The 122,422-nt window shown below is 35.0% G+C and overlaps 2 protein-coding genes across 2 annotated transcripts; both read left to right on the forward strand.

Moving 5' to 3' along the window:
• Positions 1–15,858: 15,858 nt before the first annotated feature.
• On the forward strand, positions 15,859–17,858 carry GJE1 (gap junction protein epsilon 1). Its single transcript, XM_063096077.1, is given in 3 exon segments — positions 15,859–15,904; positions 16,736–16,917; positions 17,463–17,858. Coding segments are annotated over 3 exon segments (624 nt in total).
• A 7,199-nt stretch (positions 17,859–25,057) lies between these two features.
• Positions 25,058–97,266, forward strand: VTA1 (vesicle trafficking 1). Its single transcript, XM_063097328.1, has 8 exons — positions 25,058–25,187; positions 46,805–46,899; positions 50,286–50,413; positions 51,491–51,566; positions 70,189–70,297; positions 79,790–79,966; positions 86,154–86,234; positions 95,881–97,266. The coding sequence occupies exons 1-8, from the start codon at positions 25,076–25,078 to the stop codon at positions 96,024–96,026; spliced, it is 924 nt and encodes a 307-aa protein (XP_062953398.1). The 5' UTR covers positions 25,058–25,075; the 3' UTR covers positions 96,027–97,266.
• The last annotated feature ends 25,156 nt before the right edge of the window (positions 97,267–122,422 follow it).

Genomic DNA, 122,422 nt, shown 5'->3' on the forward strand with positions numbered 1-122,422 from the left:
CTACAGGCACTGTGCTAGTTCGTCTAACGATTGCCTTCCTTTGTACACTTTCTCCATATCCTTCCTCCTCTTTAAGCTCTTGCTCAGTGGCATGAAACATGTTCAGGACTTATGTATTATAAAGGTCTTTCAGTTTAAAAATATAAAACATTTCCTGAATATAACAAATGATCAACTTCTTAATAGCAATCATAGGAACAGAAACAATATAATAATATTTTATGTTAATTTGGGATTTACAGCATAGGTACTTCTTTAAATACTTTGACCTACCTCATTTAATCCTAATAACAACCCTATGAGATAGGCATTATTATTTTTCTGTTACAGATGGAAAATTGAAACCCAGAAAAAAGCAGAAAACGTATCCAATATCATACAACCAATAAGTCATAGAAATTGAAACAACAGGTTTCATAGTCTTTTGTTTTAAGAACTTTACTAAAAAACCTAAACATATACACCTGACCATACACTACTTGACACTTCCATGGAACTCTGTTGGTTTCTTAATTCTGAGTATAAATTATACCTACTATATTACAAATATTACAAAATTGACATTACTTTTTTCAGAGGTCACATATTCAATGATCTTAACTCTTAAGAACATTGTTGAGAACCATGAAATCAGAGGAAAAGGCTCTTGTGCCTTGGTAGAAACAGAGTAATAGGGATTGGATGGTTTCTTTTGCTTTAAACAACTAGAAAACTGCATGAAAAACTGTAACAATAGTAAAAGATGACACAGCCATTGGAAAACAAGCAGCACAGGACTGTAATTACTGAAAAAAGGGAAACAAATCAAGTGAGTTCTGATTGCATTAGCTTACTGCCAGAGGCAGTTTTCAGGGCACCTTTCCGAAAGCAGAAACCCTAGCAGAGCCCAATAGTCTCAATGAATAGAGGAATCAGAGATCAGTGTTGAAGCAAGTAAACATGCCAAGAATTTCCTGGGAAGAGTACTGTAGAGGTAAGAGTTAAACAGAGAGAATTCCAGAGATCTGCAGAGGGGTCTACTTGAGGCTTTGACTGAGGATCGATCTGTTCATGCATGAGAAGAAACTATCCAAGGCCGAAGAAAGAACCACCTACAAAGATGTGAAGTACAAACAGAGCTGAAAGTAGTTTGTGTCTCCACAGCAGAGTGTGAAGACCTTGTAAGGCAAGGTATATCCTGTAGAATAGTCAGAAGTGCATTATTTTAGCTGTGAGCCTAAATCTGCCCTACAGTACAAGCAATCTATACCCACCGCACTGATGCTCAAATCAAGCCGTAATGGGATCCAACTGATTCCTGTAAACTAACTGCATGCCAGAACAAATTCTAACACTACTTAAAGGAAGACAGTAAAATCCAGCAACCAACAAAATAAAATTTACAATGTTGAGCATCCAGTCAAAAATGACCGGGTACATAAAAAGCAGAAAAATATCACCTATAATGAGGAGAAAATCCATCATTAGAAACAGACCCAGAAATGACAGAAATGATTGAACTAGAAAACAAGGACATTAAACAGCTATTAAAATGTATTCCATCTGTTTAAAAGTGGTAGAAAAAAATATTAACATACTCATTACAGAAATAGAAGATTAAGAAAAATGACCCAAATACTACTTCTAGAGCTAAGATTGGCTTTTTCTTAATGGGCCAGAGAGTAAATATTTTAGGCTTATGAGCCATATAATTTCTGTTCAACTCTGACCTTGTAGAAAGAAGCAACTCATAGACAGTACATAAATGTCTGGGCATGGCTATGCTGCAATAAAAGTATATTTCACAAAAGAAGTGGGAGGCTCATGGGCCATAGTTCATTGACCCCTTCCTACAGATAAAAATACATCAGAAATAAAATGCCCAGAATGGGATTAACTTGAGATAAGATCCTATAGAAGAAAAGATCAGTGAAACTAACATAAGAGCTATTAATGGAACATAATGAGGAAAAAGATTAAAAAGGAGGAATATAGAGAGGATCAATTACCTTCCGAACCATGTCAAGCAGTCTAACATATATGTAATTGGAGTCCCAAATGAAAGGGGGGAACAGTAAAAATATTTAAAGAAATAACAGCTGGGCCGGCCCCGTGGCGCACTCGGGGGAGTGCGGCGCTTGGGTGTGCAGCAGCGCTCCCACTGTGGGTTCGGATCCCATATAGGGATGGCCGGTGCGCTCACTGGCTGAGCGCGGTGTGAGCGACACCAAGCCAAGGGTTGCGATCCCCTTACCAGTCACAAAAAAGACAAATAATAATAATAATAATAATAATAATAATAATAATAATAATAATAATAATAATAATAATGGCTGATTTTTTTTTCCAATATGTGTTGAAAACAAACCCACAGATCCAGACAGCTCAATAAACTCCAAGCAGATGAGGAAACTGAGGCTTAGACTTGTCAGGTAATTCTTGCAAGGCTTTTTTATTACAAAAACTATAAAAAAATTCACACTTGCTAATTCAAGAACCCAAGTTTTTACCTATTATATACTTCCTCCCAAGCTTGATAGAATAAATTTAGTCTCCATAACAAGAATGAAAATATTACTTATTGAGAAACCAAGTATGTATCAAGCACTGTGCAAGATATTATCTCATTTAACCACAATATTCCTATTAGGTGAAAATCATTTTCCCATTTTACAGACGTAAAAACTGAAACTAGCTCAGTTAACACGGAGTACTTAAGTAACAGCCAGTAATAGTAGATAAAAGACACACACTTCTAGATTTACAGGTAGTTTTATCTTAGAGCTTGGCTATGTAGTTGGAGTATCCAAAAAAGAAAAAGTTATATGTGCTACACAACTAGAAATCATGCAGTTTAAGAATATTTGGGGGGCCAAGCCCATGGCACACTCGGGAGAGTGCGGCGCTGGGAGTGCAGCGACGCTCCCGCCGTGGGTTCGGATCCTATATAGGAATGGTTGGTGCACTCACTGGCTGAGTGCCGGTCACGAAAAAGACAAAAAAAAAAAAAAAGAATATTTGGAATGAAAAGTCATTGAAATAGAAGGAAGACAAGGCCCTCAATATAACTATAAGGTCCAGCAATTGCTGGCACCATTCAAATTACTGACAATAAATCTCAGAGCTAGTACAATAACTCCAAGTATGGTTATAAGACAGAATTATAAAATCACGGAATGTGAAACTATTTAGATCATAGAATCCAGTTCCTTCCTTTTGGAAAAAAAGGAAACACACCCCAGAAGGTTAAATCATTTGCCCAAAATAACATCATTGGTTATTGCCCATTCTACTAAGCTATCTCCAGTTCTATTCCAGAAAACACAAATTATTCCTGCAGAAAGACAAACCCAATTTTGGCAGGTCAGAGATTTCAGTGAGATGTGAATTGGTTAAGGATTGTGATTTATGAATCTAGGCAGCTATCTAGATTGCATTATCTCAGCTGTCCTTCTGTGAAACATTCTACTGTGAGTACTTAAATTGACCTCTATTCCACCCCATTCAACAGTCATTGGGTATCTCATGAAAGGAACAGTAAACTACTGTGACACAATGCAAATTACGGAGAATCAAAGAATGTTAGAAAGGAGACTTGCATTGAGATTATTTCTCTTTATTTGCCACATATAAAATAAGCCAGTATAGTTTGTGACCATACTCTGAAAGATTAAACATGAATTGTGCCTCATATTAAGCAATTTCTCAGTAGCATACATCTCAACCATAAACACATATACATATGTCCATATATATATACATACACAAGCACACATGCTCTTATGTAAGCCCCATTAAGGCTTACTTTACATTGTTCTCATACATTCTCAGACTCTTTGCATAGCAGCTGGTACTGTACGTGCTCAATATTCATTAAATGAATGGAAAAAATGGGTGAATAATCACAAAGAATAGCTTAAAGCCAATACATGTACCTTCTTTTTTTATTTTCAGCTTTATTGAGGTATAGTTGACAAATAATTATATATATTGAAGGGTACAAACTGATGTTATGATATTCACATACATTATGAAATAATCACCATAGTCAAGCTAATTAACATATCCATCACTTCCAAGTTACCTTTTTTGTGTGTATATGTGTAGTGAGAACACCTAAGATTTACCCTTTTAGCAAATTTCAGTTATACAATACAGTATTGTTAACTATAGTCACATTGCTGTAGATTAGATCTCCAGAAGTAATTCATCTTGCATAACTGAAACTGTGGTGTTTGACCAACATTTCCCCATTTCCCACTCCCCTTAGCCCCTGACAACTACCATTGCACTCCCTGCTTCTATGAGTTCAACTTTTTTAATTCCATGTGTGAGATCACGCAGTATCCGTCTTTCTGTGTCTATTTTATTTCAATTAGCATCACCTCTAGTTGCACCTATGTTGTTGCAAATGGCAGGATTTTCTTCTTTTTAAAGGCTGAATAGTATTCCATTGCATGTTTTTGTGTCACATTTCTTTATACATTCATCTGTGGATGGACATTTTAAGTTGTCTCCATATCTTGTCTATTGTTTAATAATGCTGCAATGAACATTGGGTTGCAGATAGCTCTAGGAGATATTGCTTTCATTTTCTTCAGGTATATACTCAGAAGTGGGATTGCTGGATCATTAGGTAATTCTATTTGTAATTTTTTGAGAACCCCCATTCTGTTTTCCATAATGACTGTACGAATTTACATTCTCACCAGTGTTTGAGAGTTGTCTTTTCTCCACATCCTTGCCAAAACTTACCTTTTATTTTTGTTTTTGTTTTTGTTTGATAATAGACAATCCAAGAGGCTTGAGGTTGTATTCTACTGCAGCTTTGATTTGCATTCCCTGATGATTAATAATGTTGAAAACTTTTCACATACATGTGTCTTCTTTTGAGAAATGTCTATTCAGGTAGTTTGCCTATTTTTTAATCAGGTTATTTGGATTTGGGGTTTTGTTTCTGGTTTTGCTTTTGATTTTTGCTATTGAGTCATATGAGTTCTTACATATTTTGGATATTAACCCCTTACCAAACATACAGTTTACAATTACAGTATGTTCTCCTATTTCATTGGTTGCCTTTTCACTCTATTAACTGTTTCCTTTGCTTTGAAGAAGCATCTCAGTTTGATGCAATACCACTTGTCTGTTTTTGCTTTTGTTGCCTAGCTTTTAGTGTCATACCCCAAAATTTACGCACACACCAATGTCAGGAAAATTTTCCCTATGTTTTATTCTAGTAGTTTTATAGTTTTAGGTCTTAAGCTTAAGGCTTCAATCCATTTTGAGATGATTTTTGTATATGGAGTGAGATAAGGGTTAACTTTTATTTTTATGCATGTGGATATCCAGTTTTTCCAACACAACTTATTGAAGAGATTATCATTTTCCCATTTTTTTTTTTTTTTTTTTTTTTTTTTTGGCATCCTGTCGAAGATCAATTGAATGTAGATGCAAGGATTTATTTATGGGCACTCTTTTCTGTTCTGTTGGTCTATATGTCTGTTTTTATGCCAGTATTGCACTGCTTTGATTACTGTCACTTTGTACTTAATATACTTTGAAATCAGGAAGTGTGATGCCTCCTTTGTTTTGCTCAAGACTGCTTTGGATTTCCAGGGTCTTTTGTAGTTACATATGAATTTTAGTGTGGTTTTGTTTTTTCCTATTTCTTTTTTGTTTGTTTTTTCCAATTTTACCTGACCATTGTGTATTTAATATGGTTACCCTGTTTGTTGAGAGATGAATTATTTCTAGGTATACTACTGCCTTCACTCTCCTTTATTCTCTCCCTCTCACACATGCACTCACACACACACACAGACTTTCATATTTTGTTTTTGTTTTATTTTGATTTGTTTTTGCTTTGTTTTTGTTTGGCTTTTTAATTTTTTTTTTTTTAAACACATTTGATTGTACAAATCTATGGAGTTCCACATTGAATATCGATACCTACATGCAATATGTGATACTCAAATCAAGATAATTAGTATATTTAACATTATACAATGAAATCATTTTTTGTGGCCCTTTATCAATTTTTTATTAAACCTCTCTCCCACTCCCCCTTTCTCACCTCTGGTAACCTCTGTTCTGTTATCTCCTTCTGAAAGTTCAACAAATAATAGTTTTGTTGTATATTTCTTTCTTTTTTTTATTTCTCTTTGGTTTGGGTTTGGTTTTTTCATAATTTTTAGATCCCACTTAGTGAGGACATGTGATATTTCTCTTTCTGTGCCTGTCTTATTGCACCTAACATTATTTTCTCTAAGTTCATCAATGTTGCTGTGAATGGCAGAATTTCATTCCTTTTCCAGGCAGAGTAGTGTTCATTGTGTATATATACCATATTTCCTTATCCAGTGGCCCATCAATGGACATTTATGTTGGTTCCAACTCTTGGCTCTTGTAAAAAGAGCTGAAATAAACACTAGAGTGCGGGTATCCCTTCAACATGATGATTTCCGTTCCTTTGCGGATACACCAAGCAGTGGGATTGCTGGATCGTGTGGCAGTTCTGTCTGTAGTTGTGTGAGGAAACTCCATACTCTTTTCCATAGTGGCTGCACTAATTCACAGTCCCACCAACAGTGCATGAGGGTCCCCTTTCTCCGCATCCTCACCAGCATTTGTTATTCTCTGTCTTTTTGACAATACCCAGTCTAACTGGCATGAGATGATATCTCAATGTGGTTTTTGATTTGCATTTCCCTGAAGCTTAGTGATGCTGAACATTTTTTATGTGTCTGTTGGCCATTTGTATGTCTTCCTTTGCGAAATGCCTATTCACATCCTTTGCCCGTTTTTTAATTTGTTACTTGCTTTTTTACTGTTAAGTTGTTTGAGTTCCTTGTATATTCTGGATATTAATCCTTTGTTGGATGCGTGGTTTGCAAATATTTTCTGTCATTGTGTAGGTTGTCTTTTCACTCTGTTGTTTCTCTTTTTATGCAGAAGCTTTTAAATTTGTTATAATCCCATTTGTTTATTTTTTGTTTTCTTGCCTGTGCTTTTGGGGTCTTATTCATAAAGTTTTTGCCCAGTCCTACTACCTGAAGTTTTTCCCTTATGTTTTCTTTTAGCAGTTTTATAGTTTCAGGTCTTATGTTTAAGTCTTTAATCTATTTTGAGTTGATTTTCACATAGAAAAGGTACGAGTCTAGTTTCATTCTTCTACTTATGGATGTCCAGTTTTCTCAGCACCATTTATTGAAAAGGCAGTCTTTTCCCCATTGTGCATTCTTGTTGCCTTTGCCAAAGATCAGTTAGCTGGAAGTATGTGGTTGGTTTCCAGGTTCTCTATTCTATTCATTGTCTGTATCTGTTTTTATGCCAGTACCATGCTGCTTTGGTTACGATAGCTCTGTAGTATAATTTGCGGTCAGGTAGAGTAATGCCTCCAGCTTTGTTTATTTATTCATTTTTTCTCAGGATTGCTTTGGCTAATTGGGGTCTTTTGTTGTTCCATATGAATGTTAGGATTGTTTTTTCTATTTCTGTGAAGAATGTCTTTGGTATTTTGAAGGGGATGGCATTGAATCTGTAGAATCTGTAGATGACTTTGAGTAGTATGGAAATTTTCACAATGTTGTTCTAATCCAAAAGCATGGAGATCAGAAAAAAGAATGTCTTTCTACCTTTTTGTGTCTTCTTTAATTTCCTTCAGCAGTAATTTGTAGTTCTCACTGTACAGGTTTTCACCTCCTTGGTTAAATTGATTCCTAGATATTTTATTTTTTTGGCGACTATTGTAAATGGCTTGCTTTCTTGATTTCTTTTTCTACTAGTTTGTGTTGGAGCATAAAAATGCTACTGACTTTTGCATGTTGATTTGTATCCTACAATTTTAGTAAAATCATTTATCAGCTCTAAGAGTTTTTTGTAGAGGTTTTTCTGTATATAGGATCATATCATCTGCAAACAGGGACAGTTCGGCTTCATCTTTTCCAATCTGGATGCCTTTGATTTCTTTTTCTTGCCTGATTGCTCTGGCTAGGACTTCCAACACTATGTTAAATAGGAGTGGGAAGAGTGGATATCCTTGCCTTGTTTCTGTTTTTAAGGTTTTCAGACTGATATTGGCAGTGGGTTTGTCATATATGGCTTTTATTGTGTTAAGATACTTTCCTTCTATTCCTAATTTGTTGAGAGTCTTTATTATGAAGGGATGCTGAATTTTGTTAAATGCCTCTTCTGTGTCTACTGAGATAATCATATGGTTTTTGTCCTTGATTTTGTTGATGTGGTGCATCACATCTATAGTATTGTGTATATTGAACCATCCTTGCATCCCTGGAATGGATCCCACTTGATTGTGCTGTATAATTTTTTGATGTGTTGCTTACTATGCTTGCTAATATTTTGCTGAGGATTTTTGCATCTATGTTCATCAAAGATGTTGGCCTCTAGATTTCTTTTTTTGTTGTATCTTTGTGTGGTTTTGATATCAGGGTGATATTGGCCTCATAGGATAAATTTAGGAGAATGACCCCCTGTTTCAATATTTGGAATAGTCTGAAGAGATATTGTATTAATTCCTCTTTAAAAGTCTGATAGTATTCAGCAGAAAAGTCATCTGGCCCTGGACTTTTCTTTTTTGGGAGACTGCTAATTACTGCTTCAATCTCATTGTTTGTTATTGGTCTCTTCAGGTTTTCTACTTCTTCTTGGTTCAGTCTTGGTAGTTCATATGTGTCCAGAAATTTATCCATTTCCTCCAGGTTTTCAAATTTGTTGGAATATAGTTGTTTATAATAGTCTATAGTGATTCTTTGTATTTCTATGGTATCAATTGTAATGTCTGCTCTTTCATTTCTGATTTTTATTATTTGGGTCTTCTCTCTTCTTTTTTTAAGTTAGCCTACCTAATTGTTTGTCTATTTTGTTTATCTTCACCAAAACCAACTTTTTATTTCATTGATCTTTTGTATTATTTTCTGGATCTCTATTTCATTAAGTTCTGCTCTGATCTCAATTATTTCTTTCTGTCTACTAATTTTGGGGTTGAACTGTTCTTGTTCTTTTAATTCTTTGAGGTATAGTGCTAGGTTGTTTACTTGAAATTTTTCAATTATTTTGATGTAAGCATTTACTGAAATAAACTTCCCTCAGTACTTCTTTTGCTGTATCCCACAGGTTCTGGTATGATTGTGTCTTTATTTTCATTAGTTGCAATAAATTTTTTGATTTCTTTTTAAATTTCTTCTTCTACCCATAAGTTGTTGAACTGTGTGTTGTTTAATTTCCACTTATTTGTAGAGTTTTCTGTTTTTCACTTGTTATTAATTTCTAATTTTAATTCATTCTGGTCTGAAAAGATACTTGAAATGATTTCAATTTTTTTAAATTTTTGAGACTTGATTTGTGACCTAAGATGTGGTCTATCATGGAGAATGTTCCATGTGCTGATGAAAAGGATGTATATTCTGTAGTTGTTGGATGAAAAGTTCTGTAGATATTTGCCAAGTCCAATTGGTCTAAAGTATAGTTTAAATCCTCTGTTTGTCTGTTGATTTGTTGCCCAGATGATATGTCCAATGATGAGAGAGGGAGTTCTGACCCCAAATTATTATTATATTGTGGTCTATCTCTTTCTTTAGGTCTAATAGTGTTTGCTTTATATACCTAGGTGCTCTGGTGTTGGGTGTATATATATTTATGATTATCATGTCCTCTTGATGGATTGATCCCTTTATCATTATATAATGGCCTTCTTTGTCTTTTTTATGCTTTTTGGTTTAAAGTCTATTTTATCCAATATAAGAATGGCTACTTTTGCTCATTTTTGGTTTTCATTTGTGGTATGTCTTTTTTCATCCCTTCATTTTTAGTCTGTGTGTGTCTTTTACAGGTGAAGTGAGTCTCTTATAGACAGCATATATTTGGGTCTACTTCTTTAATCCCATCAGTCAGTCTGTGTCTTTTGAGTGGGAAATTTAATCCATTTACATTTAGGGCTGTTATTGAAAGGTACTGTCTTACACTTGACATTTAATTGCTTTTCTTATGGTTGATTTCAGTATCTTTTCTTCCTTTCTTTCCCTTTTATTGTTTCTCTTTGGAATTTGTTGATTTTTTAGGGTGGTATGGTATAGTTCCTTTCTCTTTCTTGTTTGCATATCTGCTCTACTAGTGGTGTTTATTCTTTCTTGTGTATTCATAGTGGTGATTATTGTTTTGGAGGTTCCAGGTGCAGGACTCCCTTAAGGTTTTCCTGTAGAGCTGGTTGTGTGATGGTGAACTCTCGCAGCTTTTGTTTGTCTTTTTCTAGGAAATACACTCTGTCCCTTTCATTTCTGAAGGATAGCCTTGCTGGGTATAATATTCGCTGGGTATAATAAACACAGCCTTGCTGGCAGTGTTTTTATGTTTTGTTTAATACTCTTCATATATCATCCCATTTTTTTCTGGCCTTTAGGTTTTCTGCTGAGAAGTCTGTTGTTAGTTTGATGGGGACTCACTTATACATGACTTGACATTTTTCTCGTTTTTTAGAATTCTCTCTGCCTTTGACTTTTAACAGCTTGACTACAATGTGTCTGAGAGATGACCTTTTTGGAGTGAATCTGTTTGGAAATCTTTGAGCCTCTTGGATCTAGAAGTCCATATCTCTACCAATACCTGGGAAGTTTTCTGCTATTATTTCATTGAAAATATTATCCATGCCTGTTCCTTTCCCCTCCCTTTCTGGAATATCCATAATTTGGATGTTTGTGAACTTAATGTGGTCTGCTAACTCTCTTAGATTTTCTTCATTTTTAAAAATTCTTTTATCTTTTTTGGGAGGGGGGTTCTGTTTGTGTTCTTTAAAAAAAACTGTCTTCAAAATCATAAATTATTTCTTCTGCTTGCTCTAGCCTGCTGCTTATGCTCTCAATTGTAGTTTTTAATTCATTGAATGAATCTTTCTGTTCCAGAAGTTCTGCTACATTCTTTTCTATGGTATTTATCTCCTTGTAAATTTCCTCCTTCACGTCCTGGATTGATTTTCTCATTTTGTTGTGTTGTCTAACTGAATCGTCTTGTATCTCACTGAGTCTTTTTAGGATTGTTACTTGGAATTCCCTTTCAGACATATCAATGGTTTCATGTATGGGGTCTGGTATTCGAGAATTACAGTGGTCCTTTGATGGTGTCATATTTTCTTGTTTTTTCATATTTGTAGTATCCTTGTGTTGATGCCTAGTCATCTGGTGGTTGCTTCTTCTACTCTGGGATGGCTTTTGAGAAGAGAGACTCCCTCCGATAGATTTGTTATATATTGCCCATTGTGTGGGACATTTTAGTTTTCATTCTGGGTGGACCTAGTAGTTCTGGATAGACTTAGTATCTCCAAAGGATGCCAGCAGCTATATCTGTGGCTGGGACAGCATGTGTGGCTGGGCCCATGCAGGTGGGTGGTGGCTGTGTGGGTCACTGGAGTGGCTTGCGCCATGCAGGAGGCTGGATGGCTTAGCCCATATTGTGAGGATTAAAGTGGAAGTCTCCCCTTGGCCCCTACACTCCTTTACTTAAAATTAAAAGCTTTTAGCAAGTTTGAGCAAGGAAGCTGGTGTTGTTGCCACAAACATGTTCACTTATTCAAGAAATTCATGAAGATATCCTGGTCACTTTAAAAATCTTTAAGGCTGGGAGAACAGACATGGATTTTAATGATTAAATTTACCCAAATCCTCCCTGGGGTTCAATCCCACTAGTCCTTGCTGAGCAGAGTGGATATCTTGACATCTTAATAGACTCTGAAAGAAGAAACACTTCCTTGTAAAGTGGATTCAACATAGATAGGTGGAGAGAAGAGAAACATTGAAAACAAACATGTGATTTGCATAGGTTTTCCATCCTTCCCTAAAACACCTCTTCTCTGGCAAACACAAAGTTTCTTTACACTGAAGAGAGTAGTGACTCTTCCTTAAGAAGGATCATTAATTTGTTGATAGTTTGTAGTCTGCATAACAAGAAAAAACCAGTACAAAACAATAGGTTTCAGGCTCTCATTGAGGAGAAATGTTCTCCAAATCCTCTAATAATGCACATACAGCTATATGAGGTAAGTACAATTGTTATATCTAGTTGGAGAAACTGAGATCCAAGGGTGGTAAATAATTTTCTTGAGATGTCAAATGTGTGATTCCAGAGATCATGATCTTAGGTACTCACATTGATGACATTTATTTATGTGGAGTCCTTTGTGTTTCTCAACTACTCGCCTAGTGTATATTGTACTTGGTTAGTTCTCCACTTGGTCTTTCCTCTTCACAATGATATCTGACAAGGTGTGTCGGATAAAGGACAAGTTTAGCAGCACCATTCAGCTGCTATGTACCTCAATAATACCCTGAGCTCTTCACGAGAGAAAATAAGAAGGTCCAAGCTGATTTCCTCCTTAATTTTCCATGTTTCAATGTTCTTGCAATCAACATAGATTGACTTGTGAAGAAGCCTAGAGATGAGTTTGCAAGCAAAATTTGGAGATAATATAGAGGATCACAATATAGCTACATGAGAATTTTTTTTTTTTCTCATTCCTGGTCTCCCTGACAAGTAAAAAAGTTCTAATGTAAGAGATGGTCTTAGGGTAAAATCAAATCTTAGGGTAAAAATCAAATCAATGATGTGGCTATAATGTCCTTTGATAGGAATTCTCAAATATTTAAGGCATGACTAATCACACTCTCAATTAGATAAAAGATTTCTAAAAATCTTAAAAGCAAATTAATATACAAAAATATCAGTAAATATATATGTAGAGAGAGAAGTATATCTTTAAAATAGTACAACTTTTTTTCAAACTAAAAGTACTAAATCTGATACATAGAAAACTATAAAAGCAATTAAGAGTGTTGTATCAGCAAAAGAACTAGTAGTTTAGATTTAAAGGACCAGATATTTGTCAAACTATGAAAAAGACTTCCAGCTCTCAACTTATTTTCTGGCAGGAAGCAGTCTGAGGAAGTTATTGGGCTTCAAATACAGCCATTGCCTTTTTTAATGAAAAAGTGAAGATGCTTTCAGCCAACAACACAGAAGCTGGAGCTACAGGCCATTGACCACAATGAATCAGGGAGCATTCTCTTCCATGAAGCGGTAAAGAACAGCAGAATGGGGAGCAGGCTTTCAGAAAATAGTACTAATGCCTTGATCATGGAACATTCCTGACTCCAGAGTAGAGACAACGGGCAATAGTTTTTTTCTGCATGATTTCAAAATTGTTATGGAGCGGTAACAGTTGTATATCTCCTGTTCTTCCATTTTTGAAATGGAAGTGCCTAACGTAGTGATCCTTTCCCTGTATCACCACTGTACACTAATGTTGTGTGGAAGATAACTGTTCCTTTTGGATTTTTTTTAGATTCTGTATTTGGAGGAGTCACATCTGAGCCACATTCAGCTATCACGCAAATCACAAAACCCTGGACTTCAACCTTAATGCTATAATTAGATGAAATTTTTGGCATCCTGGGATGATGGTGAAGACATGTGGGAGGGATATTTGTATTTGTGATCAGAGGACACACTGTAGTAGAATATAAAACTGGCCACAATTTTTTTCCTATTCTCACACCCACACCTCTGCAATGTGACTTTGCAGATGCATCAAGAGCTAGAAGCTATCTCTCAAATCTGGTTTGGTATTGTAACTTCCTTTGCCTAATGTAACATTAACAAATATGTAGCAAGCAGAGGTCTAAACAATGCTATGCATTGGGCATTGTCCTCTTTTGCTGCTTTTAGGAATCTGCAACTGTTAGCATGTAAAGAAGCCCAGATTGTCATTCTAATAAATAGCCCTACCAATTTCCATACATGTGAGGCCAGTCTCACTATAGCTGCTATCTTATCTGGTGAGTTTATCTTACCTTTGGAAGGTAAGACTGAGCATACATCACTTATTACCTAACACTTTCCCCTTGTGTGCAAGTTGGCCACAGAAATCAGCAGTTCTACTCCGCTCTTCTCATGTCATAACTCTTATAGAGGCAGGCAGGATGGCACCCCATGAAGTAAAGGCAGTCATAATACGTAGCATTGCCAAGACCACAACAATAAATCTAAGAATCGTACTTTCAAAAAGAGATATGCCACGTCCCTCCCCAACCTAATCTTTATGTGAAATAAGGGTGATATTTTGGTCTTTATATGCCTTACTCCTTTGTCTTATTCCTCAATTGAATCAGACTATAAGGGGAAGACCAGTATTATCTTTTTGGCCCCTCATAGATCCCAGCAATGAAGATGATGCCATATTTGTCTCTTCTACACATGCAATTAAGGTTCAAGACAATTTTATACTTCCCTGAAAGGAAACAGGAAGACATTGATTATTTCTACATGTATGGCACTTGTACATAGCTGACTAAACAATAACATTCATCACTGTAAAATGGTAGAAGTTAAAGCAAGATTTTTCCATGCAAATGACTTAGGGCTTTTAGATATCCCTTTACAGGAATCAACACTAAGCAAACTTGGAATTTTGATTCTGAGAAAATGAGCATATACATCAATTTATTTTATCTAACTTTCTTTTATTTATCTTTCTTTTATCCTTCTGCAGGATCATGAAGTTGCCCACTTTTTTTTTTTTCTGTCCAGTGCAGCACTTCTATTCAGTAAGGCCACTGCCTCTTGCCCAGTGGTTAGAAATACAAGTACTACACAATAACTTTTCCACTTGCTAGAAGAGAGCAATGAAGTTGTCTGGAGTTACAACCATCAGCAGATAACAAGAAAAAGAAAGATGAGGAGGGCAGGTGAAGAAAGGAGATATGATCCATCATTGGCTGTGGCATTATAGGTGGTAGAAGGTAATGAACAAAGAAGGTAGTTATTTATCGGTCTTGGTCTCTGGGTGGGTCTTCAGCACCCACAACAATGTCTAACAGATGACATATCTACTGAAGGACAAAAGAAAGGATGGAAGGAATAGTTCTCATGATCTGTGCTAGATCTGGGTCTTACCTTGATTATCAGCCCTCTCTTTTTCCTTGGAACAGAGACTCAATTGCAGATTTTTTCATGCCTGTGGCCAACATTCAGCAAAAAGACAAATATAGCAATATATCGGTACTAGTCAATGAGGTAACAGCTGTCACAGCTTGTGTTACAATTCCTTAGACTTCCCAGAAATTACTTTTATTCTATGGAAGTAAACAATAAGGAATCAGGAATATTTCACTCGTATTTATCTTTTAGGGAACACCTAAGTGAAAGCAAAAAATTAAAATTAAAAAAATTACTTTGAGGGCCGGCCCCGTGGTGCACTCGGGAGAGTGCAGCGTTTGGGAGCGCAGCGTCGCTCCCGCCGCGGGTTCGGATCCTGTATAGGAATGGCCCGTGCGCTCACTGGCTGGGCGTGGTGCAGGCGAAACCACGCCAAGCGTTGCGATCCCCTTTCCGGTCACAAAAAGACAAAAAAAAAAAAAAAAAAAAAAAAATTACTTTGACATTTTCAGAAAAACTCCAAGCTTAAAGGGTCCACTGATTTACATATAGGCAATTCCCAGGTAATTGCAGAAGCATTGAGTGCTCAGAGCCTTGGTAGGGCTGGCTTCTTGCTTTGCTGGCACTCCCAGCTGGCTGGCTATGCTGACAGTGCAAGTCAAGGGATTATTAGATTGACCACATGCACTCTGCTTTGTTTCTTTGTTTTTCTTTTGTTTTTGGTACAGAGATAGGAAAGTAGACTGGGGGCCCAAAAATATATGAAAAAAAAAAAAAAAAACGACAGAAAAGAAGGAGGAGGGGAGAGAAATTTGCAGTGATAAGTGTTTTCTGCTGTTAAGAGTCATGAGAGAATATAAGAGTTCGATTCTAGCAGAAGAGGACTGGTAATGTGGGTCAGGAATTAACTCACACTGATGCCAAGATAACACCTCCTGAGACATGTCGCTAAATTACATCAAAAACTTCTATGAAGGGGGCCGAGCCCGTGGCGCACTCGGGAGAGTGCGGCGCTGGGAGTGCAGCGACGCTCCCGCCGCGGGTTCAGACCCTATATAGGACTGGCCAGTGCACTCGCTGGCTGAGTGCCGGCCACGAAAAAGACAAAAAAAAAAAAAAACTTCTATGAAGGATGTGTAAGAACTATACAAAAAAAAAAAAAAAACTCAACTGTATGAGTCTTGTCTGTGTGTTTTAACCTGATTTTCATGACTGAGGATGAATAAGTTCCTCTACATATATGGAGAATAATATAAATATCAACCATATACTTCAAAATATTTTTAATTTAAAACTGTAAGTAGAAAAATTCAGAAAGTGCTTTTAGCTGTTGGTGTTTTAAAGTAGTTTGCTTTCTCAAGTCCATAATTAAGAAGTAGGAAAAAAGCTGTAATGACAACTAAATAAGTGTTATTTGGTTAAGATAGTGTGCATACTGAGCATAATACTGGATTTATTATCTGATTTTCCAAAACAGGTACTAGATATTCTAAGATTCTCATGAATTTTATCACAAAGGGATTACAGGGGAAGGAGATATTAACTGAATTCAAAGCTGTTTAAATATTTCCGAAATTATACATTCAGTTAGCAAAATGTTCCTATTTAACTGCTGCATTTCATATTTTAAGAGTGAAAAGGGGTAAGAAATCTCATAATTCAAGATTTGCATGTGATTTGATGATCTCTAAGGGTCAATCTTGCTTCAAAACTTCTTGAATCTTACATTTTTAAAAATATGATCACGAAAACATCCTTTAAAATGTCCTTTAATGTTTGTTTTCAAAAGATTTTTTTTTTCTCCTAAAACCATAACAAGTTAAGCCTCCAACTGTGATTGGTCAGTTCCACACCCTTTTCTTTGGATCAGTCCGAATGTTCTTCCTTGGGGTGCTAGACTTTGCAGTTTATGGGAATGAGGCTTTACACTTCAGTTGTGATCCAGATAAAAGAGAAATAAATCTCTTCTCTTACGATCAGTTCAGGCCAATCACTCCACAAGTAAGTTTTTCTGTATGCACATAAACATTAACTCCACAACAGATACAATTTTTTTCTTTTTAAATTTAACATAATTTCATAATAAGATGAAGAATACCTTCATAGGTATTATTTGGAAAATTATGTTACTTTTTCTTTAATTAGCTGTACATTTCAGGTAAATTAATTTGAGTTGGTGAAGTTTCTTCCAACTCCAGCATTCTACTATCTATTGGCATTACAATTATACTCCAGATCTGTATTTAGAATATGGTAATTAGGTAGCCAACTAAAAGTTCTTCATCACAATCAGTAATCGATAGGCTGTGACAGTTAAATATGACTATATTTTCACAATTACTATATGTTTAATGCTTTAATCGTCTTAGTAATCAAATGAAATATGTTTATATTATTTTATTTATTATATTATTTTTATTGCTTATTGCTTTTATGAAACTTGAAATTTTTAAGTTAGCCTCTGTTGAGAGTCAGTGAATTTTTTAGTGCATTTTTGGTTACATGTGATTAACTGATTTGACTAAGATATTTCTGACATATTTTAGGTGTTCTGGGCATTACAACTAGTGATTGCCCTGGTTCCTGGAGCTATTTTCCGCCTTTAAGCTGCATGTAAAAGCATCAATCAAGAATGCATTCTTCAAAAGCCCATCTACACTGTGATTTATATACTCTCTGTTTTATTAAGAATTAGTCTAGGGATGATAGCATTTTGGCTTCAGATTCACCTCTTTGGTTTCCAAGTAAAACCTCTTTACCTGTGTGATGCTGAATCTCTTGGAAAGAAAATGACTATTATAAAATACATGGTTCCAGAACACTTTGAAAAGACCATTTTTCTCATAGCAATTTTTACATTTACTGTAATTACAATGGTATTATGTATTACTGAGATTTTTGAGATCATATTTAGAAGATTATGCTTTCTAATTAAGCAATGACTAAAGGGTTGGTCACCTACTCTCATGCCCACAGTTATTCATCAATAATTTTTATTTAGTTTTATCATATTCAATGAGTACCTCAATTTTAAACATAAATATCTTTTTAAACATACCTCAGTGTGTCTAAAATTTATGTCTACTATAAAATATAATACCAAGTTCTAAGGCAGGGATTCTTGAACAAATATTTCATTCTATTTTAATTTTGTCCTTTATTTTATTAGATAGTATATGTAGAACTAATGTTAACTCATTTTTAAATGGTACTTTTACAGAGTTCTCACATATACAACATCTTAATTGATCACAGCATTTTGTGAAGAGAGAAACTTTTATTATCTCTTTTACGCAGAGTGGAAAATTGATGTTCAGGGAGGTTAATTTACGTGTCCAAAGTCATATAACCAGACTAGTATCCAGATCTCCTAAATATTTTCCTTTCCATTGAACCATGCAGTTTGAGGATGTGATTATTTCTGCATTCATGTAAAATATAACTTATTTAGATACAAAAGTTATTTACTCATTATTAAAGAGTAATTTTATAGTTTGGTCACTAACTTGAAGTAAAGGCGCAATTACATTTTTAATATTATACTCATTCTGTTTTCTTGAATTTTTAATATTAAATGATATGGAAATATAGCCACCAAATAAAAAATTCAATGGAAAATATTGTGCATGATTTCCTTGTTTATTGTTGGAGAAAAAAATCCTTTGTGCCCATAGATCCTATAACTATAGCTTCTATATTTGAGATTATTGAAATGGAAATTATGTTTATATTAAGTTAGACTTCCTATATAGCTATGCAATTATTTCAAAGACAACTTTATATCAATTTAATGCTTTTATTTTTGTCTGCTTGCCTTACTGACAATCATCTTCATTTGATATCATTTAAAATCTTTATGTATTACTGTCTTATATTAGTCCTAATTAGGAAAATAAGTATAGTCAATCAAATATTAAGGTTTTCAATTTTTTCTTAAGCATTATTTAGCCTATGTTTGATATCATGAATTTCAGGATTTAGGATTTTTAAGTCATTGAAGCTTTCTCCACATGAAAACAGAAAATACAGTAGAAAATCCAACTTACCTTCATTCAACAAATAGCTACTATGTTTTTTTTTTTTTTTAATGTATTTCACTAGGAGTTCACACAAAAAGATAATCAAGATTTAGTACCTTTATGAGATCATATTCTAGTGGGTGGTCCAGTGGCTTGCCAAAAAAGTGAAGACTGTTCAAAACAGACCACTTCTATGGTCTGAACGTTTGTCACCTCCAAAGCTCATGTGGGAGCCTGATCCTCAATGTGGCAGATTTGTAAAGTAGAGCCTTTGGGAGGTGATTGAATTGTGAAGGTTATGCCCTCATAAATGGATTAATCCATTCAAGAATTAATAAGTCAATGGATAAGTAGGTTATCACCGGAGTGACACTAATAGCTTTATAAGGAGAGAAAGAACCATGTTAATATGCTCTTGCTAAGCCCTCACCATGTGACACCATGCATTGCCATGGGACTCCGTAGAGAGTCCCCACAAAGAAGAAGCTTCTCACCAAATGTGCTCCTTGGACTTCCCAGCTTCTAAAAATATAAGAAGTAAATTCTGCCTCATTATAAATTACCCAGTTTCGGGTATTGTCATAAGCAACAGCAAATGGACTAATACACCCACCCTGCAGAGAAAGTACTTATTCACTGGCCCTTGATGCTAATAAACAGCAACAATGCTTAACCTGTTTTATTCTTATTTTAAATTCTCCATAGATAATACACCCCTTTACTGCCTGCATCCAAGATGGACTGCTCCCATCAACCCTTCCATAAACACACATCTTTATTATCAGTTGTATTTTCCTACTTCTTTGCAAGCCTGGTAATTTTTGACTGGATGTCAAACATTGTGTTTTTTACCTTGTCGGATGCTAGATATTTTTGTATGCTCATAGATATTCTTAAACTTTCCGCTGGCCCACAGTTAAGTTACTTGGAAACAGATGATTCTTTCTGCCTCCTTTCAAGTTTTGTTAGATGAGACCAGTGTAGTCCTTACTGAAGGGCTAATTATGTCCTATTATTAAGGTAAAAACATCTCTGAGTGCTTTATCGGATGCCTCTTTAGTGGTTTGAAAATGCTATCTTTCCACAATTTTCAAAATCTTGAACTTCATCCTCACACTGGTTAACTCATGGTTGCAACATAAATTGCTATAGCTCCAGGAAGCCAGTCCATGCTATGTGCAAGAAGCGAAAAGGGGCAAATGGATATTCTCCTGGTTTGCTTGTCAAGATTTTTCTCAGGGAAGATCACTTTTTAAAAAAACTCACAGTACACTTCCCCTTAAAATCATTGTCCATTTATAGATGAACAATTTGATTTATTCTTATTCTGATTCATCCTTCAGGGTTGAGCATTATCAAAATATGCCATCTAACCTCCATCTAACCTCTTTGGCCTCCCTGGACTCTATCTCCTCATCTGACGAGGTGCAAGGATGACATTTCTAAGCCACCAAAGGAACCCTGCTTAATGCTGCTTCTTTTAGGTAAACAGTCCATATGGTTATGTTTAAAGACAGAGATAAGGTTTGGACAATCTTATTAATTCTTTATTGATCTACTATTTTATGATTTCATTTTACTAGTAATTATATCAGAATTGTTAGAACACAGATATATAGTCATATATACTGCACACTATATATGAAATTCAGATTCAAATACAAAAACGGATTTTTTTCTGACCAAAATGCAAATATATTAAAAATTAATAGGAATGTAAAAACTAAATAAATATCTAGCCATTTGACAAGATATGTAAAATCATTTCATAAAAAGCCCTTGAGTCAAATAAGGTGAAACAACAGTTAGAATACTGCATATTAAAACCCATGAGATATGACCAAATCGAAGTGCACAGAAATTAACAGCTTAAAAATGCATCTATTAGTTTAAAAAAGCAATAAATGTAATTCAAAATCAACCATAAGAATGTCAAAATAAAACTAAGAAGAACAAAAGTAATTTAATAAGGATATAGGCAGAAAGTAATAAATTAGAAAACAATATAGAATAGATAAATAAATCCAAGATGGTTCTTGAGTATAACAACAAAATAGGTAAACCTCTGGCAAATCAAGTGTAGAGGTATATTATTGTAAGTTTCTCATAATATATGTAAAGTTATATGTTATCACTTGATGTACACTATGATAATTTAAAGATATTTACTATAAAAAATAAGACAATCAGTAAAACAAAGCAACAAAATTTTGGCTAACAAGCAACAAAGGAAATTAAATGGAATCCTAAAACATTCAATGTAATCCACAAGATAGCAGAAAAGAGAAAAAGAGAACAAAAACAGATGAGACAAATAGAAAACAGTAAAAAGATAATAGACCTAAACTCAAACATATCAATAGTTGCAATAAATATAAAAAGTCTTGGCACTTCAAATAAAAACAGAGATTGTCTGATTGTATTTTTCTAAAAAGACAGATCAAATTATTAACAAGAACCCCAAAAATATTTTTAAATATGTAAAGACTTAATATTTAAAACACTTAAATATTTTATAGACAGAAAATAAGAAATGGAAAAAGATATATAATGAAACACTAACCATCAGAGAGCTGAATTGGCTATATTAATATGAGAAAACAAGTACATTTCACGGCAAGGGATTATAGAGATATTTCATAAAGATTAAAATATAATTTCATCAGGAAGCATAACAGTCGTAATGTGTATGCCACCAGTTGCAAAGCATTAGAATACATGAAACAAAACCTGATAGACTGAAGAGAAATAGATTCAATATAGTTAAGGACTTCAACACTTCTCTCTTAGTAATAAGGTGACAAAGTAAACAGAACATCAGAAAAGATATAGAGTAATTAAACATTACTAATAAGCAGCTTGAACTAATTGATATTTATAGAACACCCAACAACAGCAGAATATACATTATTTTCAACTGCAGGTGAAACATACACCAGGAAAGACTATTTGCTGGGCCATGAGAAAATCTCAAGGACTGAAATCATAGAGTATATTCACTGATCACAATGGAATTAAATTAGAAATCAATAAAATTTTAAAAAATAAAAGTGTATTGTCAATTTTAAATACAATAAATGTTAATTTAAAAAACAAAAAAAATTGCATTGTTAATTTTTCAAACATTTGAAAAATGCCCATATGTTTGAAAAATTGACAATACATTTCTATTAACCCATGGATAAAAGGAGAAGTTATATGGGAAACTAAAAACTACTTTAAAGGAAATGATAGTGCAAACATAATTTATCATGATTTTTGGAAAGCACTAAAATAGTGGTTGGCAGAATATTAAAAGTTCAAAATATTATATTAAGAAAAAAAGTTATAAAATAATTAAGCTTTCTACCTTAAGCAAGAAAAAGAACATCTTAAACACAAATTAAACAGAAGAATGGAAACAATTAAATAAGAGCATAAAATGTAGAAATAGAACACCAAAAGACAATAGAGAAAATCAGTTAAATAAAAATCCAGTTCTTTGAAAAGATTGTTAAATTGATAAATTTTTAGCTAGACAGTTTGAGATAATAAAGGAGAAAAATGAAAATTGTATGATAAATAAAAAAAGGGACATCACAATAGGACATTAAAATAATTACATGGAAACATTATGAATAATATTATACTAATAAATTGGATACTAGATGAAATGGAAAAATTCCTTGAAAGACATATTACTAAACAATAAACAGAATCTTGCTCTACATCTCTGCTCTCCCCTCACTTGCCAAGGTTCTGGCCCCATCCTGGAGGGTGATGTCAGATCCTTCAGAAACTGTTCAGAGCTGTATGGAAAGGATTTTAGGTCCTTCTTCATAGAAAACTAGGAAAAAACAACCTCACTGTTATTAATATTTACTTTGTTTCATGGCATAATTTCAATGTGCTCTTATGCTAACAGTATCTCTATACTTCTCTCCATCATATCAATTATCCTCTTGTAAAGGGGATACAATATTTAGAAAGACGAGAGCATGTGTTGGCAGATAGTGTAAAATCCAATTCTAACCATTTCACTTGTTTGCCCCTGCCCCAAACATATGCAAAGAAGACTGACAACCTCTAGTCCTGAAGGGAGAGATCAGGAGAATGACAGCAAGGCACAGCCTTCACCAGGAAGAGGAACATTTGTTTTTCAGACATAGGATGATCCAATAGAGGAAAGATAAAACCCAAGTATATATATATTATGGGTCTTGAGAGATGTCATAGTCTAGTAATAATAGTCAGGTGAACAGGCTCCAAAAACGCTGGATGTTAATGTCAAATACGTACCCTAACTGGCTGTGATGTTGTACAAGTTACTCAAATTCTGTGTGTCTTACTTTTCTCATTTATAAAGTAATTATAATGATATCTCCCTTAGTTGTGGTGAAGATTAAATGAATTTATGTAAAGACCTTAGAGACACACATGCTACATAGTAGATGCTCAGCAAATACTTGCTAGTTACTATCATGTTGAGTTGTAGCAGAGACAAGGTGAAAGAGTTCATCTCTGGTTGCTTTAATCTCAATAGCAGGAGATACAGTTGTTGACCAAGGCAATCAGGGCAGAGAGCTCGGCTTGAAGAGGGTATGGAAAGTTTGAAACATCATCTATGAACATTCACTAGGACACTGGTCCACAACCCTAAATGTATCATTGAGATTTCATGAGGACCTTTTAAAAATACTGATATTTAGGACCCAACCCAGAACAATTAAATCAGAATGCCTGGGGGTAGGGCCTGGATGTGAGTCTTTTTCAATGCTTCTGAGCAGCTGCAGTTGAAAATCAAGAGGTAATAGGAAACTAATAAATAAGCTGTGAGGTCAGAAAGAATACATTCATGGTTATCCCAGTCGTCTTTTCTTCAGTAATTTCTCTACCAATCCAGCACCTTCTGACTAGACGGTAAGGATAGTGGGAGGAAGAGAAAGAATCCATACGTTCTTCAGTGGTAGTAAATGTGTTGCTGAGTTGGGGAAGAATACAGAACTCCATTTCACGCTGGGTAAAAAAAAGCCACACCCAGAACAAGATGATGGACTCTGCAAAACAGGTATAGACAAATGATGTGGAGTGGGATAATATATCAACATAGAGCTGGTTCTTCTGGGGTGAGGGAATAGGACTGATTAGAAAATAGCAGGCAGAGGGAAATTGCAGAGCTTGAGATTTTAGTTCTAGGAAATAGTGTGGTTTCAATGAAAAGCAGTTTTAAGGTGATACCACGAAACAGGGGACTGAGACAAAATAAAGATGAAGGCTATTTGAGGAGGTAAACAAAATTTAAAATCCTGAAGAATGATAGCGTGAGATGGAGAGGAGAGAAATAGAACTGAAATCATCGATGGTAGAAGGAAAAGCTAATGCCTATTGTACTATGCTATGAGCCAGCAGCATTGAATATGAAATCCCAAACACCCTATCTGTGCAATAAGACAGGTAATGAATGTGACAATACTAATACTCTCCAGACAATAAGAGATCTACAGATTCTTCATTCGCTAAAATGTATACTAGCTAAATCAGAACAAAAGTTCAATTTTCTTTAAGCTTCGTGTGTTTAGTGTTTAAGTTGGAAAAAAGTCTGGTTATTTTATCCAATGTGTCAACATATAAATAATTTAAAATATTAACACACCATTTAATTTAAAATTTACACCAACCATGTTTTTTCTCATGTAATAATTGAAATGAAAGTGTCTAAAATCCAAAAGGCCTCTATCGACACTATTAATCTTATTTGAGGAATTGGAAGTGATAATTCCTGAATGATGCCAGTCAATCGACACCTTTACCCTTTCTCGCAGTCAACAAACATTATTTTCTTTTTTTCCTTTCTATCCTTCCTTCCGTCCCAATCCAAACAAAAAATTCCAACGAAAACAAAAACTTTTCTTCCTCCTACCAGCAGATAGCGCTAGTGCCATGGGCAGCACAACTGTCGAGCCGCTCAGCCTTGTCGGGCTCTAACTGCCAAGAGCCTGGCAAACTAATATGTCCCTCCTGGGCATCCGTAGTAGGCTTGACGTTGCTAAGCAACCGAAGAGTGGGTGGGATTTGCCCAGAGCTCTGGGCGTGCGACCGCGCAGACGGAAGCGGAAGTGTCGGTGGCGCGCGAGTAGGAAGTGGTGATTCCTGGAGTGGAGATGGCAGCGCTTGCATCTCTACCCCCGCTCCCCCCGCAGTTCAAGAGCATACAGCATCATTTGAGGACGGCTCAGGAGCATGACAAGCGGGACCCTGTGGTAGCCTATTACTGTGAGTTTTTCCGACTTGCCGCGCCCTTCCTTACCCAGTTAAACACTCCAGGGCCCACACACCGCCCCTAGGTTCGTGGGGCATGCCCCGCCCCCCTGGCTTTAGACTTGAGTTTTGACCTCTGGCCGGCTCTGGGAACGCCCTGGGTTCCGGCCCTCCCCAGGGAGCCAGACCTTCTACTTGGCCCAGGAAGGCAAAAATCCCCAAACACCGTGATGTCCACCGCTTCTTCCGTCTTGTACTTAAATGCTCCAGAACTGAATTCATGAACTCTGGAACACACTTACCTAAGGTTTTTTTCTGTGTGAACATACAAGAGCCTCCTGTCTCCACCAGGGAATTCTGAAAATAACCTGGATAGTCGTGTAATTGAGTTGTAGTTAAAACGGAGGTGAGTGTCTCAAAGAGAGTAATGGTGTGGATAAAAGGAAGATAGACTAGTTGAAAACATAGTATAAGTGCAGGTTAATTATGACAGCATGCAAGCCCATTCAAAAACTCATAAATAGTTCAATGGAGAGTATCTGCTAATAACAAGCAGTTGAATTTGACCATTTCCGTTTTTGCATTCTCCCACCAATGAGAATTTTTCGTCTTGACTTTTTATGTGAATAATACCTGGTGTTGAGAGTTTGGTAGCAGTATTCCCACTTTGTGATCATATAACCTATAGTCAATGAAAAGCATAGGTTAAGTTTGTTCAGACTTTTTTCTTTGCAATGAGTGCGAGGAATAGTTCCAGCAGTTTTATGTAAACTTTATTTTGCTTTCTATGTTCTAGCTTTATTGCAAATAAAACAAGTGACCAAACAACTGGAAATCTTCTAAAAAGGATTTTTGGAATGAGAAGTTCAATATAATGTGTTCTCTGTTGTGGACATTGTAAGGTTAGCTAAGATCTGGTCCACTGTCATCCCTGCCATACTCCACATGTACCCCATTTCTCAAAGGTTCACAGCCCTTTCCAACCTCCATAGTCTTCACTCTCTTGAAATGTCCTTGGCAAACTCATGATTCAAAATCTAATCCAAATGTCACTTCTTCTGTAGGCAGTACATTGATTACTTTATCTCATTTTGTTCAAATCTTACAGTATGATTTCCATTATAATTGTTCTTCAAGATCCTCAAGCAGGCAACATTAATCATTCATTCATTCAGCATGTACTTATTGAGCTTCTACCTTGGACCAAGCATTTTACTAGGCATGGTGGGTACAATCTTTGTATTCATGGAGTTTATGTACAATGGGGGTAGGATGATTGAACAATAAAATGAGTATATTGTGTAGAATGTTAGAAGATTATGAAGAAAAATAAATAAGGAAAAGGGAATAGGAAGTACCAGGAGTGGTGGTGATAGGGAGAGCAGACGGGATTTCAGTTTCACAGTTTTAGAGAACACTTCACTCAGTTGACAACTGAGCAGAGAAAGGAGTGAAAGGCAGGCTTAGCATCATTTGGGAAAGAGTATTCTCCATAGAGGGAATAATGAGTATAAAAGTACTGATGCAGAGGCTTGCTGGAAGTAGGAGCAAGGAGGCCATTGTGACTGGAGTGGATAGAGCCAGGGGGAAAGTGATGTGATAAGAACAAAGATGTAGTCTCTCCTAACAGTAAAATAGAACCCCTTGTTTAGGTATAAAACTAATGCCTATTCATGAGCTCTGAATTATGCACTTTTGTGACTGCCCATGGACCCTTTATTTCCTGTGTCATTATCCATTCCCTCTTGATATTTCTTTCTAAACTTGTCCCAGTTTCCTTTATTTAAAAAAGCAGAAGCTCTCACTGTAACATTCCCCTAAAGTTGCAGTCCTGTCTGCCTGACCTCATGTGTAAGCATGCAGTAGTCGTGTTTAGTTGTCTTTACATCCTTTTCTCATAGAGCCTTTTCATCCCATTGCAGTCTGGTTTACATGCTCACTATTTCACTGGTAATGAACACTCTTATATGTACATTTTTATCGCTAAGTCCAGGTGGCACTTAAAAAATTTTTCCTTACGAAATGTATACATATAAAAGAACATATATAATGTACATATAGGGTTTAAAGAATAATAAAATGAATGCTAATGTACCAACCACTTTTGGTGTTATTAGACTTTTTAATTTTTGCCAATCTGGTGGGTGTGAAATGATATCTCATTGGAGTGAAATTTGCAATTCTCTCAGTCTTAATGAAGTTGAGCGTCTTTTCATATGTTAATTAACCATTTGTGATTCCCTTTGAAATGCTTATTTTTCCTTTGGCTCATTTTTCTATTGTGCTGTTTGTCTTTTCTTAATAATGTAGATACTAATCCTTTGTTATATGTGTTGCAAATGTCTTCTTCCACTTCACAATTTGATTTTTCACTCTTTATGAAGTCCTTTGATGTTCAAAAGTTCTTAATTTTAAAATATAGCCAGTTCATCAATTTATTCCTTTTTGATTTACATTCTGATTTTTCTGGGCCTTGATTTGGTGTACTTGTTTGGAACTTTGGCTTCCTGAATCTGTAGATGGTTATCTTTCATCAATTCTGGAAAATTTTCTACTATTATCTGTTCAAATATTGCTTCTCCTTTATTATCTCTATTCTTCACTGAAATTTTGATTAGACGTGTTACATTTTTCCCCTTTAACTTGCATATTTTTTCTTGCTCTTTCTTTGTTACATTTGTATAATTCCTTCAGACCTGTCTTCATTGCAGCTTATCTTACTGTTTAACCCATTTATTGAATTTCTACTCTGATTTTTTATTTCTGAGCATTCTCTGTTGTTAAAAAGAAAAACTGTAGACAAATTAAATTTAACAGAGCTTAATTGAGCAAAGAATGATTCTCGAATCTAGCAGCTACCAGAACCAGAGTAGGTTCAGAGCAATTCCAGGGCTGCCATCTGATTGGCTAAGATTTATGCACAAGAAAAGGAAAGTGACATACAGAAAAAGGAAGATTTATACATAGGAAAAGGAAGATTTCCACACAGGAAAAGGAAAGTGACATACAGAAAAAGGAAGTGTGGTACAGAAACAGCTGGATTGGTTACAGCTGGGTGTTTGTCTTATTTGAACACGGTTTTAACAGTTAGGCCTGTAATTGGCCTAACTTAACACTGTTTTTGTTTTCAAATCGGCCTAGCCATTTCTGATGATATTTTTTAAACACTCATTTCTTTGAACACTTCAAATATATTTATTTATATTTACTGTCTGATATTCCTATAGCTGCTATATTTGTGGGTCTGATTCTGCTGTTCAACAGAACACTGTTCTTGGTGACTTCTTTCCTTGTAATGTGCTAGGCAAACTAAACCTGTGCTTTTAACTGGGTCATGCAAATAATTCTAAAGGAATCAACTTCCCAGCTCTCAGCTTCTGTGTTGCCCTTCCTAAAACTGATCTTCCTGACAAAGCTCCTGTGATCAGGGTAACAAAGTAGGATGCTGCTTGTCTTTTCCCACATCCTGCTCACAATTGTCCTTTTCCTACTTTAATGAAGAAAGGCATATTCACACACATCTTGAGTATTTTTAAGGTGTATTGCCCTGGAGGAGAAGGTGGAAAATCCTCCAGGGTGTCCGGAAAAAAAGAGACAATTCAAATTACTGTAGTTAATGAAGCCTCAATTAAGGTATTAGGTAGAGCTTCTTGTCTTTCCCTGTCTTTTGTGAAAGAACATCAACCAGAGCAAAGAATAAGCCTTTATTTGAAAATGCTGGGCAAGAAAGGTTCCAAAAGAGCATTCTAATTTGGAGAAAGACTGTGGATTAGCTATGGGGACCAGGACATGGAAGGGCCACAATGGGAACTTCTCTGTCTTCCAAAGTCTTACATTTATACATATATCTGTTAAGGATAATGCCTCATGTGTTACACTTCCGACTGTGTGACGGAGACAAAAAAAGGATTACTCAATGAGTGCATTGAGAAACCCAAATGGTCAGTATCCCAGAGAAAAACTCAGTTACAGTAACCATTCAAAGTTAGATTGTGCTTTTTCTTGTAAAGACAAGGAAGTTTCACAAGAAAATTCAGTTGATTCAATCATTACAAAAGGACAAGGACATGGGCAGAGTTACAAAAGTTACCTATGGCTAAGTATAGCTTAACAGTGGAAACTAGTAACATCAGTAAAATAAACAAAGTGACATTCCAAACTACAATTAGTGAAAAGCTAAGTTGGTCACACTGGCTCATTATCTGAAGTATAACCTCTCTCCTTAAACAAAAGTTACATTCTTATGAAAAAACCTAAATACAGTTATCTCCAAAGATTCCCCCAACAGAGAGCTTGCCCCTAGCAAACATTTTTTTCACAACTTTTCCTTCAGCAATTCTTAAAATCTCGTAACAGGATTGGTATGACAACCACCTGTTATCTCTAAAAACATTAAAGTATACAATCCCATACCTAAACAGTGATTAGAGTTGATTAGATGGGCTTCTGCCACACTATCTTTGAGCTATGGCCCCCTACCCCAGGGCTTTTGCCCTATGCATGCATTTACCTAAAAACCCTATTCTAAAATCAACTGAGAATCAACATTATTTAATTTAGAATTGATTAGATATGCTCTCTGTGGGCTGTGACCCCCTACCCTGAGGGCTTTTGCTCCATACATGCATTTACCTAAAAACCCTGTTCCAAAATCAAATGAGAATCGAGATTTCTAACCCCTCGACATCATGTTAAAGACTGCCCTGTGTTACAGTGTTCTAAATTCCCAAATGATAAAAATTTCCATTAGATGACCTTACCTCTTTATTCTCTGTTCATTGTTAAAGAATATCATTCCTGACTTGACACAAGAGCAAAAGAGAAATACTAAAGGTAGTAATGCTTTGTTTCATCCAAATAGCAAGCTCCTGTGAGGCTCTGTGGCTTATTGCTAGTTTAGAATTAGAATTCAGAAATGAGATGGGGAGGTGGGTTAACATTCCAATTGGAAAATTAAGTTATATTTTTTGGAAAAAGTAAGTCATATTTGAAGGATTGGTTTGGCATTAACTGGCTTTGCCGTTTATGTAACATGGTAGACATTGTCTTTAAACTAAATGAGTTACAGTCTTCAGCTCTGAGGTTTTTTGTTTTGTTTTGTATTTTTCAGGAATACATTTAAACCAGGTGATAAGGTAAAAACATTTAAACATTTTCTTTTTTGCTGAGGGATGTTCAAATTAACAGTATTTCAGTTTCCCCAGTCCTTTCTGTGTCCTATGATAAATAAGAAAGCTCTGGTTGAAAGAAAATGATGAATCTTTATGATATCTTTTTTCTGTATATCACAGGAATTGAGAAAATGAATAACACTAATAATGGAGTAACAAATCTTTTCTTAGTTTTTAAACAAATATTGAAGTAGATCTAATTGAATTGTCAGCCAAGAGATTATTAAAAATATTATTTGATGATAGGTGATTGTATGGTTTTTAGCCTATAACCCAGAAGGAATTTAAAGAATTCAGCGATTTTGCTGTGACAAAACTCCTTCCATTGTCATATGTTTTTTTATGTGAATGAAGTTTTTCCTATGTTAAATTCATAAAAATGAAAGTAGGAAAAGAACCCCAATACTCTACTCTGGCTCAGTATGATGACAAATAATATTAATTCTTAGATATTTGATTTAACTCATTATAAGATGCATTTCCAATAAAATTTTACCTTTTGTATTTAATGATGATTAAAATGTATAATACTCATGTTGTTCTGATCAATTATATATTACAATAACTGCAAAAATTCAATTCTAAAAGAAAATTTTAACCTTTTCACAAGAAATTTTGTAAAAATTTCTATTTCAATTCTTATACACTTTTGTTGCAAAGTAATAGGATAATCAAGTAAGGACTGTTGAGCATACAAATACCTTCCTTTATGATGAAATTCTGTAGTACATAGAAATATGGGCTAAAAGAAAAAAGCACAATGTCAAATTTCTGACTCTTAAAAAAGAGCTTTTTGTATTTTAAAATAGATTGTGATAGATACCAAATTGCTGTGATATTTAAATTTGAAAGAGTGATATAATTTTTAGATGTCATTTTTTTATGTAGTGTAGAAATCACATTTCTTGTATTTGTTTAAACTTTGGATGGAAAGGTGCAGATATCAACTTATATTTTTATTCTCTTAGAGCAAATAAGAATTTTCTAAATTCCTGGACTGAGAAAGAATTTTTTGTGAGGAAAAGAAGTACAAAATTATATTGCTGAACTGTGTGCTGATTCTTCAAAGCTCCATATTCTCTTATACTTCTGGGGCTTTATGTGTGTTGCTCTCTGCCTGGAATCCCCTTCTGACTTCCTCTTAATTTGACTAACTTACTCTTACTGATCAAGTACAAATTTTACTTCTTGCAGGTTGCTTTTCGTGACCTCAAGAATGGTGTAGAAATTGTTCCAGTGTGCCCCTCATCTTATCATGTTGTGCTATAAACATCTATTTACCTTTCAATCTTCTTGTTTTCTTTCTCTACCTGGCACATAATTGGAATTCATAAATACTTAATGAATGCCTCCTCCCTAAATATTAATATTCCACTGGGATATAAACTCTACAAAAGCAAGAAGTATGTCTTATATTGATCATCATTGAATCTCTAACTCCTAAAACAGTACCTAAGACATGGTGGATATTTTGTAAATTGTATCTTTTGATTGAATAAATGAAATATACAGTAATTCATAACTTTTTAACATGCTATCCCTAATCAGTAAGGAAATGTAATGGAAAGAATCCCAATACTATATATTTGATAACATCACTATGTTTATAATAGGTTTTAGATTAAGTCATAGATCATATCATCATATGAGTATGATATACACATTGTGCCTTCACATTTTTAGTATTTATGTGATTTCCAAAAATGATTTATCTCAGGCCTTAATGGAAATCTTCAGTATTTCATCCTTTTTTTAAAAAAAGTTGCCTTAATATTTGTATATTTCTAAGTTGTTTGGTCTTTGTTTTCTTTTTAAATCAGGAATGAATGTTGAAATAATGTGTATCAAGTTACTTTCTGGCTATCTATGGAAGCGCTGATAGGCTTATTATTTACTTCTTTGAAAATTTTAATGTAGTAGGTAATAGAATAATAGTAAATTTTCTTATATTTGAAACGTCCCTCCATTCCCAGAAAGAATCCCAATAGTTTTTCTTTGTTAATTAAACTTTTTTTTGGGGGGGGGAGATAATTCAAGATCCACATGCAGTTGTAAGAAATAATACAGAGAGATTCTGTATGCCCTGTACCCAATGTCCCCCATTGGTAATGTCTTGCAAATCTATTGTATAGTATCACAACCAGAATATTGATGTTGATATGATCTACCAATCTTATTCAGACTTCCCCAATTTTACAGATATTTGCGCGTGTGTGTATATATTTAGTTCTAAACAGTTGTCAGGTTTAATTTCCTGTGTCCATCGTCATAGTCAAGATAGAGAACAGTTTGTTAGAAGAATCCCTCCTGTTGCCATTTTATAACTACACTTACCAAGAAACTGGCCAACTTTTTTTCAGAGCAACTGTACCATTTTACATTCACATTGACAACATATGAATGATGAGTGATCCAGTTTTTCTGCATCCTTGCCATCATTTTGTGTGTCATTTTTTTTCATTTTGGTCGTTCTAATAGGTGTGGTGATAACTCATCGTGTTTTTAATTTTTATTTCCCTGATGGCTAATAAAGTTGAACATCTTTTTATGTGCTTATTTGCCATGTGTGTATCATCTTCAGTGAAATGTCTGTTCATATTTTTGCCCGTTTTTTAAATTACTGAGTTATGAAAGTCCTTTTGTCAGATATGTATTTTGCAGAAATTTTCTCCCGTTGTGTAACTTGTCTTTTCAACTTCATAACAGGATCTTTCAGAGACAGAGTTATTAAATTTGGTGATATCCAGCTTATCAATTTTTCTTTTTTTGTGTTATGCTTTAGGTGTCAAGTCTGTATATTGTATTTTGTATTTTTCTCAGTGTCCTAGTCTACTTTATTTTCTGTGCCGTCCCCTCCCCCGCCGAATGTTACTGAGATTGCTTCAGCCTTTTTTTTTTTTTAAGGTGTTATCATTTTGAGATTTTTTTGATAACAATGTTATGTTAATTTCCTAAATATTGTTGAGATGGTGTTTTTTCTCAAGTGTGAGTTAGGTTAAAAGACAGCAGGTATATCTCTTCAGATTTAAAAAAAGTCATCAATAAAGCAGAATTCTGTGCTTTTGGGGGGAAGTTCTTTGATATATTTCTTTAATGCCTTCCATTAAAAAAAAAAACACTTGAGCCAATGTTGATAGATTAAAGTTTTCTAGAATATCTTCCATTTCTGCCATCTTTTCAAATTTATTAGCTGGAAGTTAGAAACAACCTTTCCTTTCTTCCCTCATGTCTCTCACAGTCAACCAGTCCCCAAATTTTTTAAATTGTTTTTATCTCCTCAGTTTCTCTGGTATCGTATACTGGCCTTATACCTAACCTATCGTCATAGTTTCCTAATTTCCACGTCAAACATGTAATCCCTGTTGCTACTAGAAAAATATTTCAAATGCTTAGTGAAAAAAACAGAGCGAACTGTAATATTTAAAAATTCTGTATGACACACAGTGTAAATTCATTTAACAAGTATTACATGAGGAAAAATATTTCCAAGAGAAAAAGAACCATTATCCCTGATATATAAAAGATGTCTACAAATTCATTTTTACGAAAGCTAAGATCCCTATAGATAAATGGACAGAGTATATATACATACTACTACTGAAGTAGAGAATATTAATTATTAACATTTGGCTTAATTAGTAATAAATGTAAATTAAAATGGCATACCATTCTTTGACTACAAAATTATAACAGTGCAAATGAGTATGTGGTAAAGTCTTTGCTGACGTGGCTGTGTGAATTAGTACAAAGTTTTGGAAAGCATTTTGGCAAAAGGTAAAGTATCTAATTCAGTAATTACATTTTTGGAAAACTTGTATTTAGGAAATAATCACAAATATAGTAAGAACTTTATGCAGAATTTTCTGAATAATTATTTTATACATTTATGATAAACTCAAAATAACCTAAGTATGCAAACATTGTGGAAATGGTTATGTAAATTGTGGTATATTCACTGAATGGAAAGTAATGTAATTGTTTAAAGTTTACGAAGCATCTTTTATAACATGGGGAAAAGTTTGTGAAAATGCAGGATGCAAAATTATGTACACACACACATAAACTATGGTCTGAACTTTTTATATATATACTTGGAGAAAAAGATTGAGGCTTTTAGGTTCGTGGATGGTGTTTTTTCTTTTGATTACTTTCTGTTTTTTTAAGTTTTCTATTTTCTATAAGTGGTTATGATTTTATGCCAGTAAAAATAAAAAAAGGGCTTTATGAAAAGCAGAAATGTTTTTTAAAGCCACCTGTAGTAATTCCATATATCTGTCAAAAAAAAAATGTCTTTGGTGACCCCTCGTGGTTTGATCATATTTGGAGTTTTAATCAAACTAAATTTTATTCTATTCCTGGAACATTACTCACTTTCTCTTGTCTTCAAAGCTGCCAGCATTTTATTCTCTCTGCCTTGACCCCTCATCTCTTCCCCACTACACCTAGTCCATTTTTATTCTTCAGATTCTAACTAGCTTGAATGTTGCTTTTTCTGGGAGACCTTATTTAAACCCCCTAATTTTAAGGTGTTTCTCTTTGTCCTCATTGTGCCTTGTATGGTTTTAACTTAGTTGCTTTTCATTTGCCTGTCTTCTCTTCTGGACTGTAAGCTTACGAAGGCTTGCACCACTCCCTGCTCTTTATTTGCTTACTGTGCCAGGTAGTGTTGGGCCACTAGATATATTTACATAATAAAGAACAGATGCTCAAAAATGTTTTCTAAATTCACCTGAATTTTAAGGCAACAGGGGTCCCTAGAGGGAACTATGGCCATATAGTTCTCACCAAATAAAGAAACCAGACAACTAACATTCATGTAGTTCTTGGCATTTGTAACAATGCTGTCTTTCCTTCAGTATATTTGTTTTGATCCTCACAATCATTCTGGTTCTTCGGTTACTAACTGATAGAACCAGGACCTGAATGACAGATAGCAGATAAGAAATGGTTGAACAAAGAATTGCTGGTAGTAAGTAGTAATTAGAGAAGCATTATTGAGTGAATGGCAGACTGAGTGTGAGAAAGGGACTAGTTAAATTGGTAACAAATGAAAGGGAACAAAAAGCCAATAAAATCGTCTGGGTGATTCCTAAATGAATTGGAAATGAAGGACAGACTTTCTGTTATTAACAATATATCTCTGAGCTCTGTGTGTCTCTCTTTTTTTCTTTTCTTTAATGAAGGCAGGAAATATTTGAGTCCTTACTAAAAGTGGATACTGTATGATAAATATTTTGGCTGTGCAGGTTTGGTGCCATAGATACAGCTAAATACAGAAAGATCTTTTCCTTTTTAAGCTTGCTGTAACTAACTAAACGTAGGAAATTTCAAGTTTGGTTTTTCAAGTTTCCCCTAGGGGGTGACATTGTAAAATTAATAGACTTTCAGTGAAAGTGCATAAATGTTCTTTAGAGTCCTCACTTGTTTATATGATCATAGGAAAATTAAAGGGAGTTGTTTCAGAAGTTATAAATATGAGAGGTCTTCAAACAGTTCATGGAAAGATTTATCTTTTAATTCCATTTTTCCATAAACTTTTTGAAGTACTCATATATATGGTTATTTCAGTTCTGAGATGTTACAGAATGTACAAATAGAAAATTTTAATTTAGTTTAAATAGAGGCTAAATAATATTGAATTTCTTTGTTGATAAATAGTTATTAGCATTAATAATTAGCTGCCTATTATTATTGCTTGTTAATCAGGAAAAAATTGGATTTTTAAAAGTTTGTCAGATAAGCTTAACTAAGCCAATAAAGAGAACAGAAGCAGTTCTTTTCATTCTTTGTTGGTTTCTGAATCTATATAGTAAATTGGAGTCCATAGTCTTATTGTCTAAGTACTTATTTTTTTTATTATAAGCTGACTCAGGATACTTTACTGTAGCAATGACAGGTTAATAATAAAAACAAACAAGTTTGGACCACTGATTTATCCACTGGCATTCCATTCCTTTTATGTTTGTCTTTGTGAACACATATGCAAACATGAATTTATTTTGTAAAAATAGTCATTTTAATGGTTACTTCCCTTTTTTGAGTAAAGTAAATCATTTTATTTTATAGCTCTTTAGAAAAAGCTGTAAGATTGAAGAGACAGGATCTGTGGAGTCTGGTAACATGTCTGTCCTTAATTTTTCATTTCTTTCTTTGGCACCCATGCAAGCTTAACCACCTTTAATAAGGTTTGTTTTTTATGGCAATTATATTTGATTGTTCAGAGTGAAAACTTACATATTTTGAGCAACAGAGGATTATATATAGTAATAGGTATCAGTAACCATGCTTGATAAGTTCCTGCTTTCAATAACACTCGTCATTGGGCATTAACGTTTACATTTTTAATGTCTTTAATTTTTCTGTGTCTTGTCAAGTTTTTTTGGTTTCTTTCTCGTTTTTTATCTTCTTTTTCTTCCCCCTCAGAGTATTACTGTTTCTCTTTGGAAACACTATCACTATTGGCATCTCGGAGGGGCATTTCTTTGTTCTCAGGACTGCCCAGTGCACTTCAGGATATTATTGTTCTGAATGGTAATAGTCTCCCCAGACATTGCATTAACAAATTAAAAAAAAAAAAAAAAAGCCTGCACACTTTCCAGTTCCCCCAAGAGGCAGTATTATTGTTGCCACCCTAGAGAAATACGTACAAGCTCACCACAGAAATATTGGAATATATAGGAAAGAATAACGAAAAGAAGCACACAGTTCCTACTTATAATCGCCACTGTTAACATGTTGCCACATTTCCGTTCAGTTTTCTTTGATGGGCATCATTCTCTTGAAATAATTAAAGTTTAAAATTATATAAACATTCATGCTTACTACTTATTGTTCCATAACTTCAGGTGCCACCTAGTCTCCTTGAGCCTCAGGGTTTTTTTGAGAAAAAAAAAATAAGCTAACAACGAAATTGATTGTATCAATAAGATTCTTATCAGATTAAGATCTTCATGTTCTATGATGATGACAAATTGATTAAACAGCTACCATATGAAGAAAACAATTACTGGACTTTCTCAAACTATTTCTCAATTTATTAAAATTTATCTAAAGGAGATAATGACAGTGTAAAACATAACATACATGTAAAGATATCCTTAACAGTTTTTTAAATAATAGATAAAATTGAAAATCTAAATGCCCAGCAATATAGGAAGTTCAAGTCTGTTACAGTTCATTAATATAATGGAGTATTATGTAATTGTTAAAATGATATGCAGATAAATTTATTACCAAATAAGATTGCCACAGCATAGTGTAAAAAAGAAGGGTGCAAACAAATAGCATGGTCCCATATATGTAAAATGTAAAATATATGTAAAATCTTATATGCATGTATAAAGAAAGATGTCTTTCTGGATGCAAGGTACAATGACTGTGGAGCCAGACTGAGCCCGAGTCAAATCCTAGCCTACCATTTATTGACTGCATGACCTTGGGCAAATATACTTCACTTTGTGAGCTTCAGTTTTTTTATTAGTAAACTGAGAATAATAGTAAAATCACCTGCATAAAATTATTGGTGGATTAATTGATTTTTCCACTTTAAATGATTTTAAATGATTAGATCAGAACATGACCCATGATAATTACTCATTGAGTGTATATTATTTTTAAGTTATTATTATTCTAGTTCATTGGGATCTTGTAGACAGCATGTTGTTGGGTCTTTCTTTTTTATCCAGTATGATAACCCCTGCTTTTTAATTGGATTGTTTAAACCATTTATGTTTAATGTAATATTAATCTGATTTGGTTTATATCTGCTGTCTTGCTGTTGGTTTTCTATTTGTCCCATCTGTTTTTTGTTTTTTCTTCTTTTGCTGCCTTTTTGATAAATTGAGTATTTTTTTTTAGGATTCCATTGTACCTCCACTGTGGACTTACTAGATATTCCTCTTTGTTTTATTTTTTCAGTGGTTGCTCTAGTGCTTACAATAACTTATCACAGTCTACTGTCATATAATATACTACCTCACATATAAGCTATGAACTTAACTTTCTTTCCCCCTCTTCTGTCCTTTGGCTATAGTTGTCATGCAATGTATTTATACATATGCCATAAGCCTTATAGCACGTTTTTACTTTTTTCATCATCCATTCTGTTTTAAAGATATTTATAAAATGAGAAAATAAAAAATGTTCATATTTTACCACATAAATACCATTTTTATCACTCTTCTTTCCTTTGTATAGATCCAAGTTTTAGGTTTGATATCATTTTCTTTCCTCTTGAAGATCTTTATTATTTCTTAGGCAGCCTTGCTATCCATTTATTCTTTCAGCTTCTATTGTATGAAAATAAGCTTTCGTGCCATCTTTATTTTTGAAAGTTTGCTGGATAAAGAATTTTAATTTATCAACTTGTTTTTTCTTTTGCCACTTTCTTTTTTTAGGAATCCAATTACACATATGTTAGAACATGATATTTTCCCACACTTCAGGAGATTCTGGTTTTGGGGTATTTTTTTATTTTCTTTTTTCTTTACAATCCCTTTTTTCCCTGTTTTATTTTGGGTGGTTGCTATTGCTGTGTCCCAAAATTCACTAATCTTTTCTTTTTTTTTTTTTTTTTTCTGACCAGTAAGGGGATCACAACCCTCAGCATGGTGTGGTCTGCACCATGCTCAGCCAGTGAGTACACCAGCCATCCCTATATAGGATTTGAACCTGCAACCTCGGCGCTACCAGCGCCGTGCTCTCCCAAGTGAGCTACGGGGCCAGCCCTCACTAATATTTTCTTTTTTGATGTCTATTCTATTAAATCTAGCCAATGGATTTTTCATTTCAGATCTTATATTTTTCAGCTCTAGAAGTTTCATTTGTGTTCCTTTTGTATGTTCCCTTTCTCCTTTTTCTTTGTGGATTTCTTTAAATACTTCATAATAGTTTTCTAGTAATTTAATGTCATCTGCTGTTTCCATTATTTTGTCATTGTTTGCTCTGTTTTGACTTTTGGCTTATATTTCTTCTCATTATAGGTCACATTTTCCTAATTGTTGACATCTTTAGTAATTTTTTATTGAATGTAGAACATTGAAAATTTTAAGTTCTTAAATGTCTGGAGTTTGTGGATTGTCTTTGAAGGGACTTGATCTGGCCAACAATTAAGTTAGTTGCAGTTCTGTTGGATCCTTTTGTAATTTTTGTTGTTGTTGTTTATTTGTTTTTAGCTTTGGGGGGGGTCTGTCTAAAGTAGTCTTTGCTGTAGGGACAGTTTAACCCCGCTAATAAAAGTATGCTCCTTTCAGAGTCTCTGTGAATACCCTGGGTAAATATCTCGGACATGTCATTCTCTTTAGTAGGGACTTGAATGCATTTCAGCCCTGTGTGCATTGGGAGCAGTTCAGCTCACAGGTCCTATTTCATTCTTTGGCCTTGTGGAGTTTTCCTCAGCACATGCATATGATCATATTCAGCTGAGCCTCAAGGTTACCGCTGTACGGATTTCTTGGTTTCCTTTCTGTATAGCTTTCTCTTCCTCACAACTCTGTCTCTCAACTTACAAGTGTCTCAGTCTCCTTAAACTCCAATCTGTTTTTTCAACTCAGCTAGAGGACTGTGCTCTGCTTGGAACTTCCTCCCTGGGCCTTAGTTTGGAATGTGCCTCTAAGCAGAATGTTGGGCTGATCTTTGGAGTCCCTTTTTTTGTTTCCTTACTTCAGGTATTTTGGTCTTTCACCTCTGGTTGCCATCTGTTCTCTTGTCTGAAAATTTGTTTCATATATATTATCAATTTTGTTGTTGTTTTGCTGTTTACAGCAGGATGATAAATCTAGTCTCTTCATCAGGGCCAGAAGTAGAATTTATAATCATGTTTTAATAATCAAATCATCACTTAATGTCTGCTCTGTGTCAGCACAATGCTTGTATCCAGGATACAAGTGAATATCTGCTTATTCTGTGGATGATAAGAAACCCTGATATTCTTACTTTAAATGTTGATTTTCATTACATTTTTTAGTAGGAAGGCAGGAGTAGCTAACTTTTTCATAAAAACTGCTATTATTATAGGAGGTCCAAAAATACTTTTTTAATGAAGGAATGAATAAATACCCTTTATTAGTAGACATTTATTCATGTTTCTTTCTTTTTTTTTTTTTTTTTTTCTTTTTTGCTCAAACTGTGTATACATTTTTTTTTAATTTAGAAAGTATAAAATATACTTGGTATAAAATTGTATAATATAATTTAATCTTTGACTCAGAAGTCCCTTCACAAAGGAGGATACTAACCATATAGCAGTTATTTACAATATACTTATGAATAGAGTAATATATTCAGTTCTGTTATTTGAAATAACAATTGCCTTTAAACATCAATATATGTCATCTGATTTGAGTGCCACATTTATGTGACCTTTTAAAGCATCACTCTTCACAATTGCTTTTATATATCTTTTATATTATGTGTTTATAGTCATGCATTTTATGTTTTTATATTTTTCATGGATAAGCAAGGATGTGTTAGAGTATTAATGTTTAGATTCTATGGAAATTTGAATTATACATAGCTTCAGGATTAGTAAATGTTTCCTAGATGCCTCACATTAAAGACGGGTTGGAATGTATTTAATCCTTTTGCAAATATGCCTCATTACTCATCATCAAATAATATTTATTCACAAAAGCAAACATGTTTCCTTCATGAAATAAATCAAATTTATTTTCTTATGGATGATTTTAGCTACATGTTTATTTGTTCTGTTTTAGTAGGTATTTTCCATGCTAGACATTAATTTTTCATCCTATTGCTGCTGCAACAATGAATTGCTTCTCTTGAACAGAGTTCTATATGAAAGTAATCCTTTTTTCATCCCTGTGGTAAAAACATATTTTAGTGTAATTATTAACTTTCATAAGTGGATGTAAGGTCTTTTCACTTTTGTTAATATTAGAAAATGTATACTGTGGTATATTTTCTGTACTGAAGAACTCTAAACCACATAATATATTTGGAAATGTAAAAGCCAGGCTAATTTTTGTCCTAAATATTTTCAATTCTGAGATTATCCATTTCTTCAGTTAAAGATGTTATGGTATAATAATGTCCTTATATTTGCAAAGACTAAATATGCATGTAAACCAAGAAAAAAAATACATGTAGGCCAAGACAATAAACTGTATTATCATTACACTGTTCTTCAAGTATCAGCCATCTGTATTAGTCTAAAGGACAAGAAGTTGATATTTTGTTTATACTTGTGTTGTGAGGGAGGAAGATAATGGTTGTGGTGAGAGTGAAGTGGGAATAATTTGATTTTTGCTTCAAAAGAGATATGTAGACACACACACACATATTTTCTTTATTTATATTGTAAAGGACAGAAATAGTTAAAGTAATGAATTAGAAACTGAAAATTTTTACATAGGAATAAATCACTTTCTCTTGGTAGTAAGAAATGCTGAATTAATTTTCTGCATGTCTGCTTAATGTTTTAAGTCCGAGATGGCTGTCACTAAAGGCAAACTTCATTTCTTCACCATCTGGGCTATTACCTATGCTGGATAGCCATTTCTCCTCAAAACTGGTCTATCAGGTAAGATAGCTAACTGTGCTTCATGGATGGTAGGACTCACATAGTGTGCACTACTGTGGTTGGAAAAAACGGAGAAAGACCTCCTAGGGAAATGAAACTGTCAGTATTATTATCATGTTATTGGCCAGTGTACATATAGATTGTGAAGAATTAATGTGTATTAAATTCTGTGTGTGTGCATGTTTTGGGTGAGGTGGTTTATTTTAGGAGATTGAAGTATGTTTGAAATAGTCATTTGGGACATTGGGAAAGCAATTATTAAGTCTATTTGATACTTATAATGATGCCAATCTGCCAATCTTCTCTGCCACGTGGATGCAGGCATAGAGAAAGAAGACTATAAGGTTTATATATGAGTATGCTTTTCCCAGAGGGATGTAGTAAAAAGATTTAGAAATAGTATGAGGTAGGACAATAAAGTTATTGAAAAGTATATTGTAAAGTCAAAGCTAGTTGCAGAGGGAAGTTAAAGGATAAAAGACTGATTGTAATAGAGAAATAGAGACCATTGGACTGAAAGCCTGTAGTAACGTTCATAGTTCAGTGTTGGAAGAAAAGGAGATTGCATTTAGAGAGTGGGTGCTTGCTATACTGATTTTGGCAGTCCAGCAGTTTGAGATAGTAATTGAATTTTGGAATGACTGCTGAGTAAGGGAGAATACATAAAATTATTGTAGGTCAGGGGTTTGGTAAGAATTGAGAACATGGTGCTGTGTTTGTGTTAGAATTAGATTTGCTTGCTTATCACAGAAAATCCAAAATAGCAATGGCTAAGTAAAATAGAATTTACTCCCTTGTTTAAAAGAAAGTCTAATGTTGGCAGTACTCAGTGCCAGTGTGCCAATTCCATGAAGTCATGAGGGACCCAAGTTCCTTCCAGTATCAAGTCTACCAAACAGCACATGATTACCATTTCCTAGATTGCCTTGGGGTCCAAGATGGATACTAAAGCTTCAGTCATCTAGTGTTTTTACTCTTGACAGCAGGGAGGAGAAAAGGAAGAGAGTCAGCTGGTATTCCCCCTGTTAAGGAGGCTTTCCAGAAGTCTCTCCCAACAAATTCTGGTTATATGATCTTAGTCTTAGTTACATGGCCATATTTTGCTTTGAAGACTACTGGGAAATGTACTCTTAGTTAGGTATATGATGACCCCTTGATAATATAGGGCTTTTTACTAATACTGGAAGATGGGAAGAATGACTATGGGTAGGCAACTAGCAGTCTGTGCCACAGTATTGATTATCCATGTAAACCATTAAGTTTTCATGATGATGCAAGGACCCCAAGGTCCATGGGCCAAAATAGGTCTAACAAGATCAAATGGCAGGGTGTCATGAGCCCCCTAGACCAGAGTGTTTAGAAGACATTGAGAGAATACTAGAATGTAAGTAGCAGTGGAATGCAAAGAGAAGAAAACCAATTATACTTGCCAAATTCTAAGACAGGAGGAACGTGAGAGAGTTTAAAAGAAAAGTCTCTCATTACTTAAAAGGACTGCAAATATAAGTGATTTCTTCAAGTGACATTAGGTTTTAATTAAGATAAAGGAGGAGAAGGAAACTGAGGAACTGAGAAGATGGTAGGGGAGTATGCTTATTATAAAGTAGTAGTTCCAGGGGATTTTGGTAGAAGGTGTGGGGATGTGGGGCAGAGGAATGGGCTAGGTTGGGGCAAGAAAATATAGTTCATAGTAGACAGGAGTGAGGATGCAGTAGAGCAGTGATCCTCGACCTTTTGATCAACCATCCATATGAGTATAAAAAACATTGAACACAAATTCCCAATATATAGTGTAAATTATTTGCAGATTACATTTCTGTATTAATGTACTAATACTGTATATATTATAGAGATATATAAAATATAAATTTTGAATGAATAAGTTAAAGATATCAGTAGAAATGCTAACTTTTTTCTTTCAACATCACAACCAATTTTGCCTATCCCTGGGATCATATGCGTCTCAAAGGCTTCAGCTTCAGTACAGCTCAGGGTGGTGGCTCTCTTAGGGGAAATATGAGCAACCTGGCATAGAACTGGCATGGAACTGATTTCTGCTCTCCATTGGCAGCCTTTGTCTTAAAAATAAGATCGAGGACACTTAATATTCTTCAGGAAATTTTGGCAATATAGTAAGACATAGTAAGATTAAATTGGGGGGAAGAAAATGCTTGTTATCATTTATAGATAGTATCATGTAAGGAGATGACATTTTTATCTGAGATCTCAATGAAATCAAATAGCCAAGAAATAAAAAAGTGAAAATGTGTTAAAAGGGTACCATAAATCATTAGAGAAAGGAAGGATTATTAAGTGCTTTTGAAACAGATGCCAATAACTTAGGGGAAAATGCAAGTTAGATCAAAGAGTTAAATTTGAAAAATTAAACCATAGGAAAAACTAGAAAAATCATATGACTGAATATCAAATCCCTGGAGATAAAAGAACTTTCCAAGCTTAGAAGTGATAAGGGGGAAAAAGTCACAAATAGCGGTTTTGAGTACATAAACATTAAGCCTCTGTACTTTAAAACAATATTCGAAAATGAAAAGCCTGGGCATAATATCTGTAGCCAACATATTTATTATCTAAAGAGTTCTTGTGATGAACTTTAAAAAAAGAAATGCAACAAAAACTGCATGTCCTCACTCATAAGTGGGAGCCAAGAGAGAAAGAGAGGCCACAATAAAACGTTGAAATTTCAGAAGAGAACAGACCTATAGTTCCTAGAGGCTGGAGGGGGAGAGGGGGAGGAGGGGGTTAGGGAGCAACTGGGTAAGGGACCCAAAGAGTAATTATGATTTGTGATTTGTAGTGATGAACATGCTAATAATATTGATTTGGCTATCACATACTGTACACAAATACTGATAGTCGACTCTGTACCCCATAAATATGTGCAATCAAAAACTAATTTTTTAGGAAAAAACACACAAAAAACTCTGGAATAAAAGTCCTGGACAACTTACAGAAAGGAAGTGGTTAAGGAGTTTAGTCAGTTTTAAGAAAAAAGCTGACTAAAACGAGCACAAAATTTGGACACCTCAAAAGAAATACAAGTGGTTTGAAAGGTGAGGGTGTTCAACCATGCTTTAAGGGGGTGGAGGTGGATAATTAAAAACCAGTATAGTCAGATGGGAAGAGGATCTGGACAGCTTGCTAAAGAAATATGTCTGGTTAAAAGAAAAAGAAAAAAGACAGAAAATCTGGTCACATTTGTGATCAAAGCAATGAATATTTAAACTAAATAAGGGGGTTTTTTTGATCCTCAAATCAAAATAGTTTTGTGTGTCAGAATGATCCCCAAGCTGGCTAGTGTGCAGTGAAAGCACCATGCTGTCATACTGCATGGCAGTGTAAAACTGTGAGATACTTTTAGAACTCCTTTTTTTTTTTTTCTCTCTTCTTAATACTTCAGTGGATCAAATCCTTATATTTGATATGTGGAAATAAGTACATTAATAAATTAAACTTCAAGCTCTATAACATGAGGTGGCTCTAAAAGCATAAGCATTAAAAAATGGTTCCTTCAGATAAAACCATTAAGATTAAAAACATACAGATACAATAAATAGGTAACTGTATCATGTGTAAATTTTTAAAGAGGATTTTGTCCATAGACATAATTGACTTGGAAATCCTAAGAGTAACTAACAGATACTAAGCCCGGTTGTAAAGCTCTGTTAAATAAAACAGTGACAGACCAACAGACTAGCATCAGGATAGACAATATCCAAAATTGGTCTCTATTCTCCCATAGTAACTTGATATATGATAATGAATGGTAAAAGTGACATTTAAATCAGTGCAGCAGAATGAGCTATTCTTTCATTCATGTATTTATCTATGCAGAAAATTGTTTGTCAAGGGCCAACCACTATCCTAGATGCCAGGGATACATCAGCAAACCAAATAGACTTAAAATCCCCATCATTTGGGATTTTAATTTCTAGATGGAGTAGAGACAGGATAAATAAATAGAAGGTGATTGCGTGCTAAGGAGAAAAGTAAAGCAGGGAAGGAGGATAGTGTTCACAAGATTCCATTGGAGTAGGGGTGTGGGAAGTTATATACCTACTTCCTACTGTATAAAGAATTGCAACAAGTCAATTTGTTAAAACACCAATTGGTACAAGATTTTTTTCTTTTATTTTGATAGCCAATCCTAGTACATAAAGGAGAATATACAGCTATCTAGTAAATATCTAATACAATTTTCATAGTCAGGAAAATGCACAAACAGTTCTCCAGGACATATTGTTGAATGTAAAATGAGGTAAATTACAGACATTATATGTACATACAAGTGATGACAGCAATTACCACCAAAACTGTTCACAACTCTTATCAACTGGGAAAGCTATTAAGGTTGTGGGGATAGTCAAACAGTTCTTTACCTTCAGCCTTATCTTAACGATTTTTAAAGAATGAGTATGCATAAAATGACTAAAGCAATTCTCCCTGTAAACCTTGGTTCAAGTCTTGATTCCCACAGTCCCAGCTTATGTCCTATATTTTATCAGTATCACTTATCTTGCTCTTGGCAAGTGCTTCAGTACATATGGTTGTTTTTCTGTGTGCCCTGATTTACCAATTCAAGTGTGTGTCTCTTTGACAATTTAGAACCTACTTAGTCCTTTTTTTCCTTTTTTTTTTTTTTTTTTTTTTCTTTTTCTTAAACATGATGCCAAAAGAGAAGGCCTTACTTGGTAAAAATCTGTCATCATGTATCTCTTGCATTCTTTGGATAATATTTTTGTGTTCTTTATATTTATAAATAAAATCTATATTAAAATAAAGTTTTACTTCTAAATTGACTTAAATTTTAAGTTACTAGGCAAAACACATTTTAAACATTTAGTCATAAAAAATGTTTAAAAATGACTTCATTCAGATCATCTTATTTTTCATTTTTTTTGTAGGTCGCTTATATGCGATGCAGACTGGAATGAAGATTGATAGTAAAACTCCTGAATGTCGTAAATTTTTATCAAAGCTAATGGATCAGTTAGAAGCTGTAAGTTAAACACTGGTAATTTATGTTCTGATTGTGTTTAAAATGCCATTTTATTTCACTTGTGTGTGCATTGTCATTTTAGTAGTTCTTTCCCTTGGCAATAATCAGCAATGCCATTACACCTGAAGAAAACCTAAACACATTTTTTAAAAATTTTATACCATACTGCCAGGGGAGTTGTAAGTATAAGTTAAAGTAGGTTCAAATTGCATATACTGTTATATCTTGTTCCACATTATTGTTGATGGCTTTTGACTCATCATCCTTTCATAAGTGATAAACCCTTTCTAACCTTCCCTCATGCAGCCATGTAGATTTAAGAATTCTTAAATAGCTCGTATAATAATAAAATGGACAAAGTTTATTTAGTGAAAGGAACAGTGAAGGAAATGATACTCACTGCTTATCCTGTCTTCCTCCCTCTCTTGGTCCCAGAGCAAGATACTCTTAAGGTCCAGGCATCCTCCCCTCGTAGCAGGAATGTGGTAGGTGACTAATGAGTCACCTTCTTGAACCTAATGTAACTTCATGGGTCACTGTAGAGATTTCTATCAAGAGGAAATTGAATGGATTGGATTGGGTGTCAGTGCATAACGAAGGCAGTGCCAGCCGTAGTAGTATCACTTAGTAGTCAGGGCTTTGCCCTGTGACTCCTATACCCAGCCATCCCTAGTTTCTCTTTTATTTATTTATTTTTTTATTTTAATTGGTTATGCATATTAATGGGGTACAAAGCTGCGCATCACTACCTTTGCCCAAGATGTTTTGATCAGATCAATGCTATTGGCCTGCCACTTACCACAAATTGCAGTTATCCTCCATGTCCTCTACCCAGTTACTCCCTGACCTCCCTCCCCTCCCCGCTTCCAAAGCCTGGCAACCCTAGGTATGCTCTCTCCCTCTGCAACTCCAACACACCACTGTGGTCTTTCTTTCCTTCCTTCTGTCTCTCTTAGCTCCCACTTACAAGTGAGGACATGCTGTGTTTTTCCCTCTGTGCCTGGCTTATTTCCCTTAATGTAATTTTCTCCAAGCTCATTCATGTAGCTGTGAATGGCAGAATTTCATTCTTTTTTATGGCTGAGAAGTATTCCATTTTGTATTTATACCACATTTTCCTTATCCAGTCCTCTGTCAATGAACATTTAGGTTGGTTCCATATCTTGGCTATTATAAATATAGCTGCAAAGAACATGAGAGTGCAGGTATCCTTTCGACATGATGATTTTCATTCCTTTGGGTATATACGTAGAAGTGGGATTGCTGGATCATATGGTAGATCTATCTGTAGTTGTTTGGGGGGCTGGCTGGCTAGCTCAGTTGGTTACAGTGCAGCCTTGTAACACCACGGTCAAGAGTTCAGGTCCTCATACTGGCCAGCTGCCAAAAACTTATTTTAAAAAATTAATTGCCTTGTTTCTCTTTTTTAAAAAGTCAAGGTCTACTCATTAATTCATCTCCATGGCTGTTACATTAGTAACTGTGGCTTACTTTATTTGCTCATTTAGTTATGTGACTTGCTCAGGAGAATTGGAAACCTATTTATTTGATCTTTATTTTGCTTAGAGAAACGAAGTTTATGTGTACTGAAAACCAAAAATCAAAACATTTACACTGGTCAGCCTAGAGCTTTTTATCATTTTCATTGTTTTTATTTAACATTGGAAAGTTATTCAGATCAAGGCCTATCCCAGGACAGAACTTCCCTAACTAATTGTATTAAGCAGCCATGGGCAGTAGTGTTCTTTCTAACTTGGTGTGGCTCTCTGGCCTACTTACCCAGAGCTCCTGTCATCTGCTACTGTTAACCACCCAAGGTTGGCCTGGTGGCACCACCGAGGGAATTCAGCTCCCCGTGCAGCCTGTCTGACATTCCATTTCTAATGCTGCTTAAATGAATGCAAGATAAATTTGAGTATTCTCTTTTGGGGAGATGGGGTTGGAGTGGCAAGGAGATTTTTCTCACGGCAATATATTTGTGGAATCCCAACTTTAACAGATATTTTATAAGGATTATATCTCTATTAATTTCACAGTATAACAATAATACCTAAGATAATAATAGCTTTTGGATAAGACAAAAGTCAAACAGTTGTTTATAATAAACTAAGAGTAAAATCACATAAAGGGACTCATCAGGAGTTTATTAATACCTAAATTAAATGACAAGTTTATTTCATGGTGAGCACACACCTGTCTATGCTATAATGTTTATGTTATAGTTCAGAAACTTCAAGTATATCATGTTTTTGCCACCAGACATTTTCTGTTGGGGATGAGATGAAGTGGCATACTTCCACTAAAATTTTTCTAGAATTAAATCTGCCTTACAGATCGTTTCACTGTAACCTTGTGTTACATGTGGGTTTTGGGGTTTTTTTCCTGTTTTTGTTTTGATAAGCATGGCCAAAAATTTTCTGAAATTCACACATTAAATCTCTGCTGGCCCGTAAATTATACTGTTGTAATTATGAAAGTATTTCATTTCTGATTTCATTAAAAATCCTGAAGCCTTTTTTAAATTTAATTTTTTTACTTTGTACCATTTTTGAAAAAGCAATTATTAAACAGCAGTGTGGTGCTCAGATCTGATATTCCAGAAAGTCGTTTTTTTCCAATATGACAGTCTGAGTAAAAAGTAGGAACTTTGATGTTTTTAAATAGTTTAAATTATTATATGTGTAGCAAAGAGTTAGTTATATAGACTAAAAATTTACCCAGTTGTAAGTTGTGTTGATATATTTGTCTTACTTTAAAAAGCTTTCATAATCTGATTTTACGCTTGTCATCTTATATCTTACTTAGAATTAGATCTCTTTTGGGGCCGGCCTTGTGGCTCACTTGGAGAGGGCTGTGCTGATAGCACTGAGGCCACAGGTTCAGATCCTATATAGCGATGGCCAGTGTGCTCACTGGCTGAGTGTGGTGCGGACCATACCGTGCCGAGGGTTGCAATCCCCTTACCAGGCCAAAAAAAAAAAAGAATTAGATCTCTTTTTTAGCACAAAGAATTTTCTGATTTCATATTTAGGGTAAACTGAAAGTGCATTGGATAATACAGTATTATTGTGAAATATTTGTCAATGCTTCATTCATATGAATATGATATATTTAATCTTTTATTTTTGGTTATTTTGATTGTTAGAGCTGAATTATACTTTCAGGTTGCCATAAGTGTGTTTCTTCAGAGTTTTGTAAGCATTACACTTTGTTTTAAATACATCGGACTGGGGCAGAGCAACTTCCTTCTCAAGATTTTATTGATTCATCTTTTACTGAAATGAATATAAAAGAATTTACTTAAAATGATTATTAGGATTACTTATACTTAAGCAGACACTTCTGAGAGTCCAAAATGATAAGCTGTGTATCTGATTTTATTTTAGCTTAAGAAACAGTTGGGTGATAATGAAGCCATTACTCAAGAAATAGTTGGCTGCGCCCATTTGGAGAATTATGCTTTGAAAATGTTTTTGTATGCAGATAATGAAGATCGTGCTGGGCGATTTCACAAGTAAGTAATGAAAGCAGAAAATAAAAATTATAAATTTGGTTACTATTTGTATTAGTCTGTTTTGTGCTGCTATAACAGAAGTACCTGAGATGGGGTAATTTATAAAGAATAGAGGTTTATTTGGCTTACGATTCTGGGACAGCTGCATCTGGCCTGGGCCGCAGGCTGCTTCTACTCATGGCGGAAAGTGGTAGGCAGCTGGCAGGTATGAGCAGATCACATGGCGAGAGGAAGCAAGAGAGAGAGAGAGAAGGTGCCAGAGTCCTCTAAACAGTCGGCTCTCCTGGGAACTAATTGAGCAAGAACTCACTCACCACCCCTCCTCTCCCAGGGAGAGCATGAATCCATTCATGAGGGATCCGCCCCCATGACTCAATCAGTTTCCAACACTGCCCCATTGAAGATCAAATTTCCACGTAAGTTTTGGAGGGGACAGCACATCCAAACTCCATCACTATTTAAGCAGAATTGCTCAGTTTTCTAATGAACACTTTCTGACTTCCTGATTAATGATATATATATTTTTTTTTTTTTTAATTGTAGAACCTCTGAATGATTTGGTCTTACAAATACAGACCTTTCTTTTTAGAGAAAATGGCTGAAAGAAGAAATACCCAGGGAAGACTTATTTTCTTAGTAAATATACCCTAATTAGCCATTCTTTAACATTTAGTAAAATCTAATAGTTGATTTTAGCCAAAATCACAGCCTGACCCAATGATGTTGATTTTAAAAATACCCCAGCCAATTCAAATGATTTATCATTATTATCATAATATTTAAATACAAAGAAATGCATTATGGTTTGATGTGGATTCAGATAATACTATAATTATGTTTTCTATAATCAAAAGCATATAATAAAACCCTTACGTAGTAGCATATTTACTTGTGGGTATTATTACTTTCTCCTAATAACAGATTACAAAAGGATTTCCATTGTGTTCTTTTTTATGTAAAACACTAATTGCAGAGTATTTTTATAAACATTGGAATTTTTTTTCTTATACCCAGGTGACTAATACTACATTTTAATGTTTTTACTTTAAACTAGACCAGCTCTCTTTTCTCTTCCAGAAACATGATCAAGTCCTTCTATACTGCAAGTCTTTTAATAGACGTCATAACAGTATTTGGAGAACTCACTGATGAAGTGAGTGTACATTCTTTATTGTCTTATTAGCTGAAGATCAGTAATGTTACTTATGAGTTTTGTTATTGCATTGTTTATTTAAAGCAGCATATCAGAAATGAAATGTAAGCAAAAAATGTAAGTTTAAATTTTTTACTAGCCACTTTAAAAAAACAGATGAAATTATTTTTGTAATATATTTTATTTTTTGTAGTAAGTTCTTTAAATCTAGCACTTATTTTCCATTTCAGCACGTGTGACTACTGTATTGGTCAACATAGATTTAGATTTTGACTCTCTTACATCTTCATGTATTACAAATCCTGTATGCTGTTAAATTTCCACACTGTTATTTGGTAAACATACCAGAGGCAGAGACTTTTTAGGACTGTTTTTTCCCATTTTATTTTTAGAGTATTATTATTTACTTTTTCTTTTTCTTTTGTTTTTGTTTTATTGTTGTTGTTAGAGTATTATTGTCGATGATTTTGTTTCCATTGTAAAATACATATAAGACTTTATATTTCATAAGATACTTTATATCTGTTTTATCAATTTGATTCTCATAACAGCTCAAGATAAACAGAGCACATGTTCATTTTACTCAGGAGAAAATGGAAGCTGCATAGCAAACTCAACTGCTTTGAGTTCAATGTTGTTTTCACTGTAGCACAGACTTTACCATTGATATGGAAAATGTTTTCTGAGAGGGAAGATATTAATGTAGAATGAGATAGAGAAAAAGAGAGAGAGGTACAAATGAGACTGATACAGGTTTGTTATATTGGTGATTAGAATACTATGAGGAACATTGCTTTTTGTGATAGAAGTTTTTTCAAAATAATGAGCAATTCTAAGTTTCAGACAAAACAAAGTATGATCTATGTATGGGGTATTTGTATTTTTGTAGAAGATTGCATATCAAAACTGAAAAGTGTTTTTGTTTACATTTAAAATGATGTTAAGCTCTAGGCTTGATGGTTATAAGCTGGATTTTCGCTGGCATGAAAGTTATGCAGGAAATTTCAAAGTTGTGATGAATGAAGGACAACTTTTTTACTGTTACTGTTCCTTTTATTTCAAAACATCAGGCATCCCTGGCCCTTGCCCACACAATGCTGGTAGCGTTCCTTAATCATTGAGGTAGCCAAAAACCACCCAAGATACTTTCAAAACACCCTCTAGGGTATTAGGCAATGCCCATTGAGAGCCACTGCTCGCAGGTATTCCTGAGACAGAGTAGTATAAGAGAGAACTGCAGTCTGCAGTATGAAAACTTGAAATGCTTCTCAATGTATATCACCTTTTTATTTTCTGGACCCACCCTGTTCTGGACCCATCCTTTCTCTTCTCATCCCCTGTTATTACTGAACTGGATGTCTTTTCCTCTCTGACTATGAGACACTGTGCTACATACTTGGGGATACAGAAGTGATGTAGACATTGACGTTAATGGAAAGCTTTGAGTGCTTCAGTAGACTTTTGGAGAGTACCATGTAGCTTAAGGAGAATAGTGAAAATTCAGATTAGAAAAGTTGGTCATAATCCAGATCAGACAGATGATAGGAGGCCTGCGATCTTCGGTTAGTTGAGTTTTTGAATAAAGAACTGTCCTTTGGGGTGCTTTGTGTGATGCTGCCTATAGAATGAATTGGGTGAGGGAGAACTATAAGCTATTTGGCAAAGGAACTAGTTGGTAATTACTGTGGACCTTAAGTGAGAGGTGGAGAATCATATACAGTATTCACAGTGGGTTTTTTTGTTTATTTGTCTCGAAGAAAAAAAATAGCATGTTCAGACTGAGATTTTAAAATTTGAGGTACAGGTATGGCATCCAAAAATAAATCACCAGAAATCTCTTGGAAATAGTCAAGAAATCAGCAAAGTAACAGGGACAGTTAAAGTTATGAGGTTAGACAAACCCTTCAGGTAAAACAAATAGTTTTGAAAGAGAGAGAAAGAGGATGATGAAATAAATACCCTTTGTAAACACCAATATTTAAAATGCAAGAGGAAAACATGAATAAAGAAACCATCAAAAAAGTGGATAGAAATTCAGGATATCAGAAGAGGTCATAATAAAGCAAAGTAGCAGATCAGTATGCCAAATGCTTTCAGATGTTCTCCTTGCCCTCTCCTAGTTCCCTTTATGAATTAGAGAAGCTGCCTTTGCCCATGTGTCTCAGAAGCAGGCACACATAGTGCTTTGAAGTTATAACTGCTAACACTGGGGAACCCAGATAATAGGTAAAATAATAGACATAGGAAAAAGAACAAAATTTCCAGAAGTCTTATGTGAGTAATGTAGGTTGTTTTTACTTAAGAGATACATACACTTTCACACACATAAAGTATATGATTCACCTGCATTTCAGAAGAAAAATATAGGTTTACTTTTAGGTACCCTTAACAAAGAATAGACTCCTTAGTTTTTTAAACATAGTACCTATGACTCTGCCTCTAAATAAGGCCAATGAGAAAACTTCAGGAGAGGTTGGGAGTGGTGGGTGGGATTTGTTTAGATTCTGGGGTTACTAAAGAATATAGCGTAGAGATAAAAGAGACATTTCCCAAAATGTTTACCCTCCCCCCCCGCACCCCCAATCTCACTACCCAGGCTGCTACCTAAGCTTTTTTTCTGCCTTGCATTGGCAGTAGAATAAAGTAGGGAAAAGCATCTTTTTTGGTGGATAAAGGATTCCAGATATGAGGAGGGGTCTGGAATGGTATGGAAAGAAGAAATTAAGCATTGTAAGGCCAGAGTGGAAAGAGAAATCCCTGTTGTTATATGATTGGAGTGAGGTTTATTCTCAGGCCTTCATGTAAATCCTGAATATTTAAATTAAAAAATGTGTGTGTACACAATCAATGTATAATTATGTTGGTGCTTTTCACTAACTTAGATATGTTAATTATAACATGCAAAATTTGTACTTTCAGCAAAAGTTGTGTATATCAAAACTTACAGATTGCTTTATACACACTACTGACTTTTCTCACATTCAGTATGCTGTAGTAATCTTTCCTTACAGGACTAGTGAACTGATTTTTGACTATGAAGTACGGTTCACTAAATGTATAAAGTCAACCAACAAGGAAAGGAAAATACTGGTAAAGCTATCCATATGCCATTAACACAATCCCTAGGCCAGCCAGTTTGTTTAGATTCGTTTCAAATTTGTTTTCTCTTTTCAATATTGTTTTTTGCTCCATTGTTTTCCATTTCTAGAAATGGAGTCTTCATGGTGATTACTGGGATCTAGGTTTTTCAGAAATAATGGTTCGAAGTGCCAGTAATTTTAAATAATGCTCTACTTGAGTGGAATAGGTCGGAATACACTCTAGTGATTTTACCAGCTCTTACAAACACCGTAAGCAGGGTAATCAGCAGCATCAGAGCTCTTATGGTTGTCCAAGAAAATCTAAGGCTGATATTTACTTGTGATTTAAGCACTATGTACCTAAAACAAGACAGAAACTAGTAACATTTCTTATTTCAAAAACTATTCAAAAGATGAGTTGTTTTAAAAACCATGGATGTAAACTGGTTCTTCAAAGCATTTAGCAGTTTTAACTCATTTCCTCCTTCGCACTTCAGTTTCATAGCATATTTTGAAAACGCTAGCAGAGACCAAGACAGGAAACAGAAAAGTGGGAAAAGAATGAGTTTGAGGATTTCAGGTAGGCAGATTTTTTTTTTTTTTTTAATATATACTTTCCTGCAGGTATATTTCAGGACTCACTATAATGTATTTGATCATTCATAAGGGAAATGCAGTGGTGTTATTTAACTTCATGGCACTCGTATCCCACAGCCTTTTAACAAAACTGAAACTTTTCAAAATTGGTTGCTTCTCTTCTCAAGAAGTGCTGTTTAAGAAACAGTTAAGTCTAAATAACATCAGAAAATGGGGAGGGGAAAGGCATTATAATTGTTTTGTAGTTTTTATTGTATTTTTTAATTATCTTTTAATTTTATCAACTTTATAATCGAGGCAATGATGGCTTTTAAATTATATTTTGTAAAGTTTTAAAATTTTTGTCTCATGTCAACTCTGAAAATTTATTTCAAAAGCAAAGAGTGGTTGTCAGAGCCAAGCCGCACTGAACTCCAAACCAAGAAGTCTCTGGACTTGGCTTTTCTTCTGTAAAATGGGAAGCCTGGACATTTCTCAGGATGGGGAAGGATCTCTGAGGTCCTTTGCAGCTCTCCCAGTCTATGATTATATAGAATTGATGGGAAAAGGAGAATAAAGAACAAAATGACAAAAAGCAGGAGAAAAAAAAGGAAGAGAAAAATAGTTTTAGATTAGAAGCTGCAAAAGGAGTCAAAACCAAATTAACTATATGTTATAGAAATGATAGTGAAAAGTAGAGCCACTGAAATCTATGGCAGCAAAGAACAAATTTCTAGTAGGAAATGGGGGAAGAAATATCAGGTAGCACAGCAGCATGGGGGTAGTTTAGTGTACACATAAGCAACCTGAACACCTGAAGCCTCTGTATGATATTGGTAACGTAACAACTTTGAATCTTCTAATTAAGTTCTTTTCATTTAAAATTTCAGCCCTTTTCAGAAAGGCTGCTGGTTCTCAAGCTAGATTACTGCAATTTACCTAATCTCTGTCTTCCTATCTTGAGTGCTTTCTCCCTGCAATTCATTCTCCTCTGTCATTATTTTATTGAAGAACCCTCAGACTGACTTACACAAAACTTCTTTTATAACTCTTCTAAAATGTAACAGATACCATTTACTCACAGCATTTTTCTTGATCCGTTTCCTGATTTTTTTTCCCTTTTAATTTCAGTTCAATACTCATAGTTCTGCAAAACTAAGTGAACTATATTTTCTTCAGTTTTCAGCTTGTTTTGTTTTGCATTTTATGTTTCATATACCGCAATTCCATTTCTCAGCTCTCTTATCTCTGTTTCAGGGATACGTATTTAACTCTTTTAACTGTGCTTTAAGTAACTCCATCTTAGTATTTTAATTAAATGCGCTGTTAAGTAAACTTCTAGCATTCCTATAGCTCTCTTGGAATCAGTGTTCCAGTTTTAGGTATAGAGTCACCTGAATATGTATTAAAATTTTTAATTTTATGTTATAAAGCAAGAGATTTCCAAAACATAAATATTTTATTTTCATACTGTAACATCTTGTATAATCTACTTGTGGCCAATATTATTGATAGGCTTCCTTTTATTGTCTTTTAGTTTTACTACTAGCAATGCTTGAGGAGCAGATAACATTTTGCCTTTTTTCCTTCATAATCTTTGGTTAAGGTTTAATAGTGCTAATTCAGAAAGAATAAGAAAATTACAGGTAAAAGATAATAATACTCTTCTTATATATTGAGTTCCTACTAATTTGGGGGAATCAGATGAATATGGTATGTTTTTCTGCCCTCACAGAGCTTGTGTTTTAACTTGGAAAGAGAAACAAAATAACTATGATGATATGTTATGTATTAATTATGAAGTGCAAGGAAGGGATCCACTTGCAGTATCTACCATTTGCCTGGCACTGTGTCAGACTCCTTCACCTTTCACAACTCCGAATTATAGTAATAAAACTGAGAGTAAGAAAAATATAAGTACCCTTGTCCCAGATGCTATAGCCCAGGATAATGTTTCCCAAACTCTCTTTAATAAAGGTCTAGCCGTTTTTTTTTTTTTGTCAAATTTTTAATCCTTTACAGACTGATTGTTTTGTAAAACACTAATACAAGTAATGAATTACTACAAAAATGAAACTTTAAAAAGACATACAAAAGACAAATCTAATTTGCTGTAAGTTTTCTAAATAATTTCAATTTCTGTTCTGTCTTGAAACAAACTCGTAAACAGTTTGTAGACCAGCAGTGGTTCTGGACCACATTTTGATTGGCACTGACCTAGATCTAGATCCTGCTTGGATCCCACTATGTGACTCCCTGCTCAAAAAACAGGGCTGCACAATTACTGGGCCACAAATGCACATGAATAGCTGGCTTGTGAAGGTAGTCTGTTTAAAGGTATACATTTGCACCAGAAGGTTCTGAACTAAAACATCATATTTTAGCCTAGGGAACTATGGTAAAGCATGAGAAATTCCTCTAATTACAGAAGTGTGTGTTCTGTGCATATTCCATACCTTAAGTTTTCATGCTTTCACTATATCCTGAAAGTAACATTCTTAGCATTTACTATAATAATAGATAAATGAGACTTGTGTTGTCTCTATTAGAGTACAAATTCCATATGTCTGTATTTACTTCTGTATAATAATTGCCAAGAACAGCATCTTACACCTAATCAGTCAATCAATTGTGAATGAATGCAGCATTCTTGCATGCAGTGTTAGTATAAAGTGGTTAAGAGCACAGGCATTGGCCTCAATATACCATCATGCCACTTTATAACTACATGACTTTGGGTAAGTTGTTTAACTTATGTAAGATGAAGAAAATTATAATACCTGCATTGTCAAGTAGTCCTGGGGATCAAACAAGAAAATAGATATAAAACCTTCAGCAAAGTGCTTAGCATATAGTAAGTGCTTAAAACACACTAGCTCTTGCTTTTATTAGTTGATGGAGAGACTGGCAGTAGTATGGAGAAAAGATTGAGGAGACCAATTAGGGAGTTTTTGTGAACCAGGTTTAAAAGATGAAAACTGAGTTGGGGTGTCAAAAAGGAGATTAGAGAATAGAATTAGATTTAAGAAAATATGGTGCTTTTTCTGCTATAAAATTAGTAAGTATATTAATCATATGAAATTGCTGGCATTTGAATATTTTTGTCCTGCACAAAAGGGAATTTCATATGGTCTAATGTAAGTACTAGATTAATCTGTATCCATTGCTGATTTCAGCCTATAAACTAGGTCTGAAGCATAGCTCTATCATATAGTAATGAATAAGCCATGTTCTAATAATGTTCTAATGTGCTATATTTAGAGAGGATGTAAGCAAATACATAAAAATTTTAATGGATACTATCCTAAACTAATCAATCTTATGTTTACTTTATGTTTAGATGAATTTATTTAGAAATATATAGACGTTATTGTATTATTGTACTATATTTGGAAGTCTAATATGTATTAGAGTCCCAAAAAGAGAGTAGAAGGGAAATGAAGAAAAGATATTTGAAGAATAATGACTTTAGATTTTCCAAGTTGGGTGGAAAAGCAGTTACAGATCCAAGAAGCTCAGCGAAACCCAAGTAAAATAAACATAAAGAAAATCACACCTAAAAAGGTCATAGACAAATCAGTGATGTCCAATGATGAAAGAGAAAATTTTGAAAAAGCAGTCTTGGGAAACAACATATTACACTCAGGGTAACAATGCTTTGAAGATTGGTTGGCTTTTCATTTTTTAAAAAAAGAGGCCAGAAGATAATGAAATGACATATTTAAAGTGGTAAAACAAACAAACAAGCAAAAAATCCTGTCAACTCAGAATTCTATATACAGCACATCTGTGCTTCCAAGAAAATGAAGATAAAACAAATTTTCAGGTAAATTAACTCATTGCTAGAAGGTCTGCACTAAAGAACAGCTAAAAGGAAGTTTTTCCAGCTGAATGAAAATGATACCAAATGGAAACTTGGATTTATGGGAAGGAATGAAGAACACTGAACATAGTAACGTAGGTAAATATAAAAGTCTACATATTTGTTTTTCATTTCTTTAAAAGATACAGGACTTTATAAGTAAAAGATATAATAACTATATATATATATACCAAATTATATATATATTTGGTAAACCAAAAGAAGCAGGGAAGGGGAAGAGAGAAAAACAAAAACAGATATGACTAATACAAAACAAATAGTAAATTTAAGGCTTAAATCCAGCTATATCAATACATACTGTAAATGTAAACTGACTAGCATTCCAATTTAAAAGTAAAGATTTTCAGATTATATTTTAAAAAGAAAGCCTTAACTGTATGCTGTTTAGAAGAGACACTCTTTAAATAGAAAGACAGAGTTATTTTGAAAACGAAAATATTAAAAAGGACTTTCATTGCAAATACTAAGTAAACAAAATCCCAAATGACTTTATTAATATTAGGTAAAATGGATGTTAAGATGTGTTACTAGAGGTAAAAAGGGACATTTCATAATAATAAAGGGGTCAGTTCATCAAGAAAATATTATCGTTAGAAATATCTGTGCCTAATAAGAGTTTCAAACTATATGAAACAATTTACAGGAATAAAAAATATTTAAAAATTCATAATTGTAGTTGGAGATTTTAACAACCCCTCTCAGTCATTAATAGAATAAATAGTTTTAAAAAATCAATAAAATTAACTAACATGTAAAAAAAACCAGCCACATCAAATGTTGTATAGAGTGTGGAAAAACAAGAGCTTTCAGATGAAAATGTTATATGTTATAACTGCTTTGGGAAAAGATTTGGCATATTTTTATAAAGTTAAACACACACCTACCCTTTTACCCAGCAGTTCCTTTCTGTTATTTATCTAAGAGAAATGAAAACATATGTCCAGAAAAAAGGCTTGTTCAAGAGTGTTCATAGGAAATTTATTCAAAATAGTCTAAAGCTGGAAACAACCCACATGTCCACCAACAGAGGAATTGATAAACAAATTGTGGTGTTACTCAGATATAAAAAGGAACTGACTACTGGTATAATGTATAACATGGATAAATCTTGTAGGCATTTTGCTGAGCAAATAAAAAGTCAAAAGAATGCAAACTGTATGATTCCCTTCATATAAAATACTACAATGACAAATTTTTCTAGTGAAAAACATTAGAGAATATTTTTGATTTTTTTTTTCTTTGTGGCAAGGAGAAATTGATGTGGAAAGGAATATAAAGGAACTGGCTGGGGAGCTAGAAAACTTGCATATTGATATGAATATGGTTTAAGATTTATGCATCTCAAGGTATACCAATTTTACTGAAAAAAATGTTAAATATTGAACTATTGTTTATAGGTTTGGTTTATCTTGGTGGTGTGGGTTGACAATTCTAAACCTGATTACAAAAATAAATACATAAATAAATACATAAATAAGTAAAAATTAGGGCTAGTGAGGTAGCTCAGTTAGTTAGAGTGGGTTCGATCCCTGTTCCAGCTAGCTGCCAAAAAATAAACAGACAAATAAATAAGAATAAAATAAAATAAAATAAAACTGCTTACTAGGATTTAACAAATGAGTAAATATACTGAGGGAGATAGATTTCTCACTTTGGGGGAAGTTACAGTATGTGATGGGAGCTGACTATGTTGTGTTGGATTGGAATTGGAGGAATTTATGCTTTTAAATATATATTAGATATATATATAGGTATCATACTATATATTTATACACTTATATGTGTTATATATATGCATACTATATATGTGTGTAAATAGCATATGCATGTGTTTGTATGTATATATGTATATATAGTATATGTGTGTACACACACACACACACAGAGAGAGAGAGAGAGAGAGAGAGAGAGAGAAAACATAGTTTCTATATCTCTTTACTGAGAGAACCTAGAAGCAGTGATGCACCAGTAGCAATGAGCACACAATGAGCTGAGCACCCCTAGTGCCTGCTTTGGGGTTTTAAATAACATTCACCTATAAAAGGAGCCAGGACTTTTATAAAGGGCTGAATTTAGGGCTGGATCAGGGAAAGCATTAGATGAGGCTGGACCTTCTTCTTGTGCCAGAAAGTAAGGAAATGTTATAATCATGGGAACCAGAAGCCGTCTTGGAAGGATTCCCTGAGCATCAAAATAAGAATGATAGTAGTGGATGATAACCCATTGAATAAAATAAGAATCTGTGTGTTCATACTGATACATACAATGAAGTAAATAAATGAATAAATGATGGATGAACAGAAAAAGCTCTTAACAGTAGAATTCAGAATAATAAATAAAGAAATAATGATGAAATTAGAAAATCATTGGGCTTTAAAGATAGTGAATGGAAAGTTTGATGAAGAGCAGGATGTTTACATTAGTCTCTAAGTATCTCCCCTCAAATGGCTTATTAATTTCAAAGGGAATATAGTAAATTTATAACAGAGAACTTATCAAACCTAACACCACCAATATTGGGACAAACTGACATCATGTGCCTTCTAATAACATGAACTGAGAAAGACAAACATTTCAGTGGTAATCCTGCCAAAAATGCATAATTTGGACCTAATCATGAGGAAACATCAGACAAATTGAAATCGATAGACATTTTTACAACTAGCTGGTATTTTTTTTAAATGTCAAGGTCAAGAAACACTAACAAAGGCTGTTTCAGATGAAGACTAAAAAGGCATAAATAATGCATGCTCCTTAGATTAGAGCTGGCCCTAGGGGAGAAATAACTACAGACTATATTATTGAGACAATCAACAGAATTTATTGGGACTGTGGATCAGACAGTAGTGTTGTGTAAGTGTTCAATTTCCTGATTTTAAAAACCATTCTGTATGAGATTATCCTTGATCTTAGAAAATGCACAATGAAAGGGAAAGGGGACAGTGTGTCTCCAACTTACTATTTAATCGTACAGAAAAAAATATTTTTATAAATATATATACACACAATTTATATATATACATAAAATGACTGATAAATAAAAATACAGTTGGAGAATCTAAGTAAAATGGATATGGAAATATCTCGTACTATTATTAAAACTTTTTTGTAAGTTAGATGAAATTATATAAAATAGTTATTTCACAAAACTGTATATATGTACATTTTTTTTCCAAAAGACAATTTACATTGGTTTATTTTTACCCCAGTAGATTAAATATTAAACAGTTAATGTCCATACCTTGTTTGGAAATATTTTGGCTAATTGGAATGTACATTCCAAATATTATGATTAAAAATAGAGTAGTTAGATTTAAATATTTGTGTATTAAGTTATGATTTTTAGGGTACAAGTTTGTTCTTTTAAAACTTGTTTTATGAAATTCTGGTTGCTTTGAAAAATATAAAAGTATAAAAATGTTGAATAAATCTTTATCAGGAAATACACGTAACTTGTGGTTATAAATATGTCAATATCTAAGTCATTGTGATGATAAATTTAATATGTGTTTTTCAAGAATTTCTCATTACATATGTCCCAGTTTTCCTGGGAGTTATATCGAACCCTTGTTTGTATAATATACTTGGGAGAATTGAGAGACTAACAGTCTATATGTATTATCTGTGATTTTTGCCACCAAGTTAGAGATTATTGACCCCTTTTGTATCAGTAACTACTTTGAAAGTGTTATGAAAGCTGTGGATTCTCTTTATGCATATGTATATTACATTTTTGTGTATAATTTGGGGATTTTTGACAGACACCCTCAACCCTATCACTGACCCTTCCCTGCAACCCTAAGTCAAACTGTGTACTCAAGGTGAATACACATATTTATTCATTAGCAAAAAAAAATGTTCTGCTTCAGTTGAGGGTTTTTTATAGTGTGGTTCCGGAATAGCCAGCTTTAGAATCATTTGGGGCACTTGATTAAAAAAATGCAGATTCCAGAATGTACTGTCCATTTGTTCATTCACCAAATGTTTGTTAAGCTCTATTATGTACCAAGCACTGTTCTAGGCATGAATAACACATCAGTAGATAAAATCACCGCCCTTATGGGAATCATATTCCAGTGGTGGAGATAGTCAGTAAACAAATTAATAAATAAAATGTATGTCAAATGGTAAGTGTCATGGAGAAATTTAAGTTAGGTATAGTAGGTCAATTTTTAAGTAAGGTGTTCAGGGAAGGCCTTACTGAGAAGGCAACATTTTCGCAAATCCTTGAAAGAGATAAGAGAATGAATGAATTGTACAGATGTTCCAGGAAGAGGCAATAAAAAGTGCGAAGATTTTGAGACAATATAGGCTACACATTCATGTTCGAGAAATAGCAAAGAGGACAGTATGGCTGAATCCAGAGTGAGGAGGAAAGTGAAAGTGATAAGAGATGAGGATGGGGAAGGGGAGTTCAAACAGAATTGACAGGATTTGTCTTATAAAAAGCATTGTTCCTTTCACTCTGATGAACAAGGCTGGAAAAGGGAGACCCTTTAGTACATTGTTAAATAATCAAGGTGAGATGTAATGCTTGCTCAGACCAGAATTTGCAGTACAGGGTGTGATAAGAAGAGGTTAGATTCTGGATATATTTTGAATGCAGAGCTGACAGAATTTAAGAGATTCATTGCTAGTGTGAAAGACATAGAGCATTCAAAAATGACTCCAAGGGTTTGGGCTTTAACAACTGTAAGAATGGAGTTGCCATTTACTGACATGTGGAGGAACAAATTTGGTGGAAGATCAGGAGTTGTTTTTGAACTCTGAGAAGCCTATCAGACATACAGGTGAAACGTCTAGTTGGATGTATAAGTCTTGAGGTTCAGAGAAAGTCTAAACAAATATATAAGTTTGGGAGTTGGCAACCTGAGGTGGTATTTAAAGCCCTCAGACTGGATGAGACCATCAAAGTAAAGTGTAGAAAGCAGCTACAAGGAGTCCGAGAACTGAAGTCTGTGTCACTAACAACCCTGGGATATGAGAAAGGATATATCCTTTCATACCTCCATACTGATGAAGGACTGAAGGAGTTCCATCACAGTGAAAGGAAAACTAGGAGACCTTGATAACTAGGAAACTAAGTGAAAAGGCGGTCAATGCAGGGGAATGATCAACTCTACTTGCTGATAGGGTCAAGGAAGATGACATCTAGTAAGCATTGGATTTAGCATTATAGAAGTAACTGAATCCTTGACAAAAGCAGTTGCAGTGAGTGGCGGGGATTAAAAACAACTAGGATGGGTTCAAGAGAAAATTGAAGAGGAAGGATTGGAAACAACTAATATAAAACATTTTCTTTCAAGCTAGCTTTTTGCTATGCCACTGGAGAATGATTTATATCAAATTTTCTGTAGTTTCAGCAAGGAATTTATTTTTTTTATTACACCGTCATGTGATTCTTATATGCGCTAAGTATGAGAACACCTGCTCCAGCCTGTGGTTAGCATTTCTGACCAGTCATCCTTTGGTGTAGCAAGTGCAAATGGTTTAAAAATTAAGTGAAAATTCTTGTATGTTCCTACTAACTCTAATGGCTGCAATTTGCAATTGTCAGTGACTCTTCATCAATCCACTTAACAAAATAGGAACTTAGAGACCAGGGACTAAAGTAAAAGCTCTTTTTGTAATTCCTGTTTCCCGGAAAGGATGTCTAATCAGCCAAAAGATTGACATCTTGAAATTTTCCTCTTAAAATATTGTTTCATAACTACCATCCTTTATTTTACAGAAAATAGCATTAAAAAGTGAATTAGTTTGAGTTACAACTGCCAGAAATTTCTGCTAAAATTACAGGCACCAGGTTGCAGGAGTAGGGGTGTGTAGGAAACTATAGAATAAAAAATAGTTGTGTTACTTGTATCTGCTTTGGGGAAATTTTTAAAACTATATACTAAAATGAACACTTTCAGCTGAGAATATTGTTTTATTAAATTCCATATACTACTGAGGGACCCAAGGTATTTTAAACATCTCTACACTGTTCATATTATGAAATCAGGACTGAAAGAACCTTTTAAAGTCATAATACAACTTTCCAACTGAGTCTTTAGATAGGATTAAATTATTTCAGATCGAGGAAAATTGTCCTATTTTTAAAGGTTCCAAAAAAAGGCAGTTTAAACTTTTCTAAGCATTTATTCATTTACTTTCGAAATGGTCCTGTTTATATCTACCAAATTATATCCTGCATTAATACATATTAAGTCGCTGACCTTTCAAAGCCCATTTCCCCGAATGTCATAGTGGTAATGTAGCTTACCAAAGCAGCTAGCTTTACTATTACAATAGTATGACCTTGGGTAAGACATTTTACTTTTGTAATGGCATTTCTCATCTCTATGTTGATGGGATTGTAGAATCCTAAGAGAAAGATGAAGACATATTATGGGACTTCAGATAAGACAAGTGTCACGTTTGGGGATGGCAGTTACTGCCTGGCTTTCACATTGCACTCTAAAGCTCATGCCTGACTTGTTCATCCTGTTACCACAGCACTTAACATAGTGCCTGACTTGGGTAAGTAATAAGTAACTTTTACCTTGCTGGAAATCAGGGAGGTTATTGGAAATAAATATTTGAGCTGAGCCTTGGAAGAAAGTAGATGTTTGGCAGAAAAGGAAACCATAAGGGAGAACAGCATGAGAAAAAACTGCAGGTGAGACAGAATCCCATCTGGATCGAGGGAAACAGTGGGAAATAAGACTGAAATAGTGTCCACAGCGTGGAGGACCTTGAATGCTAGGTTAAACTGTTTTTACATTGAGCCAGTCTTATTATGACTCAGAGCCTTAGTGCGAGTAAAACGTGACCTGCCTAAATTTCAAGGTTATTGTGAGGACCAAGTAAGAGCAAAACATGTGGAATTGCTTTATAACCTGCGGAGTACTATAAAGATGTTAGCCCAAGACTTTAATCTTGTCTTGGATTTATCTTACTTACCCAACTAGCCCTTAATATGTACCTCCTACCTATGACAAATTGATTACTTTCATTCCCCCAGTATTTCCTTTATTTCTGCCCTTCTGACTTTGCTCATACTTTTTCTTCTCCCTGGAATATAGTCTTACCACTTCATCCTACAAGGCCAAACTAAAGCACCATTTTCTTTATCAGTTATCCTTTATTTTATCTTTATTCTCTGCACAGTTCCATGTACTTACTACAAGAAAAAAGTTTAATGCTTCATACTTACTGTATTTTCATAGTAATATTCTTTTGTATTTTACTTCTATATCCATAGCAAGATGATTAGCTCCCTAAGGGCAGAAATAATGTATTGACTTATTTCCTGTATTGTTTATTAAAGCTCTTAATTAATAGCAAATATTTATCGAAACTTAAAAAAACTGTTGAGTTTAAAAAAACTATATCTCAGGTATTCCCCCCAAAAGAAAAGCTGTAAGCCACTAAAAATTTAAGATAAATAATTACCTTTATTAATTTTCATTACTGGAGTATGTGTTAATGAATATTTAAAAATATCATTTGGCAGATAGTGAATTCAAGTGGACATGCAAACCTAGACACTCTTAAATCTGATAATAATCCAGCAATTGTAGACCTTTAATTCCAATTCAAGATTTTGAAAAATTAAAAATAATCTAGAAAACTTAGTGCTTTAGCACATGTTCTTTGCTCTCAAAGAATGGAAGGGAAGGAAGAAAAAGGTGAATGAACCATATGATGTTGCTGTTTCTGTAGGTTAAAAAGTCAACACAGAAAAGTTCAAATCATTCTATATCTAATTATATAATAAATTTAATTTAAGTTCCTATACCCGGTAGTCCATTACACTACCACAGAAATAATAGTTCATTACAGTACTACAGAAATAATAAATGTGTATATTGAACAGAATAGCTTCTGTCAGAACCAATTAAGCCATCATACATCAGAGACATGTATAATTTGTTGGACAACTACTATCTGCTGGTCACAAAGCCAAGCACTTGACATGAACAACAGACAGACATAGACCCTGCCTTTAATGAGCTTAAATTCTAGGGTATGTGTGTATGTATGTTTGGGGAGAAGAGGACACTTTATAAACATACATATAAATATATAGTTATAAATTGTGATAAAAATTGTTAAAGATGTGAGAACATTACTGGGAATCTTATTTCAAATTGAGAAGATCAGGAAACTTTTTGAGGAAGTGACATTTGATCTGACATGTAAGGAGTGAGTTGATAGGAGTGAGTTAGGTGAGAAAAAAAGGGGGGAAAGACAGTGAGAACAGGTTGTGTGGGCCTTGGCATGTTTAGGAACAGAAAAGATGCCCCCATAGCTGGAGGTAGTGAGTGAATGAGATAGGGACATTGAGAGGAGGTTAGACAGTCATAAACCAGGTGGAATAGACTCATAAAAGCCCACCTGGAGCAGACTCTTATAAGAGCCCAAGTCGAGTTTGATTTGTATTTTAAGTGCATTGGGAAGCCACCAAGAAGATTGATGTGAACAGATTTATATTTTATACTCAGTACTGCATAAGGAAGATGTGGTATGAGGAAGGGCAAGAATATAAGAGATATATTAGGGGGCTGTTACAGAGAAGATGGAGAGGTGAAAACCAATTCAAGATACATTTCAGAAGCAAAATCAACTGGATTTCTGATGAATTAGATGAAGGAGTCAGGAGAGAGGCAAAGGATAAGATAGGTGCTAACAATCTTACTCCCACATGTATCTGACTTAAGAGAATGCAGTGCCCTGGGGGAGGAGAGGTGGTACAGAAATCAAGAGAACAGTTGTGGACAAATTAATATTAATTGTATGTGAGGCATCCAAAGTGGAGATGTCAGATAGTCAGTTGGATATTTGTCAGAAGCAAATTCTGGCTAGATACATAAACTAAAGAATAATAAAGATATCAGTAGTACTTAAAGCCATGGGAATAAGTGAGGAGGGAGAAGAAAATAGGCTATATGACAGGAGTCATGATACTTATAGGAATCTGGTAGGTAGTACAATGAATGAAGACAGCCCACTGTGAAATAATAAATGGCAACTAATATGGTGTGTGAACTAGAGAGAGGGAGGGTAGGAGAGTCAGGGGGGAGAGAGAGAATGAACGAATGTGGACAAATATACACCATCTGAATGAAATTGCCTCTATTCAGCCCAGGTAATTATTACCAAATAAATGTGGACCCCAGTGTTTTCAGATCTTCCATTTTTTTTAAAGAGAAGTTAAAAGTTTGGATTTCTGTAACTTTCCCAGTATTTAAATAAACAAAACAATGAACATATAAAATGCTGTGAGAATCAGCATCAGTTGAACCCACTAGTTTGCAGTCTCTGCTAGGACAGGGTACTTAAGATCATTTGGAGGTGGGATAGAGGATTAGTATTCAAAGGCGATAGGAGGGAGAGCAAGAGAATACAGTATAACAGAAACCAGAAATCGAGACTGTTCCACGAAGGTTGGAATGGTTCTGGGTTTAATGTGCTGCTGAGAGGTTTGGTAAGATGATGCTGGGAAGTGTCTATTGGATTTGCCAGTGTGGGGTAGGCTGCTGGTGATACTAGCAAGAGCAGTTTGTCAAGTGAGCTGATGACTAAAGTGAGGACAGGCTTGCATATGTTGGCTCCCTGCCATTAAAAGACCTAGGCACATGCAGATTCTCTGAATTTTGTGTGACATGGGAATATGAATTAAACAGAAAAGAAATAAAGAGAAAAAATTTCTCCCTACAATGACCTGAATGGTGAAGAAGTGAAGGCTTTAAATGTGGACACTTCTTTTGAAAAACTTGTTTGTGAAGTGGAACAAAATATAGTCATACCTGGAAGAAAACAGTAATCAATGTATGGAACATTTTTTAAAAATGAAATATATGAAAGAACTTCAAAAAGGTCATGGAAAGATTCATATTATCTTTTAATTCTATTTTTTTATGATTTTATGAACTTTTTGAAGTACCCTCAGATGAGAGGCGTGTATGATAAGAAAAGGGAAATGAATTATGATACAAATTCAGTAATTTGGAGGTAACTTTTTCTTTAGCTTTTTATGTAGAAGTTATCCATAGTAGTATCAATCACTACTATGATGTAGTGGTATATAAAATATCCAACTAAGTTTCTGGACCATATTCTGTGTTTGTACTTATCAGTGAATTAGTAGATCTTTGCAAAACACTCTTCTATTTCCAATGCAGTTGTTTTAAACATAGTAAAACCATGTACTCTCTCAAACTCTAATGTGCATGCTGGTCACCGGGGGATCTTGTTACAGTGCAGATTGTGGTTCAGTAGGTCTGGGGTGGGCTTGAAGATTCTGCGTTTCTAAAAAGCAAGTGATAGCAAGGCCACTGGTCCGTAATGTTATAAAGGTCAATTGAAAATGTGAACTAAATCACTAGCTCATTTAAAATTCTAACAGATTTTACTCTTGTATTTTTTAAAGCAATTTTTTGACTTCTTTTATAGCATGTAGCATACATTTCAAGGCAGGGAAGAAGAGGAGACAATTAGATTTTTCAGTGATATTTTCAGTTCTCTTGAAAACAACAACCCAATGAATGAAGTGTTATTTTCCTCACTTTAGAATTGGGGTGACTGAGGTTTAGAGCTGATAAATAGCACATGAGGTTAAAATGTCAAGTATGCCCAGCTATCCATCTAGTGTTTGTTTTAATGGTTGCATCATCTCAGTTTTTCTTTTGTTTTCATAGATCTGTAAAGTTCAGGTTTTTTTCTCTTTAGTGAAAATAGTTCAATCTATTATTATCTTTTGTGTTTAATTTTAGAACTTCATTTAGCCTCGTTCTCCCCTGTGCATAACAGTTGGAAATTTTGCTGGAAGAACACTGTCATATTTCTATTCAGACCTTTTCTGAAATGTGAAACCATAAAGATGTTTTGTGTTTTGAAGAAGACAGCTTTTCATGAAGTCTGTCAAGCCACAGACAGTTGATAGAATCCAGTGATAGGGTGGGGAGATTGCCAGACTCTTTCACAGCTGTACCATGCAAAAATAAGTTTTATCTCTGAAATATTATATAGGTTATCATAAATGCTTATTTTTTACTTCTTCACCATAGTCTAATATTGATATAAAAATACTCTGTTTTAGAATGTGAAACACAGAAAGTATGCAAGATGGAAGGCAACATATATCCATAATTGTTTAAAGAGTGGGGAGACTCCTCAAGCAGGCCCTGTTGGAAATGAAGAAGATAATGGTATGTATTTATCTGTTCTAAATGTTTAATAAAATCATAATTGTTTAGTAGATTATTATTCATAGTTTTCAGAAGGTACAATAGTTTGTTTCCCCCATAGGTCCAAAATCTGTGAAAATTAATTGTAAAGTAATAAACTTAGGTACAGTGAGGGGTTAAGACCAGACTGCTGTAATATCTGTCCATGTCAACAAAATGGCCTGACTGTCTCCTATCTCTAATCAGATTTCAATCCCACATAGGAAAGGCAATCCATTTATAATTTATAAAATGTTTCCAAACCACAAAGAATGCTACATTGTTATTGTTTTTTGTATATCTGTTTAAATTGTGTGGGATTTTTTTTGGGGGGTGGGGTTAGACATAAGAAATACCACATAGTTTAAAAATTAAAGAGTATATAAATGAAGTGAATTTCTCATTTCTACAATATCCCCCACTTTCACAGATCCTACCGAAACTCAAATAAATTGTAAATACTGATTTTAGGGTTTTTTGTATATCTTTGCAGAGATTACTTTTTATGAGTTTAAAAGAAATACATATTCTCCATTTTTTTACCCAATTGTTAATATACATACTGGTCTTCACTTGGCTTTTTTTTTTTCCCCTTAATATATACAGGAAAATTTAACCATCACATAGTGAGTTTTACAAAATTTAATCATGAAAAAATGAAAGTCTTATTGTTTTACTTGCCTTTTAGTTAATGTGTGATGGAAAACAAAAGGAAAAACATTTTTTAATTGTTTTATTGATTGGACATGTGGGAAATAGACTTGCAAAGAGAACAATCACTGTTCTCTGAACTGAGAAAATTCCAAATGATCCTTGCATTCCATTATAAAACTTCCAGGCATCTGTGAAGATGGTCATTTAGTGCAGGGGTGGTAAACTTTTTCTTAAAGGATCAGATAGTAAATGTGTTAGGCTTTTGGGCCATGCAAGAGTGTATGTTGCAACTGCTCAACTTTGGTATTGTGCAAAAGTAGTCATAAACAATATGTAAACACATGAGCATGGCTGTGTTTCAGTAAAACTTTATTTACAAAAACAGGCAGCCAGCCCACTAGCCATAGTTGACCAACCTGAATCTAACTCATTTCCTTAGATCTGTTATTATAGTGAATTCTCTTAAAAAATTGCCTAATATGGAGCCAACTTTAGATTGTGTAGTAAACCCCACTTGGTCATGATAAATTATTTTTTTATTATATTGTTGGATTCAATTTACTACTACTACTACTATTATCATTCACAATCTTGGCATTGATATGCATGTGTAAAATTGGTCTATGGTTTTCATTTTGGGCATTAATGTTAAGCTTACGTTATAAATATCTGAAAGTTTCTAGTCTTTTTCTATACTTTGGAACAATTTAAATAACCTTGGAGTTATCTGTTCTTTAAATGCTTCCTTAGATATCTTTTGTGAAATCAACTAGCCCTGGTACTGGGATGAGCTTTGGCACTATACTTCTACGTAAATCTGTCTCCTTAGATTTTGGGGGGTATGTTTACTCAGTCAGTGCCCAGTACATGACTATGCACAGAATAAATGATATGTTTGTACTTTTAGCCCATTATATTGATTTTTTTCTGCATATGTGTGCTGCCTCACAAGTTTTCAAATGACAATTAAGTTGCAGTTCTGCATAGGTGGTATACGTGTATGTATAAGGTTTTATAACTATGCACTGACATGACAGCTGTGTTGAGTATTTCCATATATCAGTTAATAATAAGTGGGTGGCAAATACATACATGAAAAGATGCTAAAAACTTTATCATTAGGGAAAAAGAATTAAAACCACAACAAGATACACTACACAGCTGCTAGAATCTAGGGCTAAAGTTTAACAAGCTGAAAATTTACCAAGAGCTGGCAAAGATGTCAAGCAAGTGGAACTCTAATACATTTCTTATGGAAAAGGAAACGGGGATGCAGTTTTGTATAAAACCAAACACATACTTAACATAATACCTAACAGTACCACTCCTAGTTATTTATTTACCCAAGAGATATGCAAATGTATGTTCACACAAAGACCAGTACATGAATGTTTACAGCAGTTGTATTTGTAATTGCCAAAAACTAGAAATATTCCAGATACCATCAGTTTGTGAGTGGTCAACAAATTGTGGACCATCCAGGTGGTGGAATACTACTCCACAATTAAAGACAATGAATTGCTAATATATACAACAATATGGACTAATCTCAAAACACAAACACAAAAGACTACACATTGTTTGATTGCATTTATGTAACATTCTGGAAAAGATAATGCTGTAGGGATAAAAATCAAATCATTGAGCACTTGGAGGCAAGGGAAGGAAATTTACTACAAAGGAGCATAGGAAAATTGGGGGGGATGTGGGAATATTTCTATATTTTGGCTATGGTGGTGGTTACAATGTGTAAGTTTTTCAAAACTAACCCTGAAAAGCATGAATTTTACTGTATATAAATTATACTTAAGAAATCAACCCAGGTACGTACAGCATACTGATCTTTGACAAAGGTACCAAGAACATACACTGGGGAAAGGACAGACTCTTCAGTAAATGGTGCTGGGAAAACTGGATATCCATATGTAGAAGAATGAAATAGACCCATACCTCTCACCATATACCAAAATCAACTCAAAATGGCTTAAAGACTTAAGTGTAAAACCTGAAACCATAAAACTCCTGGAAGAAACATATGGAAGAAAACATAGGGGAAACACTTCAGGACGTAGGACTGGGCAAAGACTTTATGAAGAAGATCCCAAAAGCACAAGCAACAAAAGAAAAAGTAAACAAATGGGATTATATCAAATTAAAAAGCTTCTGTACAGCAAAGGAAACAATCATGGAGTGAAAAGACAATCTGTAGAACAGGAGAAAATATTTGCAAGCTATACGTCTGACAAGGGATTAATATCCAGAATATACAAGGAACACAAACAACTTCACTGTAAAAATTAAAAATGGGGAAAGGAGCTGAATAGGTATTTTTCAAAGGAAGATACACATATAGCCAACAGGTACGTGAAAAAATGTTCAACATCTCTAATCCTCAGGGAAATGCACATTGAAACCACATTCAGATATCATCTCACCCCAGTTAGACTGGCTATTATCAGAGAGTAATAAATGCTAGCAAGGGTATGGAGAAAAGCGAACTCTTCAACACCATTGTTGGGAGTGTAAATTAGCACAGCCACTACGGAAAACAGTATGGAGCTTACTCAAACAACTGCAGATAGAACTACCATATGATCCGGCAATCCCACTTCTGGGTATATACCCAAAGGAATGGAAATCATCATGTTGAAGGTATACCTGCACTCCCATGTTCATCACAGCTCTATTTAAAATAGCCAAGATAAGAAACCAACCTAAATGTCCATCAGTGGATGACAGGATAAGAAAGTGTGGTATATAGACCCAATGGAATATTACTCAGCCAAAAAAAGAATGTATTTTTTTTGTTTGTTTAGATACAAAATTATTTTCTCAACATAGAAATGAAGGAAAACATCACATATCAAATTTTGAGTTAGAAGGAACAAATTTAACACTCAAAGATTTACATCCTTAATGCAAAAAGAACTCTTAAAAATGAATTAGAAAAATCTAAGCAGAAATTTGGTGAAGGACATGAGCAGATAAGTCACACACCCCAAAGAAACACACATAGCTAATAAGTACATTCTAAGATGTTGTGGGATTGGAGGGGGGAGCTGGTGCCCATGGCCCCTGTCTCAGAACCCTGGGCAACTGGCTTCATTGCTTACCTGGTTGTGGTGGGCCACCAAAAGTCTTAATGCATTCCAATGTCAACTCTAAAGACCAAATTCTAATCTATATATCATCTAAATCAGATCAGATAATGGGTGAGATTTGAGGTTTGAGGTAAGATTTATTCTAAGGCAAAATTCCTCTCCAGCTATGAACCAAGCTATGTGCTTCCAAAGTATGGTGTGAGACAGGCATAGGGTAGACATTTCCATTCCAAAAGGGAGAAAGAAGAAAGAAGAAATGGGTGACAGGTCCCAAGCAAGTCCAAAACCTTGCAAGGCAAATTCCATTAGAGTTTAAGGCGTGAGAATAATCTTTGATTGATGTTCTGCCCTCTGGACCCCCTGGGGTAGTGGTAACACTCCTGGGGTTCTGCCCAGTAGGTGTCATGCCCCCAAAGCTCCAGACCAGAGAGCCTTGCCTCTGCAGCTCTTGTAAGAGTTAGTTTAAAAACACAACAAGTTATAATACTACATTGAGAAAAAAACAAACAGCTCAAGATTTTAAAGAAGGCTTTTCTCATATACATTCAGATTTAATGACATCCTCTTACAGAGGCATAAGCCGTTTTTGAGGAGATATGACTGTTAAATGTTATGACATTAACTCTTACAAGATATTATAGGTGTAAAAAGGTAGTATGTTTAACAAAGATCTAATTATCTATTGTTCTAGACTTGAATTTCTAGTAAAACCAGTAGAATGTAATAGATACTGTACCTTAGTTAATTTAGTTAAGAACAAAAGAGCAATATACTTATTTTTTTAAACAGTATGATGTGTATTAAGTACTAGCTGTATACCACAGCATGATGACATTGGCATAGACATTGTATAGAACTCATGATATAAAAAATAAAAAATAGATCATTAAACAACTGCTTTTATATAGTAACTTTATTTTGATACAATGTCAAATTTACTGAAAAGCTGTCATAAATAGTATAAGGAATTTCCATATCCTTTCACCCAGATTCAACATTCATTCATTCATTCTCTGTCCCTCTTTCTCATTTCTCCTCTCCTCCTCTCTTTTCCTCACCTCTCCTATCCCCCCTCCACAGGAAAGGAAACAAAGGAGATCAAGTTATATTTTAAAATCATATAATGTATGTATTTTATGTAATCTAGTGTTAATGTTATAATCTAGAGTTAGTGCCATAACTTTTGGCAATATCGCCTCAGAAATGGCTGTGGCTTCAGAAGAGGATATCATTTTGTATATATGATATTTTTTTAAGTATTTAAAAATATATTGTAGACATGCTTTTTTACTAAGTACTTCAGTATATATTTCCTAAGAACAAAGACATTCTTTTACTACAATATACTTATCAAAATCAGGAACTGTAGTATTTATTCCCTGCTAACATCTAATTTCTATTTGTATTCAAATTTTGTCACTTGACTCAAAGACATTTGTAGCTCTTTTTTCCTCCTTTAAGATAGTCAAGGGTCACACACTGCATCTAGTTGTCATGTCTCTTTAATCCTTTTAATCTGAAATGGATCCTCAACCTTACTAGTGTTTCTTGGCCTTGATGTTTTCGGAGACTACACGCCAATTAATTGCTGACTGTCTCTCAATTTGGGCTTGTCTGGTGTTGCCTCATAATTAAACTAAGGTTATGTACTTTTGCAAGAATAACCCAGAATGACATTGTGTCCTCTCTTTCTCACATTGAAAGTGTATGATGTTGATGAAACATAAGTTATGTTAACTGGTTACTTGGATAGTGTGGTGCCCTCTGCTTTATTTTCAAATATTTTTATATCTTTTTTAATGGGCTTTTTGTCTTTTTATTATTGAGTTTATAAGTTATGAATTATAAATAGTCATTTGTCAAATACATGTTTTGCAAATGTCTTTCAGTCTATCACTTGTCTGCATGTTTTCTTTTTTTGTTGTTTTTTATTGATTATGACTGTTGATGGGGTACAAAGCTGTCACCACTCGTGCCTGAGATGTGATGTCCAGATCCATACTGGAAGCATGCCCATATGTTTTCTTAACTGTCTTTTGATTGCCAAAAGTCTTTGATCTTGATGAAGTATAATTTATAATTTTTAAATCATATGGCTATTTTTTGTGTCCTAAAAAATCTTTTACCTACCTCTACCTCAAAAATACTCTCTATTTTTAATCTAGAGGATTTAGTTTAAGCTTTTACTATTAGTATTGAGATATATCTTGGATTTTGTGTGTGTGTGTGGTGTGAGGTAAGGATTCAGGTTTCCCCCAATCCCTGCCCACATAATGATGTCCTATTATTCCAGCACCATTTGTTACAAACTTTCATTATATGACATTGTATACAAACTTTTTTCATTGAATTCCTTTGGTACCTTTGCCAAAAATTCATTAAACCATGTAAATATGTAAATGTAATTCTATTTGTGGACTGTATTCAGTTACATTGATATATTTTTCTGGCCTATGTCAGTACCTGCCTTTTTATAGTAAATCTTGAAGTAAAATGGTGTAAGTCCTCTAACTCTTCTCTTCATTTTCAAGATTATCTTAGCTAATTTGTGTCCTTTGAGTTTCCACATAAATTTTAGAATCATGTTTTTTATTTTTTGTTGTTCTTGTTGTTTTTTTTAAAAAAAGCTATTGGGATTATCATTGGTATTGCATTCAATTTATAGATCAGTTTAGGGAGAATTGATACTTTAACAATACTGAGTCTTTTGATATGTGAACATAGTATATCTTTCCATTTATTTAAACTTTCTTTAATTTCATTCAGCGGTATTTTATATTTTTCAGAGCAGAGATTTTGTACCTCTTTTGGTAAATTTATTTCCAGGTATTTTATGTATTTTCACTCTTTTGTCAGTGCAATTATTTTCTTAATTTAGTTTTCCAGTTCTTTACTTCTGATGAATTACAATTGATTTTTATATACTGATCTTGTATCTGGCAACCTTGCTAAACTTATCTATTAGTTCTAGTAGTTACTTTGTAAATTTCTTGGGATTTTCTAAGTAGGTAATGGTGCCATCTGCAAGGAGAGCTAGTTTTACTTCTTCCTTTCCAATCTTTGTGCCTTTTCTTTCTTTTTCTTGCTTATTGCATCTAGGGTAATAAATATATCCATTGTTTTGTTTTATTTTTTCCCCTGTGTGATACTGAGGACTTCCCTTTAATTTCCGAGGGTGCTGAGAACTTCTGTCATAAGTGGATGTTGAATTTTGTCAAGTATTTTTTATACATTTATTGAAATTATCATATGGTTTTTCTTTATTCTGTTAATATGAGTTACACTGATTTTCATGTTGAACCCACTTTGTACTCCTTAGTAAACCTCAATTAGTAATAATGAGGCATATATTATATAGGTAGATTTGATTCTAATATTAAGCATTTGTGTGTCTATGTGCAAGTCTGTGAGATTTTGGTATCAGGGTTACATTGGCCTTAAAAAACAACTTGAAAGTGATCCCTCCTTCTATTTTCTGAAAGTGTTTGCATAAGATAGGAATTGTTTCTTGCTTAAGTGTTTGATAGATTTCACCACTTAATCCATCTAGGCCATGCATTTTCTTTGTAGGGAGGTTTTTTTTTAACAATTCAGTTTTTTCTACAAATATAGGGCTAATCAGATCATCTCTTCTAATATAAGCATTTAAATCTATTGATTTTCCTCTAAGCACTGGTTTAACAACATCCCATTAATTTTGGTATTATTGAATTCAACATATTTCTAATTTCCTTTGTTATTTCTTCTTTGAGTAATGGACTATTTAGAAGGATGTTGTTTAATCTTAAAATATTTGGGGTGTTTTTAGATATTGTTATTGATTTCTAATTCAGTTCCATTTTGGTTAGAGAACATACTTTGCAGGAAGTTTACCAAGATTTGTTTCATGGCCCAGCATATGTTCTGTCTTAGTAAAAGCTCAATGTGCAATTGAAAAGAATGTATTCTGCAGTTATTTGGGTATGGTGTTCCGTGAATGTGAAAAATAAATGGGTATTAAAATCTCCGTCTATGTCTGTCAGTTTTTGTTTAGTTTGAAGCTCTGTTATTTTAGTAGGCACATGTACCTTTATAATTGTTTAATTTTTTTTAGGAACTAACTCTTTTATTATTGTGAAACTTCCCACTGTATCTCACTAATATTCCTTGTCATGAATTCTGTTTTGCCTGATTTTAAAGTTAGCTACCCCAGCTTTCATTTGCTTGGTGTTAACGTGACCTTTTTATCATTATGAAATGTTCCACTCTATTTCTGCTAATATTCCTTGTCGTTAATTGTTTTATCTGTTATTAAAATTAATCATTTCAACTTTTGTCTTACTGGAATTTATCTAGTATATGTATTTTCATCCTTTTAGTTTAAACATATCTGAGTTTTTGTATTTAATATGACTCTGGTAAAAAGCAATAGTTTTTTTTTTTTTTATTCAGTCTCTCAACAACCTGCCTTGGAAATAGGGTTCAGTCCATTTACATTTAATGTAATTGCTGTAGCTAGATTCAAGCCTACTATTTTGTCATTTGTTTTCTTAGTCCCATCTGTTTTTATCCCTTCTTATAGTTTTCTTTTCTCTGGTGAGTTTTTTATCTTTCCTCCATTATGGCCATATTTTTCTTATGGCTGTGAATGTATTTATAGTACCTGCTTTAAAGGTTTTTTTGTTTTTGTTTTTGTTTTTGTTTTTGTTTTTCCTACTTATTTCAATATCTAGGTCATTTTGAGTTCTTTTTCTATAGACTATTTTTCTCTTTACTCTGACCACATTTTTCTCCCCTGGCCCCCCTCCACTCCCCCATATTTCTGATGATTTTTTTATTACTGATAACATGTTGTAGCTCCTCTGCATCCTGCTATTTTTCTCTGCAAAGTTTTGACTCTTTTTCTGGCAGGCAGTTAACTTATCTGATCTCAAACTTTGTAACTCTTTATTTCAGCTTTAAATTTTTTCTTTTTCCAGGGCTGCCTGGAGTCTTCCCTGAGTGTGTATGCATAATTCATGGGCATGCATGTACTTAGTTGGGGTTTGTACACACATCTCAAGACTCACTTCTTGACAGCTCTTTCTTTTGTTTTGCACAATCTGAGTACCCTCAGCAGGAAAAAAAAGCATAAAATCAAACCTTACCTAGTGAGATTTTCTCTCCCAGGGTTCATCTTCACTTTAGCACCAGCTATTGGTCACTGTCCAGTGCCTTTTCATGGTGGATTTGTTTTTCCTTCTCAGAATGTATAAATGTATTAGAGTTCTCTAATATAGGCAGAAATGATTCAGTGTATATAAAGTATAAATACGTCCACAAGTTTACTTAGTAAATTGCCTGTCTGAAAGTGGTAGGTAAATTTGACTTTTTTGTTTATTTAAAATTATCTACATTGAATATGTAATATGTTTATAATCAGACAAAAAAGTTATTTAAAAATTTGATAGAAAACAATAAAATCTATTCTGTTTCAAAAATCTATAGCTCTAGCTTGCTTTTCTATTATTTTAAGTTATTGTGATTCCCAAAAGTGGCTAATTGTGATTTACTATCAAATATAATTTTCTCAGGTAGTTTTTAAATTTAGCTAATGATAATATAGTATATTTAAAAGTCTACATTTCAAATCTTATCAAAACAAAGTATCTTATCACTCCTTTCTATATAGATACAAAAAATACTCAGCATTTATATTTTTAAATACCTAATTTAACATTGTATGTATATTATATAATAGATGTTGAAGAAAATGAAGATGCTGGAGCAGCCTCTCTGCCCATACACCCACCTCAGCCATCATCATCTTCAACTTATGATCCAAGCAACATGCCATCAAGCAGCTATACTGGAATACAGATTCCTCCAGGTGCACACGCTCCCGCTAACACACCAGCAGAAGTGCCTCACAGCCCAGGTAGGAAACTAAAACTTAACACTTTTTGATTTCTCTTTTCATAAATAAGAACTGCACTTTTTATCATATGAGTATTTGTGCCTCATAATGATAGTCATGAAGTATGATAAGGTCTTTAAATTCCATTTGAACCCACAAGAAAACATTAAATTCTTTTCACTGAAGTTTTAATATTAGTTGTATTCTAGTTTTTTGAGAAGTGACAAGTATTTATGTGTATGGATTAATTACTATTAACTTTATATTTTATTAATATAACTAGTTTTTATGTTTTTCATAAGTATTGCTGTGTCCCTTCCCTTTCTTTCCCCTTCACTGTTGCTTAAGAATAGCACTGAGGCAAGTGTGGTTTATTATTGGATGTCAGTTAGGATCCTACTGTGATAGCAAGATTAGATTTTTCTTGCCTCATTCCCTCAGGACTCTGCCTCTGCCCTCCACATGGGTATTATTGATGATGGGGTGCAGGCTTTGAGGTATACAATCTCAGTGGCAGTGGACTCTCAGGTAAAAGAGAGAGTTCAGGTTATTTTTTTTTTAATATTACAAGTGTGTGACTTAAAAAAATGGGGAAGAGATATCTGCTATCTTTGAATAAATCAGTAGTATATGTGCATGTCTTCATATAAAAAGATCTGACAAAACAATCTCCAGTAGTCAGTCTGTCAATAAAGGGACTTTCACAAAGTTGCAGATACTCTTCCGTTTACTTGTATTGTTGACATCACCCTTGCTTCCAAGTAGAAGGCCATTTACAACCATTATTTAAATCTTACATTTAATTTATTTTATTTTTTTTTAGAATTGTTCTTAAAATTTTGCTCTTATCTCAGCATAAGGGTGCCCTATGGTAAAAAAAAAAAAAAAAAAAAAACTATACAAATATTTTAAAATAAATTAAGGTAATAAGATTCATCCTTTGAGCCATGATTTCTACTGCTTCTATTATATAACACACCATTACTTCATTGACTATCAGTTGTCAGCCTCATTTTACCCAAGCCATTTAGGTTATTTTTCATAAATTGAATAACATTTAAAAGTTTTCTATTTTGACCATTGTAGGAGCAGTTATGATTAGTCTTTTTCTTCCTATTTTAAAACTTTCAACTTTATATTATCTGCAGATATTGCTAATATTTTGTCTTTAAGATTATTGATGAAAGTGATCATTTTAGCACTGATCTCTTTTGTGGTGTCATGTGGTATATTTTACCCTGTCTTTTCAATGCTTTATGGTCTATGTGATGACATTAATTAAAAAACCAACTTGAATTTGCTTTGCAAGTAAAATTTCATGGAACACAGTTTTAAATATTATCTTTTAGAAATATTCATTGTTTCCAGGGTAGAATAAAGTAAACAAAACCAGGTACATAGGTGTATTTGCTTTAGATGAATACTTTTCACATTATATTCAAAAGTTTAAACACTGATAAGAGTTCCAGACACAGGTATTCTAAAGGGGTCAGGTGGGAATAAATCACATTTTGGAGTTAAATAATATTGGTTATTAGTTTCTCCTCTTTGCTGAACCACAAATTCGACTGGTATTCAATTTTTCTCAACCTAGATATTTCCTCTTTCTAAAATGAAATTAATCATACTTACTTCCCATGGTTATTTTATTTATTAAAGGAAAAGAGTATAAAAATTGACTAGTACTATGCCTAATACAAAATCTGTGTTTGGCAAATTGGCTTCCTTTGCTTCTTTTTTTTTTTTTTTTTCCCTTTTCCTTCCTATTTCTGTGCCAAAAGAAAGACAAGGTATTTAATGACAAGTTAATGAACATTTAAAGTTATTTTGTGAATCAAGAGAAATTTTTACATCTGGGGGTAGGATGTTAACCTTACAGAAAGGTTGCCAAAGGGGTATTGCTTTAGACAGTATATGAGGGTACTTCAAAAAGTTAATGAAATGATTCATATTATCTTTTAATTTTATTTTTTCCATGAACTTGTTGAAGTACCATCATATCTTAGGGCAGAGCTGTGGTATAATATACGTGTACATATATTTTATATATAAATATACTCTGTATATATGAAAGAGAAAACACACTTTTAATAGGAGAGCTATATTAAGTTGCTTCATATGAAATTGCTGTTTTTGTACAACAAAAATGATAAGATATTGGTAGTTTCATATGTAGACAATATCTCCTGGTTAGGATTTTTGTGAGGTTGTGTCTGTTAGGAAATTTTCTGGCATGAACAATTTATTTCAATCCAGTTAATTTGGGCATAAGCCTTTTTTTCCCCTCTTTTGTTCCTCAGAGGAGGGAATAAAACTAAAAACCTTAGAACTTTTGTAGGATGAGATCCTGTCTTGCTATTTTATGTATTTTTGTAGATATAGCATTTAAATAATTATCATACCTAATTTACACACTTATTCCTTTAGCACTTATATCAGATATTGCTTCAGCAATTATCCCAAGAAGAAAAACATACCCAGTAGGTAACAGAACTAGAGTTTGAACCCAAGTCTCTCTGACTTAATGCTTTTGCCACCTCCCTTCTATGTTCCTTCCTTTAAGGAACTAAAATCATGTCAAGTCAAACTTACTTTTTTGATAGTATATAGTCTATTTACCCTTAAGATTGATGTGAGATGTTGGAATCTCCTCCTCTCCGCCCCCAGATTTTTTTTTTCTATTATATTTGAAATGGTTAAAAAAATCGGTTCATATTTGCCTAATAAAAAATGAAGTAATGTTTTTAGTTTATAAATATTCCAGATGTTTCCCTCTTGCTCACTTTAAGAATGATTTACTTTCTCTCATATAAAGGTCCAGGATGCACTTTTATCAAAGGGAAATCCGTAAGATAGCTGAAAAGAATAATATGTACTAATTTCAGATTTTTAGTTCTTCCACAAAAAAAGCAAAGATGGTGCAAGGAGAACAGGGATAGTAATTGTTTAAACAGGCAAGGTGTTGGCTTCTTGTGCTTTAAGCACTGTGCAGATGTCACTGGTGGGTGATATAGTATATGGTTATGTTAGAATTAATGCTAGCCTTTTAATTGTAAAAGCATCTCACCTCATACGTAGATCAAAATTGAGCTGTATTGTTGTTGTATCAGAAGTACTGCATTTGAGTTCTTCTGTTAGGCTTTGATATTCTGTTGATAGTCTGGCCTCTCAATGCTGTTTTCCATGATTCACTGAAGTTTTACTCAACCCAGTCCTCCTGTTTTCTTACCTTTGCTCGCACTGTTTCTCACAGGTAGCATGTCTTTCTCCCATTTTTCTCTCCTTCTCTAAGTCCTACTTTCTTTCAGGGTTCTTTTTAATTACACTTTGTGGATAGTCTTCTCTAGTTTTTTTTAAGCAGTGCCCATGTTTTTCTTTTCATAATTCCCATTGCATTTAGTCAATAGACAATTTAGTACTTAACTAGAAATCCTGTAATATTTTACTCTTCAATGTGTATTAGTCCCATCTAATACGCTATATAAGCATCTACCTAAAAATTAAGCAGAAGTTACTTTATTAACTCTTCTTTTCTATTAAATAACTTCAGGAAGCAATATCTAACACATTCCTGATTTCCCCAGTAGTGTTTTGGTGGTCACTTCACTCCAGCATATTATAGTTTAGGGGGCTGTAACCCATTTGCAAATTGACAAATAAGACCTATCCAAATCAAGAAAGAAAAGAAAAAGAACTAGATTGGGGCATCTCAATAAATAAATACCATAAACTAAAAACCATTTTACTAACTTAACAGGTAGTAGCTGGTGTTGAGCCAGTGCTCTAGGCCCCAGTGGGAACATGCTCATGATGGCTGCCAAGAGGACAGGTCTTGCCTCAGGGCTTCAAGACAAACAAGAAGCGGTGTCATCTACCTATGCTGCCAGGGGCGTCTTGTGGAGCAGTCTGTGTTGTCAGTTCAAGTCTTAGATGAATTGCTGCAACCACAGTACTTTTAATAAGATGCAGGCTACTTTTTTTTTTTTAATATTGCTCAAATGAAATTTTATTGCATAACTGAATACTTTCCTCCTGTTAATTCCGTTTTGATCTTGTTAGTCTTGCTTATTTATATCATATGGAGTTATATAAATAAGCATTTAAAAGTTAAAGGAGGATGCTGACCAAAAACTATACCTTTTCCATAAAACAGCTTGGAGGATTTTAATTTAGGCAAAAATACAAATTACTAAGCAAGGAATGGCATTGATATACAAATTGGACTGTGAGAGGGTTGTAGATTTGCCTTTTTTTTTTTTAAAAGATCTATGTGAAGAATATATATACTCATCTATATAAGTTTTAGGTACAACTGCTTCATAGCTTTAGACTTGACTAAGTAGTCTCTGAAGATCCCTCTCAGATTTTACCTTCTAACTTTTTTTTTAATATTATAAGTGTATGTGCCATTAATGTTTGTCAAGTTTTGTGGAGAGAATTTTGTCAGATGTTTATAGTTTAATATATTTGGTTAGCACTTACCAAAATCAAGCACAAAATAGTTATTGAATTAGTCAATTTAAAATTTGTATGTCTAAATATATTTGTACATACACACAGTATATAAAGAATATTCACCGTAATATAACCTGTAGTAGCAAAGATTGGAAACAACTTAAATGTCCATCAGTAATGGATTGCTTTATAAATGTGGTGCATGCATAGAATGGAACACTGTGTAACCATTAAAAAGAACAAGGAAAATTTATATATATTAACCTGAAATTATTACTAAGACATATTAAGTGAAAAATGCACAGAACAGCATCATATGCACGTTTTACTTTTTTTAGAGCACACAGTTTACCTTCTTGATAAAGAAAGGGGTTTTTTTGGAGGATTTTGATTTAGGCAAGAACATAAATTTCTTAGCAAAGAACAGCAATGATATAGATATAGATAGATGGAAGGAAAGAAGGAAAGGACTGGACACACCTATGTTTGTAGGTGTGTGGAAGGGTGCCCTAGAAACTGGTAATAGCCCTAAAGTGGCTTGGAGTAGGAATGAGAGCCAGTTTTCTTTCACCTATATATGTTTTGTACTATTTATACTTCTGTAAAATTTACATTTATCTTTTCATCTGTATTCCTTTATACTTTAAAAATTTATGAGTTTAATTGTTAGTTAAAAAGTAAGATTTTCGAGTTTTAATAATTTCTGTAAAATGAAACTCGTTTGCCCTGAAACAAAATTAAATGAGGTAAAAACAGACTATATTTAAGCCGTTTTTCTCTCTTGGATTAAAGATGAGAAGGTCCTTCAAAGTCAAAACTTCAAACCAGAAAAACTTTACAGCTTCAGTCAACCTGTGGGAAACCATCATTCTAGAACTCTCATTGGATATGTGTTCATGCCCTTAGAAACTTCCCAGTTTATTTTATTTTCTCCCTTTGGTCTGTCCCCTTTTTCTTATCCCAGTGTCTTTTATCACTTTACCCTTATTGCAAATTGCCTGTTCAAATTTAACTGTATTAGCTTGGGGTAAGTAAGAGACTATTTGACTCCATTGAATTGGAGTAATCAAGTTTTCTTCATTTGCTTTCCCTGCTGATTGAACCATTTAAGTCTTTTTTGGAAAGTTTCAACACTTCTGTTAATTTTTTAGATGATTAATAATCTTCAACTCTAGTACATTACTTACCATTAATCAAGACTGTTAGTTATTCATTGAGAGTGATAGTTTTGACAAGTTCTAACAGGAAGTCAACACATTGCTTATTGGATACATAAAAATATCATCTTAAAAACATGTGGACCAGAAAATTTGGAATGTATAATTTGTAATTTCATTCAAAGTGATGAAATGAGACTCATCCCTTAAGTTAAACTAAGTCATAATTATGTCCCACCTTGTCCCCAAAATTATTTAGTTGGCTAGGAAAAGGTAAGAAGGGAGTTTATTACTTCTACAGATATTTTTAACAAGCTTCAATTGAGAAACAAGTTGAAGCATTAGACATGACAAAATACATACTAGGAAATGTGTAGCCAGTAAATGTATGTAAGCACTCATAATGTACAAATATTTTCTTGCATTTTCTGTACCAGCCTCCAATATCAAATAAGTATATCAAATTAGAATACATTAAAGTTTCAAGAAAATAATTAAGTAAAATAATGAAATTCTCCCATGATCCTTTAAGTGCTTTTCTATTGTACAGTTAGCTGTAACACTTTTATACCCTCTTGTGGTTTTCTGATTTGCAGGTGTAACAAGTAATACTATCCAACCTACTCCACAGACTATTCCAGCCATTGATCCTGCACTGTTCAGTACAGTTTCCCAGGGTAAGTCAGCTGTTTTGTGAAATATATTGTTTCTCCTGTTTGGGGATGTTACTTTGTAATATTACCTTGGGAGTGCCATATATTTAATTGTTCTTAAATAAATGAGGGTCTAGTTAATTCGAAACACATTTTCTTGAATGTCTGTGTTCACTAGATTCTCAAATGAACCAGAGTTGTTTCATATTATCAGAAATACTTAAATTCAAAGGTATTCCCTTTTGGTACTGTTATTTTTTTCATATACTACTGGATATAGTGGCACGGACATGTAGCCAAAGCTATCATGGAACTTTATGCTAGATTACATTAGTTTACTTCAAGGTTACTATGTGTTGTGATTATGATCTTCCTTATCTGCATTTAGTTATTAGATTATCTAAAAAGATTATCTAAAAAGAGCTAGTTGAAAGAACTAGTTGAAAATAAGAATTTCTGAGATTATTTTGGTTGGTTGTTTCACAGGCTCGGTAATTGGTTTGTTTATATTCTTTCCTACTTTTCTGACTTCTGTTTTTCACCCCAAGTCAGGTGTCATGTTTATTTTGGTCTTTCTCATTGTTTGTTTTCTTCATATGTCTGATAAGATTTAGTTCTTTTACATGTAAAGTGAAGACTAATTGATTATTTTTAGTAGCTATTATTGGGTTTCCTCTGTTATTATGTCTGCAGGTGTGTTTTCCCCCTTGATTTTTCTGTTCTCTCTGTGCCACTGCCCATTCGGCCACTGCTTCTCAGCCGTGGAATAAGGAGAGTATTTTTGGAGTGGACACCACACCTACTTTGTCAGTCTTGGCACTGTCCAGGCAGCTTATTCCACAATTTCAGGGTGTCATTCTCTACCCTTTTTGCCAAAGGGCAGAAGTGAGAGTAGGGAAGCTGTAAAGGTTGAGGGTGCTATGCAGAGGTTGATGGAGTGGGGAAGGATATGAAAACAGTATATTCTTTTTTCCTAGACAGTCTCAGTAAAGACCCCCACCCCCATATCTGCCTAGACCCTTTCTGAGGTTTCTATGGATAGGATCGAGTCACTTCCCTACATACACGTTCTGAGTTGAGATTTTTTCCAGTCTGTTTTATCTAACAGGGTGTATTTACTTCCTCTCAATTTGTGTTTTTCTAGAAATTATTTTTGGAAATTTTTGTTAATTCTCCTGTTTCAATTTTTCCACCCATTCTTTTTCTGCTTCTTTTCAGCTTAACAGATTTATTTTCTTTTGTATTACCTTATCATTTTAATATGGTTTCAGGAAAAAGAACAGCCAATCATATATGTTTAGTCTACTGCTTAGGACGCTAGAATTCTTTGCTCATCCAAACTGTGAGTCAGATGTAAGAGCAAAAAAATTATTATTTTTTTTTTTTTAAAAAGATGACTGGTAAGGGGATCTCAACCCTTGGCTTGGTGTTGTCAGCACCACGCTCAGCCAGTGAGCAAACCGGCCATCCCTATATAGGATCCGAACCCATGGCCTTGGTGTTATCAGCACCGCACTCTACCGAGTGAGCCACGGGCCAGCCCAAAATAAATATTTTTAAATATGTAAAAACTCTGAAATTTTGCCTAGCACTTACCTTTTCTGAGGAACTTACTTCAGGATATAATCCATCAAGATAAGGGTAACAATCAAGAAAAAGAGAAATATGAGATATAGGAAATGGTAAAATTAACTTTAGGTAGTCTAAAGAGAAAATTCTTTGACGTCTTTCCTATAAGCTTGAAAAGCAATTGCTCTGAAATTAGAACAGGAAATCAGAAAGGTCCCCTCTTTTAAGAAAAATCAAATGGATTCCATGCAATATAGAATAAGAACTGTAGAATATGAAAGATATAGATAAGAAGCCATAGAATCCTTCTCCCAACAAGAAAAAACACTAAGATTCAAGAAAAATTTAAAATATGTGTGTGTGTGTGTGTGTGTGTGTGTGTGTGTGTGTGTGTGTGTGTGTGTGTGTATACATATATACACATATATATGTATATATATAAGAAATTTCAATTTGGAAGCAAACAAAAATATGCCATGATTTTGAATGATAATAGAATTACGTAATATTAAAAAAGGGATTTCATTTAACTTGGGCACAAAGAACATTCTCCCTCAAATGGCACAAGGCTTATCACAAAACATAATACTTCATTCAGGACAGAATATAAATACCAACACTGACAAGTGAAGGAAGAGATATATTTCTGAAAGTTGAAAGGTGAAGTAGGTGAAAGCAAGTTGTCAAGGAGGAGTGTCCAGAAGTGGAAGGCCAAGAGATTTTTTCCTAGAGTTGATGGAATGAGAAATATAAGACAAAAGTAAGCAACTAGGGAATTTAAAAGAACTAATAAAAATATTTCGTAGTAGAGTGTCGATAGATAATGTCTAAAAATTGATAAATCAAACAGTGGTATAAGCTTACCAATTGGGGTTAGGAAAATAACCCAAAGAACAACGAAAGTTGAAATAATTTGGAGTGGGGTGGACAAGAGCAGGGTAGATGACTATACCTGTGGTATAAACCCTAAGTTCTATCCTAATTTTTAAATCGTGTGACTATATCACTCTGAAAATAATAAAATGCCCAACATAATTCCTGTCACATGGGTAAATGATATCATTTTGATCATAACATGAATTGCTTAAATTTTGTACCTTTAATACTATACTGAGGTGGCTTACTGGTCAGACAGCAGAAAGATTTATCTACATTTGGTTCAGAGTCTTTTTAAAAGTTAGGGGAGAGGAGAGATTGGAAGTATATGCTGTCCGAAGTGGAGCGCAATGCACTCTTTGCTGTTGAGTTGATCACATCTTCAAGCACCAGGAACTGTGTTGCCTACAATATAGTATATAAGTGTGTGAGGAAAAGGTTATTCTACTTTTCCTAGTTTTATCAATAGCAGGTGAGATATGAGGCCCAAAATTAAGAGTTACAATGATGTTTGAATCCTAAAAGGACTACTTTTAGGAATTTGTATGTTTCATGGAGGAAAGATACTGTTAAGATAAGATGAATAGATAAGAAGCCTGTAATAAACTTTGGCAAATTACCCAAGAACATAGTGGAAAATATTTATCTGTTAGTAGATAGATAAACCTGTCCAACTAATATTGGGGCACTTCAAAAAGATTGTAGGAAAATAAAATTTAAAGATAATACAAATCTTTGCATGAACTTTTTGAAATGCCCTTGTACTATGTTCCTCTGTTAAACTTAGTTTCCAGATCCCCCTCTATAGTCTCACCCATCTGTATAAACTCTGTCTAAAGTCTGATGTGAAAATATCTGGAAGAAAATAGACAAATGGATCAAGAAAAGAGAATAGGGAATTGGATTAGGCCACACAGTATGGGAATTAAACTAATGATAAAGGTGTCATTTGGATAATTGTGACAAAACTATATACTTAAAATGCTATTAAAACATTGGCTTTCACAGAAAAAAATTGCATTAGATACCTATCTGCCAATTCTTTTGTCTCATTTGATTGTGTCCTAACAGGTTTGACAAATGAAAAGAAGTAAATCCATACAACAAAGGTTCTCCCTCCCCCATTATATTGTTAAAATGCAACTAGTAGACCAGAGAGAAACATTTGATACTTAATAAGGAATTAATGTCCGTAGCATATATAGAGAACTCTTACAAATGAATAAGTAAAATTCAACTCAGTAGAAAAAACTGGGTGAGAATGTAAACAGGTAGTGCAAATGTGTATGAATGAAAGGTGCCTAACCTTACCACTAATTGGGGAAGAGAATTAAAGTGAGTTTTTTTTTACGTCAGTAAATGGGCAGATAGTCCATGTTCATATAGGAAAACTCAATATTATCAAGATGTCAGTTTTTCCCAACTTGATCTACATATTCAGTACAATTCCAATAAAGTTATTTTGTGCATATCAAGAAACTGATTCAAAAATTTATGTGGAGTGGTAAAAGACCCAGAATAGTCAACACATAATTGAAAGAGAAAAACAAAGTTGGAGGACTAACACTACCCAACTTTATGACATACTATAAAGCTACAGTAATCAAGACTGTGGTATTGGCAAAAGAATAGACAAATAGATCAATGAAACAGAATAAAGAGCCCAGAGATAGATTCACATAAATACAGTCAAATGGTCTTTGGTAAAGATACTCTTTCCAGCAAATGATGCTGAAATAGCAGAACATCCACTTGCAAAAAATGAACTAGACACAGACCTTACACCCTTTTCAAAATGGGTTACATACCTAACTGTAAAATGCAAAACTATAAAATTCCTAAAAGATAGCATAGGAGAAAATCTAGATGACCTTGGATTTGTGATGACTTTTTAGGTGCAACACCAAAGGCATGATCCATGAAAGAAAGTATTAATATGCTGGATTTCATTAAAATTAAAAATCTCTACTCTGTGAAAGATACTGTCAAGAGAATGGACAAGCACAGATTGGGAGAAAACATTGCAAAAGACATATTTGATAAAGGACTGTTATCCAAAGCATACAGAGAACTCCTAAACTCAGAAATGAGAACACAACAACCCTATTAAAAAATGTGTCAAAGACCTTAGCAGACATTTCACCAAAGAATATGTACAGATAGCAAGTAAGCATATGAAAATATGCTCCACATCATATGCATATGTCATCAGGGAAATGCAAATTAAAACAACAATGAGATACCACTGTCCGTCCATTAGAATGGCCAAAATCCAGAACATTGACAACACCAAATGCTGATGAGGATGTGGAGCAACTGGAACTCTCATTCATTGCTTGTGGGAATGCAAAATAGTACAGCTACTTTGGATGACAGTTTGGTAGTTTCTTTTACAAAACTAAACTCACTCTTACTATATGATCCTGCAGTCATGCCCCTTGGTATTTAACCAAAGGAGGTGAAAACTTACATCTACGCAAAACTTGTACATAGTTGTTCATAGCAGCTTTCATGATTGTCAAAACTTGGAAGCAACCAAAATGTCCTTCAGTAGTTAATGGATATATAAACTGTAGTACATCCAGACAATGGGATATGTTATTCAGTGCTAAAAAGAAATGAGCTATCAAGCTATGAAAAGACATGGTGGAAACCTAAATGCATATTACTAAGTGAAAGAAGCCAATCTGAAAAGGCTACATACTGTATAATTCCAACTGTAGGACATTCTAGAAAAGGCAAAATTATGGAGACAGTAAGAAGATCAGTAGTTGTCAGAGATTGGGGGGAGGGAGAGATTAATAGGCAGAGCACAGAAATTTCAGGACAGTAAAACTATTCTTTATATTATAATAGTGGATACATGTCATTATAAATTTGTCCAGACTCATAGTGCAGAACACCAAGAGTGAACTTTAATGTAGACTCTGGATGATATGATGTGTCATTGTAGGTCCATCAGTTGTGACAAATGTACCACTCTGCTAGGTGATGTTGGTAATGGAGGAGGCCAAGCACATGTGGGGGCAGAGAGTTTATGGGAAATCTCTGTTCTTTCTTCTCAATTTTGCTGTGAACCTAAAACTGTTCTAAAAAATAAAGTCTTTTTTTAAAAAAGTAGTGGGTTTATAACCACTGTCACTTCCATCACCACTACTTCTAGTATTTCCTATACCCCTTTCCTGCTGTTTTTCTCTTTAGTGATCAGTGCTTATCACCTTTGAATAAACATATGTGTTCTGTTAATGTATATGTGTATATTAATATTAATGTATATTAAATATTTTTGTAATGAATTTGTGGCTGAGTCCAGAGAGATTAGAAGCACAGTATTTTTTAGAATGTGAATAACAACTTATGAAGTTATTGAGTATTAAATGTAATAATATATGAAAACTATTTAGCACAGTGCCTATCATAATGAAATTCTACCTGTACTCATTACTACTCTTGTTGCCTTTGCTAAGTGATGTATCTTGGCAATGCCTATGCATAAGTGTTCGATACTGTGTTTTATATTTCTTCCAAGATGAACTGCAGATCAGGTGATTCCCTGACAGTTCTGCTTGTGGCCTGTGCATTCTGTTCAAGTCAGAGGATAATAAAGTACACTAGAATGAGATTATCCAAGGTGCTTGACATATGAATTTCTAGAATTTATTTAGTTAAATTGGAAATAGTCTCTCAAGATCCATTTTGGAAATATTTGCAATTAAGTGTTCTATCCTCTGTGATGACATTAGGTAAATCAATCTTGGAAATGGATGCTATGTCAGTTGAGCCTGTACTGATTTCTCTTTACATGAAATAATGTTATCTTTGATTCATTGCTAGCCCAGACTGTCTTTGCCACTGCAGTAGAGAATTTGACTGGAAGCTCTAGCTATCTTCTGCCTGTTCTTGTCCTGCTCTCTGAAGAGGGAGATGAAGCCCTCTTGTAAAAATGGTCTTGTCTGCAGCCCATCTGCAACTTATAAGCACAGATTACTGAAGAGAGATACTATCTTAGGCAATGTCTCTAATTCTTTAAACACCTTTTAGTCCACATTGTGCTGCCTCTGTGGTTCTGATTATGGCTTCTAGTAAATTTTGATAATAGAAAAAAACAGATTTTATTTTGGTGCATTAAGCTTTTGTTTACTATTTTGAATATAAAATCAGATAAACTGAAATTTAACAATTCTTCTCCTTCTGAAGTGTGTTTTCCCTTCTTATGTTTTTACCACTATACTCTATTGAGTTTTTAAGTGACAATTTTTAAAAAATCTTAATTAGGTGAATGATTTTATTTTTATACAATTTAAAATTTTAGTTCACATGTTTTATTACTAATGACTTATAGACTATATGAAAGCCTAATTTATTAACAAAATAGCAAAAGTAACTATTTGACATGTTTTTTTAAGTTCTTTATATTTTTAATTGTTGAAAATAAATGTAACATCTCTATCTATAAATTGTATTTTGTATCTAAATCTAGAAGTTGGTTATTATCTAGTTATTGTATTTTATGTATGAGTTACATAATTTATTATATATATACCTATAAGCTTTAGATAGTATATATTTTTTTGTTAAAATATTTTATTCACAATTTGTAAATATTGATGTCATTTCATGAAAATAATACAGTATGTGTGTTTTAAAATAGTTTTATGATTGGTGGATAAGGTTAGTTTATAAAAACTAAAATAGTAACAGAGTTCTTGCCATTATACACATTTTATCTTATTAATAATTAAGTGATAGGTCAGTAACACAGTGCTTAAGCTAATGCTATAAAAGTAAGATTAGTCTGAGTATTAGTGCTTTCTTCCTGCACGTCTAGTCAATTCTTGATGGATGACTTGTATATTTAAAAGATTGCCCTGAGATAGGAGGTGTCTTAGTCCATTTTGTGTTGCTATAACAGAATACCTGAGACTGGGTAATTTATAAGGAACAGAGATTTATTTGGCTTACGATTCTGGGACAGGTACATCTGGCATGGGCCTCAGGCTGCTTCAACTCATGGCGGAAAGTGGTAGCCGCCAGTGGGTACAAGCAGATCACATGGTGAGAGGAAGCAAGAGAGAAAGAGAAGGTGCCAGGCTCTTTTAAACAACCAGCTCTCACAGGAACTAATAGAGCAAGAACTCACTCATTAATCCCCCCTCCCCCAGAGAGAACATTAATCCATTCATGAGGGATCAGCCCCCATGACTCAAACAGCTCCCAATACTGCCACACTGGGGATCAGATTTCCACATGAATTTTGGCAGGGACAACACATCCAAACTTTATCAGGAGGGTAGAATATTAAAGCATAAAATGAGCAATGTTAAGGTAAACTCGATTTCCAAAGGTGTCTTACTCACCTAGATAGTGTGTATATCTAGGCGACTAGAGCCTCTTAGTACATTTTGAAAAACCATTAAAAAATCTGGGAGATATTTTTCAAGAAAAAAATATAAACTGAAACATGCCTGACTAAATTGTCAACAGAACTGCAGGATAGTTGTTTTTCAGGTTTAATAGGTAACAAATGCCAAGTCACTAAAACTCTAAAAGTAGAATTGTAGAGAAACTGTTTTGGGTTTTTGATATGTAATAACATTTTACTGATTTATTGACTTGTATTGCTTGCTTTTTAAGAACAAAATTCAAGGAAATTAAAATAATATGTTAAAATTGGCATGTGTAATCTGATTCATAACAGTAAGGGCCAAATTTTATGTCATCTTTAATAATATTAATTCAAAGAATATTTGAATATGTACTTTGTATAGCACCCTGCATTGGATATTATCTTAAAGTCTGAAATTTAATTACTGTTTAATTCTGCATGAACTTTATTTTAAAATGTGGGACATAATTTAAAATATGGACAGCTTTTTTGTATTAATTTAGTAATGTGATTGAGCACCTATAGGTGCCTGGCACTGACTGAGCTAGAAATTTCAGAATACATTGTTTCAGTGTTCTTTTTGAAAATTTTAGAAAAAATAATCTGGATCAAAATTTAGTATCCGCCTACTTTGAAGTCTTTACATAGGTAACATCAGAGTTTTCATTTTATGCTATATATACACACACACACACACAGGCACACGCACACACATACACGTACGCATGTATACACACATACATATAGTTATGCATCACTTAACAAGGATATGTTTTGAGAACTGTGTCATTAGGCAATTTTGTCATTGTGCGAACATCATAGAGTGTACTTACACAAACCTATATGTTATAGCCTACTACATACCTAGGCTGTATGGTATGGCCTATTGCTTCAATCACCACAGTATTGTGGTCCATTGTTGACGAAAGCATCCTTATGCAGTACGTAACTGTATATCTATGTCAGAATTAAAAGCAACTAAACAAAGTCATTCTGTTTATTAATACAGCCTTATAAAGAAATGAAATATATCATCTGCTTGGTATAGTCTGTGCCCGCAGCCTTAGAATCCTCATAAAAATTTTCAAAGAAAAGGAAGTTATTTGAAAAGACAAGATACGTCAGTTTTTAATTTTGTCTTTAGAAATATATATTCAAGTATATTCATATCTTAAATTAAAGGAAATGTTCTTAATGTGTTTTTTAGCCCAAATTATTTAGTTGGGCTCTATACATATTTATCATATCTATAACTAGAAAATTTGCTGAGAATAAACTTCGGAGAAATAATTTGAAACAGTTGTTTACAAGTTTAATTGTGTATTTTAATGATTAAAAATTTTGGTAAAACTTAAGAATTTTTTATATGGTTGGCACAAAAAAAAATTGTGCTTAAAAATAGTTAAATGACATGTAATTTCTTTTACATAAAGGTTTCTTGTTTTTTTTATTGAGGGTTACATTTATATTCTAGCTCAAATGAGGGTTGAAATGGCTTAGTCTGTGTGTATTGTTCCATGAAAAGAGAGGCTTAGCAATTCTAGCATAAGCACAAAACCTACTATCCTTGTTTCACACAAACTATAATTTTTTTCCAATTTGTAAAAATATGAAGACTTCTAGTTTATTGTGTTTCAAAGGAAAATCTTACATTCATTTAAGTTATTATGTATTGGCATATCTATGGTTTATATTAGTAGTAAAAATTGAAAAGAATGAGGAAAATTTATCAAACTGCACTGCAATTGAAAAAAGCCTTTGCATTTTTACATAACCTTGAATATTTTCTATCTTGAATGTAAGCATTTATAAATATTTTAATTTTTCTTTTTCTCCTAGGGGACATCCGCCTAACCCCAGAGGACTTTGCTAGAGCTCAGAAATACTGCAAATATGCTGGCAGTGCTTTGCAATATGAAGATGTAAGCACTGCTGTACAGAATCTACAGAAGGCCCTCAAGTTACTGACAACAGGCAGAGAATGAGGCTTTTGTACAATAGATACTTGTATTTGGGGGGTAAGGAACTAACAGTCCATTACTCTGTGTTCAGCCTATTGGGAGCACAGTTTTAAGAAAGACATCTGTTCATTGACTGTGACAATAAAATCTGTGTGTACGAGACTCCTATTGAAGCATTCTTCCATCAGCAGCCTCAACCAGTTTTCATTGTTCATTTAGTGGATCTAATAATTTCTGGGTATATAGAGCTGATGTTAGCAAGAACCTAAAAATGCCCTGCTTCAAAAAATAAAAACATACCTTTTTGTAAAATATATATTGGGAATAAGCTTTGTATCTTAATTTACATACATTAAGGGAATTTTTTTTTTAATCTATAACATTTGGTCAAACAGAACATATTACATTACCATATAATTCTAAATTTAACTTTTAATAAAGACTGTCAGAATATGCTAGATTAGAAATGATGTTTTTGTTTTCCTCAAGATCTATAAAACAAATATGAATGTGCTAAACTGTTAAATGAATCTGAAAGAGATTATGTTCCAAACTCAATTGATATTTATGTTAAATAATAACTACATTAAAAGTTTAAAAATTTCATGGAAGGAAATTCATGGAAGGTAAAGGGGTAAAATCACTTTTAGACTTAAGAATAATGTTTGTTTCCCAACTGCTTGTTCTTACCCATTTAAGCTTAAGGTGAATTGCTATTTGCTTCATAGGGCAGTTTGACTGCATGTATTAGAGAATGAAAAAAGATATTTATAGTAATGCCTGGAAACTTGGTGCTTTAAATTAAAGTTCTCCTCTGCTGCTGCTATGGAATGGATTTCATAGAGTGTATACCTGTGAATGATGCAGAAAATAAGACTTAAGATTCTCAGTTGTTAGGATTATAAGTTTTGTGGAGAATTATGGACTTAACTGTGTCACCTGCATTTGTGCTGTGTAAAAAATAAATAGAAGGATTCATTTAACTAGTTCAGCTTATTACAGAGCCAAATGTCTGTTTGAGTTGCATGCTAGAATTGTCATTTTTAAAATTCTTATTTTTAGTTACAGGAATACAGGATGCTTCCATAGTAAAAAACAATTTTTTTAAAAAAAGAAAAATTTGACAAGTTTACTGGAAATTTATCTGGTCCATTTCATTCATGCCACTAAGATTGAAATTCTTTAACGTAAGGGGTCAGTCACGGGCAGTGGCCCATGGGCTGGCCACCTGTTATGTAAATAAAGTTCTGTTGGAACAAAACCATACCCATTCATTTATGTTGTTTGTATCTGTGGTTGCTTTTCATGACTATAGAGTTGCAAGACTCATAAATCTCAAATATTTACTCTCTGGGCCTTTAAGAAAAAGTTTACTAACACCTGTTCTAACAGCCTGTTTGAAAGAAAATTAATCACTAACTCATAATCGTTTCAGTCAACTTTTCTCTGCATAAATGTAATGCTACTGTACGGGGTTTGGTAAATAGAGTGAATATTCAGACTGAATGAACTGTTCTAAATTATCACAATAATCAAGCCCCAAAAAACATGCCTTCTGAAAAATGTTTTCATATCTTTTGCAAGATATATGAATATTTGTAGAATTCAACATTTGCATCTTTCAGAAATCCAGTGCTCTGGTATAGTTCTCTCTCAAACATTATTGTAACAGAAAAATTATTAGGGTGACCCTTAGTGTTATAAGAGATAAATATAGTTAAGCAAATTTTAATTCAAACCTACACTAATAACATCCTAGTCATGAAATATGTGTTCTTTGCTGGCAGTTTATATGTGCTTGGTCTTTATATACTCTTGGAGAGATTAATGTATTCAAGCCCATTGGAGTTATTTAACAAGTAAAACTCTTTGTTAAAAGCAGGAAAAATATATATTCCTGTTTTTAGAACATGTTGAAAACTGAAAATAATTGTGAGTCTGAAGAAATTGTAAATGAAAGACTTTATACAGATGAATGAAAGTTGAAAATTGCAGAAGCTGCCATTGATATCTGAATGCTTTTCAGAAAGTCAGACATTCGATTTTTTTATTTATTTATTTATTTATTTTTTCTCAATGTATAATCTTCTCTTCTACCCACTGGTCCAAAGACAAAGCAACTGAAGAAAAGGTGTGAAGATTATAAAACCATGGGCACAGGGGAATGCAGTGCAGAGTGTTCTATTCTGAGTCAGGAAGCTCGGGTTCTGGTTCCTTCATTGCCACAACCTATTCTGTCTATCAAATAAAGAAAATTTGCCCTCCTGACCCTCTTCTAAGCTTTAGTTTTTCCACATATAGCATGAGAAGGCAGAGCTATATTTCTAACATCCTTTGAAAATATAAAATTCTTCAAGTCTATACTAATACTTAGACTTCTGCAGACAAAGTTTGGGATTAGGTCTGTGATCCTTGAAAAGCACCTTATTTTAACCAGACATGTTATACCATGTTTTCAAAACTTAATTCCTGGCACCCCTCCTATTGAGTGAGTAAATATCCCCTGAACATCTTATGTTAATGTGCCAAGAATTCAGTAAGTAAATTGCCTTTGAACAAAGTTGAAACCAAGGACCAGGACAGCAAAATAATTGCTGTTTCATTGGGCAGGGAATAATCTTCTGCCAGTGAGAAGACTGACAATGAACATAAACCTGACAAAGAAGATTTCAAAGCAAAGAATATTACCAGGGATCAAAGGAGTTATTTCATAATGATAAAATGGTCACTTAATCAAGGGGACATAACAGCCCTAAAGGTTTAAGTGTCTACCAACATAGCTTCAAAACACATGAAGCAAAAACTAATACAATTGCAAGGAGGAATAGATTTGAACACCCATCTCAATAATTGATTGAACAATTAGAAAATATGATTAGTACACTGGACTCAAAATAAATTGGTCCTTACGACCCTTTCGGGGACCCTTTTTTTTTAGCAAAATAATCCTATTTTTTTTTGCCATGGGATCCTTTTTCTATTCATCTTTTGGGGTTACTCCAATATAGGATGGTATGAAAATGATTCACTGACCCTAATTTGCTCTGGATTGGATATTTTATTTCTGCATGTGTGAATATTACAAACATGTCTGCCATTTTTGGTGCTAAATTTAAAGGGAAACACATAGTGTGTTTAGTTATTTGCAAATATATATATATATAAAATATATACTTATTGAGTATATATATATATATATCAATCCTTTTTTCAATATTGTCTTGAGATACTGTTTATAACCATCCCCTGATATTCTCAGTATTTCCAAAAGTCTGCCAACCAAGCAGCTTGGAAAAATTTAATCCAAGTCACTATAGCAAAAGCTCTCAAAGTAATTCATTATTTTTTGGTACCATTTATGAGGAAAATCTCAACATTGCCAGTAGAATAATATACAGAATCCTGTTAAATATATGTTTATATGTATATGTATGATATATATTATATAGATATATATGAGGGTGATCAAAAAGTTCATGAGAAAATAGAAATTAAAGATAATACGGGGATGCCCCAGGTGAGCACCACCACTGCGCACTCCTGCAACTTGGCCCCGGCTGCAGGCATCAGCCCATGTGCCTGCCTTAATCCCAGAGAAGATATACCCACCTCATACTCAAGTGCTTGGATACAAGAAGAGTCAGTAGCAAAGCCAACAAATAGAGGAGGAAAATTCTGCAATTTGCAGCAACATGGATGAGTCTGGAGAAAATTATGTTAAGTGAAATAAACCAGAAGAAATATTGCATGTCCTCATTTATAACTGGGTGGAAATAAAGAAACTAGGGAGGGAGTGAGGTTGGGGGAGTTGGGGTTGGTTAGGTTAGGTAAAGGGCATAAAGAAAAATCACAATTTGTAATAATAATATTCCTATAGTAAATAATATTTCTTTAAAAAATAATACAGATCTTGCACATGAACTTTTTGAAGACCTCTCATATGTATCAAACAACAATCCTTTTGAAAATAGTTTTTAAAATACTATGGAGCAAAAAGCAAATAAAATCAGTGAATAATTTAATTTCTATTCTAATCTCATCTCCTAAGATCACAGATGTATTTTTTCTCCACCATATTTGGTAGTTATGTCTCCTCAAAATGGACTGGAAAAGATCAGAACACTTCCAGTGAATGTTCTTTGAGCTGCTGAATCAAGACATAGGTATTCAATCCACTTGAGTTCAAAAAGTTTTGGTTAAGAAGATATAAAGTGCAAAGCACTGTGTTGTATAACCTGAGGGCACAAACTTTTATTTAAGGTCTCTGTCTGCCACTTTAGAGCTTAAAATCTATTTAGAAGCACAGATTAATGTAATTTATGGCATTATTTGAGTGCCAGAAAGAAAACACCAATGCACGGCTATTGGAGCAATTTTTTTTTTCTCCTATCTGCGGTAACAGCAGCACAACGTTTTATTGGGGTGATGGCATTTGAGTTGCACCTTATAGAATGAGCAGGATTCCAATAGAGAAAGTGCAATGGGTAATTATGATAAAAGGGTTGCATAAGAGGAAAGATACAATTGCAGGAAAAACACATAACTTTTTTCAATTGCAGCAAAATAGCCATGTTAGTCCTAAAAAGAAAACGGCTTGACAGAACAGGTATAGTCACATTTTCCTGGTGAGATAGGCAGCAATCTCAAAATGCTGTTTAGTTTGTATATCCATTCAATCTATCAATGAATAATTTTTTTATTATTATTTTATCTGCTTTCGTAAAGTAAATGATATGTTGAGGAAGAAATAACTTCAGTAATCATAATTTCAGCACACCTGGAGGCAGAGGATGTTGTTTTGTAGATAGAGCAGGAAACTTGTTATGAGTAACTGCCGAAGTTGGGCAAATAGAAAGACGGATGTTTGGAAAGTTGGGTCTTGGCCCCCAAATTTCTCCAACTGGGGGTACTCAGGAAGATCAAGTCCTCGGGTACATGTCAGGATACATGAATCCAGCCATAATGAGTAAATCGTCTTTTTCTAGAAAACAATATGTCCGATGCTAAGTTCTGTGAATAAGCAGTAAAAATGCCTTCATGCTTACTATAGTGCAAGGAACGCAGATGCAGATGTCTCCTTTTAAATCTGCAGATGGCTCTGGGGCCTCTTTTCCTTTATAGCATCATTTATCAGCAACCCTCTCTTAGAACAAATGAGAATCTTCTTTCATATTATTGATTACAACTTTTTTTTGCATAGATCAAAAATGCAAACAAATAGAAACAATATATAAACAAAAAGTAACTTTTCTCCACCTCTTCACCTAGTCCTTTCCCTTCTGTCACTGTAACAGGATTGAATCCCAGCAGAGACTTTCTCAGGATATGCCTCCGCAAACACGTGTACACCCCCTTGCTTTATACACAAAGGGTGACGCAGTATGCTCACAGGTCTGCACTCTGCCTCTTCCATGTGTCAGAATCTGCCAACATTGGCACACACACAACTTTGCATCTCCTTGTTGATGGCTCCATTTCATAAACATCTACAACTGGAGAGACACTAGTACAGAGCATTCCACAGTCACCCTTTGTCCATTCCCAGCCCTGCTAGATGTCATCACTGTAACCTTGGGCAAGTTACTTAACCTCTCTGTACTTCCATTTCCTTATCTGTAAACTGTGCATAACTTTGTCAAATGAGTTAATTTATGTAAAACCCTGATAACAGGGTGTGGTCTCCAGTATGAAGGTCTGTTCGTCCCCCCTCCCTTCCTTCTTTTTCCTTCTTTTTCTCTTTCTTCCTTTCTCCCCCTTCCTTCCCTCCTTCCCTCTCTCTGTTTCTTCTTTCATTTATTTATTTTTCATTGTACATGTATATAGGGTACAGTTTGTTGTTTCAATACATGTATATATTATTAAATGATCTAATCAGAATAGTTAGCATGTCTATCACCTAAACATTTATCTTTCTTTGTGGTTGTAACATTCAAGTTCTTCTTTTCTGGCTATCTGGAAATATAGTATACAATTTTATTAGCTATTGTCACCCTAGAGCACCAGAACTTATTCTTCCTATATAACTGTAACTTTGTAACTTTGTACCCATCTACCAACATTCCCCCCTCCCACCCACTTCCTTGCCTCTGGTAACCATTGTTCTACTCTCTATTTCTTTCTCTTTTTTTCCTCTTTTTGTTTTTCTTAATTGTTCTATGGCCATTGATAATTTATGTATTGCAATATGATATTTGGGTACATTCATACTGTGTTCAGTAAGGATATCAGGGTTCTTATTATATCTGTCACCTCAAACATTTGTCATTTCTTTATGTTAGAAACATTCAACATCATCTTGACAAGCTATTCAAAGTTACACAGTACATTGTCATTATCTGTAGTCTCCCTGTATTACTATAGAATACTAGATCCTAATCTTTCTCTCTACTATTTTCTATCCATTGACCACCCTCTTCCATTCCCCCCCAACTCTAGCAATCACTACTCTACTCTCTATTTCTATGAGATCAACTCTTTTAGCTTCTACATATGAGTGAGAACATGTGGTATTTCTCTCTCTGTGCCAGGTTTATTTCACTTTAATAACTTTCTCCCAGCTCTGCCATGTTGCTTCAAGTGTCAGAATATCATTCTTTTTTATGGCTGAGTAGTATTTCAATGTGTATATAAATCACATTTTCTTTATCCAGTCATCCATTGAAGGACATTTAGTTTGGATCTAACTCTTTGCTATTATGAATAGAGCCACAATAAACATGGGAATGCAGGTATCCCATGCTGATTTCCATTCCTTTGGCTATATACCCAGTAGTGGGATTGCTGGTTTGTATGGTAGTTCTTTCTGTAGTTGTTTGAGAAATCTCCATACTGTTTTCCTTAATAGCTAATTTTCATTCCCATCAACAATGTATAAGAGTTCCCCTCCCTCTGCATCCTTGCCAGCATTTGTTATTTTCTGTCTTTTTGATAATAGCCAATCTAACTGGTGTGAGATGGTATCTTGTTGGGCCTTAAAAACTAACGCCACCTTAAGTGACATTACAAGCAGTGCCATTATGGGCCCACAAGGGCGTATTAACGTGGCAGCCTAAGACAGCACCAGGAGGAAGTAGGGTGGGAGTGTCTGCAGGAACCTTGCCTTAGTCCTTATTGCCCAAATACGTGCTTCCATGCTCGTGAACATTGCGTGATTGCAATAGCTAGGCATTGAAACAGGATGCATGCTCTCGTAACCTTTAAGCTGATTGGAGGATGTAAAAACCTCCCTTCCCCATTTGCCTTTAAAAGCAGGTGCTTGTGTGATAATAAACGGAACTGCTTGACAGAACCCCCGCCGCATCTGAGTGTTCCTTAACGGGCTGGTTGGGGCCGGCAGCTGTGCTCACCTCTCTTCACGGCTCTCTTCCTCCATCTCCTGTCAACGGGGACCAGGGAAAGAGGAATCTGGGCAATCCGCCCACCCACCAGAAGGGACACCAAGGGAGAGACTGATAGCAAGGCAAGGGCTGTTCGGGTCAGATGGTGGTGGACCTGACAGAGTGGTGCCCCATGTGAGGAGTTTTTTAAAACTCGTGGGTGAAAGGCGAGCGAGTGAGACCCCTGGCTTCTCGGTCCTGAAAGAAGGCCGATGAAGGGTGATCAACCAACGGAGTGGCCCCCCGCAACCACGGTAGTCACCGTGAAGTAATCCGCCTGTGTGTCAGGGTGAGTACCATAAAGGGGGAAGTCCCTGCACTTCTCTGCCCTGTTGCTCCCTTTGTCCCTTCCTCATGGGGCAACATGGGAGGTGTGTGTGGAAAGAGTGACGAGACAGCCTGCAAGGCTCTAAAGTACATGTTAAAAAGCAGAGGCCTAGAAATATCTGACTCCACGGCCACCAATGCCTGGCGTCATGTGGTGAATGTGGCCCCTTGGGCACCTTCATCCAACTTGTTCTCGTATGAGACTTGGGACCGGGTTCAGACACTGGCCAGAAAGAACGAGATTAGTCATGGGCTAGATCCCCCACTTAGGGTTCTACCCAACCATCTCTGCCCTAAAGCTTTGCTTCCATCCCAAGCATCAGGAAGGGGCAGAAAGGGATTGGGCGCAGTTCGAAGAGGAGAGAAAAAAAAAGAAACAAAGCTGCCAATGCAAGGCCCTGAGCCATTCAGTGATACCTATGCCCCTACCCTGTACCATCCTCTCCCGGCATACTCACCCTGCCAAAGTTTAGCTGAAGGAGAGAAAGTGGCACCTGAAGAAGTGGAGGAGGCTAGCCCTGCTTTAACAACATCCCTGGCAGAGCCGCAGGCTTTTCCTGTCATGGCTCGCTGGGAACCCCCAGCCGTCCGCAGCCCGTGGGGGGAAGTGGCCCCTCAGGCCTATCCAGTCAACGTTGTAAAAGAACAAAAAAAGGCTGTTGCCAAGGCCAGGACTTTATCCTCAGCCCTGCAGGCTCAGACACAAAACTTAACCGAAGGCTTCAAGGCGTTTACTGCCCTGATCCCCTCAGGAAACAATACTTCCCCACACTTCAAGGGACAATATTTTAGTTGCGGAAGATAAGGTCATTTTAAAAGCCAATGTCCCAAGGCTAAAGGCAAAAAAACCCCTACCACACCTTGCCCCCGATGTAAAAAAGGTCCAAATTTGACAAAGCCCCCGGTGGAAATAGGCCAGCTTCTTGGTACCCTTGGGAAGCTCATGACCTTAAAGAGCTGAAAATGGCTGTCGCAGAGGATGGGTCCAATTCCCCATGGGCAGAAACCATCCTCCAGGGCTTAGTGCACCAACCCTGCATGACCCAAGATTGGAAAATGCTCTGTAAGGCTATCCTCCCCCCAAACTTGTTTATCAAGTTCTGCGCCTTCTTTGAAGAAAAGTGCTATGTGCAGGCAGAGATAAACCAAGCAGCCAACCCACCCATCCCTATCAGCTTCGGCATGCTGTCTGGAACAGCAGATCAATTTAGTACTATAATCCAATAGGCTGCTATCCCAGCCCCCTACCAGGACCAGGTTAGGGCAACAGCATTAGCCACATGGAAAATGTTGGCTGAAGGGCCCAGTGAGCCCGCAATGGCCGGGGTCACCCAGCGACCCTCCGAGGACCTGCCCTCTTTCACAGTTCGAGTGGAACAGAGCATACAGAGAAAGTTTCCCCCAGGTCCTCTCCGGGACCAGTTTGTAAAAATGCTAGTGTGGGACGGCATGACTGCCGACCACAAGCTTGCCTGTGCCGGGCTCAAAGATCGTTCTATGGAAAAGTGGGTCATTGCCAGTAGAGACGTTGGAAGCTACCAACAACAAACCAGGGCCTTAACTTCCGCTTTACAAGCTCAAGCGGAAACCCTTGCAGGTGCTATGACCCAGGCTCGTAGTGTCAGGATCCCTAAGGAGAGCCCCAGCCAACCCTCCCATAGGGGTCAATGTTATGGCTGTGGGGAACAAGGTCATTTCAAAAGGGACTGTCCCAACCAGAAAAATAAAAACCTTCCCTCTACACCGTGCCCTAGGTGTGGTAAGGGGCTTCATTGGAAGCGTGAGTGCCAGTCTAAGTTTGACAAGGACGGAAAGGCTTTAACCTAGAGGAGGGGAAATCCCCAGCCCCGTCACCCCAAGGGGATACAAAGCCAGCGCCTCCATGCCCTACCAGGCGGCCAGTACCCCAGGCTCATTGTACTATACCTATAGTTCCTGGTTTAAGACCAAAAATGAACAAGAATTTTTAATACAATGGAACATTAAACATACTACAGGAATTCCCTATAACCCCCAAGGACAAGCCATTGTTGAACGGCATCACCAATGCCTAAAAAATCAATTATTAAAACAAAAAGGGGGAGTCACCAGCCCTCATCAGCAGTTGGGACAGGCACTTCTAACTTTAAACATCCTAAATTTTTCCAAAAATGAACCCCTGTCTGCCTTCCAGAAACACTGGTCAGCTCAACCACCGTGCCCGGAAGTCCAAGTGCAGTGGAAAGACCCCTTAACAGGCTAGTGGAGGGTCCCTGTACCGTTGCTAACTATGGGTCGAGGGTTTGGTTGTGTCTTCCCCCTCAGAGAGTCAACCCCTATATGGGTCCCGGCCAAAAATCTTAAGTTCTTGCCAGACACCCAGGGTACTGAGGACCCTGAGGAGTTTATTGTTTGTATGTTTCAGACTGCATTATGAACCCTTTGTGGATGCTCCAAGTGGCCGCTCTCCTCGGGTCAACAAGGACAAGGGCCTCTGCCACCGGGGGAAGGTCCCCACGAGCCAGCCAACCAAACCTGGGTGGTCATACAAGCCGCTACAGAACCAACGCGGATTGGATCTGCTATTTCTACAACAAGGAGGGCTACGTGCCGCCCTCAAAGAAGAGTGTTGCTTCTTTGCCAACCACTCTGGAGTGGTCAAAGATTCCCTAGCTAAGCTTAGAGAAGGGCTAGAAAAGCGCAAAAAAAGAGCGAGAAGCCAATAGTAATTGGTTCCAAAGCTGGCTTTCAAGTTCCCTGTGGCTCACCACCCTGCTGTCCTCCCTGGCGGGCCCCATAGCCATTTTCCTTGTCTTAATCATCTTGGGGCCTTACGCCATACGCCAGGTTGTGTCCCTTATAAGGCGCAACACCACTTCTCTCATAATGCTCACCCAGGTGGTAGAGGAGGTGGCCCATAATGAAAGCCCTGACAGCCCTTGGGTCAATATGGCCCTTTAAAAAATCAATGCCAATCTGTAAGGCTCCGCCCCACCCCCTGCTTGGCTGGATAGTCAATGACGGGTGAAATTTCCAGAGGGAAACAACCTAAGACAGGCACAGCCACCAGAGGGAATGGAGGTGAGGCTGGGAAGGTTAGCCGCCTCAGCTGCCTTATTAAAACAAAAAGGGGGAGATGTCGGGCCTTAAAAACTAATGCCACCTTAAGTGACATTACAAGCAGTGCCATTATGGGCCCACAAGGGCGTATTAATGTTGCAGCCTAATACAGCACCGGGAGGAAGTAGGGTGGGAGTGTCTGCGGGAACCTTGCCTTAGCCCTTATTGCCCAAATACGTACTTTGCGCTCGTGAACACTGCATGATTGCAATAGCTAGGCATTGAGACAGGATGCATGCTCTCATAACCTTTAAGATGATTGGAGGATGTAAAAACCTCCCTTCCCCATTTGCCTTTAAAAGCAGGTGCTTGTGTGATAATAAACGGAACTGCTTGACAGAACCCCCACTGCGTCTGAGTGTCCTTTAATGGGCTGGTTGGGGCCGGCGGCTGTGCCTGCCTCTCTTCACAGCTCTCTTCCCCCGTCTCCTCCCAATGGGGACCAGAGGGAAAGAGAAATCTGGGCCATTCGCTCACCCACCAAAAGGTATGAGGCTAGAGCTGTTCGGGTTGGCCAGCGGCGGACCTGACAGTATCTCATCATGGTTTTGATTTGTATTTCTCTGATGATTAGTAATGTTGAGCATTTTTTCATACATATGTTGGCCATTTGTATGTTTTCTTTCAAAAAATGTCTATAAAGTTCCTTTGCTCACTTTTTAATCAGATGTTTTTTACTATTGAGTTGTTTGAGTTCCTTGTATATTCTAGATATTAATCCCTTGTCAGATGCATAATTTGCAGATATTTTCTCCTTTTCTGTAGGTTGTCTTTTAGCTCTGTTAATTTTTTCTTTGTTGTGTGGAAGCTTTTTAGTTTGATATAATCCCATTAGTTAATTTTTGCTTTTGTTCCCAGTGCTTCTGAAGCATTATCCATAAAACCTTTGCCCAGACTTATGTCTTGAAATGTTTCCCCAATGTTTTCTTCTAGAAATTTTAGTTTTGGGTCTAAAATTACATTAGACCTACATTTAAGTTCATTTTGAGGTTTTGTTATATCAGTCTAATTTCATTCTTCTTCATGTGTATCTCCAATTTTCCCAGCACCATTTAATAAAGAGACTGTCCTTTCCTCAATGCGTATTCTTGGCTTCTTTGTCAAAAACCAATTGGTTGTAGTTACATGGCTTTATTTTTGAATTCTCTATTCTGTTACATTGGACTATGTATCTGTTTTTGTGCTAGTACCATGCTGTTTTGATTACTATCATTTTGTGGTATATTACAAAGTCAGAGAGTGTGATACCCCCCACTTTTTTCTTTTTGCTCAGGTTTGCTTTTGCTATTTGGAGTCTCTTGTTGTTCCATTTTTTAAAAAAATTTTATGACATCTTTATTTTTCTTAGAAAAATTTTGTTAAAAATATACAGTTTTATGACCTACATGGATAGATCACTTTCTTACTGGACTCTTCAATAATAGGTGCAAGTATTTGCCTATGATATGATTCAAGTTTAGATACTGGCTAATATCCATCAATTTTCACAAAGAGCAGACAGTGCCTTCTCTATCAGTTTCACTTATTTTACTGATTACTGCTCTTTCCTGGGGAGTGGTACAATACAATTCAGTGCTTAGATTAACCACAGTGGTTATAGAGATAAGACACAATTCATAAATACCCAACTTTGTTGTTATTCTTTTTGAGAAATTTCTGGATTTGTACTGACTTTCATTTTCATATCCAGCATTTTGCCTCTAGTTGCTAAAGCTTCATCAACTCTTAGATTTATACCCTTTCATTTTCAATTATTTTAGTTCTGTGCTTCACAGCTATAAACTGTAATTTATTACTGGCTCTTTCCTCCAATCCCTAAAATATTATTGACTTTCTAGATTACTAAACCATTTTTTAAATAATAAAATTAAGATAAAATCATCTTTTAAATTTATCCTTACAAAGGACTTTATTCTTTGAGGATGCCCAAACACTTTATGAGCATAAATAATTCCAGAAATAATTTTTTAAAATATATTTATTTATGAAAAGCTGTAAAAATTCATTTTGGTAACAACTGCAAAAAGAAAATTAGAAGAAAATTGAAAGAAGTTATTTTTTTCCATTTTGAAATGTACTGTGAGGGTTTACTGTACTATTATTTGAATTATCATTAAATAGAGTGTGAGATGAGTTGTCTACCTGTTTTATTTCCAAAATCATGCTACTGAAAGGAGTCACCATATATTTACACAAGTTGTAGTAAAAAAGACTGATGTGTATCCATATAAATTTTTGAATTGTTTTTTTCTATTTCTAAGAAGTATGTAGTTTGATGAGGATTGTTTTGAATCTGTAGATCACTTTGAGTAGTATGGTCATTTTGATGATATTAATTCTTCCAACCCATAAGAACAAGCTGTCTTTCCATTTTTGTTTCTTCTTTAATCAGTGTTTTATATTTTTCTTTGTAAAGATCTTTCACCTCCTTGGTTAAATCTATTCCTAGGTATATTTGTTGTTGTTGTTGTTGCTATTGAAAATGGCACAGATTTCTTGATTTCTTTTTCTGCAAGTTCATTGTGGGTGTGTAGAAATTCTACTGATTTTGTATGTTGAATTTGTATCCTGCAACTTTACTGAGTTTGTTTATCAGGTCTTGGGGTTTTCTGGTTAAGTCTTTATGTTTTATATATAAAATCATGTCATCAGCAAAGAGGGACAACTTGACTTCCTACTTTTTAATTTGGGTGCCCTTATTTCTTCCTCTTTCCTAATTGCTTGGGCTAGGATTTCCAGTACTGTGTTGAATAAAAGTTGTGACAGTGATCATCCTTGTCTTGTTCCACTTCTTAGGGAAAAAGCTTTTGGCATTTCCCCATTCAGTATGATGTTAGCTGAGGGTTCATCTTACATACACTTTATTGTATTAAGAGACTTTCCTTCTATACCTAATTTGTTAAGAATCTTTCTCATGAAGAGGTATTGAATTTAATCAAATGCTTTTTCTGCATCTACGGAAATGATAATTTTTTTTCTTTCATCTTGTTGATGTGATGTATCACATTGATTGATTCGTGTATGTTGAACTATCCTTGTATCCCTGGGATAAATCCCACTTAATCATGGTGTATAATTTTTTGATGGGCTGTTGATTTGGTTTGCTAATATTTTATTGAGGATTTTTGCATCTGTACTCACTGGGGATATTAGCCTGTCATTTTCTTTTTTGTTGTGCCTTTGCCTGGTTTTGGTATCAGGGTAATGCTGGCCTCATAGTATGAGTTTGGAAATATTCCATCCACTTCAATTTTTTGAAATAGTTTAAGAAATACTGTATTAGTTATTTAAATGTATGATAGAACTCAGCAGTAAAGCTATCTGGTCCTGGGCTTTTCTTTGTCAGAAGAATTTTTAATTACTGATTCAATCTCATTACTTGTTAGTCACCATTTAGGTTTTCCATTTCTCCCTGGTTAAGTCTTAGTGGGTCATCTGTGTCCAGAAATTAATCCATTTCCTGCAGGTTTTCATATTTATTGGTGTATAGTTATTCATATTAGTCTGTGATAATCCTTTGTGTTTTGATGCTACCTGTAATGTCTCCATTTGCATTTCTGATTTTATTTGGGTATTTTCTCATTTTTTCTTGGTCAGTATGGCTAATGGCTTGATGATTATGTTTGTTTTCAAAGAACCAACCTTTTGTTTGATTAATCTTTTGTATTTTTAGTCTCAATTTTATTTCTGCTCTGATTTTTATTATTCCTTTTCTTCTACTTATTTTGGGTTTAGCTTGTTCTTGCTTTTCCATTTCCTAGAGGTGCATTGTTAGGCTGTTTATTTGAAATCTTTCTATTCTTTTGGTGTAGGCATTTATTGCTATAAACTTTCCAATTAATACTGCCTTGGCTCTATCTCTTAGGTTTTGGTATGTTGTGCTTTTTTCTTCACTATTGTCAGTATTTTTTTTTTATTTCCTTCTTAATCTCTTCTTTGACCCTGTTTTAGTCCGTTTTGTGTTGCTATGACAGAAATACCTGAGACTGGGCAATTTATAAAGGAAAGGGGTTTATTTGGCTTACAATTCTGGGACAGCTGCATCTGGCATGGGCCTCAGGCTGCTTCTACTCATGGCAGAAAAATAGCAGGCAGCCAGCAGGTACAAGCAGATCACAATCACAAGAGAGAGAGAGAGAGAAGGTGCCAGGATCTTTTAAAGCAACAAGCTCTCATGGGAACTAATAGAGCTAGAACTCACTCATTAATCCCCCCACCCCCAGGGAGAGCATTAATCCATTCATGAGGGATCTGCCTCCACGACTCAATCAGTTTCCAACACTGCCACATTAGAGATCAAATTTCCACATGAGTTTTGGAGGGAACAACACATCCAAACTCCATCAGACCCCTTGGCCATTCAAGAGTATGTTGTCTAATTTCCATGTATTTATGTAGTTTCACAAGTTCCTCTTGTTACTGATATCTAATTTTATTCCATTATAGTCAGAAAAAATATTTGATATGATTTCAGTTTTTTTGAAATTGTTGAGACTTATTTTGGGCCCTGACATATGGTCAGTTTTGGAGAATGTTCCATGCACTGATGAAAATAATGTGTATTCTGAAGCCATTGGATGAAATGCTCTGAATATGTCTGTTAGGTCCATTTGGTCTATGGTCATTTAAATCCAATGTTTCCTTGTTCATTTTCTGTCTCAATAATCTGTCCAACACTGAGAGCAGGGTGTTAAAGTCCCCAACTATTATCATGTTGTTATCTATCTCTCCCTTTAGATCTGATAATATTTGCATTATATATCTAGTTATATACCATATATACATATAATATAATTGTTATATCCTCTTGCTGTATTGAAATCTATATCATTATACAGTGCCCTTCTTTGTCTCTTAGTACAGATTTTGATTTAAAGTCCATTTTATCTGATATAAGTATAGCTACTCCTGTTCGCTTTTGTTTTCCATTTGCATGGAATATCTTTTTCCATCTGTTTACTTTTGGTCTTTGTGTATCTTTGTAGGTAAGGTGTGTTTCTTTTAGGCAGCATATGGATGGGTCATATTTTTTTATTCATTCAGCCAGTCTATGTTTTTTAATTGGGTCATTGTTGCTTTGCCTCCCACAGATTTGTCACCTTCCCTGAGTGACAGAGCTGCCAAAGATTACTCAAAGCTCATCTCTTCTGAGCAGTGAGAAGCCCCGAAAAGGGGTTAATCTCCTGGAACCCTCAGGAGAGAAGTAATCCTTCCATTTGGGAAATTAACCATGTATTGGGGTTCTCTTCCCACATTTATTCTCCAGACCAGGAAATCACAGGAAGAGAGCATAGGTGGGGTTTTTGCTAGGTATAGTTTAACAAGTTTAACAATAGAAGATGGTAATGTTCTGCAAGACAGGCAAGGTGACCTTCCATAGTGCAATTTGCAACAAAAGCTTGATTTTAGCAAACATTCTCTTCTTACAGCAATTTCCCGGTATCTTTACATATCAATCAGTAGCCTGTCTGTCTTTGAGCGAGCAACCTGGCTGTGTTACAATTCTTTATCTTACAACAGAGACTATAGCCTGGGGAAAATTTCCTGTCCTTTGCAAGGTCAATATTTGAAACTGCAAAGCTTTGGAAAACCAGGCCCTGTGAAGTACATTTGCTTTATGCATACTCCACAGGTCATTTAATTCATTTACACTCAAGGTTATTATTGATATGTAAGATCTTACTCCCATCATTTTGTTCATTGTTTTCTGATTGTTTTGTGTGTCCTTTGTTCCCTTCTTCCTCTCTTGTTGTTTATCCTTGTGGTTTGATTGTTTTCTGTATTGATAAGGTTTGGTTCCTTTCTGTTTCTAATTTGTGTATCTACTCTGCCAGTAAAGTTTTCTATTTTCAGGTGTTTTCATGATGGTTATTATTCTTTCTCTTCTAGATGTAGGACTCCCCTAAATATTTCTTGTAAAGCTGATCAGTGGTGATGAATTTCTTTAATTTTTGCTTGTCTGAGAAAAACTTTATTTCTCCTTCATTTCTGAAGGATAACTTTACTAGGTATAGTATTCTTGGCTGGCAGGTTTCTTTTTTTGTTTTTATTTTTGTTTTTCAGTGCTTTAAATATATCATCCCATTCTCTTCTGGCCTGGGGAATTTCTGCTTAGAAGTTTGCTGTTAGTCTAATAGGGATTCCCTTATAAGTGACTTGACATTTTTCTCTTGCTCTTTTTAGAATTCTCTTTGTTTTTAACTTAGGATGGTTTGACTACCATGTCTTGGAGATACCCTATTTGGATTAAATATATTTGAGGAATTTTGAGCTTCTTGGATTTGGATATTCATATCTTTCTTTCCTAAGACTAGAGAAATTTTCAGCTATTATTTCATTGAATAGGTTTTCCATATCTTTTTTTGTTTTCTTCTCCTTATGGAATGCCCATAATTCATATATTTGTTCACTTAATAGTATTCCAGAGATCTTGTAAGCTTTCTTCATTCTTTTTTTTTCCTGTATTTTTCTCCCTATGTTATTTCAAAACTGCAATCTTCAAAATAAGAAATTCTTTCTTGTGCTTGATCTAGTCTGTTGCTGAGACTCTCAGATGTATTTTTTATTTCATTCAATGAATCCTACAATTCAAGATTTCTGCCTAATGTTTAAATATCTGTTTCTTTGTAGAATTTCTCATTCAGACTGCGAATTGTTTTACTGATTTCATTGAACTATTTTTATCCTCTTGAACCTCTGTGTGTTTTCTTAAGGTCATTAGAGTGAATTCTTTTTCTGTCAAATCAGCAATTTCCAATTCTTTGGGATCAATTATTAGAGCATTATTTTGTTTTCTTGGTGGAGTCATGTTACTTTGTTTTTTCATATTTCTTGTTTCCCTGCCTTGATATTTGTGCATGGGGTGGAATAGTTTTCTTGGTGGAGTCATGTTACTTTGTATTTTCATATTTCTTGTTTCCCTGCCTTGATATTTGTGCATCTGGTGGAATAGTCACCTCCTTGAGTTTCGTGGAGTGGTTTATGTGGAGAAAGACTTTCACCTGCACATGTGTCCTAGGATGTTGAATGGATAGCATAAGATGGCTTTGTTCAGAATGGGTGCAGTAGTGTAAATTCTGTGTAGTTTCTTCAGCTGTAATCCACTTTGCTATGTATGTGAATGACTCAGAGACTTATGATTGGAAGTTTTGTAGTGGTACTGGCACAGCTTTGCCAGAAGTGCGGGGAGAATTGCTGGGTTAGTTCACATTCTGGGGTTTGAACATGCATCCTGTGGGTCAGCCATCTTGGGAACTGACTCACTGGGATGTGGTTGCTGGATTGATTCTCAAGCTGGGGGTGTGTGCATATGGCATGTCAGGGTCTTTGAAACTGGTTTGCCAGTGGCAGGGTCATCATGGTGCTTATCTGACTAGGGATGGTCCTGCCAGGGGCATGTCAGCCAAGCTGTTTCTCACTCAAATACAGTACGTGTGATGGCTCAGAGTCATGGATGGGTTTTTCAGGGGCCTGACAGCTGAGCTGTTTCTCTGATCCATGGACATGGCACACTTTGGCTCAGCTAGCTGAGTGCAGTTCCACTAGTGGCCCTTCCATTGTGGCACTTCTAGTGTCCTGGTGTGAGGTCTTGCTTTTCGTGGTAGTTCAGGAGCTGATCTCACAAGAGCAGAGCTGCTGCACTGCTTCTCAGGAAGTAGGTGAGACCACTAGGCAGGGCTGCAGTGAGGGGGGCTATCCAGCTGCTTCTCTTATTGTTGGCAAAGCCACTAGTCAGGCCTGCAGCAAGGAGGCTGACCAGCAGCTTCCCAGTTGGTGGGTGGGGCTGTTAGGCAGGCCTGCAGTGAGATGTCTCATCCAGCTGCTTCTTGGCAGTGGGCAGTGACACTAAGCAGGTCTTCAGTGGGCTGGTCAATCCAGCCATTTCTAGGGCTGTTGGCAAGGCCACTTGGGGGGACTGTTCAGGATGGAACCACCTGGCTGCTTCTAAGGGAGGGCATGGGTGCACATTATTTCCACCAGCCCAAGGGTATATTTGTTAGGGTAGAGACCCGTGTGCTGCTTTTCTGGGTTCTGGCCAGACTGGGGGTAGAGGGAGGAATATGGGGTGGTTTCCCAAAGAGGGTCTACCTATCAGATCTCTGACTGGGGACTTGGTTGTGCATCAGTCCAGCAGGACTAGGGTTACGTTCCCAGACTGCAGGCCTCTGTGGTGAGGATGGGGGTTGTTGCGTGTCCTCTGCCTTCCTTTTCACCACAAGGGAAAATTTCTCCTACACAGATTCCAGTGCTCAAGATGAGGCAGCTGAGGCTGTGTGCCTCTCTCTCCTCTCTGTGCTGCCACTCTGGGCTTTAGCGCTCCACAGGGATCTCACCAGTCTCCTACAGTACTTCTGCACTCTCCCACAGATGCTCCTGTCAATATTTAGCTGTCTGTTAGTTGTTATTCTGGTCTTTTTCTGTGGGAGGAATGTGCCCTGGGAACCTCAAGTCTGCCATCTTGCCCTGCCTCCTCTCAAATTTTCTCAATTACTTATTTTCTTGCATGTTATACTGGTTTGAATTTTTAATTGTTTTTATTTGTACATTTTTATAGTGGTACAGTTTGTTGTTCCAATACATGCATATATTGTATAATGATCCAATCACAATATTTAGCATATCTATCACCTAGACATTTATCATTTCTTTGTGGTTATAACATTGAAGATCCTCTTTTCTGGTATCTTGAAATATACGATACAATACTATCAGCAATAGTCACCCTAGAGCACCAGAACTAATTCTTCCTATCTAACTCTATGTATCCTTTTACCAACCTTTCCCCCATGCTCCTTTCCTCCTCTCCTTCCCAGACTTTGAATTTTAAATTTAGACTGAGTAATTTATAAACAATAGAAATGTATTTCTCACAGTTCTGCAGTCTGGGACATCCAAGATCAAGACTCCAGATTAGTGTCTGATGAGGGCTTGCTCTTTGTTTCATAGATGGCAGATTCTTGCTACATCCTCATGTGGCCAAAGGTGCAAACAAGCTCCTGGTGCCTCTTTTATAAGGGCATGATTCATGTTCATGAAGGTAGACGTAATCAAGTCTCAAAGGCCCCACCTCTTAATACTGTTGCATTGGGGATTAGGTTTTGACACATGAATTTGGTGGGGAGGGGACACAAATATTCAGACATTAGAATACCTGAAATGCATTTTCTGTACTTAGATGTGAATTCTTTGAGGATCTGGCAATATTTTGTCCATCTTCATAGCTGTAATGTCTACTATATTTCTTAACAAATATAAATATTGATCATTTAAAAATAGATGGATGAATGAAATGTATTTCTTAGCAAACATCAAGAAAGGCAGTATACCAGAGACCACACGCCCTGTGGTACCAGCCTGTGACCCAGCAGGTAGGCCTCACATCTGCCACCCAATTCCACCCCTGGCCCAGCCAAGAGTGTGTGTAGCAGGGAGACATCCATCAGGGGAGGCAGAAGCTCCACAGAGACCACACACCCTGCAGTGCCAGCATGTGACCCAGCAGCCCAGCTGAGTGCATGCTGACCAGAGAGGTGGCTCCCTGGAGAGGCCCAAGATCCAAGGCCACACACACACAAACCACTAGTGGCCAACCGAGCAGACACTGAGGTAGCCAGACCAAATTGGCAACTCGAGCAACATCCTAGCCAGACAATAGTGTCAAACCAGTGGACTGTGACACTCCTGCCACAATGACTAAACATCAAAGGAAAGATACCAGAAATATTAAAAATCAGTAAAGTACACCACCAAAGGGTAATAACTCTCAAGCTCTAGATCCTATAGAACAAGAAGCCCTTGAAATGTCTGACAAGGAATTTCGAGTGATAACTCTAAGGAAATTGAATGAGATACAAGAAAACTCAGCTAGACAACACGATGAAATGATGAAAAGTATACAGGACCTGAAAGAAGAAATGTACAAGGAAATCAATGCCCTGAAAAAGAATGTAGCGGAGCTTGCTGAGCTGAAGAATTCATTCAACCAAATAAAAAACACAACAGAGAGTTTAACCAGCAGGCTTGCAGAAGTAGAAGAGAGAACTTCTGACCTTGAAGATGGGCTGTTTGAAATAACATGGGCAGACAAAAAATAAGAAAAGAAAAAAATTAAAAGCATTGAAGAAAACCTGACAGAGATATCAGAAAACCTTAAATGCTCAAATATCCGAGTCATGGGTATTCCAGAAGGGGAGGAAAAAGGAGATTGCATTGAAACATATTCAACAACATAGTGGCAGAAAACTTCCCAGTTATTGGAAAAGACACAGATCTTCAGATTCAGGAAGCTCAAAGATCCCCAATTGTATTCAACCCAAAAAGGTCTTCCTCAAGACATGTTATACTCAAATTGGCAAAACTCAAAGACAAAGAGAGAATCTTAAAAGCTGCAAGAGAGAAGTGTCAAATCACCTATAAAGGAACCCCAATCAGACTAACAGCAGGCTTTTCATCACAAACCCTAAAAGTCAGAAAGGAATGGGATGATATATTCAAAATACTAAAAGACAGAGATTGCCAGCCAAGAATACTCTACCCTGTAAGGTTATCTTTCCAAAATGAAGGGCAAATAGTATATTTCTCCAACAAACAAAAACTGTGGGAGTTCACTACCACACAACCAGCCTTACAAGAAATTCTCAAGGGAGTACTGGTTTTGGTACCTGAAAACTACGACTGCCATAAAAACCCAAGGAAAATCAAAACACACTAGTATAATAAAAATGGCATCTATGAAGAGAAAACAAACAAACAAACAAAAAAGGCTATCTACAACCCAAGGAACCAACAAATACAGAAAACAAACAGTAAATCAGAAAGAAAGGAACAAAAGACACTTAAGACCTCCAAACAAAAATCAATAAAATGCTAAGATTAAATCAACACCTTTCAATAATAATTCTTAATGTAAAAGGCTTAAATTCCCCAATCAAAAGACTCAGACTGACTGACTGGATTAAAAATGAGGACCCAACTATATGCTGCCTTCAAGAGACTCATCTAACCCATAAAGACTCACATAGACTAAGAGTGAAAGGATGGAAAAAGATTTACCATGCAAACAGAAAAGAAAAACCAGCTGGAGTAGCTATTCTTATATCTGATAAAATAGACTTTAAACTAAAAACCATAAAAAGAGATAATGAGGGCCAATACATAATGATAAAAGGAATGACTCATCAAGAAGGCATAAGAATCATAAATATGTACGCACCCAATGTTGGAGCAGCTAGATTTATAAAACAAAGAAGGAAATAGACAGTAATACCATAATAGCAGGGGACCTGAACACTCCACTGTCAATATTAGACAGATCATCTAGGCAAAGAATCAGTAGAGAAACACAAGATCTAAATAATACACTAGACCAATTGGACTTGGCAGATATCTACAGAACATTCCATCCAACAACCTCAGAATATTCATTCTTCTCATCAGCACATGGATCATTCTCAAGGATAGATCACATATTACGTCACAAATCAAGTCTCAATAAATTCAAAAAAAATTGGAATTATCCCATGTATTTTTCTCAGACCACAATGGATTAAAATTAGAAATTAATAACAAATGAAACTCTGGAAACTATACAAACACATGGAAATTAAACAGCATTCTACTTAATGACATATGGGTCCAAGAAGAAATCAAGCAGGAAATCAAAAAATTTATTGAAACTAATGAAAACAATGATACATCATACCAAAACCTGTGGGATACTGCAAAAGCAGTACTAAGGGGGAAATTTATTGCATTAAATGCTTACTTCAGAAGAATGGAAAGATGGCAAGTGAACAACCTAACACTTCACCTTAAAGAACTAGAAAAACAAAAACAATCCAAACTTAAAATTAGCAGACAGAAAGAAATCATTAAGATCAGAGCAGAACTTAATGAAATTGAAACCAATAAAACAATACAAAAGATCAATGAATCAAAAAGTTGGTCTTTTGAAAAGATAAATAAAATTGACAAACCATTAGCATGGCTAACAAAAAAAAGAAGAGAGAAGATCCAAATAACAAAAATTAAAAATGAAAAAGGCGATATTACAACTGATTCATCTGAAATACAAGGAATCATTCGAGACTACTATAAACAACTATACGCCAACAAATTTGAAAATCTGGAAGAAATGTATGAATTTCTGGACATACACAAACTACCAAAACTGAGCCAAGAAGATGTAGAAAATCTAAACAGAACAATAACAATAAAGGAGATTGAAGCTGTTATCAGGAGGCTCCCAACAAAGAAAAGCCCAGGACCAGATGAATTCACAGCAGAATTTTACCAAACATTCAAAGAGGAATTGACACCAATTCTTTACAAACTATTCCAAAAGACTGAAACAGATGAAAATCTCCCAAACTCATTTTATGAAGCAAACATCACTCTGATACCAAAACCAGGTAAAGATAAAACTAAAAAAGAAAACTACAGGCTGATATGCTTGATGAATATAGATGCAAAAATTCTCAATAACGTACTAGCTAACAGAATACAGCAACACATATGTAAAATTATACACCACGATCAAGTGGGATTCATCCAAGGGATGGAAGGTTTGTTCAACATATGCAAATCAATAAATGTCTTACACCATATCAATAAAATCAAACACAAGGACCATATGATCATCTCTATAGATGCTGAAAAATCATTCGATAAAATTCAACATTCATTCATGACAAAGACCCTCTATAAGTTAGGTATAGATGGACAGTATCTCAACATAATTAAAGATATATATGATAAACCCACTGCCAATATCATCCTGAACTGAGAAAAGCTGTAAGCTTTTCCTTTAAGAACAGGAACTAGACAAGGATGCCCACTCTCACCACTCCTATTCAACATAGTGTTAGAAGTATTAACCAGAGCAATCAGAGGAGAGAAGGAAATAAAGGGCAACCAGATTGGAAAAGATGAAGTCAAACTGTCCCTCTGCAGATGACATGATCCTATATATCGAACAGCCTAAAGCCTCTACAAAAAAACTCCTGGAGTTGATAAATGATTTCAGCAAAGTAGCAGGATACAAAATCAACACACAAAAATCAGTAGCATTTCTATTCTCCAATAGTGAACATGCAGAAAGAGAAATCAAGAAACCTTGCCCATTTACAATAGCCACCCCCAATATAAAATGCTTAGGAATTGAATTAACCAAGGATGTGAATAATCTCTATCATGAGAACTACAAACCACTGCTGAGAGAAATTAGAGAGGATACAAGAAGATGGAAAGATATCTCATGCTCTCGGATTGGAATAATCAACATTGTGAAAATGTCCATACTACCCAAGGTGATATACAAATTCAATGCAATCCCCATCAAAATTCCAATGACATTTTTCTCAGAAATGGAAAAAACTATCCAGACATTTATATGGAATAATAAAAGACCATGCATAGCCAAAGCAAAGCTGAGCAAATAAAATAAAGCTAGAGGCATAACACTACCTGACTTTAAACTATACTACAAAGCTGTAATACCCAAAACAGCATAGTACTGGTGTAAAAACAGACACACTGATTAATGGAATAGAATAGAGAATCCAGAAATCAACCCACACACCTACAGCCATCTGATCTTTGACAAAGGCACCAAGCCTATACACTGGGGAAGAGACTGCCCCTTCAGCAAATGGTGCTTGGATAACTGGATATCCATATGCAGGAGAATGAAACTAGACCTATACCTCTCACCATATACTAAAATCAACTCAAAATGGATTAAAGAATTAAATATACACCCTGAAACAATAAAACTTCTTAAAGAAAACATAGGAGAAACACTTCAGTAAGTAGGACTGGGCACAGACTTCATGAATACAACCCCAAAAGCATGGGCAACCAAAGGAAAGATAAACAAATGGGATTATATCACACTAAAAAGCTTCTGCACAGCAAGAGAAACAATTAACAGAGTTAAAAGACTACCAACAGAGTGGGAGAAATTATTTGCAAAATATACATCTGACAAAGGATTAATATCCAGAATATACAAGGAACTCAAACAACTTTACAAGAAAAAAACAAGCAACCCAATTAAAAAATGGGCAAAAGAGCTAAGCAGGCATTTCTCAAAGGAAGATATACGAATGTCCAACAGACATATGAAAAAATGCTCAACATCATTAAGCATTCGGGAAATGCAAATCAAAACCACACTGAGATACCATTTCACCCCAGTTAGGATGGCTAAAATCCAAAAGACCCTGAACGATAAATGCTGGCGAGGTTGCAGAGAAAAAGGAACTCTCATCCATTGTTGGTGGGACTGCAAAATGGTACAGCCTCTATGGAAAATGGTATGGAGGTTCCTCAAACAATTGCAGATAGATCTACCATATGACCCAGCTATCCCACTGCTGGGAATATACCCAGAGGAATGGAAATCATCAAGTCGAAGGTATACCTGTTTCCCAATGTTCATCGCAGCACTCTTTACAATAGCCAAGAGTTGGAACCAGCCCAAATGCCCATCATCGGATGAGTGGATACGGAAAATGTGGTATATCTACACGATGGAATACTACTCTGCTATAAAAAAGAATGAAATACTGCCATTTGCAATGACATGGATGGATCCAGAGAGAATTATATTAAGTGAAACAAGTCAGGCACAGAAGGAGAAATACCACATATTCTCACTTATTTGTGGGAGCTAAAAATTAATAAATAAATACACAAACAACTGGGGTGGGGGTGGGAAGAAGACACAACAATTACAATTCCTTGAAGTTGATATGACAAGCAAACAGATATGAGGTTGTTGGGAGGGAGGCGGGAGAGGGAGGAGGGAGGGAGGTTTCGGTCATGGGCCACAATAATCAACCACATTGTATATTGACAAAATAAATTTTTTAAAAAAAGAAAGAAAATGGGACGTGCTTGGGAAAAAATAAATAAATAAAAATATAATCTTAATGATTTATCATATAAAAAGAGAAAAAAAAGGCAGTATACAAAAAAACCCCCCCAAAAGATGGAATAGATACATCTGAGTCTAAATCGCTCCCTGTGTTTTTATTTTTTCTGAAGCCAAATGTGCAGAAGTGAAGCGGAACTGATCCCAACTGTGTACAGCTGCAGTCTTCTTAATGATCTTCACACCTCCTGCCCTGTGCCCTACATTGCTCAGCCATCTAAAGATCAAGGTGAAGGTTGAGTTCACCATAGGGAGAGCAGTGCTGTGGAGCAGACAGGGCTGGACAGGGCTAGGAGGAGAGTGAGGTGGAGGAGGGAAATTGGAAGGAGGTGAAGAGGTGGAATGTTCTGCCCAGAGTTTTAAAAGGCAAAAGTAAGGCTGTAACTCAGTCTTAACACTTCCAGGAAATGTTACTAAACTCCTGTGCAGAGAATCACTGGTGATTATTGTTGCCATGACTGTCTGTTCAGCAAGCGCTTAGAGGAAGTCATCAAAACACTACAGTTTTTGTAAGAAAATTGTTGAAAAGTTCAGTATATGCTTTCATTAAAAAGTTTCCAAGAACCTTACCAGCTAATCCCTCTTTCATCTGGGTGTAAAGGATTTGATCAGGATTAGAGCTAGTCTATCATACCAAATGAGTCTTTTGAGAAGTAATGTATCTTATTAGGGGTGTGTTCGAT

This window comes from Cynocephalus volans, chromosome 5 (genome assembly GCF_027409185.1).
Source record: "Cynocephalus volans isolate mCynVol1 chromosome 5, mCynVol1.pri, whole genome shotgun sequence".
Taxonomy (NCBI): domain Eukaryota; kingdom Metazoa; phylum Chordata; class Mammalia; order Dermoptera; family Cynocephalidae; genus Cynocephalus; species Cynocephalus volans.

Coding starts and splice junctions, on each gene's coding strand:
- VTA1 (XM_063097328.1), top strand. CDS start 25,076: ATGGCAGCGCTTGCATCTCTACCCCCGCTCCCCCCGCAGTTCAAGAGC. Junction 50,414..51,490: donor CGTGCTGGGCGATTTCACAA/GTAAGTAATGAA, acceptor TTTCTCTTCCAG/AAACATGATCAAGTCCTTCT. Junction 51,567..70,188: donor TTGGAGAACTCACTGATGAA/GTGAGTGTACAT, acceptor ACTCTGTTTTAG/AATGTGAAACACAGAAAGTA.